The following is a 144,179-nucleotide window of genomic DNA, read 5'->3' as shown; positions in this document are numbered from 1 at the left end:
TATTTTACAGTTCTAGGGCACTTCCCAAAAGTCAACAGGCAAGCAACTTACAGGGTAAGTATTTTGAGAGCCAACACACACTTGGGCACCGGAGTGCACGAGTTACCTCACCCAGGGAAGCCAGGTGCATAGGTGTCCTTTGGTGTCGGGTCGCGATGCTGTTTCCAATGGAGATCACTGGATACTTGCTGCTTGTGACGACTGGAGAGGTGTCCGTTCGAATCCGACGATGGATTGGAGTTGCAGAAGACCTAGAAATTGAGGGGACCGAGTTCAGAGTCACTTGCCAGTGACCGGTGGCCAGCAAGATGGATGGCCACAGCTGTCGCGTCTCTTCAGGTCGGTGATGGTGTTTTGTCTCTTCGCTCACGAGGTCCAGGAAGGCTCGACAATGACCAGCAGCTGGATTCGGGAGGTCCCGCAACGTCTGCAGCTGTCGACGGTGTCGGCACCCGGATTGGAGCCAACAAGCCTTGGCAGCCACAAGTCTCGTGTGAAGTGAAGATTGACAATGGTGCTGACCAGCAAGGTCTGATGGACTTACCCAGCGAAGGTAAGTGAGGGCAGGCCCAGAGCAACAAGGCGAGCCCTTGGAATCGATGTGGAAGTCTTCAGGTGAGTTACTAGCCAACGGGCAAGCAACCGCGAAGACGCCTTTGCAGGAAAAGTTTAACAACAGCCCACGGTCATTCGGGACGGGGTAGGCCGCTGAAATTTGGTACTAGACCTGCTAGGGAATGGGACAACAAGTGGTCCAAAGCACAACTTCGTTGGACGTAGTTTAGTGCTTGCACTCGAAATCAGTGCACGGTTCCCTGGTATTGCTGTTCCTCGTCACTTGTGGGGTCCAGATGCCACAGCTTCGCTGGGGACTCAAAATGGCCATCGGGAGGTCAGGAAATCCGCTTCAGGGGACGCAAGGACTTCGGGCTCCGGCGGGAGCGGTAAAGTTTGCAACCGTTGTAGAGAGTTTTGGTGCCTGCCAAGCAGGGGAGTCACTCCTTGACTCCAAGGGAGATTCTTCAGTCTTCCAGAGATAGTGGAACATCGAAGGGCCAGGATTCTTCTTAGTTGAGCGTCGTCCAGGTGTAATCTAAATTGCATTGGCAATGTGTGGTATCTTATAGTGAAAAAATGGGAGGGACTAGCTCTATGACCACTCCTCTAGGAGGGTCAGGGTAGTGGGTGGTTACACCCACTTCCCTTTGTCCAGTTTCGCGCCAGAGCAGGGGCAGGTAGCCCCTGAACCGGTTTGAGCTGGCATATGCACAGAGGAGCCTACTGCTCCCCCAGTGCAGGACTTCAAAGCACTCTAAGAGTGCACCCACCCAGCTTCAATACACTAAATCCTGTTGTGGTACTTTGAAATTTGGGACCGCATGGGAGACAGGGCCCTACCCCTGTCTATCCCGGTATTAGCGAACCGCGAATGGTCAATGCGGTATGTACAAGTGCTTTATATAACGTTTCTTTGATAAATGCACTATGTATACGTTATTATGCATTGACTTCGTGGGTTCCATCTTGGAGCGGTGGCCATCTTATGGTTGCCCTCACATAGGCTACCTATTACGAGCAAATACGGGCCTTTAGAACACATGTGCCTTCCTTTGACTTCTCTGTGACCTGGGCAGCTTGGCGCCGCTGCCCCAGGTCAGTCCGGTCTCACGAGCTCCCCGTCCTACGGCCACCTGTGATTAGCATCAGGGTTTGACACACCATAAAGCCTTTTCATCCCACACAAGCCTCCAGCTAATCTCTTTCACACCTGACTCTTCCTGTTTTATGGCTTGTTTCCCAAACAGGAGATGTTCGTGTTTATTGGGGCCTGTTGATATCTGATGTGGGATCTGAGCCTCGCTGGGTAAATAATTGTGGGCTGGCCTAACTGGAATGTGGGATGGTCATGACTCTGTCTTTTCGTTTGTAATGGATACATGTATATGGCCATATCGTAAAACAAGGAATGTGTGCCTGAAGCATGATATTTTGTATTTAAGGAGAAGCCCGTTTTTGTACTTTTAAGCAGTCTCCTGAGAACATACATGCTGTTGTACTTCTCGGATACCTGTAATTGGTCTGCAGCCAATAAACTGATCTTTGACTTCACCTAGAAGACTCTGTGTTTCTGTAGGTCTGAAACAGGAAAGAACCCGAAGTCTTAGGGTGTGTTCCCCTGCACCGCTGGGCTTAAAATTCCCAGTACTTCAGTTGGCGCCCAATTCGGGACGATTTCAGCGGTACCAGTCCAAGCCAGAGGTTCGTGAGGAGCTTCGTGTGGAAATTCCGGAGGAAGGCCGCCACTTCATCGACCCCTGCATGTCGACGTGGTCCGAAAGTCTTTTCTGCGAGGTTCTCCACGTCCCGACGGCTACGAAGGACTGCTGCCCTGATTAACCGCCCTGTTTTGGACCCTTGACGATTTTGGTAGAGCGAAACAATCGAGAGAGTCTTCTGGTGACGCCATCGATCATCGATATTCAGTTAAGTATAAGTGGAGCGTCTCCCAGTTTGTTTGGTATCCTTTGGGATTTTTGGTATCCTTCGGGATCATTTTGATTTGGAGTTTGCAAACGCCAAAGCCAGAGGACTCGTGTATTCACGAGACTATCGTAATCGATAATCCTTTGAAGTTTGAAACTAGACTAGTGAGCGAAGATGCCTGGTGCTAGTGTATTTGGAAGATTGTTTTGTTTGGGTTGTGGAAGGGATTTCCAGTTGGAGGATTCATGTCTGGTTCCTCCAATTGGAACTCCAACTTATGAGCTTTATGTAAAACATGGCGTGGACCCCATTGCATATAATGAAGTATGGATCCGATACACCAGAAAGGACGGTGTTTTAAAGTGGCCCCAAAATGGTAGTTTCGATACAGATATCTTAGATAATTTGGAAGTTAAATTGTTTAAAAAGAAAGCCCGGCCGGCGATGTTTGATTCTTTCCGCCTATGGCGAAAGGAAGCCAAACAGAAGGAAATTAAGCTAGCAAAAAGGAATAAGAGGGAAAGAGGTATGTCAATGATGCAAGCAGCTGTGCAATTTAAAGATAATGAGGAGGAACAAATGAATGAGCAGTGGCATAGACAGCGCAAACTAGGGATTGATAAATGTTACCCTGTTTTGTCACCCCTTGTGCAAGATGAGACAAAAGAGAAAGAGAAAGATTCCCTAATGTCCCATTTGCTAAGTTCGCCACCCCCGTATGCGCAGAATGCCACAGCGCCTCCACAGCTTGTAAATGTGCAGCCTCCAGTAAATATGCCGCAAGCCTTCCCACAACCGCCAGCTCCTCCTCAGCTGGCTCCTACCCCTATAGTGCAGCCCTCTCAAGGGCCGCCAGTTTTGTTACCTGTTGCCCCCGCGCTTCCTGCGACTTTGCCTAGCACATCAGCTGCCTCCCCTGGCGTTCCTTCTTACACTACCCAGGTACCTGTATCTGAATCCGCTTTTCTTCCCTCTGTCTATCCCCCCGTTTTCGCCTCAACTTCTCCTTCAGCACGACAACGACTAGCTAATGTAGTTACTAGTTTAATGTCGCCTCTCTTTGGGTCCTCTAGTGCGACTCCTGGCTTACAGCGTAAGCAATTGCGTAGTCAGCTGCCTGGTTCTGACGAGAAGGAGGTGTTAGATCATCTGGCGCGTAGGTGGATTGGTTTCCCTTCACTCTATGATGTGGAATCAGTTGTTAACGTTTTTCACCAATGGGATGCCCCTAAACAGAGGTATGTCTTTGATAAAATGTGTGAATTCCTCTGTGAGGAATTGGAGGATAATGGTTCAAACCCAAACCCACAGGAGTTGTGTCGAGTGCGCTTGGATTTTGGAACAGGTACAATTGTGGGTCCCAATGTAAATAAAGCAGTTGTGACTTTACTGTCCTTCAGAAATGATGATTGCCAGCAATCGTTGTTTGAGCAGGATTTCCCTGTGGGGAAGAAGGTAAAAGCACGCCAATATCCAATGCGTGAGGTTCCTCCAGTTTGGAGACCTGGTGATTTGGCTGCTAACCCACCTGTTCAGCCATATTTTCAGCGTGTTTGGGTGCATGTCCCTTGGAAACGTTCTGAGGTGTTAGCGCTTAAGCAGACATTGCCGGACCCCCGTAAAAACCCTACAGGATATTATAAGGAGTTATTACAAACTGAAGAATCGTGTGTCATGAGTCTGGCTGATATAGATATGTTGTTTGGGAATGTGGTTCCACAGCCTTTATGGGGATCCATTCGTAATGTAGATCACGCTGCAGAATTGGGTAACACATGGGCTAATATCATTGCTGCAGATGCTGGCCAAGTTGGTGGTGCGAAGCCTGACCCTTTGGTAGCAGAACTCCCTGGTAGAATTATTACCTACATGAAGACTATAATGCCCGCGATGCGCGTAAATTGGGATAAACTATCCGCATGTAAGCAGAAGAAAGATGAGACAGTGTCCGATTTCTTTACAAGGTTTGAAGAAACGTTTATCGACCACAGTGGTCAAGACATGAGTACTGAAGGTGGCCAATGGTTATTTGTGGATAAATTTGTGCAGAATCTACTTCCCGAGTTGTGTAAGAAATTAAAAGATTCAGAAAGTTCCTGGGCTGTTTCCTCTTCAGCGCAAATACTGGCTACTGCACAGTATTATGAAAATAGAGATAAAGATGAGAAGGATAGAACAGATAAGAAAACGAAAGAACTGAAAACAAAGGTCCTTTTACAGCAGGCTTATCCGCCACGTGGAGGACAGAATAATTATAGGCAAACACAAGGTATCTATCAGCAACCCCAACTATTTCAGAATAATCAGCAAATGAATGGGTATTATCAACCACGTATCCCTGTAGGTCCCAATCAATGTTCATATTGCAGAGAGGAAGGTCATTTCAAGTATAGTTGTCCTAAATTAATGCAGCGTAACAGTAATGCGTATGGCGCAAGAGGTAGAGGTGGTCAGCAAGCTCCTAGAGGTAGGGGGCATGGAAATGTTCCCCGGAACGCGCGTCCTCTTCCGCCTCAAAATACAATAAATAGCTTTGATCAGCAAGCCAATGCAACTGGTAATACAGCTCAGTACTACAATAATGATTATTATGCAGAAGACGACAATGTGGAAAGTAATGATTACTAGGACAGCCGTAGACAGAGAGAGGGAGTTGTTTCAGTGCCAGTGGATCAGAGCGGACCATATGTTAAAGTGACTACAGCGCGTGTGACAGAGCCCTTTCTGCTAGACACTGGTGCTGCAAAGAGTTCAATTATGCATTCAAAACTCCCTGGCGCGCCTTTGTCTGGCGAAATAAATGTTTCAGTAGGTTTTTCTGGCGCCCCAGTTAGGAACCCGATTTCTAGTCCTATGTCACTTTCTGTTGGACCTTGCGAGTTAAAAGCACCCCTCATCCTAACGACAGGTTGTGGTGAAAATCTGCTAGGATTAGATTTGCTAAAAAGATTGCATGCAACGCTATATTGTTCTCCCTCAGGAGTACAACTTACATTAGGTAAGAAAGTGATTTCCCCAATGTATTTGTCTAAGAATGCAATGCCGCCTGAGTTGTCATCCCTTCCGGATGTCCTTTGGGCTACTGGTCCCAATGATGTGGGTCTTTTGGAAATACCGCCATACGTGGTCACTTTAAAAGCCAATGTTAGATTGCCACGTATTCCCCAGTATAAGATCTCCAATGAAGGTCAGAAAGCGTTGTTAGCAATTGTCAGTGATTTGATTAAAAAGGGTGTAATTGAAGAGACAAGAGGCAACGTTTGCAATAGTCCTGTTTTGCCTGTCTTAAAACGAACGGACCCTTCACAGCCACCTGTTTACAGATTTGTGATTGATCTTAGAGAGGTAAATAAGATTGTTGTGCCACAGTTTCCAGTAGTCCCTGATATAACTGCCTTGTTAACTATGATTCCAGCCTCCGCTGCATGGTTCTCAGTGATCGATCTAAAGAATGCTTTCTTTAGCATCCCAATTGCAGAAGAGAGCAGAGACATTTTTGGCTTCAGTTTAGGAGGTCGCAGCTTCCGCTTTAAACGCGCTCCACAGGGCTACTGTGAAAGTCCATCAATATACAGTCAGACTTTGAAAGCGCAGCTTGATGCACTTGTTTTACCTAGAGGTGCTACCCTCATTCATGTTGTTGATTATTTGCTAATCGCCGCGGATACTGAAAAGATTTGTCAAGACGCTACATTGTCATTGTTGCGTCATTTGTCTGCCTTCCATCACAAAGTGTCTCTCTCAAAGATGCAATATTGTCGACAAGAAGTGACCTACTTAGGTCATCTCTTATCGAAGGAGGGAAGGAAACTGACCCCAGAAAGAATTCAAGCCATTGCACAGTTGAGTGTGCCTAGAACACAGAGAGAAGTGCGTGATTTCTTGGGCATTACTTCATACTGTAGGTATTGGATACCAAATTTTTCTTTGCTGGCAAAACCTTTGTTAGCACTAACATGTAAAGACACACCGAATCCTACCCCATGGTCTGAGGAGTGTCAGAAAAGTTTTTGGGAATTGCGTAATGCATTATGTTCAGCTCTTGTGTTGGGTACCCCCGACTACAGCAAGCCTTTTACATTGTATGTTCATGAAAAAGATGGTTGCGCATTATTAGTGTTGACACAGCCTTTTGGCGACAGACCGCGTCCATGCGCATATTTTTCGTCAACCTTGGACCCGGTAGCGAGGGCATTGCCAAGTTGTCTGAGAGCTACAGCCAACGCAGCTATGTCTATTCGACAGTCTGCTGGCCTAGTAATGGATAATACATTGATTGTTATGGTTCCACATGCTGTGGACACATTGTTAAACAGGACCAAGACACAGCACTTAACTAGTGCGCGACTGTCAGGATATGAACTAACACAGTTAGCAAATCATATACACATAAAGAGATGCAACACGTTGAATCCAGCTACATTATTGCCAATTCCAGCAGACCTAGATGAGATTGAGCAACATGATTGTCTGTTCAGAACAGAAGAAGAGACGAAAGGGAGAGTGGATCTCAAAGATACTCCCCTGACTGAGTGTGATGGTACTTTATGGGTGGATGGTTCGTGCTTCAAGCTTCCAAATGGTGATACGACTGCTGCATATGCTATCACGACTTTGCACACGATTGTGGAAACTGCACGTGTGCCACATAATTCGGCCCAGGCAGCAGAACTAATTGCCCTTACAAGAGCATGCGTGTTGTCTGAAGGAATGAAAGTGAACATATATACGGAGCGCCAGTACGCCTTTGGCATGGCTCATAGTTTTGGGCGATTGTGGAAAGAACGTGGGTTCCTGACTTCGCATGGAGCTAAAATTCAGAATGGCAAGTTGGGGAATGATCTCCTTGAGTCACTGACCCTACCGTTACAAGTTGCGATTATGAAATGCAGTGCGCACAAGAAAATCACTGATGATGTTGGTCGTGGTAATGCGTTTGCTGATGAAATCGCGAAAGAAACAGCAAAAGATGTGAAGACTCGAATGTATGTTGCGGGCCCTGCAAGATGGGTTGGTGATGTTGGAATGTGTGAAAACACGATAGAGAGTGTGAAGTCCCTTCAAGCTGAAGCCACAGAGAAAGAGTTGAGCAAGTGGAGAGAAAGTACGGGTAAATTGGATGAGAATGGTTGTTGGATTGATCTGTCAGAACATAGGCGATGGTTGTTACCTGATGCATATGTGCTTCCAGTGGTTACTATGGCACATGGAATGGCACATATCAGTATGAAAGGAATCTGTAAGTTGTTGGCTCCAGTATGGCAGAATGCTGGAATTCCCAAGTGTGCAGAGAATGTGGTCAAGAATTGTATGGTATGTTTGAAATACAACCCTGGTAGAGGAACCCCAACTCAAGCTGGTCATTTCGCGCCTCCATCATATCCATTTGAAGTTTTGCAGCTAGATTTTATCCACATGGAAAGGTGCAACAACCTGAAATATGTATTGGTTGTTGTTTGCGCTTTTTCAAAATGGATAGAAGCATATCCCCTAAAAGACAACACTGCTTTATCCACAGCCAAAGCCCTTGTGAAGGAATTTTTCCCTAGGTTTGGAATGCCAAGAATGGTGTGGAGTGATAATGGGAGTGAGTTTGTGGGTCAAGTGATGAAGAATGTGTGTGAGGGGTTGGGGATAAAGCAAAAGTTCCACGCTGCAAATCACCCCCAATCAGCTGGATTAGTAGAGCGCTACAATGGCGCTCTAAAACTCAAGCTGGCCAAAATCCAGGCGAGCTCCGGTCTTAAATGGCCTGACGCTCTACCTTTAGCACTCCTGTCCACCAGAATGACCGTGCATTCACGAGTGGGACTTAGCCCATATGAAATAATTTTTGGCCGCCCAGCCAATGTATGGGGTGTACCAAGACCGACGAAATTCAGCGAAATCGAACATCCAGTACTGCTTGATTACTTGTATGAATTGACGCCTAAATTGTGTGTTTTACACCAACAGGTGCATGATACTCTCCCTCAGGCCTCTGAAGCTCCAGGACACCCTATTGACCCTGGCACGTGGGTGCTCATCAAGAACTTCCAGCGAAAGAGCAACGATGAGCCCCGTTGGATTGGCCCTCACCTCGTACTTCTGTCTACAAGATCAGCTGTTCGAGTAAAGGGGAAAAAGAATTGGATCCACGGCGCCCACATCAAGAGGATACCTTTGCCTCTACCATATGACCAGTGGGTCCAGGAGGGTATCGCCGATTCTGAAACAGACACTTTACCTCGTTTTGTACCATTCAGTGATGCACGCGTAAGAGGCACAACTTCAGCACAACAGAGTGACGACATTTTGCAAGAAGCTGTGCCACCGTCAATTCGATTGGACACCACAGAGCCTGAACTCTTGTTTCAAGATCAGACAGTACCTGGCCGTTTCCACTATAACTTGAGACCAAGGCCTATGGACAAATAAATATTCTCTTCTCTTACCTTTTTGTTTTTGATATCATAGCTCTCCCATCTGAAGGACTTTCTTGATTTTTGTTTTTCGAACCACCATCCGGGTTCAGCCGCAGGGTCGCGGTGCCAAGACTTTGGGGTACAGGCCGAAGACGTTAGGTCAACGGTTCTGGTTGGTCTAGGGCGTTCCCTGGACCGACAGGCGTACTCCTTAGCAGAAGATACTCACCCGCCGCGAGCGGCATGATTAGAGGATGGAGTTTTTCAAGATGGAGAGACTCGCTGAGGAAATGAACTTTAAAGCAAAAATATGTAAAATAATGAAGAGCAAACGTTTTGTATTATTATGTCTGTTTATACTATGTAGTATGATAGTGTTTACCGTAGGATTTGTATTCTTCTCCTCTCAAGAGCCCATTGCACCCACTGTACAGCCTATACCTCCTCCTACTGTCTCCTCACACTCTTTTCACCCTCTGCCTGAACATGAACAAGCTAGACGATCAGAGTTTGTAAACAACTCGTTTATTCAGCTCCTGCACCAGCACCAACTAGTCATGAATACAACCAATTGCTGGGTGTGTGGGTTAATGCCACATACCATTAACAAGGGTATTCCTTATCTAGTGCTGCCGTTTAGTTACAATGGATCGTCATGGGCATTCCAGACCATGTTTCTCTTTGCACTAGATACCTACTCCCCGCGACAACCGCGTTCCATCAGACCTAGCACAAATAATAAAGCTTTAATGAAAGGAGTTGCCGATATGAGCAGAGATATCGACGCATACTCATCTATTCCCAAAGATGAATTAAGAGCTTATGTAGGGTGGAACGCGACGGGGTATAGTATTAGTCTAGGTGAAAGGCAGCGGAAAATTTCATCCCCAATTTGGGTCGTACCCCACATAGGTCGGTTCTGTTTACAAGGTAATGGTCAGAATCCAAGAGCTCAACTGGGGAGAAGTGACTGTACTGAAACGTACACTTTTCCATCACAGTTTTCCCCTGCGTTTTTGGCTGCCAAGGATACATATTTTGTCTGCAATGACCGAGCATATACATGGTTGCCCCCTGACTTCTCGGGCACATGTTATATTGCAAACTTGCTACCGCCAACATTTACTGCTGCCTCTGACTATCACAAGACCAGAGTTGTGAGAGGCGTGATTAGTAAGGAGGATACTGCCGGTCAGGAAGCGGGAGACTTCTTTTTGGGTTTCCTGCCGTTTTGGGGACCGATGGTCAATAGTAGGAACCTGAGACAACTGACTCGTGTGGTTGAATCCACTGTCAATGTTACGGCTGGTGCCCTTGGTAATTTGACAGCTGAGCTCCAAGCGGATCGCCTCATGACTTTGCAGAACCGCATGGTTCTAGACGTCATACTTGCAGACCGCGGTGGGGTATGTAAGGTTATCCAATCTAGTTGTTGCATTTTCATACCAGATAACGCTCCAACAGTTTATCAAGCCATCTCCAAACTACATAAAATATCTGAATCTATACACGTGGATAAAGGAGATTGGTTACTGGTGGGGTGGTTCTGGGAACTGATATCTGCCTGGGGTTGGAAGATTCTGATGGTCATTGGAATGATCTTAGCCATTCTTTTCCTGTTCTGTCTGTGCATACAGTGTGCTCCTGCGATATGTGGCCTCTGTGCTACATTATGTGTAAGGAAACCTGTATCGAGGGACGAGCTAAGTAATAGGATGATGCTACAGCAAAATCTCCATGACTTTGTGAATATTGACCTAGACTCGGATTGATGTGAGTATAGTTATTGCCTATGTAAGGGCAAAAGGAGGGTCTGTGGTACTTTGAAATTTGGGACCGCGTGGGAGACGGGGCCCTACCCCTGTCTATCCCGGTATTAGCGAACCGCGAATGGTCAATGCGGTATGTACAAGTGCTTTATATAACGTTTCTTTGATAAATGCACTATGTATACGTTATTATGCATTGACTTCGTGGGTTCCATCTTGGAGCGGTGGCCATCTTATGGTTGCCCTCACATAGGCTACCTATTACGAGCAAATACGGGCCTTTAGAACACATGTGCCTTCCTTTGACTTCTCTGTGACCTGGGCAGCTTGGCTCCGCTGCCCCAGGTCAGTCCGGTCTCACGAGCTCCCCGTCCTACGGCCACCTGTGATTAGCATCAGGGTTTGACACACCATAAAGCCTTTTCATCCCACACAAGCCTCCAGCTAATCTCTTTCACACCTGACTCTTCCTGTTTTATGGCTTGTTTCCCAAACAGGAGATGTTCGTGTTTATTGGGGCCTGTTGATATCTGATGTGGGATCTGAGCCTCGCTGGGTAAATAATTGTGGGCTGGCCTAACTGGAATGTGGGATGGTCATCATGACTCTGCCTTTTCGTTTGTAATGGATACATGTATATGGCCATATCGTAAAACAAGGAATGTGTGCCTGAAGCATGATATTTTGTATTTAAGGAGAAGCCCGTTTTTGTAATTTTAAGCAGTCTACTGAGAACATACATGCTGTTGTACTTCTCGGATACCTGTAATTGGTCTGCAGCCAATAAACTGATCTTTGACTTCACCTAGAAGACTCTGTGTTTCTGTAGGTCTGAAACAGGAAAGAACCCAAAGTCTTAGGGTGTGTTCCCCTGCACCGCTGGGCTTAAAATTCCCAGTACTTCAGTTGGCGCCCAATTCGGGACGATTTCAGCGGTACCAGTCCAAGCCAGAGGTTCGTGAGGAGCTTCGTGTGGAAATTCCGGAGGAAGGCCGCCACTTCATCGACCCCTGCATGTCGACGTGGTCCGAAAGTCTTTTCTGCGAGGTTCTCCACGTCCCGACGGCTACGAAGGACTGCTGCCCTGATTAACCGCCCTGTTTTGGACCCTTGACGATTTTGGTAGAGCGAAACAATCGAGAGAGTCTTCTGGTGACGCCATCGATCATCGATATTCAGTTAAGTATAAGTGGAGCGTCTCCCAGTTTGTTTGGTATCCTTTGGGATTTTTGGTATTGTAGGAAGGTGGACATCTGACTATGGTTACCCCCAACTTTTTGCCTAGTGTCTAGCTGGTTTTTCGACTTAGTTGGCCTGAGATCCTGCCATTCAGGGTCTCAGGCTGTCTGCTCTCTCTTTAAAATGGACTCCATGTACCCTAGGTACATTCCCAATTGGTAAGGATCACCTTATTGGACCCTGTACAGTGTACCCTAGGTACCCAGGGCATAGGTGTACCCTAGGCCTCCCAGGGGCTGCAGCATGTATTATGCCACCCCTGGTCTGGCCTTCCAATCAGACACAACTGGTTGATCACTCAGCTGGGGCAAGGTCGTGTAATCACCCCTTGCTTAGGTGTAGTATTCCTATACCTAACTTACATATAGACACATGTGTACCTATCAGTCACTCCTATGGCAGGCCTTGACAATCCTGGAGGCAGAGTGCTTGGTAACATGTGAGATGGTGCTCTAGCATGAGCTGAGCCTGTCTGCAGCTTTCGGAACCTTGTCCTTATAGCTGTTCTATGATATAGCCTACCATATACTCTTAAAGTGCCTTATAATCTTAGACGGTTATGGTAACTATGGTTTGGCTTTATCGAAACATGTCGTGTAAGGTGTCTAACACTGTGGAATAATACCCCCATGCCATTTCTGGACATGAGAATATTATTCCCCCCTTCTAGAGGGAAAGACATGTTAAAATCATACTTCAACTGTTAGCCTCTGACCAAAGCCTCAGCATCACAAAATGGATGCTGCTGCCACGACACAAGTCTGACATCCTGCAGCTGGGAGTGATCCCAGCCAGGGAGGCCTGGACAATAGGTTTCCTGCTTGGGGAGGTGCTAGCACCTCCCCAGACAGCCTTTAGTGTATTGGGGTGGGGTGGGCTGAAAGGAATGAGACATGCCTGGGGCACACAAGGTGTTCCTTGCATAGTCCAGTTCAAACCGGCGCTGGGGCACTCCAGCCCCAGCTCTGGCGCGAAACTGGACAAAGGGAAGTGGGTGTAACCACCCCCTCCCAGGTCCCACCCATAAGGCGTGACCTAGCAGGTATCCCAGCCCCCCAGATTAGTATAAGAGTGGGAGTTGGGCCTCAAGACTTTAGATTATCCTGAACCTGCAAAACTGAACAGAAACTCTGGACCTTCGACATTCGACGAAATAAGAAGACTGAAGAATCTCCCTTGTAGCCAAGGAGTGGCTACCCTGTGCAAACAGGCACCATCAAGAGACTACCCTTTGCTTTGCCCACGTTCTACGAGGAACCGACTGCAGAGCCTGACCAGAGCCTTGACTTCCAGACTTCTCCGACCCTGATCCACATCTACAGCAGAGCTGAGATCCGTGGAGGCGACGAGCGACGTGGGACCGGCTACCTGGAAAAAGTGGCTAGTAACTTAAAGCGCAGCTTCTGAGGTACCCTCGAAGTTGTGCACCGGGGATTGAGAAGCCCCAACCCCAAGCACCATCTGCACCGAAGATCAGCCCCCCACACTCCACGAGTCCTGCGTGGGGCCCTTCAGCATTTTCCTGCTTGCCGCGTCTGTCCGGTTGCTTGCCCGCTGGCTAGTGGCCTTTGTGACGACGCACCCTGAAATCTTCTGCGCTGGTTTGGCTCCTCCAGACTGGCTCCCGCTTCTCTGCAAAGAAGAAGCACCCCAGACCTTCCTGGTCTGCACCAGAAGCAAGTCCTTCGTTCTTCCCGCTTGCCAAGGCTTGGTGAGTCCTAGTCCAACTTCGACGCCGCCGACAGCAAGAGCCTTCGTGGGACAGCTCGCCTCCTGGTCCTGGTCGTCCTCGACGCTTCCTGGTCCTCCTGGCTGCAGCGACAAGCTTCACCTTCACCTGCAATCTTCACGACATCGCCTGGTTCCTTCCTGGTTCCACGTGGTCACTGGCTAGTGACCTTGACTCTGTCCCTTCTGCTTGCAGGTTTCTTCTCTTCTTAATCCCAGCCTTGGGATCCACCGGACACTCTTCACTGACTGCCTGTCAGCATCTTTCTTCAGGCATCCATAGGAGTCGACGACGAAAACGACGCATCTTCACCCCTATGCACCCGCAGCCTGTGGGCTAGGTAACTTGGGTACTCCGGTGCTCATCAGGATAGTGACTATCCTAGTGTCTAGTTTTCAAGTCTCAACTTCCTAGCTACTCCGGAAGTGTCCTAAATCTACCGTTTTCTAAACTGTACTATTGCTATTGACTTTTACGCATTACGCGTGAGTGTTTCCACTCTGCACACGAATCCCGTGGGCCTCCCACTTCCTAACTAACGCTAGTGTAGTGTAGCCCCAGCGATTCCCTAGGCCTAGGCCTATTCTGTTTCCGTGACAGTGGTTCTTATACCACTTACTTAGTATATGGTTTGCATGGCCCCTAGGGCCTAACTGTATTACTTACCTGTGTGACTTAATGTATGCTTAAATAAGACTGTGTTGTACTTACCTCTAATCTCATAAAGAGTGCTGAGGGTTTGACTAGAATAAATACACTTTATTTTATATATATATCTGTTGTGGTGTCCTTTCATTTGGTATTCAAGGGATTATATATGGTATCACAGCTGGCTTCACATGCCATTCAGAGTTTAGCCTAAGACTGCTCTTGTCCATGCTACCACTAGGATAGCTGGTCTATAAGGTTGTCTTTACAACCAATCACCATAAGGGTATTTGGACTAATATAAGGTGTACACTAGAACTAGTGACATCATACATCAGGCCAACTTCTCACATTGGTGAGCAGCGGTTGGGATCTGAGCTTGCTGTTGTAATACCATTGTAATCTTGAGATACTAAATTGAAAGATCACACAGATATTGTCTAGGTACATATAACATAGATTATAATACTTAAGTCCTACTGGACTTAGTAGTTGTAGGTTGAAGGGAGTAACACACCCTGACTACAACTACTAGAGAGGTTTAGTAGAAACAACTAGTGTAGGTAGGTGCACACACCACACCCTCACTAGATCATGTCTCTGAGAGGAGATCAAGTAGATGCTCTCTCAGGAGGATCAGGTCTGCAAAAGACCCCCTCTAGATATGATACCTTAACATTCCAGGAGATGAGACACTTGTGTACCTCCAGAGGAATAAAACAGGGTGCAAACCCTACCCTCCTTCAGTTAAGACAACTCCTAGAGGAGTATGATACTCTTAGGGCATCTCAGGCAGGTACCCTAGGTACAGAGGAGGGTCTACCCACCACAGAGGAGTCAGATGGGACTTCAGATGAAGAGGTAGACAGCTAGAGCCAAGTAGGAAGACTTAGCCAGGCTAACCTAAGCTTACATGGGAGTTTGCATGGGGTCCCCCCATACAGACCCCCAAGTAGGCTTACACAGAGAAGCAGGAGGGACAGATCCCCTTCAAGGGAATCCATCCACTCCCATGTCTCTAACATCTCTAATGCTTCCTCTCACAGGGGAATGACTTCCCATGAGAGAAAGGAGCATGAAGCCAGAATGAGGGAAGCTAATCTGAGGATTCAGAGGGAAGAACTTGCCCTTGCCAAGGAGAAGCTTGCTCTGGCTAGAGAACAGAAGTTAAGTGGGTTAGAACCCACTGGTGGCAGCAACATTCCTAGAGATAGGGATAGGTCTTATGACCATAGAAACCTAAGCAAGATAGTCCCCCCATATCAGAATGGGGATGACATCCACAAGTGGATGACTGCTTTGGAGAGGGCCTGCAAAGTACAGCAGGTTCCCCAGAGTCAGTGGGCAGCTATCTTGTGGCTCTCCTTTTCTGACAAAGGTAGAGACAAGCTCCTCACAGTCAGTGATGAGGATGCAAACAATTACAAAGTCCTGAAGAGTGCTCTGATAGATGGGTTTGGCTTAACCACTGAGCAATATAGGTTGTTGTTCAGAGACACCCAGAAGACACAGACACAGGACTGGTCTGATTTTGTGGATTGTGCCACTAAGGCTTTGGAAGGTTGGTTAAATGGCAGCAAGGTGCAGGACTATACAGGATTGTACAACTTGATTATGAGGGAGCAGATCCTTAGTAATTGTCAGAACCAGCTTCTCCATCAACACCTGGTAGACTCAGATTTGACCTCTCCCCAAGAATTGGGAAAGAGGGCAGATAAATGGGTCAGGACCAGGATTAGGCCTAAAAATCAGGGTGGTGACCAAAAGAAAGATACCACCAAGCCTCAAGAGAAGGGTGGGGATAAAACAAAAGAGAAATCTTCCTCAGGGCCCCAAAACTCCACACAGGGTGGTGGGTCCCAAGCTCCCTCCTCTACCACAGTTAAAAAGCCTTACTGCCATGTGTGTAAAACACCTGGGCATTGGAAAACTGACAGCAGTTGCCCACAGGCTAAAAACAAAACTGTTCCTCCAACTACTCCTGTCACACCACCTATTACTGTCAGCAGTAATCCCCCAGGTGGTGGGAGTGCCCCCAAAAATTTGGTTGGGTTTTCTTGGGGAACACAGGGGGATCCTGGCTTAGCCAATTCCCCTACAGCAGCTACTCTTGTCTGTGATGGTGGCATGGGGTTTGCCAACTTCACTGCCTGTCCCAACACTTTGGGTAGGTACAGACAGGAACCCTACATCAATGGTAGAAAAGCTGAGGCCTACAGAGACACTGGAGCTAGCATCACTATGGTGGCCCATAGGCTAGTTCCCTCTGAGCAGCTTTTGCCTGGGTTCTCATACCAGGTAACTAACATTGATGGCAAACAGAACAGTCACCCCATGGCAGAGGTATGTCTCAGCTGGAGAGGGGTCACTGGCCCTAAAAGGGTGGCAGTGTCTCCAACCTTGCCTGTGGACTGCTTACTGGGGAATGACTTAGAACTCTCAGCTTGGGCTGGAGTTGAACAAGACACCCATTCTAAAATGGTAGGCCTTTCACAAAAGGGTAGTGGGGTTGTGCCAGTCACAACCCCTGTCCAAGTAGATTTCCTCCCTGAAAAGGTTGGAAGGGCAGTGGTAGCCACAGCCCAGGCAAAAACAGACTTCCCTGTAGATATTGGCAGAGCTGTGACAGTCACAACTCAAACACAAACTGAGTGCCTTCCTGAAAAGGTTGGCAAGGCTGTAATGGTCTCAGCCCATACTCAGACTGATATAGGTGTAGTGAAGCATGAAACTATGGATCACTCCACACAAACAGAGAGTAGTGGGGAGGAAGAAAAGTCTCCCTCTCCCCAGACATTAGGAAAAGGTCAGCCTCCTCAGGGACCTGACCTCACCCCTTGTGAAGGAACTGCCCCAGAGGTAGCCAGGCCTGGCCTGGCAGAGCCTCTGATGTCAGTGGCCCCTTCCAAGGTGGGACCCAGTCTGGTGCAGGTAGCCTGCCTCTCTCTACCCTGCCTCAGTCAGCCCAGGGCTGCAGAGGTCAGGGAGACCAGTGGACCCCAAGAGGGCCCCTGTCCACAAGAACCCCCCCATGAAAAGAATGAGGATTGCCTGGCTAGTAGCCCTAGCCAGGTGATGGGTAAAAACATTCCTGAGGGATCCCCTTTACAGGTAGTTAGGGACCTCCCCCAGAGGGATTCTGTTGGGCACAGGCAAACATGGGACCTTAGGGCCCCAAACCTGACCTGTCCCTCCAGTAAGCCCACAAAAGGGACCCAGCCTCCAGCTTTAGGTAGCCAGAGGCTGACCCTGAGAGCACAGTGCAACTCAGTTAAAGAAAGAAAGGCATCCATGGTGGAGAATGATTGGAGGAAGCTGAGGCCTCACTTTGAGGACACTCACTTTAGTACTCCATCTCAACACCAGCCTTTTACTTTGCAAAGACACACCAAAGGTAGTGATTCCCTATGGTGGAGACCCTATGATACCTTTAGGGTGAGGGATTGCTTAGTGGACCATGAGACAGGGGGTAACCATGCCAGTGCTGGTTCTTCCTTATATGGCCACTTAGGCAATAGAGGCTTACCTTGTCAAGGCCAGCCTTATCTCCTTTCGTTTGGGGGGGGGGGTTGTGTAGGAAGGTGGACATCTGACTATGGTTACCCCCAACTTTTTGCCTAGTGTCTAGCTGGTTTTTCGACTTAGTTGGCCTGAGATCCTGCCATTCAGGGTCTCAGGCTGTCTGCTCTCTCTTAATGGACTCCATGTACCCTAGGTACATTCCCAATTGGTAAGGATCACCTTATTGGACCCTGTACAGTGTACCCTAGGTACCCAGGGCATAGGTGTACCCTAGGCCTCCCAGGGGCTGCAGCATGTATTATGCCACCCCTGGTCTGGCCTTCCAATCAGACACAACTGGTTGATCACTCAGCTGGGGCAAGGTCGTGTAATCACCCCTTGCTTAGGTGTAGTATTCCTATACCTAACTTACATATAGACACATGTGTACCTATCAGTCACACCTATGGCAGGCCTTGACAATCCTGGAGGCAGAGTGCTTGGTAACATGTGAGATGGTGCTCTAGCATGAGCTGAGCCTGTCTGCAGCTTTCGGAACCTTGTCCTTATAGCTGTTCTATGATATAGCCTACCATATACTCTTAAAGTGCCTTATAATCTTAGACGGTTATGGTAACTATGGTTTGGCTTTATCGAAACATGTCGTGTAAGGTGTCTAACACTGTGGAATAATACCCCCATGCCATTTCTGGACATGAGAATATTATTCCCCCCTTCTAGAGGGAAAGACATGTTAAAATCATACTTCAACTGTTAGCCTCTGACCAAAGCCTCAGCATCACAAAATGGATGCTGCTGCCACGACACAAGTCTGACCTCCTGCAGCTGGGAGTAATCCCAGCCAGGGAGGCCTGGACAATAGGTTTCCTGCTTGGGGAGGTGCTAGCACCTCCCCAGACAGCCTTTAGTGTATTGGGGCAGGGTGGGCTGAAAGGAATGAGACATGCCTGGGGCACACAAGGTGTTCCTTGCATAGTCCAGTTCAAACCGGCGCTGGGGCACTCCAGCCCCAGCTCTGGCGCGAAACTGGACAAAGGGAAGTGGGTGTAACCACCCCCTCCCAGGTCCCACCCATGAGGCGTGACCTAGCAGGTATCCCAGCCCCCCAGATTAGTATAAGAGTGGGAGTTGGGCCTCAAGACTTTAGATTATCCTGAACCTGCAAAACTGAACAGAAACTCTGGACCTTCGACATTCGACGAAAGAAGAAGACTGAAGAATCTCCCTTGTAGCCAAGGAGTGGCTACCCTGTGCAAACAGGCACCATCAAGAGACTACCCTTTGCTTTGCCCACGTTCTACGAGGAACCGACTGCAGAGCCTGACCAGAGCCTTGACTTCCAGACTTCTCCGACCCTGATCCACATCTACAGCAGAGCTGAGATCCGTGGAGGTGACGAGCGACGTGGGACCGGCTACCTGGAAAAAGTGGCTAGTAACTTAAAGCGCAGCTTCTGAGGTACCCTCGAAGTTGTGCACCGGGGATTGAGAAGCCCCAACCCCAAGCACCATCTGCACCGAAGATCAGCCCCCCACACTCCACGAGTCCTGCGTGGGGCCCTTCAGCATTTTCCTGCTTGCCGCGTCTGTCCGGTTGCTTGCCCGCTGGCTAGTGGCCTTTGTGACGACGCACCCTGAAATCTTCTGCGCTGGTTTGGCTCCTCCAGACTGGCTCCCGCTTCTCTGCAAAGAAGAAGCACCCCAGACCTTCCTGGTCTGCACCAGAAGCAAGTCCTTCGTTCTTCGTGGGTTCCGCTTGCCAAGGCTTGGTGAGTCCTAGTCCAACTTCGACGCCGCCGACAGCAAGAGCCTTCGTGGGACAGCTCGCCTCCTGGTCCTGGTTGTCCTCGACGCTTCCTGGTCCTCCTGGCTGCAGCGACAAGCTTCACCTTCACCTGCAATCTTCACGACATCGCCTGGTTCCTTCCTGGTTCCACGTGGTCACTGGCTAGTGACCTTGACTCTGTCCCTTCTGCTTGCAGGTTTCTTCTCTTCTTAATCCCAGCCTTGGGATCCACCGGACACTCTTCACTGACTGCCTGTCAGCATCTTTCTTCAGGCATCCATAGGAGTCGACGACGAAAACGACGCATCTTCACCCCTATGCACCCGCAGCCTGTGGGCTAGGTAACTTGGGTACTCCGGTGCTCATCAGGATAGTGACTATCCTAGTGTCTAGTTTTCAAGTCTCAACTTCCTAGCTACTCCGGAAGTGTCCTAAATCTACCGTTTTCTAAACTGTACTATTGCTATTGACTTTTACGCATTACGCGTGAGTGTTTCCACTCTGCACACGAATCCCGTGGGCCTCCCACTTCCTAACTAACGCTAGTGTAGTGTAGCCCCAGCGATTCCCTAGGCCTAGGCCTATTCTGTTTCCGTGACAGTGGTTCTTATACCACTTACTTAGTATATGGTTTGCGTGGCCCCTAGGGCCTAACTGTATTACTTACCTGTGTGACTTAATGTATGCTTAAATAAGACTGTGTTGTACTTACCTCTAATCTCATAAAGAGTGCTGAGGGTTTGACTAGAATAAATACACTTTATTTTATATATATATCTGTTGTGGTGTCCTTTCATTTGGTATTCAAGGGATTATATATGGTATCACAGCTGGCTTCACATGCCATTCAGAGTTTAGCCTAAGACTGCTCTTGTCCATGCTACCACTAGGATAGCTGGTCTATAAGGTTGACTTTACAACCAATCACCATAAGGGTATTTGGACTGATATAAGGTGTACACTAGAACTAGTGACATCATACATCAGGCCAACTTCTCACAGGTATCCTTCGGGATCATTTTGATTTGGAGTTTGCAAACGCCAAAGCCAGAGGACTCGTGTATTCACGAGACTATCGTAATCGATAATCCTTTGAAGTTTGAAACTAGACTAGTGAGCGAAGATGCCTGGTGCTAGTGTATTTGGAAGATTGTTTTGTTTGGGTTGTGGAAGGGATTTCCAGTTGGAGGATTCATGTCTGGTTCCTCCAATTGGAACTCCAACTTATGAGCTTTATGTAAAACATGGCGTGGGCCCCATTGCATATAATGAAGTATGGATCCGATACACCAGAAAGGACGGTGTTTTAAAGTGGCCCCAAAATGGTAGTTTCGATACAGATATCTTAGATAATTTGGAAGTTAAATTGTTTAAAAAGAAAGCCCGGCCGGCGATGTTTGATTCTTTCCGCCTATGGCGAAAGGAAGCCAAACAGAAGGAAATTAAGCTAGCAAAAAGGAATAAGAGGGAAAGAGGTATGTCAATGATGCAAGCAGCTGTGCAATTTAAAGATAATGAGGAGGAACAAATGAATGAGCAGTTGCATAGACAGCGCAAACTAGGGATTGATAAATGTTACCCTGTTTTGTCACCCCTTGTGCAAGATGAGACAAAAGAGAAAGAGAAAGATTCCCTAATGTCCCATTTGCTAAGTTCGCCACCCCCGTATGCGCAGAATGCCACAGCGCCTCCACAGCTTGTAAATGTGCAGCCTCCAGTAAATATGCCGCAAGCCTTCCCACAACCGCCAGCTCCTCCTCAGCTGGCTCCTACCCCTATAGTGCAGCCCTCTCAAGGGCCGCCAGTTTTGTTACCTGTTGCCCCCGCGCTTCCTGCGACTTTGCCTAGCACATCAGCTGCCTCCCCTGGCGCTCCTTCTTACACTACCCAGGTACCTGTATCAGAATCCGCTTTTCTTCCCTCTGTCTATCCCCCCGTTTTCGCCTCAACTTCTCCTTCAGCACGACAACGACTAGCTAATGTAGTTACTAGTTTAATGTCGCCTCTCTTTGGGTCCTCTAGTGCGACTCCTGGCTTACAGCGTAAGCAATTGCGTAGTCAGCTGCCTGGTTCTGACGAGAAGGAGGTGTTAGATCATCTGGCGCGTAGGTGGATTGGTTTCCCTTCACTCTATGATGTGGAATCAGTTGTTAACGTTTTTCACCAATGGGATGCCCCTAAACAGAGGTATGTCTTTGATAAAATGTGTGAATTCCTCTGTGAGGAATTGGAGGATAATGGTTCAAACCCAAACCCACAGGAGTTGTGTCGAGTGCGCTTGGATTTTGGAACAGGTACAATTGTGGGTCCCAATGTAAATAAAGCAGTTGCGACTTTACTGTCCTTCAGAAATGATGATTGCCAGCAATCGTTGTTTGAGCAGGATTTCCCTGTGGGGAAGAAGGTAAAAGCACGCCAATATCCAATGCGTGAGGTTCCTCCAGTTTGGAGACCTGGTGATTTGGCTGCTAACCCACCTGTTCAGCCATATTTTCAGCGTGTTTGGGTGCATGTCCCTTGGAAACGTTCTGAGGTGTTAGCGCTTAAGCAGACATTGCCGGACCCCCGTAAAAACCCTACAGGAGATTATAAGGAGTTATTACAAACTGAAGAATCGTGTGTCATGAGTCTGGCTGATATAGATATGTTGTTTGGGAATGTGGTTCCACAGCCTTTATGGGGATCCATTCGTAATGTAGATCACGCTGCAGAATTGGGTAACACATGGGCTAATATCATTGCTGCAGATGCTGGCCAAGTTGGTGGTGCGAAGCCTGACCCTTTGGTAGCAGAACTCCCTGGTAGAATTATTACCTACATGAAGACTATAATGCCCGCGATGCGCGTAAATTGGGATAAACTATCCGCATGTAAGCAGAAGAAAGATGAGACAGTGTCCGATTTCTTTACAAGGTTTGAAGAAACGTTTATCGACCACAGTGGTCAAGACATGAGTACTGAAGGTGGCCAATGGTTATTTGTGGATACATTTGTGCAGAATCTACTTCCCGAGTTGTGTAAGAAATTAAAAGATTCAGAAAGTTCCTGGGCTGTTTCCTCTTCAGCGCAAATACTGGCTACTGCACAGTATTATGAAAATAGAGATAAAGATGAGAAGGATAGAACAGATAAGAAAACGAAAGAACTGAAAACAAAGGTCCTTTTACAGCAGGCTTATCCGCCACGTGGAGGACAGAACAATTATAGGCAAACACAAGGTATCTATCAGCAACCCCAACTATTTCAGAATAATCAGCAAATGAATGGGTATTATCAACCACGTATCCCTGTAGGTCCCAATCAATGTTCATATTGCAGAGAGGAAGGTCATTTCAAGTATAGTTGTCCTAAATTAATGCAGCGTAACAGTAATGCGTATGGCGCAAGAGGTAGAGGTGGTCAGCAAGCTCCTAGAGGTAGGGGGCATGGAAATGTTCCCCGGAACGCGCGTCCTCTTCCGCCTCAAAATACAATAAATAGCTTTGATCAGCAAGCCAATGCAACTGGTAATACAGCTCAGTACTACAATAATGATTATTATGCAGAAGACGACAATGTGGAAAGTAATGATTACTAGGACAGCCGTAGACAGAGAGAGGGAGTTGTTTCAGTGCCAGTGGATCAGAGCGGACCATATGTTAAAGTGACTACAGCGCGTGTAACAGAGCCCTTTCTGCTAGACACTGGTGCTGCAAAGAGTTCAATTATGCATTCAAAACTCCCTGGCGCGCCTTTGTCTGGCGAAATAAATGTTTCAGTAGGTTTTTCTGGCGCCCCAGTTAGGAACCCGATTTCTAGTCCTATGTCACTTTCTGTTGGACCTTGCGAGTTAAAAGCACCCCTCATCCTAACGACAGGTTGTGGTGAAAATCTGCTAGGATTAGATTTGCTAAAAAGATTGCATGCAACGCTATATTGTTCTCCCTCAGGAGTACAACTTACATTAGGTAAGAAAGTGATTTCCCCAATGTATTTGTCTAAGAATGCAATGCCGCCTGAGTTGTCATCCCTTCCGGATGTCCTTTGGGCTACTGGTCCCAATGATGTGGGTCTTTTGGAAATACCGCCATACGTGGTCACTTTAAAAGCCAATGTTAGATTGCCACGTATTCCCCAGTATAAGATCTCCAATGAAGGTCAGAAAGCGTTGTTAGCAATTGTCAGTGATTTGATTAAAAAGGGTGTAATTGAAGAGACAAGAGGCAACGTTTGCAATAGTCCTGTTTTACCTGTCTTAAAACGAACAGACCCTTCACAGCCACCTGTTTACAGATTTGTGATTGATCTTAGAGAGGTAAATAAGATTGTTGTGCCACAGTTTCCAGTAGTCCCTGATATAACTGCCTTGTTAACTATGATTCCAGCCTCCGCTGCATGGTTCTCAGTGATCGATCTAAAGAATGCTTTCTTTAGCATCCCAATTGCAGAGGAGAGCAGAGACATTTTTGGCTTCAGTTTAGGAGGTCGCAGCTTCCGCTTTAAACGCGCTCCACAGGGCTACTGTGAAAGTCCATCAATATACAGTCAGACTTTGAAAGCGCAGCTTGATGCACTTGTTTTACCTAGAGGTGCTACCCTCATTCATGTTGTTGATTATTTGCTAATCGCCGCGGATACTGAAAAGATTTGTCAAGACGCTACATTGTCATTGTTGCGTCATTTGTCTGCCTTCCATCACAAAGTGTCTCTCTCAAAGATGCAATATTGTCGACAAGAAGTGACCTACTTAGGTCATCTCTTATCGAAGGAGGGAAGGAAACTGACCCCAGAAAGAATTCAAGCCATTGCACAGTTGAGTGTGCCTAGAACACAGAGAGAAGTGCGTGCTTTCCTGGGCATTACTTCATACTGTAGGTATTGGATACCAAATTTTTCTTTGCTGGCAAAACCTTTGTTAGCATTAACATGTAAAGACACACCGAATCCTATCCCATGGTCTGAGGAGTGTCAGAAAAGTTTTTGGGAATTGCGTAATGCATTATGTTCAGCTCTTGTGTTGGGTACCCCCGACTACAGCAAGCCTTTTACATTGTATGTTCATGAAAAAGATGGTTGCGCATTATTAGTGTTGACACAGCCTTTTGGCGACAGACCGCGTCCATGCGCATATTTTTCGTCAACCTTGGACCCGGTAGCGAGGGCATTGCCAAGTTGTCTGAGAGCTACAGCCACCGCAGCTATGTCTATTCGACAGTCTGCTGGCCTAGTAATGGATAATACATTGATTGTTATGGTTCCACATGCTGTGGACACATTGTTAAACAGGACCAAGACACAGCATTTAACTAGTGCGCGACTGTCAGGATATGAACTAACACAGTTAGCAAATCATATACACATAAAGAGATGCAACACGTTGAATCCAGTTACATTATTGCCAATTCCAGCAGACCTAGATGAGATTGAGCAACATGATTGTCTGTTCAGAACAGAAGAAGAGACGAAAGGGAGAGTGGATCTCAAAGATACTCCCCTGACTGAGTGTGATGGTACTTTATGGGTGGATGGTTCGTGCTTCAAGCTTCCAAATGGTGATACGACTGCTGCATATGCTATCACGACTTTGCACACGATTGTGGAAACTGCACGTGTGCCACATAATTCGGCCCAGGCAGCAGAACTAATTGCCCTTACACGAGCATGCGTGTTGTCTGAAGGAATGAAAGTGAACATATATACGGATAGCCAGTACGCCTTTGGCATGGCTCATAGTTTTGGGCGATTGTGGAAAGAACGTGGGTTCCTGACTTCGCATGGAGCTAAAATGGCAAGTTGGTGAATGATCTCCTTGAGTCACTGACCCTACCGTTACAAGTTGCGATTATGAAATGCAGTGCGCACAAGAAAATCACTGATGATGTTGGTCGTGGTAATGCGTTTGCTGATGAAATCGCGAAAGAAACAGCAAAAGATGTGAAGCCTCGAATGTATGTTGCGGGCCCTGCAAGATGGGTTGGTGATGTTGGAATGTGTGAAAACACGATAGAGAGTGTGAAGTCCCTTCAAGCTGAAGCCACAGAGAAAGAGTTGAGCAAGTGGAGAGAAAGTACGGGTAAATTGGATGAGAATGGTTGTTGGATTGATCTGTCAGAACATAGGCGATGGTTGTTACCTGATGCATATGTGCTTCCAGTGGTTACTATGGCACATGGAATGGCACATATCAGTATGAAAGGAATCTGTAAGTTGTTGGCTCCAGTATGGCAGAATGCTGGAATTCCCAAGTGTGCAGAGAATGTGGTCAAGAATTGTATGGTATGTTTGAAATACAACCCTGGTAGAGGAACCCCAACTCAAGCTGGTCATTTCGCGCCTCCATCATATCCATTTGAAGTTTTGCAGCTAGATTTTATCCACATGGAAAGGTGCAACAACCTGAAATATGTATTGGTTGTTGTTTGCGCTTTTTCAAAATGGATAGAAGCATATCCCCTAAAAGACAACACTGCTTTATCCACAGCCAAAGCCCTTGTGAAGGAATTTTTCCCTAGGTTTGGAATGCCAAGAATGGTGTGGAGTGATAATGGGAGTGAGTTTGTGGGTCAAGTGATGAAGAATGTGTGTGAGGGGTTGGGGATAAAGCAAAAGTTCCACGCTGCAAATCACCCCCAATCAGCTGGATTAGTAGAGCGCTACAATGGCGCTCTAAAACTCAAGCTGGCCAAAATCCAGGCGAGCTCCGGTCTTAAATGGCCTGACGCTCTGCCTTTAGCACTCCTGTCCACCAGAATGACCGTGCATTCACGAGTGGGACTTAGCCCATATGAAATAATTTTTGGCCGCCCAGCCAATGTATGGGGTGTACCAAGACCGACGAAATTCAGCGAAATCGAACATCCAGTACTGCTTGATTACTTGTATGAATTGACGCCTAAATTGCGTGTTTTACACCAACAGGTGCATGATACTCTCCCTCAGGCCTCTGAAGCTCCAGGACACCCTATTGACCCTGGCACGTGGGTGCTCATCAAGAACTTCCAGCGAAAGAGCAACGATGAGCCCCGTTGGATTGGCCCTCACCTCGTACTTCTGTCTACAAGATCAGCTGTTCGAGTAAAGGGGAAAAAGAATTGGATCCACGGCGCCCACATCAAGAGGATACCTTTGCCTCTACCATATGACCAGTGGGTCCAGGAGGGTATCGCCGATTCTGAAACAGACACTTTACCTCGTTTTGTACCATTCAGTGATGCACGCGTAAGAGGCACAACTTCAGCACAACAGAGTGACGACATTTTGCAAGAAGCTGTGCCACCGTCAATTCGATTGGACACCACAGAGCCTGAACTCTTGTTTCAAGATCAGACAGTACCTGGCCGTTTCCACTATAACTTGAGACCAAGGCCTATGGACAAATAAATATTCTCTTCTCTTACCTTTTTGTTTTTGATATCATAGCTCTCCCATCTGAAGGACTTTCTTGATTTTTGTTTTTCGAACCACCATCCGGGTTCAGCCGCAGGGTCGCGGTGCCAAGACTTTGGGGTACAGGCCGAAGACGTTAGGTCAACGGTTCTGGTTGGTCTAGGGCGTTCCCTGGACCGACAGGCGTACTCCTTAGCAGAAGATACTCACCCGCCGCGAGCGGCATGATTAGAGGATGGAGTTTTTCAAGATGGAGAGACTCGCTGAGGAAATGAACTTTAAAGCAAAAATATGTAAAATAATGAAGAGCAAACGTTTTGTATTATTATGTCTGTTTATACTATGTAGTATGATAGTGTTTACCGTAGGATTTGTATTCTTCTCCTCTCAAGAGCCCATTGCACCCACTGTACAGCCTATACCTCCTCCTACTGTCTCCTCACACTCTTTTCACCCTCTGCCTGAACATGAACAAGCTAGACGATCAGAGTTTGTAAACAACTCGTTTATTCAGCTCCTGCACCAGCACCAACTAGTCATGAATACAACCAATTGCTGGGTGTGTGGGTTAATGCCACATACCATTAACAAGGGTATTCCTTATCTAGTGCTGCCGTTTAGTTACAATGGATCGTCATGGGCATTCCAGACCATGTTTCTCTTTGCACTAGATACCTACTCCCCGCGACAACCGCGTTCCATCAGACCTAGCACAAATAATAAAGCTTTAATGAAAGGAGTTGCCGATATGAGCAGAGATATCGACGCATACTCATCTATTCCCAAAGATGAATTAAGAGCTTATGTAGGGTGGAACGCGACGGGGTATAGTATTAGTCTAGGTGAAAGGCAGCGGAAAATTTCATCCCCAATTTGGGTCGTATCCCACATAGGTCGGTTCTGTTTACAAGGTAATGGTCAGAATCCAAGAGCTCAACTGGGGAGAAGTGACTGTACTGAAACGTACACTTTTCCATCACAGTTTTCCCCTGCGTTTTTGGCTGCCAAGGGTACATATTTTGTCTGCAATGACCGAGCATATATATGGTTGCCCCCTGACTTCTCGGGCACATGTTATATTGCAAACTTGCTACCGCCAACATTTACTGCTGCCTCTGACTATCTCAAGACCAGAGTTGTTGGAGGCGTGATTAGTAAGGAGGATACTGCCGGTCAGGAAGCGGGAGACTTCTTTTTGGGTTTCCTGCCGTTTTGGGGACCGATGGTCAATAGTAGGAACCTGAGACAACTGACTCGTGTGGTTGAATCCACTGTCAATGTTACGGCTGGTGCCCTTGGTAATTTGACAGCTGAGCTCCAAGCGGATCGCCTCATGACTTTGCAGAACCGCATGGTTCTAGACGTCATACTTGCAGACCGCGGTGGGGTATGTCAGGTTATCCAATCTAGTTGTTGCATTTTCATACCAGATAACGCTCCAACAGTTTATCAAGCCATCTCCAAACTACATAAAATATCTGAATCTATACACGTGGATAAAGGAGATTGGTTACTGGTGGGGTGGTTCTGGGAACTGATATCTGCCTGGGGTTGGAAGATTCTGATGGTCATTGGAATGATCTTAGCCTTTCTTTTCCTGTTCTGTCTGTGCATACAGTGTGCTCCTGCGATATGTGGCCTCTGTGCTACATTATGTGTAAGGAAACCTGTATCGAGGGACGAGCTAAGTAATAGGATGATGCTACAGCAAAATCTCCATGACTTTGTGAATATTGACCTAGACTCGGATTGATGTGAGTATAGTTATTGCCTATGTAAGGGCAAAAGGAGGGTCTGTGGTACTTTGAAATTTGGGACCGCGTGGGAGACGGGGCCCTACCCCTGTCTATCCCGGTATTAGCGAACCGCGAATGGTCAATGCGGTATGTACAAGTGCTTTATATAACGTTTCTTTGATAAATGCACTATGTATACGTTATTATGCATTGACTTCGTGGGTTCCATCTTGGAGCGGTGGCCATCTTATGGTTGCCCTCACATAGGCTACCTATTACGAGCAAATACGGGCCTTTAGAACACATGTGCCTTCCTTTGACTTCTCTGTGACCTGGGCAGCTTGGCTCCGCTGCCCCAGGTCAGTCCGGTCTCACGAGCTCCCCGTCCTACGGCCACCTGTGATTAGCATCAGGGTTTGACACACCATAAAGCCTTTTCATCCCACACAAGCCTCCAGCTAATCTCTTTCACACCTGACTCTTCCTGTTTTATGGCTTGTTTCCCAAACAGGAGATGTTCGTGTTTATTGGGGCCTGTTGATATCTGATGTGGGATCTGAGCCTCGCTGGGTAAATAATTGTGGGCTGGCCTAACTGGAATGTGGGATGGTCATCATGACTCTGCCTTTTCGTTTGTAATGGATACATGTATATGGCCATATCGTAAAACAAGGAATGTGTGCCTGAAGCATGATATTTTGTATTTAAGGAGAAGCCCGTTTTTGTAATTTTAAGCAGTCTACTGAGAACATACATGCTGTTGTACTTCTCGGATACCTGTAATTGGTCTGCAGCCAATAAACTGATCTTTGACTTCACCTAGAAGACTCTGTGTTTCTGTAGGTCTGAAACAGGAAAGAACCCGAAGTCTTAGGGTGTGTTCCCCTGCACCGCTGGGCTTAAAATTCCCAGTACTTCACTGTCTGGGAGGTGGTGACACCTCCCTGTGACAGGAAACCCTTTGTTGGGCTCCCTCCACTGCGAGTTTCGGTCAGCAGCAGGAGGGCAGCCCGGTGTCTGTGCTGGTGGCATCCATTTTGTGATGCCAGGGCTCTGAAAGATTTCTACCGTGTAGTACAGTGGGTACATGTCGTCCCCTCTAGAAGGGTGGGATCCTACTCCCACACCAGTTACTGGTGTGGGGGTAGGATTCCAAGTTGTTTGAAACCAAACACGACATGTTTTGATGCAGTCATTCCAAAGTTAGCATTTACCGCGAGGTTATAATGCACTTAAGAGTATATGGTTTAACCGCATCCACAAACAGCAGCAGAGAATAGACTCTGTCAGCTGCAGAGGGGTCCTGCTCAGGCAGAAGCACCCCCTCACATAGTAAACCATGCACCCTGCCCTTGGGATTGATAGGGCCTACCATAGGGGTGACTGATAGGTTTATATGTGTGTGTATGGTGAGCTATAGGAACCTATACCTCAGCGAGGAGTGCTAACACTACCTCACTTAGGGTGCAGTAGCAGGCCTGTGGTGTCAGATTGTGAGTGCTTCCCAGGGGTGGCATAATACATGCTGCAGCCCCTGGTAGGCCTGTGAAGTACCAATGCCCTAAGTACCTAAGGTACCATATGCTAGGGGCTCATAAGGTACCACAGTATCCAATCACTAGTGCATCTAATATGCACACCAAGTTGTTTAGAGAGATCAGTTAGACTGGGGCCCTGTTTAGCAGGGACCCAGCCAGACTATAGCCAGAAACCATTGTATACATCAGAAAAAAAGTGAGAGCAACACAAGTGCAGATCCTACTCTCCTACAGGCACCATCCACCGCCAACTTGTTACGTCTCAGGTTTAAAACCCATTTTATTATCGTTTTATCTGAGGGTGGTGGCAGGGCGGGCGGTGCTCCCCCGTCCTAATGGAGAGGCCGCTTCTACAACCAGCCGTTGGCTTAAACACTCTGTCATTTTTGCTGAAATACTTTGAATAATTGTTCCATAAATGCCGGAAGCATACTTACCATTTCAGTAGTTTGCTGAAGCTGGGCATTTAGGGCCTGGATCTCACCAGCTGTTTTTTTGGCTGTTTGGGCTGCACTTCTCGACAGTGGAATCACTCCTCTGCAGCTGGCTCCCAGCACACATTCAGTGCTGCTTTCTGCTGGGCAAACACTCCCCCCGCACTCTTGAGGTGTGCAGGGAGCTGAGCGTGCATCACCACAGATCTATAGTAGATAAAAGTGCAATGTACATGACCATACTTTAAAAGGTAAAGATAAAAAATAATGCACCTAGTATAGCTCATCAGTCTGTCTGTCAAAGGGTTTGGAGAATCATACAAAGTTACATTTATCCATTTGGTATTCCCTATCCCTAGCAATCTGGGGACCTCTTGTGGCTATTTGTGGTTGTGCCATAAGATAGCTCTTTACAATGGCCATAAGGTAGCACCGGCCCAGCCAGGTGAACATATATTATTAGCCCATGTATGACACTGCTAGACATTGTGAGTTGCAAAGTCACCATGTTCCGAGCTACACATGTTGGTGAAGACACACATGGGCCAAACCAAATCCCAAGACGGCATCCAATCAGAGAGTAAATTAATAAACCATTCCTAAAATACACAAATGATTGTCAGAGCTTCAACTTACTAAAGATAAATCAATGCTGCCCTTAAAATCTAAAATCTTTGATAATTCTGGTATCACAATATAAATGACAACAGATTTGGAGTGGGATTGCATGCAAGTTAAAACTGGAGTAGTACACACAAATACTGTGTCTACAACAGAATGAAATATTATTGAGAATCTTGAGAATCAAATGTAAATAACGTAGTAAATAACAAGCACAATTAGTATGATGACTGGTGCTCTGCTGCCTCAAGTTGCTGTGATGTCTCTGACCTCCTTTGCTTGTAGTCGCCCACCTTTATGTCACCTACATTGCAAAGAGAGTTGGCGCTCAATGCAAATGTAGTCTCAGTGGTGTGACCTATGTTGAATTAGCGGTCTGATCCGGTGTTATGGCCTATTCTGGGACCATGGGACAACATCACTTCCCAAAGACTGCTGTTTACTTTTAATAGCGACTTACCAGGTTAATGGTGGGAGTCAGGTCTGGGTAGGACATCTCCTCCTGCAGCGCTTGCAGTCTGGACCTCTCGCCTTTGATCTCAATCTCCAGCTTTACTGCGCTGGTCCTGCTACTCTTCAACTAGGAGACCGTCCTGGTGGACTCCGCCACGCGCTGCACGGCATCCGCGGAGTTTCGGTGTGCAGAGGTGATCGTTTTGCAAACTCCTTTCAGGTGAAATGGAGCAGACACGGCATGATCAGCTTATGACTCACACTTTATGGAGACGCTGAGTTCAAGCACAGCAGGAAAACAGTTGTTAATCCCTAAATCGTCAACAGAAAAGTTTTTTGTGTTCCTTAGTAACTGCATACATGAGATTATTATGAAAAATACGTTCTTCAGTCAAGTCATTAGTGTCAATTGCAGAAAAGAGAACTGTTCGGATTAATTTTCCTATTGAAATCCCTTGAGTAAGGCAATGGAAGACATTATGAATCACTAACTCAACAATAGAAACTTTTTGGTAAGTTATCACAAGAACGCCTGATAAATATCAACAATGTAGTTTACTTGTTGTACAATGGTCACAGTGAATAAGTAGACTGCCCCTACAGGTTGTCCGGGGATGCTAGCAGTTACCCTGTGCTAGAGGCAGGTAATGTGCTGATAAGGAGATTGCAGCATTACTGGCCATCTACAACTCCACTCTTTACTGCACAGTTAACAAGATGTCAGTGTATTAATGAAGTGGAGAATCGTGTTATATCGCTTTTTTTGCTTGTGTTACATGGTAAATTTTGTTTCAGTGTGAGAGCACTATGCAAACATAAAGTTATATGAGGGCAATCCTGTTCTCTGAGTGCGAAAACACAAATATATGTCATCATTTCTTATATCACCAGGATATATGGTCACACTCACTACACAATTAGCGATAATAGTTCTCAGAAAAAAACATAGGCGCTAAATGTGTGTAGTACGCTGTGTTCCCACTCCCCGTATGTTTGAGCTGATGCCTGGAATGCTGATGAGCAAATAATGGAATGGAATGTTGGTGTGTGGTCAGGGACAGTTGGAGAGAGGATGGAACCTTGAAAGGACCTACCTGCTGCTGCTGTCGCCTAAAGGCCTAAAGTGTAAAGAGCCTACCTGAATGGCTCTAGACGTTTGTATGACGATCCTGTTCCCTAACTATGACAATATGTAAATAAAGCAGAATAAAATCCACTTGGCTCTGAGAGTCGACCTGCCACTTGATGATCCATGATGCAAATCAACCCTGCATAAAGCATATCTTATCGGCCGGTCCCCAAAAGGTACCGGACAGAAAGTGACGCTGTAGGGGACTCAATGAGAAGAGAATACAGACTATACCTGAAGTGCCGCCATTGCCAGTGCTATGGTACTGCATCTTCTTACTCAGGTACTCACCGTTCACAGTGAGAAGGAGGCTGTTAATCGTTTTCATGTCAGACAAGAGAGTAGACGCATCTTCCATGTGTGGTAAATCAGGGTTTACCTTTTGAGCGGCAACCCTGATATAAAACGATAGACGTATTCAAGTCAGTTATAGAGCAGGAATGCATCAGTGTACACTTACAATATCAGAGACTGTCCTCAAAGCAAACTGGTGCGAGCAGCAGCATTATACACAACCAGTTTGAGTGTTAAAGCAGCATATGACCTGACTCACAAGAAGACCACTCTACAGACACTGCTAGATTACATAAATATGCACCAGTGAAGGGCAAGTCTGCCATGACATCTGCCCCAATTGATCTTTGTAAAAATGATAACTTCACTAAGTGATTGGAGCAAAAAATATATTTATACTAACCAACTACTGCAATAAATTCAATTTTCAGTAGTAATTGCTAATGTTGTATATACACTGCTCTGCACCAAAGAAAAGTTATGTACCACCAGCGTAGACCTTCCTACAAATAGACATCAGTGATAGCAATCTATGAGGCATAGGCTAGTTTGTTAGCTTTTGGGAATAATCATGAAAGTCCTTGAACTCTGGGTCAGCTGTCCCATGTCTATTCTGATGCAGTAAAACCCCCCTGGTAATCACGCTGCTCCTCAACACTCTTCACCACTCCACTCCACTGTATGCCACTCCACCTTATGACACTCTACTCCCCTCTGTGCCACAATACTCTATGCCCCATTACTCCACTCTATGCCCCTCCACTCTACAGCAGTCCACTCTATGACACCCCACTTGACAACACTATTCATCACTCTATGACACAACAATCCAAGCCCCTCAACTCCAATCTACACCCCCTTCACTCTACGCCCCCCACTCTATAACCCTCCATTCTATGACCCTCCACTCTGTGCACACTACTCTACACCACTCCACTGCACTCTAGTCTACAACACTCCACTCTACTGTGACACTCTATGCCACTGTACTCCACTCCACTCTACGACACACTAGTATACACCAATCAACTCTACGCCACTCCACTCCATGCCACTCTCCTCTACACCCCAAACTTTAAGCCATGCTGAACGGCAGCCATGATGCTGTACAACAGGGCTAAAACAAGATGGCAAAGCCAATAGTTCTTGTATAGACGACACCTACTGGCTTTGCTAATGCTTGTTCTTAGATAGAGTCTATCTCGTTTTCACAGACAAAATATGCCCTGGATGTGTCCAACGGTGTGGGTTTTACCAAACACCCAGTTTTCCTAATACAGATGGCAACATGTTTCCACCCAAATCTTACCAAACATGGAATAAGTGACACAGGTCCTTGTCAAGAGTTGGGAGGATGCAGGACATCCACCAAACAGTCTTCTCTACCATAGTAAGAGTGAACTGATGTCAATAGCACTCTAAATACAATGAACAGGACATCTGGACGTCTGCCTACTTTTGGAATCTATCTCGCCCCACCAAATAAGGCCTTTAGTGCTAAAAGTAATTATCTTCTGTTTACCTATAAGACAGAGTTTTGCTCTAGGAGCATGATTTCTACTGGTGATGTCTCTCAACATATTAAGAGATGCACCCACATTCTATAAGGTATATGTCTACAAATGTGGTTCTTTGAGACTATAATTCATGTAGGCCACTAGATTGCAAGCAGATTGCAATGATTTCTTGTCACTATCAACACTGTCCATTTTTGAAATGAGGGTCTAGAAGAGAAAGGCTCAGCAGGTGATTCAACCAACATACAAATAGCTCAAAGTTGGTCACTGTGTGTGAGTTAGCTATTGTTGGAAAAAGAGTTTTCCAAACTTTCATCTAAAGAATAGTGTCCTTATTCCCATATTTGCCACTGATGGGGCAACACATGAGATATGCATTAAACAGCATTTATCCCAAACATCAGTCCTGACATGTTCTGTGGTCATCCATCACTGACTGTAAGTTTTAAGGATTATATATAGCATTTGCTGTTGCAGTTTGTCAGTATTACCGCCCTGTAAATTCTAAAGCCTCTCTTGAAAGTATTCATTTTATCCTACTCAGGAGTATATTAGACTGAATCAGACTCCAGGCTTTCTACCTGAGGTAAATGAATTGTACACAGATCTCAGCAGTCATCCCTCAGCCCACAGCATGCCTGGTGCACTGACACCAGCTCGCAGTCCCATCGGTGTTTTTGCTCACTGGTTTGCGACCCGGTCTTCACTTTACGCTGTGACTAATGAACTAATCAGTTGCACAGGAAATGCCCATTCTTAGAAGGTCCCGCAATCTCCTTAGATGCAAGTCTCTCCTGCGCATGCAAGTGGCAGGAACGTTTCTGCAAAACCTCTGCGAATGGCTGTGAATGCAGAGAGAGAAGTCTGCGAAGGACAGGAGATATCGATCTCTGAATTCGCATTCACTGAATGTCAATATTTTACTTGAAAGTCACCCCTCTCCGTAAGTTGACCTGGGGAGAGCATGCAGCAGTCCCCTGGACAACTTTGTATTCCCTCAATGCTAGCACACGGGATCGCAAACTGGAAGCTGCACCACTAACTTTATTACCATCCCCTTTTGGGTTTCAGTAACTGATCAGTAGCAGGGGCGGCTCTAGGCTCATGGTGGCCCTGTGCAGGGAGCGCAGGTAGGGGGCCCCGGAAGAGGGGGTCCGGGCGGGGCGGAGCTTAGGAAGGTGTTTTAATAAAACGTCCAGAAAAGGCGTTAGATGACCAGTAACATGGTAACAGAAAAACGACGTTTACTTTTTGAGTGCTCATCACTTCAATACTTTGTTTTAGAATCTGGGTCTCTGGAGGGACCCCTTTCAACAAGAAAAACACGTTGCGCGTCCGTAAGAGAGTTCGGCCACAAAGTAGGATCCCTCCAATCACATAAATCATATTCAGAACACGGGTCTGTAACATGGTCTTGCTCTTTGGCTTCCTTTTCAATACCAGCATCATCCGTCTGTAAACTCTGAACCTCCTTCAGAATGCCAGATGTTGATGGACCGATGAATGATGTTTCAGTTTCTCTGTCTGAGGGTCTTTTGTAATAATCCTCATCCTGAGTTGGTAATTGCTGCATGTTTGTATCAATTTCAGAGTCACCTTGTTAATTTTCATTGGTCTGCTCATGAGTATCATTCTGCTCATGGATATCATCATTTTTTTGTTCTTCTTTATGGTCGTCAGCGCCTGTTTTACCTAGTGCATCAGCAGTACTCTGGCCAGAGGATTCTCCATCTTTAGGTTTCCCGTGGGTGATAAAGTTCAGGATTGCTCCTTCCTGTGACACCACGAAAGCCTGATGAGCCACCTTTCTCTTTCGTTTCGAATAACCAGATTTGTGTACTCGAATTCTCTTCATTTTGCTTGCAATGCAGCGGGCAAGGCTTGCAGTGGGTAGGGAAAAAAAGAAGACAATCAGCAGTGGCGGCTGCTGAAAGATTTTGATGTGTCATTTTTATTTTCTTGCAAAAACAACAGTTGATGGACAGAATGCAGAACAATGTCATACATTCACCCCAGTACAGAGATCTGGGCCTAAATCCATCGTTTTTTTGCTCACCACACCACCCCAGTTCAGACATGGCCATATGCATATCAGCCTTGACCCTGTGCCTCATGGGAACAGACCAGCCCGAACTGCCAAGCCATGTCTTCCCTGGACTACACAATGAAGGACCAGCATACCTTAATGAACAAGTGAATTTCCACCAACCTACCAGGAAAATATGTTCCAGAACCATCTCCCTAGCAGCCACCCAATGCAGCCGCTGATAAAACAGTGGAGGCCGCTACTTCTCCCACCTGGCAGTGAAGACCTGAAAACCCTCCCCCTGCACCTCAGAGCCTCACCATTGCTCCAGTAGTTCAGGAAGGACCACAAGACCTCGCTGTTCAACCAACAAGCAGCATGATCCAGCAGCATGAATCCCACACCGCCTCGAGACCCTTATGAGTGAAGCAGCTGAGCTTTACAAACCCTGACTGATTGATAGTAATTACCCTTCCCACTACATGTATGACACATTATGAAGACTAGCCACATATGGAAGGTTTATTTGAAGAGTGTTATAAAACTATAGGGTAGATCATGTGACTTGGCATACAAGGTCTGTTTTCTCAGTCCACTGAGAACAGTAGAGCCTGGAGAATAGTTCATGATCTATTTGGGAAGTGACCTTAGCAGGAAGAGAGTAAGCTACCTTGAAATCATGGCACACAGAGACCTGTCTCAGTACGTCACTAACTGATCCTGAAGACAGCCTACAGGTAACCAAAGACTCGTCAACTTTACCACATTGTCAAAAGATAAAATACAATATATTTAATTAAGGTTTCTTGCATAGTGCCATATTCCAGCAACCAGTTCTGCTCACTTTACAGAGCACCTATTAAACAAGGGTTAATTACAGTGAGTCCTAAGGCTATGAAAAGGCACTAGAGGTTCACTGAAGCAAAATTAATGTGCAAGGAACATCCAGTCAGGAGACAACTTTCAAGCAGACGTACGAATCACTAGCACAGCGTTCCAACGACCCCATGGGCCGTGGCATAAGCAAGGAAAATGGCCCCTTTGGCTGCTGCTCAGGAAGTAGAATATAGCAATTATCAGGGTTCAATGGGCCCCTGAGGGTTTTGGGTCTCAGTACCACTGTACTTGCTGAACCAATGGTAACTATGCCCCTAGTATGGCCAGAGAAGGCTGCTTCACCAATTGCAAACTGGGGACTAGTTAAACTAGTTTTCTCTGCTAGTCACATGACAAGCACTGGAATGTAATTAAAGAAATGATCAAGAAGCCAGTCTCCTACCAAGGTCTCTGCAAAAGGGCATTAGATTGAGTTAACATGGGTAGGCACTGCCATCCTATTCCAGGCGTCCATCCATAGGTGCTTGCATTTCATGTCTGCCTCAACACCATATAAACAGACATAACCAAATGCCAAGTACATTCGAACACTCGATGTTTTAAAAGATTTGTGCAGGCAGATCCACTCATTAGATCACAAGTATCAGCTTCATACTCTGTTTTCATGATTGTTGATAAGTAATTGTAATCGTTTTAATGAATCCTTAACATTACGTCTAACACCTCGTACCCTGCTCTCCTCTTCCCCCCAATACGACCGTGCCTCCCAAGTTACACCTCCAAAAGTCACCATGCCTCCCCTCAGCCACAAGTAAACACCGCCCCTGCACTTCTGACTCACATTTCCCTCAACATACAGCGCCGATCTGTACCACTCCCTACCCCTGGCGCACAGTGACCACCTCTCCGACCCGCGCCCTCTCAGAGATGAATCGTGAGAGAGAGGCTCTCTCTCACGATTCATCATGCCCTCCCTTCCCATGACCACCAGAATACCTCCAGCTCGCCACCTCACATGGCTTACCTCCACCCAGACCCAAAGCACACACCATCTACAATAACATCCTCACCCAACCTTCCCCACGCCCCCGGCTCCTCACCCCCACGAGCTGGGATACATTCCTATGCCTGATCTGCCCTCCTCCCCAGGGCTCCCCACACCCTCGTCCAATGGCTCACCTTCCTTCGGGTTCACTCTGCAGTGGCACACGCTGACCTCCTCACTCCCCCTCCCCATGCCCTGACCCTCGGGCTGCTCACCTCACAGCTGGCACCAAAGGTTGCACACTGGCATGCTATCCTCTGCAAGGCGGCCTTTCTTGCCCAGGGTCTCTAGGCGCGCCAGTGCATGGCCTCGGCCGGTCTCGGTGCTGCTCGCTGCACGCCGGGCACGGGTGCTGCCACCCCTCCTGCCGCCAGTGATGCATGGTGCTTCTGTAACCCCTTTGCTGCAGGACTCGCGGGCACTGCGCATGCGCGCGCATGCGAGCCTCCAGAGGTGCCAGATCTGGACTATTAAAACAAGCTCGATTCTCCTGGAAAAAAAGTTCTAAACAAGCACAAGACCTACCAGAAGAGCCCGAAACAAGGCCGACCCCACACAAAGACGAGACTGGGTTAGAAAGGAAAAGAGTATAAGAACAACCATTCAGCGTGCATCACATTAGATTTAGCATGCCTCAGTCGTTCATGCGCCAAATCCCTGCCAGGGGCCGCCACAAATATGTATTGTATCTGATTCCTCGTGGTGGCCCCTGGGGTTTGGTGGCCCTGTGCAGGTGCACAGCTTGCACATGCCTAAGGCCGCCCCTGTCAGTAGTTTGTGACTATAATTGTGGTAGCAAACCATAGATTCATTGCATACCGACTTGAAGCATAGGGAAGGACATTATACCCCTTAAGCATTGATGTGGGTCACAAAAGGCACTCTGGGAATCGTAAAATCATTCCTGACGTGCAATGTTTCTTTAATACACTTCTCACACTGTTTTGTGCTTGTGGTGTTGAGACTCCCAGACTTTGCAACCAGAAAACATGTTCATATATTAGGCTCTAGATTACCTCATCCGTTAGCAACCTGCTTTACCTCTCAGAAGACTCTCCAGGGTTCATAATGTGGGAGAGGGGTCGCAGTTGAGCAAACACTGGATAAGGAGTGGACAATGTTCAAGTTGAGCAGCAGGGGCACTGTACCTCATTGTAGAAAACGTGTTCTTCACTTGCATCAGTTCTTTGTTCGATAACAGGGGGTTGCTGAGGATCCTCTGAATGGGCTGTAGACTTGCCTCTGCCTGCAGAATCTTTGGACCCAAGCTGTTATCTGCCATCCCGTCCAGCTTCTGGCTGGCATTCCGTAGGGCAGATAGCTGCACCCCAAAGCCTTGGATATGGCAGTCATAAAAATGGAAGCAAGGATGGCAGGCCTCACAAGTTGGGTGCTTGTCACAGTAACTGCGTTGGCACTCATCACAACGGGATCCAGCAAAGCCAGGGCGGCAAATGCATCGACCAGTGGAATTATGGCACCCCCCATCAATTGTGCCCATGAAGTTGCAGGTGCAGGCTGTTCGTGTGGATAGAAAGGGCAAATGGTTAAAGAGTGAACGTGTATGAATGTCATCAGTAAAAAATCAAACAAATATTCTATCGCATGTATGTTCTATCATGAACTAACAATTTTTCAATGGGGGTGAGGGGAATATGTGTGAAGAAGGCAAACGTTTTGGGGGCAACAAGGGTGGGGTGAAGGGAAACTGGCAGGGCATGGAAGTAGGTGTACGAGGAGTTGGATGCTCTCAGGAAGGGCAACGGAGCAGACCTGAGATGCTGATTGGCAGAGCTTGAGTGTGGGTTCTCGTCAACAGATATCCTGTCATAAATGTAAGTTGGGGAATTGGTAATAGGCAACAATGGGTTTTGCAGAGCTAACTAGTTAGAGACACAAGAAGCTGAGAATGTGATGAATCAAGAGCATGGTAGATGCACAAGGTATGAATTGTATAGATAGCTAAAAGGGTGATTTGAGCTGGAGAGGAAAACACACAGTGGAGTTCAAATGCCATGAAGCATGAGAGTGAGGAAGCCATAAAGTAGGGGGTCTGCAGAGATAGTGAGGTATGGAGATAGAGAACTAAAATCAAATTAAGAGAGAATACAGGAATTACGGGAGCTGTGTGGCTGCAGTTCTGGTTAGTTGTACAGATGGCGACCTGAGAAGTGGCAGATATATAAGAAAAGAAATGAAGGGGTGCTACAGAATAATAAATTTGGTGAGCTGAAGATATAAAAAGCACATACTCATACTCTGAGACTGCAACTAATAGCTCCTGAGGCGGAAGCCGGGAGATAGCTTAGCGCTTTTTCAAAAATTATTACTGTTGTTATTTTGTTTATTTCTTGGCTCCACTTACCGCCGCTACTTCCTTGGGCACCTTTCCCCTTGGAACACTTGCTCGAGACCCCGCTGCACAGCTGACCAACGCTGTCGCGGGACACACCTCGCCTTCGCCGCCATAGCCGTAAGCGAGGCCACGCCCACCATTGCGAGGCCACGCCCCCCGGAAAGTATTTTAGGCGCGCGATATTTCTCTTAGATACTCTGAGACTGCAACTAATAGCTCCTGAGGTGGAAGCCGGGAGATAGCTTAGCGCTTTTTAAAAAATTATCACTGTTGTTATTTTGTTTATTTCTTGGCTCCACTTACCGCCGCTACTTCCTTGGGCACCTTTCCCCTTGGAACACTTGCTCGAGACCCCGCTGCACAGCTGACCAACGCTGTCGCGGGACACACCTCGCCTTCGCCGCCATAGCCGTAAGCGAGGCCACGCCCACCATTGCGAGGCCACGCCCCCCGGAAAGTATTTTAGGCGCGCGATATTTCTCTTAGATACTCTGAGACTGCAACTAATAGCTCCTGAGGTGGAAGCCGGGAGATAGCTTAGCGCTTTTTAAAAAATTATCACTGTTGTTATTTTGTTTATTTCTTGGCTCCACTTACCGCCGCTACTTCCTTGGGCACCTTTCCCCTTGGAACACTTGCTCGAGACCCCGCTGCACAGCTGACCAACGCTGTCGCGGGACACACCTCGCCTTCGCCGCCATAGCCGGAAGCGAGGCCACGCCCACCATTGCGAGGCCACACCCCCCCTCCCACTGCCATAAAGGATGTGCCTCGGTCGGACGCGCAGCGGACGAGCGCAGCGGGCGCGCCGTCTGCGCGCCGAAGGAGCGCCTAAGGCAAGCCCGTCTGCGCCCGTCCGCGACCGACTGGGACCTGAGGCCTGTCCCCCTGTTGGTTTAAGGAAATACTCCTCCATAGACATAATCCGACTGCACTCACACAGGGCTCCCCCCCCCCTATCCTGTCTAAATGCGAGTCACTAGGACTTCTCTGCACCAGAGATATTTTCCCCGAGATAATAGGTCCACCTTTAGCCCCTCTTCCCAATACTTCTAACGCTCCTTCCCTACCTAATGATCAAACTGCATCCAATCAACTGACGGTGATCTATCTCAACACACGATCACTAGTAAAGCACCAGCTGGAAATCTTTGCTTTATTGGATTCTGAGCAGCCGGATATACTTCTGCTCACAGAGACTTGGCTGAATGATGACTCCGCTCCTGACTTACTCGCAGCGATCCCTACAGGTTACTATATTCTCCACGTAAACAGAGCTTCCGGTAGGCCGGGAGGTGGGGTAGCAGCAATCATTAAAAACTCCATTCGGTTCTCTGCCCTGACCTTAACCGCCATTCCTTCAGTCGAATTTCTTACGGCCAGACTGGAATCCCCCACCACCCCACTTGTCTGCGTGTTAGTCTACCGCCCCCCTCAACCTATGCAGAATTTCCCTTTGTTGTTTGGTGATATGTTGTCTCAACTTGTTATCAACAACTCAAGAATTCTGGTCTTGGGCGACTTTAATTACTGGCCCTCTCATGCCAAGGAGAACGCCTGCTCCATTTCATTTACTGAACTCCTTTCCAGCATGAACTGTATTCCACACATAAAAACCGCTACTCACACCAAGGGCCATATTCTGGATCAGATTTGGACATCCAACCTGGATATTTCCGCTCACTTCATCTCTCCTTGTCTCTGGTCAGACCATTTTATAATTTCCTTTTCTGTCATAGGCATCCCCATTCCGAGAAGACCTAAGGAAGGAAATCTCTCAGCCCGGAATTGGAATAGGGCTAACCTCAACGACTTTGCCACTCTACTTAAAACCTCCACCCCCTCCAGTCGGGGATCTATCGACACCCAAGCCTCTGCTCTTATACACTGGCTGGAGTCAGCCAGCGACATTGTGATACCCCGTAGACAATTAAAACTTAAACGCCCTCATGATGCCCAAAAATGGTTCACGGACGATCTTAAAGCCTTGAAGCTAGGCCTCAGGCAGGCTGAGCGTCAGTGGCGATGAGACTATGCCCCAGACAAGAAACTGCACTTCGCTACCCTGCTCAAAAATTATAAACTAGCAGTCTTGCAAACTAAATCCATGTATTTTTCAAATAAGATTGTCAGCCCTGCCACTAAAACCAAGGACATCTTCCTTATTGTCGAGGAACTGTCAAACCCAGACAGGATCACCCCTAAACCCCTCCCTCTCGAGCACTCTGTGACTCTCTAAACCTGTTCTTTATTGAAAAGATAGCTAACATCAAGAAGAGTATTCTATCCTCAGCCCTCTCTCACCATCATGGGCCAGAGTCCCCTCTGCCTCTTTTCAATTCCAAGCAGCTGACCCAGATCCCTCCAATCTCTGAGACAGAATTCTTAGCCCTTCTTAAAAAGGTTGCGTCAGGATCCCCCACTGACAGCTGCCCTCCCTCAGCCCTCCGTGAGGCTTTTACAACCTGCCCCTCTCCCCCTTTGGCATTGCTGAATAAATCTCTTTCCTCTGGCACCGTCCCTGGGTCATTCAAACGAGCTGAGGTCACACCTATCCTTAAAAAACCCACGGCAGACCCCACAACCATGAGCAACTTTCGACCCATCTCCCTCCTTCCTTACCTTAGCAAGGTCCTTGAGGCTCATGTGACCAACACTTTGAGTACTTTTATCGAGGACTCTCAGTTCCTCGACCATCAACAGGCTGGATTTAGACCCACAGAATCTGTCATACTTTCAGTGATGGAAGAACTACGGAGAGGGGCGGACTCCAACATCAGTCAGGCCCTAGTGCTCCTGGATTTGTCGGCCACCTTCGACACGGTCGACCACGATATTTTGATCGGCCGTGTCGGGGAGGCCGGCATCCAGGGCCTTGCGTTGGCCTGGATCCGCTCCTTTCTGAGAGAACGCTATCAGGCGGTCCGGCTCTCTCAGTTCTCCGCGGACGAGGTTAAACTTACCTGCGGTGTCCCGCAGGGATCCTCCTTATCTCCTCTCCTTTTTAATTTATATCTCACCCCCCTCATCCGTTCGCTACAAGGCAGTGGTGTCACCGCGTTCAATTACGCGGATGACATCCAGCTGATTTTTAATATTAATTCCTCGGCCCAGTCCGTTGACAATTTTCAATCCACCCTCTGTCATATCAGTGACTGGATAGGGGCGAACCACCTGAAGCTTAACCCCGACAAGACTGAACTCCTGCTTGTCGGGGGCATAGCCAACCCTTGGAATTCCACCTTTTGGCCTCTCAGGTTGGGTACCCCCCCTATTCCCGTCAGCTCAGTGAAGAGCCTAGGGATCATCATCAGTAACGATCTCTCCATGAAGCCACAGATTAGTGCAGTGGTGTCCTCTAGCCTTTTTCAATTGAGAAAAATTCGTAAGATCGCTCGCTTCCTGACCACCGAGGCCCTCACCCTGGTATTACTGGCACTTGTCATCTCCAGGTTGGATTATGCCAACTCTCTCTATGTTGGGTTACCCATTTACCAACTAAAGAGGCTCCAACTGGTCCAGAACCAGGCAGCACGGCTCATCTACCACCAACCCAAACACCAGCACGTACGCCCCCTTTTGAAATCCCTTCACTGGCTCCCCATCAGTGAGCGGTGTAAATTTAAACTGGGCTGCATTATCTTTAAATCCCTTGCTGGCACAGGTCCTCTGTTTATTTCCCCACTTCTGCACCCATATGTCCCTTCCCGCACCCTTCGTTCTTCCTCCCAGGCTCTTCTTCAAATCCCCAAGTACAAACGTAAAAAACATGGAGGACTAAGGTTCTCTTTTCTTGCCCCCTCCTTTTGGAACACTCTTCCGTTAAGCTTGAGACTGGCCTCCTCATTAGCCCATTTTAGGTCTCTTCTGAAAACCTATCTATTCCGTATAGCCTACAATTAGAATTTTCTTAGCCTCTTGGACTGTTTTGTTTTCTGTCTCTCTGTTTTTAGCGCCAAGAAACCGTTTGGTGTTAGCCGCGCTTTATAAGTTCTTTTTACATTACATTACATTACATTACATGCTGTAATCAAAGTGAAGAGCTTAATGGGCGTAGACATTCGATTGGAAACATTACGGTTGCATTTACTAACATAAATTAACATTAAAAACAGGACTTTGATAACCATTTTCCTACATCCCACCTGTGGCCCATGACCCAGAAGCACTAGTCATTATTCTCAAGTAGTTCCTCCCACATGAAAATGGTAGACTTTAATGGGAGAGATCCTGGTTCCTACTCCCTTCTCAATATATTTAAACATAGTTGACCTCAGTCGCTAGGTAGGGCACCTGCCCAGACTCCTTCTCTATTCGAGAATTCACAAAGACCAAATGGCCATGAGAAGACATGGGAAGCAAAATGAGACGCCAGGATGTTAAGGAGCCAAATAGTTAGACGGCCTTATATCAGAGGAGCTGTGACGCTAAGGAGGTGGAGACAATGTTGTGTCAATCTCATTTCACAATTTCGAGGGGAAAATATGACCTTCAGTATAAAAACCTTTAACTTATTGTATGTTCAATAAAAACATTAATGGACCATTAAATCAGCTAGCCAGTTACAGTAGCAGCATATACTGAAATGAATCAGAGAGCGTAAGCCATATATTTCCTTGATGAGGCCTATTACAGAAGCGGACCAATGTAAATGAGAATGTACGCCATGCATGTTGCCACCACTTGGAGTCTAATCCCAAACCGTTTTCCATGAGTATTTATTTATTTTTTGTATTTTAGTGCTTTTTGAAAAATGCTGCATGCATTCTACATGCCATCTTTAAGCGCAGGGGCAATGGGGGATTGCAGTCACATAACATATGGCAGGATTAGAGATATGCAAAAGATCAAAGTATGGTCAATGGGGTAATCCAGTTGATCAAGATGCTGTGGGGGTCATGGATCTCAATCACCATTAAAGAAAGGGCAAGTCTGTAGTTAGAAGGAAGATGGAAACACCTTGAATTAACTTCTTGAGGTGGAAAGCAGGTGTTAGGCATGTGGTAGACTTCTGGATGAGTGCTGGGTGAGCAGGATCGAACACTATGATAATGGCTATTTAGAGGACAGCAAACCCCACTCAGAAAACATAAGTTTTCGCGTATTTTCTAAACCACAGGATGTTTTCTTTAGGTATCGGGGAAACAAGTTTCCGAGGGCTCAACCTTATACATGCCTTGTCCTTCCACCATCTAATGTGGAATACACCAGGATATGCGGCCTTGATTTGAAAAGCATTTGTGCTAAATAGTTGTGTCTTAGGCAATGCTTATTCAGGAATATCCAGGAGTAATACGTGCTTAATCACAGACAAAAGTAGATGTTTTCAGTTGATTTGTTTGGTTTGTAACGACAAACAGAAGTAGTACAACAAATGACCTTACCTCCACCCACAAAGCAATGCTCGCTAGACAGCACAAATGGCAGATCCCAGAGACAATAACACCTCAGATGGCACCCAGATGGAAAGCAATTTTGCCCTGAAGCTTGAGTGTGTGATACAGATGTCACCACTCTTTTCACCAACGCATCCATACCGCCAAAAACAGACCCTTTCCATCACCACATTCACAACCCGCATTAAAAAGACTGACCCAACTAATTTCTACCCAATTTCAGGCCTCTCTTGATTTGCTTAGTCTATAGCAATGCTGTTTCCCAGGTAACTAACCACCCATCTTCAGCCCATGACAGTCTCAGTGATTCCCACTCTGACTTCCACTCCAATGAAGAGACTGCTCTAATGAACAATAGGGAGGAACCCTTGGAATCTACAGATCGAGACCATCAACGCACATTAGTGCTTCGATACTTCTAAGCAGCACATGAATCATGATAGCATCACCTATATGCTCAGCACATCACTGTCCTTTACAAAACATTTCCTAACGTTTGATGGGTGCCTTAGGTCTGTGCCTTTTCTCCATCTACATGGTATCCTGGATCAGACAACTGAAGTCTACTATGTTGGATTCCACGTGTACTCTATGGTGACTAACAATGAATTGATCCCTGCCAGTGGAAATGCAAGATTGGATGAAACAAAACATGCTCGGCCATGTTTCCAAGACTGATTTTCTACATATCTGCCTTCCTGCTCTCTCCATATATGTTAATGAGTGCCTTCTCCCCTTCTGTGCTGCTGCCACGGCAAATGCCATAAATTATTTAGTTTAATAGCATTAAAATGGCAAGTGTATGCCTCTCACAGTTCAAACTCAGGCACCTGGATAACTAAACAAAATTATCACAGCTGTGTGGAGAGCAAGCACCTTTTTTTGGGAGCACACAACATCTGCCCAATCAGAACATATTATCCTGGCTTCCAATATGTGGGAGGGGCCAAAGCCCCTCTCCTGGTATTTCTTACATAATTGTCTGACAACAGCTGTGCTGTCAAGCCGGAGCATAAATAGTAAGCAACTCTGGAGGTCCAAGCTTTGCAATTGGCTGAATGGGAGATCAATGCAAGTGTCATGATCTATGAAAGAGGTATAGCCTCTGTGCAGTTTAATTATGAAGCTGCAGTTTTCACTGTTTGCACTTGAAAGATAGAAAGCCAATTTGGATAACAAAGCATTTATGCAGGAAACGTAATATAGCCTCTGTGCATGGATTGGACTCAACAAGTCACGCATTTCAACATTCAGAGTCTCTTAACTACCCAACAAATAGATGTATTACTAGGGACTCCTAAAGTCTCAGCTGAAAAGTAAGTAGACAAATCAAAAATTAAACATTTGTTTTACAACGCCACAGAATGGTGTGCCAATTGGAAACACGTTTTGAAGAAGGAAAACAAATTTAAGTGTACTTGCAAGTACCAAATGTTTGTTTGCTGTACACAATTACATTTGGCACAGTTTATGGATTCTAACTGCAGTGTGGACATCGAGTAGCCAGTCTGCAACCTGTCCATTCTGCACCATGTTTCTAGTTCTTGGTTTTCATTTAAATCCATCAGTGGATTCTGAGGGTGTAGTCTTAATTTGCTTCATTTGACCTAATTCAGCTAACAGATAAGTGTTAGCCCAGGACTGGATGCATGTGTCCAGTGCGCTATACAAACACTGATAACATAATAGCAGATTAAGAGAGATCCGGTAATAACCATATATCAGTCCTAAAGTGAAGGAGGTAGCGAATGACAGTGCTGCACATGTACAGTTTTACCAATGAGATGGACAATGGAAAGGGCACACAGGAGGAAAACACCTCTGCTCCTCCCTAGCTGGGGAGTTGTAGCCCACACGGGGTACCTTGCGGTCCTGCTGTGAGGAGGGAACCCAATGATGAAGCATGTCACCTTAGGGTGAGTGAGGGTTCTTTTCCTTAAAACAACATGGGACACCTTCCTGCAAAATATCAATCAATTCATGCGATTTCCTCTTTCTATGTACAGCACACATAGAAAATGAAAACAAGTTAGGAGAAATGAAAACATTTCTCCTCGTTGCGCCTTACTAACACCACTCCTGGGGTGACATTAGATTCTGACGCATTCCCAGGTTTACAATTTCTCATAAATCTGGTAATGCTTCATTTTCCATGGGTGTTGTGTGTGAACACCCACAGCAACACCCATGGAACACCCCTTTTACGCAGTGTTCTGCGGGAAAGGGGCACATATTTCCAAGGCCATGAAAAGCCAGGTAAAGTGGCTTTACATGGCCTTGTAACTATGCAGTGGCACACTGGGCCACCGGAGAGTCAAAAATGTGACGCTCCAGCAGCGCAAAAGTGCCGTTAGGGGCCTTGTAAATGAGGCCTGAATAGTTTTGCTCTGCATGCTAAATTACTTCTAGGCAGTTGTATTTGTTTTGTTTATTTTATGTTTTTAAATACTAACCTTTTTGTTTTATTTACAACCAGCATGTCAGCCAGAGGAAAACTGGCCAACTACATAACTACCTTGATGACTTTTGGGCTCGTCCCAGGTGGATTTAGGGTTGATTCATCACAAGTGTATCCTTATTCACACCACTTATTTAATGTGTTTCTAAAGTTATGTCATTGTTCTGTGCTGCAGCATCCCCATCCGGTCTGCACAATCCAAGCTCCTGAACATACAGCATTTAAATCACTTCATTGTTCTTTGCCTTAAGACTTCTTAAGAGCGTTCAGTCGTTATGGGGGCGTGGCTTAGACAGCAATGGGTGCAGACGTCTGACTCCATAGCTCCGTAATCCCTGGGAGCGAGCTCCACAAAAGAATTTATATGCACTGAGAGAAACGGGAAGGCGGTGACACCAGAGGACGTCGGAACAAGCAGAGAGCCGACTGGGCTGAGCAAAGCAACCGGGCAAGCAACGTGGGAGGGAGAGACCCGGGATCGGAGAGGCGATGAGAACAGGATCCAAGATGGTGGCCGCAAGCTGAACTACCCCGAGGCAGAAAACAGAGTTTCAGACACGCACACAGTGATCCCCTGCAACCAACCCGTAGAATCGCACGCAAGGTCAGTACTGCTGGGAATTTCATGCGATATCGTGGATCTGACAGCGCCAAACCAGAGACAAACGGAGGTGCGATAAAATTAACGGGCAAAGGCGAAACCGAAACTGAAAAAGTCACTGGCTGATGGGGGCCGCCATCTCTTTTAGGGAAGCAACAACAACGCGACACTCACGGCGAACAACAACCTAAGACTTGCACAAACGGAGGGGGAGAGAGGAGTAAGTCTAGCAAAGAGGAGAGGGCCAATATCATAAACTGGGTCATTACGGTGCACCGAAGCCTAGGGAAAGATCGGAGACACGACCAATGCTCCAAATCGGCCCGAGCGAAACCGAAACTCCCGACTGTGGGCAGCCATCTTTGTATCGCCATCTTGGTAACGCACTACGACAGAGATAAACTACGCACAAACAAAGTTAAGCACTGAAGCCTAGGGGAGATCAGTGGTGCGCCTTAACACTCCAAACAGATACTGGCTGACGGGGTCCGCCATCTTTTAGGGAAGCAACAACAAAGTGACACTCACGGCGAACAACAACCTAAGACTTGCACAGACGGCGGGGGAGAGAGGAGTAAGTCTAGCACATAGGAGAGAGCTAATGTCATAAACTGGGTCATTACTGTGCACCGAAGCCTAGGGAAAGATCGGAGGTGCGCCCAACGCTCCAATTCGGCCCGAGCGAAACCAAAACTTTCTGCTGGGGCTGCCATCTTTGTATCGCCATCTTCGTAACGCACTACAACAGAGATAAACTACGAACAAGCAAAGTTAAGTACCGAAGCCTAGGGGAGATCGGTGGTGCGCCTAACACTCCAAACAGATACTGGCTGACGGGGACCGCCATCTTTCAGGGAAGCAACAACAACGCAACACTCTCGACGAACAACAACCTAAGGCTTGCACAGACGGCGAGCAAGAGAGGAATAAGTCTAGCACATAGGAGAGGGCTAATATCATAAACTGGGTCATTACGGTGCACCGAAGCCTAGAGAAAGATCGGAGGTGCGCCCAACGCTCCAAATCGGCCCGAGCGAAACCGAAACTTTTAGCTGGGTGCCACCATCTTTGTAACACACAACAACAGTGATAATTGGCGAACAGACAAAGCGAAGCAAGGGAGAACGTGCCCACCAACCATAACATGTGAAGGGCGACATACAGCTAACACCGAACGGAGAGAACAACGTAAACCTCCCAGGTAGAAAGGAGTCAAAGTAAAACCTTTAGCCTGATCCACCCCACAGGCTCTACTCGTGCCAGTCTACAGTGTTATCTAGGCATACCACCCCACCGGCTAAAGTCCAGTGTAAGATCGGCAGGGGAACGCAGCCCAAGTGATTTCAGGAGAGACCCAGGTCGCAGCCAAGGAGAGCACAGATCGTACCCAGAACGAAGGATCAATACTCCACAGAGCCATAGCACCAAAAGGTCTGCAATACATCCTAACCCAGCGGGAGGCATAACGTGGAATAACCAGATCATACAGAGCAGCTCAGCAAACTTATAACTAGCGTACAGCCTACATACACAAACCAAGGGGCCACAAACGCCAATCAGAGCACAACACGAATCGGCGAGTCGAAAACAGAGAACAGAATCGAAATAGGTAAAGACACTCACAATCAAAAAGGACCCATAAGAGAACCAATCATAGAGCGGAAGGTCAGAGGAAAGCTCACCCTACACCAGGAGAAGAGGGGACGAGCAACGATGGCTGGTAACGATGGGAAACCCTCGCAACAAGCAAAAAAAACAAGAGTGAGAATCTGGATTCCCCGATCAAGCAAAAACCAGACATTAATAGCACATTAGACATGATCTTAAAAAAATTGGCAGACGTGCATGATCTACGGAAATCGACCAAACAAACCACAGACGCTATCCAGCTGGAACTGGCTGCAGTTAGGGCAGTCATACAGGCAGCAAATAATAGACTAGCGGAAGTAGAGCAGAGGGTAAGCGACGTGGAAGATAAAGAACTAAAATTCAACAAAGCTCTACAAGAACTCTCAAAAAAACAGCATTACTACTAAAACAAACAGCGGAGCTGGACGATCGCAATAGAAGGGGGAACATCAGGATTCTAGGCATAGCAGAAGGTGAAGAAGAGAAAAACCGTTCTTGCATGGCCTTTCTACAGGATATAATACCTAAACTCACCAACCTGAATTTCGATGTGCCTCTGGAGATAGACAAAGCTTACAGAGTTCCGGCCTACAGACCAACAAATATGATTGCGCCACGGCCCATTATATGCAAACTATTGAGACTCCAACATACGGAAGCCATATTTGCTTTGGCCAGGAAAAAACAGAACTTGATGTGGGAGGGTCAAAAAATAATCCTTACTCAAGACTACTCGAAACATACAGCGGACATAAGAAAACGGTTCCTTGTCCAAAGAGAAAAGCTGAGAAAGGAAAACATCTCCTTCATAGGTCCAACGAAATTTAAAATCACAGACAGGGGCAGAATGCACATTTTCGAGGACCCCAATGATCTAACCAACTACATACGAGGGCCACCTACACAAGAAATTGAACTGTCGCAAACAAACGTGAACAAGAGAAGAGCATCACCAGAACTGGGAGAGAACTTATGAAACTACTTTCACCTTTTTAAAAGTGATCATAAATCTATATATTCGAACATGTACTTCATCGTCAACATCTACCTCAATCAGAGTATTATATATAATCAACCTACTACCTCAATAACCATAGGCCGGGTTTTTGACCTTTCAAGAAGGACAGTGAACTGGGAGCGGATATGCTTTTGGAAAGAACAACCCCGCGAACTAACCGACGCAGTCACACGCTTTTTCCCTTTTTAAAGTTTAGTAGCGAGAAGAAAGAGAAATAATATCCTTCTATTTTTAAGTCAATGTTATAGCACATATTAGCAGCCAAATATGTTGCTAATAGAGTCATTAAGATGCAAGTAACTTGTAGGCGCGTAGGTGATAAGCATTACACTAATAACACCCCAGGGGAAATGGAGCGGGAGCTTTGCTGTAACACATCCAAATTTCCAGATGTAGGACGCGGGGGTGGGAGGGAGGGTTTCTGTGGGAGGGGAGGTATCTGTTTTGTATGTCAGTCTAGTACTAGCACTGTTTTGTCAAGCACTCGTATTTAGTATCTACACCATGTGCTCTCTGGCTCCCCATTTTTTCCACCGACACATTCACGCACAGGAGGAGTGTGATCAGAGCACAGGTAAAGATGGAGATAGTCACAGAGAGAGATCAGAGATAAGGACAACACTCACGAAACACCAGGAACCAACGTGAATACTATCACAAGGAAAGGGATCAGGGCCCGATCTTTACAACCACAACTTAACCTCACATAATGACACCGAAACAAGGTAACGCACTATCACTTTCATCCAACCTGAAGATAGTATCCCTAAATGTCAAAGGCCTTAACCACCCAGTCAAAACAAAAAAAGTACTAGACAACTTAGCTAAAACTAAAGCAGACATATTTCTCCTCCAGGAAACTAGGCTATCACAAGATGACGCAGGAAGGATTAGGGCAAGATGGGTAGGGCAAATGGCGTGCTCACAGGCCACAGGGAAAAAGCGGGGAGTGATCACCTTGATAAACAAGAACTCCAAGATAAGCATAGAAGACCACAAATGCGACCTAGAAGGAAGAGTCCTATTGACACACTTGAAAAGGGGTGACGAAAAATTTCATATAATCAATATCTATGGCCCTAACACGGATGATAAAACCTTCTGGGAGAACGTATCAGAGAGAATGGATGCACTCCCACAAAATGAGCTAACAGTGCTGGCAGGCGACTTTAATATGGCACTAGACTACACATTAGATAGACAATCACAATGCCACACACTACCGCCGGGGGGCCATAAAGTACTTAAAAATCTATGTACCAAGTACAACCTGAAAGACACCTGGAGACATCAACACCCAGACACTAGAGATTACACCTTTTACTCAAACCCACTCAACTCATATAGCAGGATTGACCACATATTGATCTCTGGCTCTCATACACATCTGATAGAGAACATGGATATAGCCACAAAAACAATCTCAGATCATTCCTGTATCAGCCTAATCTAAATGGCAGACATAATGAAGACCATCGACGTAGGTGGAGATTCAACAGCGATGTCTTAAAAGTCCAAAGTAATAGAACCAGAATAGAACAGGCCATAAAGGAATACATCTACTGTAATGACATACCAGATTCGGACCCCAAAATAGTTTGGGACACCCTGAAAGCCACAATTAGGGGAACGATCATGGACATCAAAGGCAAGATGAACAAGAATGCCAAGGCCCAATTAGACCAACTAGAGCAAGATATTCAAAAACTAGAATCAACGCACATCTCAGACATAAAGAACGTAGGGGCACTCACAGAACTCGCAAGGAAGAAATATGAATTCAACAGAATTTTAAGAGAGAGAGCAGGTCTGTGGGTAAACAAATACAAGGCAATTAACCTGTGCGAAGCCAACAAATCGGGGAAAATCCTGGCATCCTACCTAAAACACAAACAAAGACAACACACCATCTCCGTGATCACTGATTCCCGTAACATCACACACACACATCATAAAGAAATCCTACGCACATTTTACTGATTGTTACCAGGAGCTCTATAACAAGGACCAAACACTAGATGAAAACGGCAGCTTCAAATACCTTAACAACCTGAACCTCCCAAAAATAATATCAGAAGACGCACTTAGCTTGGTGAAAGAGATTAGCACAGCGGAAATAGAAATGGCAGTTAAGTCTCTTAAAACTAATAAGGCACCCGGACCAGATGGGTATACAGCCACCTTCTATAAAACATTTATCACGCTATTACAGCCAATGTTGAAAAAAGCTTTCAACCACTGCAAAGAGACAGGGACGGTCACGCATACAATGACAGAAGCGAATATTATAGTCATACCCAAGGAGGGTAAAAACACCCAACTCCCACAAAATTATAGGCCTATATCCCTGATTGACGTGGATTGCAAGATATATGCAAAAATTCTGTCAGTAAGGCTGAACGAGGTACTCCCAAAACTGATAGGGAACACACAAGTGAGCTTCCTCAAATCACGCATGTCACACAACAACACCAGACTTTTATGCCATATTATCAACAGGGCAGCCAGGCAAACAAATCCAGCAGTGGCGATCGCACTTGACGCAGAGAAGGCTTTCAACAGGGTTTCATGGCATTTTCTAGAACACTGCATGCGAAGCTTCAACCTAGGCAACGCCTTCATTATGAAAGTTATGGCTCTATATGACAAACCTACGCCCGCAGAGTGATCAACGGGGCCATCTCCGAACCCCTTAGACTACACAGAGGTACAAGACAAGGATGCCCATTATCCCCCTCACTTTTCCTACTCGCACTAGAACCACTAAGTAGAGACATTGAGTCAAACAATCAGATAAAGGGTTTTGCCATTAACGACACTACAACGAAACTATCTGCATATGTGGACGACATTCTTGTCGTCAGCGAAAGCCCGGAAACCTCCATATTGGCTCTCATGGACTTCATAAACAGATACTCGGCATACTCCGGCTATAAACTCAACAGAGATAAGTCGGAATGTAAACCTCTCAACATACATACCACCAGAGACATATTGGGAAACTCGGGCCTCACTTGGCAAACCGGGTTCATCAAATATCTCGGCGTTTACTTCGACAAAGACCTTAAAAACACGCTAGAACACAATGAGAAAATGCTTTTAGCCAAGATTAAGAAGCTGCTGGAGGGGTGGTCACCAAAATTCATCACATGGTGGGGGAGGATTGAAACAATTAAAATGATGGTCACACCTATGATCAACTATCTTACTAATATGCTTCCCCTAACCCTCAGTGTCGACTTCCACCGTAAAATAGACAAGATGCTAAATAACTTTATCTGGCGAGACAAAAATCCAAGGATGAGCCTTAAAAAATTAAGATTGACAAAAATTCTAGGAGGGTTAAACTTGGCAGACTTCAAGACTTTTCAAACAAGCCTCCCTAGCAAAACAAGGTAGCTACTGGATTCTACCAGACCAGGAATACACACCGGCGTGGCTGAAAATAGAAAGAGCCATGCTAAACAACCTAGAGCCATTAGCACTTCTAACAACCAACAGACACAACACTCTAATGAACTCTGTGCTTACAAACACCAGGAACGCGCTACTGAAAGTTGATCAAAAGTTAGAAAATAGAATAACAGACTCGAGATGGGAATCACTACGGTCAAATAAAAAAATAAAATACAAAGGCAAGACACTATATATGAAGACATGGGTGGAAGCAGGAATATCCCTTCCCATCCAACTCGAGGATGAAGGAAGACCCACCACTTTCAGCTCGCTTAAAAACAAACACACCCTACCCGACATTGAATTATATAACTTTCTAAAGATAAAAGCAGCACTGTCTAGAGCAAGAATGTCTAATGCCACACCCTCAATCTTCCAGTACATGTCTACCCTCAACATAACGGGACACCATGTGTCACACATCTATAGATTACTGCGCCCAAATACATCGAGACTCAACACTAAAACACAAACATACTGGGAGTCACAGCGAGGTAACACTCTAAGCGAAAAGGAAAGCCATATACTATGGTCCTCCCCCACACACAGTAAGGTAACCCCAGTACTGGCTCAGACAAAATTCTGGATCTTACATAAACCACACTGGACTCCCGCTCATCTGGCGAAACTGGGCATAAACACAAATGATCTATGCTGGAACTGTAATAGCGAGAAGGGAGATCTGGCACACCTCATCTTTTACTGCCCTAAAGTTAAAACCTACTGGGGGAAAATTTTTACCTTTCTAACAGACATGCTAGGGTGTTCCCTTAATCCAGAGTTCGCAACCCTAGTAACTACACCTATCACGACAGACCCATTGTCTCAAAGAGATAGGGATCTACTTGACCTTTTGCTAACTGCCGGGATTAAACTGATTCTAAACAAGTGGAAGGACACATCCAAGGCATCGTTCAAAGGGTGGCTCAACTGGGTAACATACCTTAGGGGGGCAGACACAATGTCCCTACAAGACTCACCGTGGAGACAGCCTAACAGAGGGATGTGGACATCTATGGATAAGTACCTGGGCCCATATGAACCCCCCTGAAGAAGGCGAGAATGACACCTGCCGCCTAGCTTTCAGAACAACCCACTAAGCTCCCTCTCTCTCTCACTGTGCTACTATACACTCACCGCAGATCAAGTAGCTTTCCCCCTCCTACATACCTGAGACCTTTTATTAGAACAGAAGGGGAAGGCCGACTATAAAGAGAATAGAGGGAAACGGAAGGTACTGTAGACCTTAGAAATCACAGATTTTGTGCATGTTTTATGTTTTTGTATGACTAAATGTTTAGTTTTGTGTGCGTATGTTTTTGTGTTTCCTTTTTTTATGCAAAAATCTCAATAAAAATGTTTTTGAAATTAAAAAAAAAGAACGTTCAGTCGTTACATATGAAGAAGTTCAAGATACGCCATCTGAATTGTCTAGAATATAGTTTCATTTGATGTAGACGTGAATTTGTTTTTTTTAAATGTGAGCATCCGTTGGAGATCTGTACAGCAGCGGCCGGTACATCTCGCGGATGGTGACCCAGGGGGGACACCGGGGGCGCAATGTAAATTCTTTTTTTTAAATAAAAGCTTACCTTGCCGCCGGGTTCCGTGTCTCAGCTCCTGCTCTCCTCCGTCGGCTCCAGGAACAGGAAGCACAGCCAGGTACCGCATACCAATCACAATGCTGCAATGCAGCGTTGTGATTGGTCAGCACCCAGGCTTCCCTGACCAATCACAACGCTGCAGTGCAGAGTTGTGAATGTTCTGAGCATCGTGGTTTAATGCTCAGCCAGGGAATAGGGGCCTGTGCATGTTCTCCACGCAGGCTGTAATGCAGCCTGCATGGAGAACAGAGACTGTCTGTCTAAACAGAGAGCATGACTGTTTGGCCGGTCCCAGAGGCCCAGCCAAACAGTCATGTGCACTTAGGGGTGGGCAAACCCCTCCTTCCCTGCCCTGCTCTGAGAGCAGAGCAGCCCCACCCGCCGACTCGCAAAACTCAACTCAAAGTTATTATCATTTTATGTTTCCTTTATTTGCACTGCTTGAAACCAGTAGGGAGACACTCCTCCACCATAGTGGAGGAGCCGCCACTGCAACTGATTATCCCATGGCCAAAAGGCTTCATCTTTGTAAGTTTAAACAGAGCAAAAAAGGCCCACTGGCGCTCTAGAGCACGCAACACTGTCAATCAAAAAGTGCAAAATAGCAGCAAAAAAGACAAACAACGTAATTCAAAGTAAAAATAAATTCCACAGTGATAAATAGGGCTAGTTTACATTAAAAAGGCAAAAGGGAAAATACAATTTAAGAGGCCACATAGGGAATTAATATGAAGTAAAAATGCTGACGGTGTTCATTATAAAGCAAGTGTACATTAAGAAAATGAATGAAAGATATTTCTGGAAGTAAAGGTTAAGGAGTAAGCAGATTTTACAATAGCAAAGCAAGAGGGTCCTGAGGTGAGAAGTACAGAGGTTTCGTATGGAGACGGTGAGAGTGAGTGTTGCTTTTACTGGTGCGCTCTTTAAGGTCCAGTGCCAATATATATTTTAAATCTGATTGGCAGGTTGCTTGAGCTTGGCCCGCTTTCAGAGTCTTTCATGGTGTATATTGTACTGGCAGCAAGCCGTATGCAGAATTCAGACATGCTGTGAGAATTTGGCCTGGTATATGCTGTCCACTAATTAAAGTGGGCACCTTGCACCAGTCCAAACAACCCTTATGGTGATTTAAGAGGTCAAAGATAACCTTAAAAAGCTATCCAAGTGGTAGCTGTGGAGAGCAGCCTTTAGGCTTAGTCTTGAAGGAATGTTAAGCAGCTTGTTTTACCAGAATGCACCCTTATAGATTTGGTTAAATGAAAGGAGAACCACACAGTAGTTATAAAAATATGTATTTATTAACATAACACTATTAAGTATGACACAGTATCTCCTACACGGAGATAATCACAAAGCACACAATACTTAAGCACAGAAATATTAGTAAATAGCACTAATGCACAGTGGGCCCCAGGTGGGGACCAAACCATATACTAAAATAGTGGTATAAGAACCACGACTCGAGTCAAGACAGTTTTGAGAGGTTGTAGAATCACTGGGACCACAAGGACCCACCCAAGGTGAGTAAGTAGGGACCCCACGGAGGCCGGTTGCAGTGTGGGAACACGACCGCGTGCTGTGTACAATTCTATGGGAGAGTCGCGGTTGACACTTTAGAGTTTAAGGACCCTTCCCAGTGGACTTTGAAGAAACCCCATGGAAGTTAGGAGGTAGGATAGCCACCCCACCCATTGATTCCGAGGTAACCAAGTTACCTATCCCATGGAAGCCGGGTGCATGGCGTTGGAAACCACTGTCGAACCCAGCGGAGGACTTCGAAGAAGAGCCACTGCTGGAAGGAAGAAAAGTGTCCATTGGAATCCAAAGGTGGATTCTTGTTGAAGAGTACCTGAAAGTAGAGTCTGGGTCAATCAGGAGTGACCAGGGGCTCGGTAGACGAATGCCCACTGATGTTGGGTGCTTCAGGTGCTTTGATTGAGTTCTTGACTCTGCAGCCACGGGGACCAGAAGATGTCGAGAATGACCAGGAGCCAGATACGAGATTTTGAACAAAGGATGTCAAGTACTGAGGGGTCGGTGTCCGGATGGAGCACCAACAAGCCTTGGCAACTGAAGTACTGGGAATTTTAAGCCCAGCGGTGCAGGGGAATACACCCTATGACTTCGGGTTCTTCCTGTTTCAGACCTAGAGAAACACAGAGTCTTCTGGGTGAAGTCAAAGATCAGTTTATTGGCTGCAGACCAATTACAGGTGTCCTAGAAGTACAACAGCGTGTATGTTCTCAGGAGACTGCTAAAAATAAAAAAAAAGGGCTTCCCCTTAAATACAGAATATCCTGCTTCAGGCATACATTCCTTGTTTTATGGCATGGTCATTCATAGGTATACATTACAAACGAAAAGGCAGAGTCATGATGACCATCCCACATTCCAGTTAAGCCAGCCCGCAATTATTTACCCAGCAAGGCTCAGATCCCACATCAGATATCGATAGGCCCCAATAAACATGAGCATCTCCTGTTTGGAAAACAAGCCATAAAGCAGGAACAGTCAGGTGTGAAAGAGATTAGCTGGAGGCTCGTGTAGGATGAAAAGGCTTTATGGTGTGTCAAGCCCTGATGCTAATCACAGGTGGCCAGAGGACGGGGAACTCGTGAGACCGGACTGACCTGGGGCAGCGGAGCCAAGCTGCCCAGGTCACAGAAAAGTCAAAGGAAAGCACATGTGCTCTAAAAGGCCCGTATTTGCTTCATGCTATGTAGCCTATGTGAGGGCAACCATAAGATGGCCACCGCTCTAAGATGGAACCCACGCAGTGATGTATAATAACGTATACACAGTGCATTCATAGCTAAAACGTTACACAAAGCACTTGTACATACCGCATTAACCATTCGCGGTTCACTAATATCGGGATAGACAGGGGTAAGGCCCTGCCTCCTACGCGGTCCCAAATTGCAAAGTACGACAGACCCTCCTTTTTCCCTTACATAGGCAATAACTATACTCATTTCAATCCGAGTCTAGGTCAATATTTACAAAGTCATGGAGATGTTGCTGTAGCATCATGTATGTATGTATGTATGTATAAAATATTTATAAAGCGCACTGCAACCCTACGGGCATCCTGGCGCTAAAGACATAATGAAGGGGAGGATAACGAGGGAGGGGGGGGGCTGGGGATTATATTCTGGGAAACAGCCAGGTTTTAAGCTGCCCACGAAAAAATGTCAGATCCTGAGCCTGTCGTAGCTCCAAAGGGAGACTATTCCATAGTCGTGCAGCCGCATAGCTGAAGGCTTTTCCTCCCAAAGTAGCTCTCTTTGTCTTAGGAACCAAGACTAGCCTAGCTGATAAAGAGCGCAAAGTGCGCGTAGGAACATACCAGCTAAAAAGACTTTGCAATGGTTTAGGGCCAAGGCTGTGAAGAGCTTTGAAGGTTATACACAGGGATTTAAACAAAACTCTCTGTTGTACAGGCAGCCAATGGAGCTCGGTCAGGGCCTTGGTGCTGGATGAGAAACGGGGTCTCAGCAGGGCAAGTTTTGCGGCAGCTGCCTGGATCCGTTGAAGCCTCCTGATCAGATAAGCCGGGGAGGCAAGCAGCAAGGCGTTGCAGTAGTCCAAGCGGCTAAGAATCGTGCAGTGGACTACTGTACCTCGTACATGGAGGGGCAATAAAGGTAAAATCCTACGTAAGCCTCTCATAATCATGTAACAGTTAGAGGTCACCTTGTTGACATGCGACTCGAGGCTGAGCTGCTCATTGAAACAGACCCCCAGATTACGTACAGTCTTTACTGGGACCAGGGGGGTGTCCAAAGGAAGAGGCCAAAAATTAAGTGGCATGGCTAGAGGCACCCTGCCAACTGAGCAATGTAAAATCTCAGTTTTGGCACCATTGAATTGTAAGGCATTATTTTTCAGCCACGTCGCCATTTCCAACATGCAATTGTGGAAGATGGATAAGGAATCCACCTGGTCCCCTTCCAAGGAGATGATCAATTGCGTATCATCGGCATAGTTAACTGCCATGATGTTGCAGGATTTGATGATTTGCACCAGAGGACGCATATAGACATTAAACAGTATTGGACTAATAGAAGAGCCCTGTGGGACACCCTGATTATTAGGCAGAAAATCTGACTGATACGGAGGCAGAAAAACCGCCTGCCGTCTGTCCGACAGAAAAGAGCCGAGCCATTTTAAGGCCGAGCCTGTAATCCCCACCTCTTCAAGCCGATGTAAAAGAATAGTATGACTGACCGTATCGAATGCGGCGGATAAGTCAAGCAATATCAGAGTTGCTGAATATCCTTTATCCGCTCGCATTCGCAGATCATCCAAGGCTGTGATCAATGCGGTCTCGGTGCCATGCCCCGGGCGAAAACCAAATTGATTCTCCTCCAGTATATCCTTGCTCTCTAAAAACCCCGAAAGCTCCAGGCTAACGAGGCGTTCAGCTATCTTAGCCGGATAAGGCAACAAGGAAATAGGGCGATAATTCCCATAACACGCAGGATCCAATGAAGGTTTTTTCAAAAGGGGAGATACCAACGCCTCCTTCCAACTGGACGGCACCACACCACTACTTAGTGACTCATTAGTGATCAGATGGAGGTGCGGAAAGGTTTCTGCTCCCAATTCCTTCCACAATTTCTGTGGAATAGGGTCTAACGGAGACCCCGAGCAGACTTTCATAGCCACGTTGGAAAAGTCCTCCAAAGAAGGGCACGACCAATGATCTAAACAGGGTCCTGCCGCTGCCTCATCATTTAGCCCAAAGATTGAGCAGTCAGGAGGGTCCACCGATGGTGTCCTTGTTCCAACCTTGCAGCTAGAGATAGGATTAGATTGCAGGCCCTCGAGGATATCCTTGATTTTATTGTGGAAAAAGGCAGCCAGCCCATCACACAAATCCTGCAAGGGAGTAACCTTATTGGCCAAACACTCTGGATTAGTAAGGCCTCTAAGAATATTAAAGACACACTTAGTACTATTCTGAGAGTTTTGAATGAGGTCCGCAAAGTACAGCGCTTTAGTAGATGCAATAGCGTGCTTGTAGCTACTCAGAAGATTCCGCCAGATAATCTTATCACTGATGAGATACTGACTGCGCCACTGCCTCTCTGCATGTTTGCACTGAATTTTAAACGCTCTTAGTTCCTCTGAGAACCAGGGAGCCGAAGGGGTACCTCTTTTCCTAATCTGTTTCAGTGGAGCATACCGATTAATAGTGTTCGTGATATAACTGCAGAGTTCCTTAAAGTTAATATCAACCGACTGCCCTGGAACAGAGAGAGGGGCCGCATTAAATAGAGGGGCACATTGAGCTTTCCTTCTCAGGGCTTTCCAGTCCCTTCCCAGGACACTGTTACTACCTTCACCCGGAGGAGGTCTGCCCTTGGGGATCGACCGAATTCTGAAACTGATCAAATGGTGATCAGTCCAGTCCACAGGGAGGATGTTATCCAAAGTGACTACATTCTCTGCCGCAAATATAAGATCAAGGGCATGGCCTGCCGAATGGGTAGCCTCCAACACATGCTGTAATAAATTAAAACTAGCACAAGATTGAACAATATTATTATATGCTGTTTTCAACATTGCGTTGGGCCAGAGATTAAAATCTCCCAAAATCAACAATCTGTGATGAGTCAGTGCCAGATTGCCAATCACATCCAGTAACTGCTGCTGTGTTTGTTCGCTCACCGTCCCCGGAGGTCTGTAACACAGAAAACCAGTCAGGACATTGCCGGACCTGTCCTTCAGCGAGAAGCCCAGGGTTTCGCACTGTGAAATCTCGTCAATATCCAGTGGCGAGAAGTCCCATGTTTCTTTAAAGATAATACCAATTCCACCACCTCTACCATTAGATCTAGGTTTGTGGAAGGCTTTAAATCCAGAGGGGCAAGCAGCGCCAAGTTCAAAATCAAGACCGGGCGCCAGCCAGGTTTCAGTCATAAACAATATGTCACAGCTGTGCTCATCAATTAACAACTGAATTTCCATTGAGTGTTTAGGGAGAGACCTAACATTTAAGAGTCCACAGTTCAGTCCTTCCTCTTTAGCCGAGCAGCCAGGAGTCCCAAGTACATGTCCCCCTGTCTGCACTTCCCGGATTGGAGCACCGTTATTCAATTGGAGCAGCTGTAACCGGGTGTAGCTAAATCGTACATTAGGAGGCTTCGCACATGGCAGGCACTCATAAACAACATTATATGGCACATTAGGCGCATCCGAGGCGCGGACGGGCGCAGACGGGCTTGCCTTTGGCACGCCTTTGGCGCGCCGTCGGCGCGCTCGCTGCGCGCGTCCGCTGCGCAGTCGCTCCAGGATGACGATTAAGTAGGCTCCGGCACAGAAAGACTGGAGCGCTACCCTCCCAGCAAAAAGCGCGAGTTCCGGTAGGCTCGAGTGTGCAAAAGAATTTCTAAAATAAGTTTTGTGCAAAGAGCAAAGCAGCAGCAATGTATTTTTAAAGCAATGCTATTACTTAGCTCGTCCCTCGATACAGGTTTCCTTACACATAATGTAGCACAGAGGCCACATATCGCAGGAGCACACTGTATGCACAGACAGAACAGAAAAAGGATGGCTAAGATCATTCCAATGACCATCAGAACTTTCCAACCCCAGGCAGATATCAGTTCCCAGAACCACCCCACCAGTGACCAATCTCCTTTATCCACGTGTATGGACTCAGATATTTTATGTAGTTTGGAGATGGCTTGATAAACTGTTGGAGCATTGTCTGGTATGAAAATGCAACAACTAGATTGGATAACCTTACATACCCCACCGCGGTCTGCAAGTATAACGTCTAGAACCATGCGGTTCTGCAAAGTCATGAGGCGATCCGCTTGGAGCTCAGCTGTCAAATTACCAAGGGCACCAGCGGTAACATTAACAGTGGATTCAACCACACGAGTCAGTTGTCTCAGGTTCCTACTATTGACCATAGGTCCCCAAAACGGCAGGAAACCCAAAAAGAAATCTCCCGCTTCCTGACCGGCAGTATCCTCCTTACTAATCACACCTCTCACAACTCTGGTCTTGTGATAGTCAGAGGCGGCAGTAAATGTTGGCGGTAGCAGATTTGCAATATAACATGTGCCCGAGAAATCAGGGGGCAACCATGTATATGCTCGGTCATTGCAGATAAAATATGTACCCTTGGCAGCCAAAAACGCAGGGGAAAACTGCGACGGAAAAGTGTACGTTTCAGTACAGTCACTTCTTCCCAGTTGAGTTGTTGGATTCTGACCACTACCTTGTAAACAGAACCGACCTATGTGGGGTACGACCCAGGTTGGGGATGAGATTTTTCGCTGTCTTTCACCCAGACTAATACTATACCCCGTCGCGTTCCACCCTACATAAGCTCTCAACTCTTCTTTGGGAATAGATGAGTATGCATCGATATCTCTGCTCATATCGGCAACTCCTTTCATTAAAGCTTTATTATTTGTACTAGGTCTGATGGAACGCGGTTGTCGCGGGAAGTACGCATCTAGAGCAAAGAGAAACATGGTCTGGAATGCCCAGGATGATCCATTGTAACTAAACGGCAGCACCAGATAAGGAATACCCTTATTAATGGTATGTGGCATTAAACCACACACCCAGCAATTCGTTGTATTCATGACTAGTTGGTGCTGGTGCAGGAGCTGAATAAACGAGTTGTTTACAAACTCAGACCGTCTAGCTTGTTCATGTTCAGGCAGAGGGTGAAAAGAGTGTGAGGAGACAGTAGGAGGAGGTATAGGCTGTACAGTGGGTGCAATGGGCTCTTGAGAGGAGAAGAATACAAATCCTACAGTAAACACTACCATACTACATAATACAAACAGGCATAAAAATACAAAACGTTTGCTCTTCATTATTTTACACATTCTTGCTTTAAAGTTCATTTCCTCAGCGAGTCTCTCCATCTTGAAAAACTCCATCCTCTAATCGGGCCGCTCGCGGCGGGTGAGTATCTTCTGCTAAGGAGTACGCCTGTCGGTCCAGGGAACGCCCTAGACCAACCAGAACCGTCGACCTAACGTCTTCGGCCTGTACCCCAAAGTCTTGGCACCGCGACCCTGTGGTTCGAAAAACAAAAATCAAGAAAGTCCTTCAGATGGGAGAGCTCTGGTTATCAAAAAATAAAAAGGTAAAAGAAAAAGAATATTTATTTGTCCATAGGCCTTGGTCTTAGATTATAATGAAAACGGCCAGGTACTGTCTGATCTTGAAACAAGAGTTCAGGCTCTGTGGTGTCCAATCGAATTGACGGTGGCACAGCTTCTTGCAAAATATCGTCACTCTGTTGTGCTGAAGTTGTGCCTTTTATGCGTGCATCACTGAATGGCGCAAAACGAGGTACAGTGTCTGTTTCAGAGTCTGCGATACCCTCCTGGACCCACTGGTCATACGGCAGAGGCAAAGGTATCCTTTTAACATGGGCGCCGTGGATCCAGTTCTTCTTCCCCTTTACTCGAACAGCTGATCTTGTAGACAGAAGTACGAGATGAGGGCCGATCCAACGAGGCTCATCGTTGCTTTTGCGCTGGAAATTTTTCACGAGGACCCACGTGCCAGGTTCAATAGGGTGTCCAGGAGCTTCAGAGGCCTGAGAAAGAGTATCATGCACCTGTTGATGTAAAACACGTAATTTAGCCGTCAGATCATACAAGTAATCAAGCAGTACTGGATGCTCGATTTCACAGAATTTTGTCGGTCTTGGCACACCCCATACATTGGCCGGGTGGCCAAAAACGACCTCGTAAGGACTAAGTCCCACTCGTGAGTGTACGGTCATTCTCGTGGATAGGAGTACTAAAGGCAGAGCGTCAGGCCATTTAAGACCGGTGCTCGCCTGGATTTTGGCCAATTTGAGTTTTAGAGCGCCATTGTAGCGTTCTACTAATCCAGCTGATTGGGGGTGATTTGCAGCGTGAAACTTCTGCTTTATACTTAGTCCCTCACACACATTCTTCATCACTTTACCCACAAACTCACTCCCATTATCACTCCACACCATTCTTGGCATTCCAAACCTAGGGAAAAATTCCTTCACAAGGGCTTTGGCTGTGGATAGAGCAGTGTTGTCTTTTAGGGGATAGGCCTCTATCCATTTTGAAAAAGCGCAAACAACCACCAATACATATTTCAGGTTGTTGCACCTTTCCATGTGGATAAAATCTAGCTGCAAAACTTCAAATGGATATGATGGAGGCGCAAAATGACCAGCTGGAGTTGGGGTTCCCCTACCAGGGTTGTATTTCAAGCATACCATACAATTCTTGACTACATTCTCTGCACACTTGGGAATTCCAGCATTCTGCCCTACTGGAGCCAACAACTTACAGATTCCTTTCATACTGATGTGCCATTCCATGTGCCATAGTAACCACTGGAAGCACATATGCATCAGGTAACAACCATCGCCTATGTTCTGACAAATAAATCCAACAACCATTCTCATCCAACTTACCCATACTTTCTATCCACTTGCTCAACTCTTTCTCTGTGGCTTCAGCTTGAAGGGACTTTACACTTTCTATTGTGTTTTCACACATTCCAACATCACCAACCTATCTTGCAGGGCCTGCAACATATATTCGAGTCTTCACATCTTTTGCTGTTTCTTTCGCGACTTCATCAGCAAACGCATTACCACGACCAACATCATCAGTGATTTTCTTGTGCGCACTGCATTTCATAATCGCAACTTGCAACGGTAGGGTCAGTGACTCAAGGAGATCATTCACCAACTTGCCATTCTGAATCTTAGCTCCATGCGAAGTCAGGAACCCACGTTCTTTCCACAATCGCCCAAAACTATGAGCCACGCCAAAGGCGTACTGGCTATCCGTATATATGTTCACTCTCATTCCTTCAGACAGTACGCATGCTCTCGTAAGGGCAATCAATTCTGCTGCTTGGGCCGAATTTTGTGGCACACGCGCAGTTTCCACAATCGTGTGCAAAGTCGTGATAGCATATGCAGCAGTCGTATCACCATTCGGAAGCTTAAAACACGAACCATCCACCCATAAAGTACCATCACACTCAGTCAGGGGAGTATCTTTAAGATCTACTCTCCCTTTCGTCTCTTCTTCGGTTCTGAACAGGCAATCACGTTGCTCAATCTCATCTAGGTCTGCTGGAATTGGTAATAGTGTAGCTGGATTCAACGTGTTGCATCTCTTTATGTGTATATGGTTTGCTAACAGTGTCAGCTCATAACCAGATAATTGCGCACTAGTTAAGTGTTGTGTCTTGGTCCTGTTTAACAATGTGTCCACAGCATGTGGAACCATAACAATCAATGTATGATCCATTACTAGGCCAGCAGACTGTCTAATAGACATAGCTGCGGCGGTTGTAGCTCTCAGACAACTTGGCAATGCCCTCGCTACCGGGTCCAAGGTTGACGAAAAATATGCGCATGGACGCGGTCTATCGCCAAAAGGCTGTGTTAACACTGATAATGCGCAACCATCTTTTTCATGAACATACAATGTAAAAGGCTTACTGTAGTCAGGGGTACCCAACACAGGAGCTGAACACAATGCATTACGCAATTCCCAAAAACTTTTCTGACACTCTTCAGACCATGGGATAGGATTCGGTGTGTCTTTACATGTTAATGCTAACAAAGGTTTTGCCAACAAGGAAAAATTAGGAATCCAATGCCTACAGTATGAAGTAATGCCCAAGAAAGCACGCACTTCTCTCTGTGTTCTTGGCACACTCAACTGTGCAATGGCTTGAATTCTTTCTGGGGTCAGTTTCCTTCCCTCCTTCGATAAGAGATGACCTAAGTAGGTCACTTCTTGTCGACAATATTGCAGCTTTGAGAGAGACACTTTGTGATGAAAGGCAGACAAATGACGCAACAATGACAAAGGTAGCGTTTTTGCAAATCTTTTCAGTATCCGCGGCGATTAGTAAATCGTCAACATACTGAATAAGGATAGCGCCACTGGGTAAAACAAGTGCATCAAGCTTCGCTTTTAAAGCCTGACTGTATATTGATGGACTTTCTCAGTAGCCCTGGGGAGCGCGTTTAAAGCGGAAGCTGCGACCTCCTAAACTAAAGCCAAAAATGTCTCTGCTCTCCTCTGCAATTGGGATGCTAAAGAAAGCATTCTTTAGATCGATCACTGAGAACCATGCAGCGGAGGCTGGAATCATAGTTAACAAGGCAGTTATATCAGGGACAACTGGAAACTGTGGCACAACAATCTTATTAACCTCTCTAAGATCAATCACAAATCTGTAAACAGGTGGCTGTGAAGGGTCCGTTCGTTTTAAGACAGGTAAAACAGGACTATTGCAAACGTTGCCCCTTGTCTCTTCAATTACACCCTTTTTAATCAAATCACTGACAATTGCTAACAACGCTTTTTGACCCTCATTGGAGATCTTATACTGGGGGATACGTGGCAATCTGACATTGGCTTTTAAAGTGACCACATATGGCGGTATTTCCAAAAGACCCACATCATTGGGACCAGTAGCCCAAAGGACATCCGGAAGGGATGACAATTCAGGTGGCATTGCATTTTTAGACAAATACATCGGGGAAATCACTTTCTTACCTAATGTAAGTTGTACTCCTGAGGGAGAACAATATAGCGTTGCATGCAATCTTTTTAGCAAATCTAATCCTAGCAGATTTTCACCACAACCTGTCGTTAGGATGAGGGGTGCTTTTAACTCGCAAGGTCCAACAGAAAGTGACATAGGACTAGAAATCGGGTTCCTAACTGGGGCGCCAGAAAAACCTACTGAAACATTCATTTCGCCAGACAAAGGCGCGCCAGGGAGTTTTGAATGCATGATTGAACTCCTTGCAGCACCAGTATCCAGCAGAAAGGGCTCCGTTACATTTGCTGTAGTTACTTTAACATAAGGTCCGCTCTGATCCACTGGCACTGAAACAACTCCCTCTCTCTGTCTACGGCTGTGCTAGTAATCATTATCTTCTACATTGTCGTCTTCTGCATAATAATCATTATTGTAGTACTGAGCTGTATTACCAGTCGCGTTGGCTTGCTGATCAAAGCTATTTATGGTATTTTGAGGCAGAAGAGGACGCGCGTTCTGGGGAGCATTCCCACGCCCTCTGCCTCTAGGAGCTTGCTGACCACCTCTACCTCTTGCGCCATACGCATTACTGTTACGCTGCAGTAATTTAGGGCAACTATATTTAAAATGACCTTCCTCTTTGCAATATGAACATTGGTTGGGACCTACAGGGATTCGTGGTTGATAATACCCATTCATTTGCTGATTATTCTGAAACTGTTGGGGCTGCTGATAGATACCTTGTGTTTGCCTATAATTATTCTGTCCTCCACGTGGTGGATAAGCCTGCTGCAAGAGGACCTTTGTTTTCAGTTCTTTCGTTTTCTTATCTGTTCTATCCTTCTCATCTTTGTCTCTATTCTCATAATACTGTGCAGTAGCCAGTATTTGCGCTGAAGAGGAAACAGCCCAAGAACCTTCTGAGTCTTTTAATTTTTTACACAACTCGGGAAGTAGATTCTGCACAAATTTATCAACAAATAACCGTTGGCCACCTTCAGTGCTCATGTCTTGACCACTGTGGTCGATAAACGTTTCTTCAAACCTGGTGAAGAAATCGGACACTGTCTCATCTTTCTTCTGCTTACATGCGGATAGTTTATCCCAATTTACGCGCATCGCGGGCATTATAGTTTTCATGTAGGTAATAATTCGACCAGGGAGTTGTGCTACCAAAGCGTCAGGTTTCGCGCCACCAACTTGGCCAGCATCTGCAGCAATGATATTAGCCCATGTGTTACCCAATTCTGCAGCGTGATCTACATTACGAATGGATCCCCATAAAGGCTGTGGAACAACATTCCCAAACAACATATCTATGTCAGCCAAATTCATTACACATGATTCTGCAGTTTGTGATAACTCCTTATAATAACCGGTAGGGTTTTTACGGGGGTCAGGCAATGTCTGCTTAAGTGCTAACACCTCAGATCGCTTCCATGGAACATGTACCCAAACACGCTGAAAATGAGCTAGGACAGCTGGATTAGCATTTAAATCAGCAGGTCTCCACACTGGAGGAACCTCACGTATCGGATATTGGCGCGCTTTTACCTTTTTCCCCACAGGGAGTTCCTGTTCGAACAATGATTGCTGACAATCGCCATTTCTGAAGGACAGTAAAGTCGCAACTGCTTTATCTACATTGGGACCCACAATTGTACCTTTTTCAAAATCAAATCGCACTCGACACAATTCCTGTGGGTTTGGGTTTGCACCATTATCCTCCAATTCCTCACAGAGGAATTCACACATTTTGTCAAAGACATACCTCTATGTTGGGGCATCCCATTGGTGAAAAACGGTAACAACTGATTCCACATTATAGAGTAAAGGGAAACCAATCCACCTACGCGCCAGATGATCTAACACCTCTTTCTCGTCAGGACCAGGCAGCTGACTGCGCAATTGCTTACGCTGTAAGCCAGGAGTCGCACTCGATGACCCAAAGAGAGGCGACAATAAACTAGTAACTACATTAGCTAGTCGTTGTCATGCAGGAGAAGTTGAGGCAAAAACAGGGGGATAGACAGAGGGAAGAAAAACGGATTCAGATACAGGTACCTGGGTAGTGTAAGAAGGAGCGCCAGGGGAAGCCGCTGGCGTGCTAGGCAAAGTCGCAGGAAGCGCGGGGGTAACAGGTAACAAGACTGGCGGCCCTTGAGAGGGCTGCACTGCAGGGATAGGAGTCAGCTGAGGAGGAGCTGGCGGCTGTGGGAAGGCTTGCGGCATATTTACTGGAGGCTGCGCATTTACAAGCTGTGGAGGTGCTGTGGCATTTTGCGCATATGGGGGTGGCGAACTTAGCAAATGGGACATTAGGGAATCTTTCTCTTTCTCTTTTGTCTCATCTTGCACAAGGGGTGACAAAACAGGGTAACATTTATCGATCCCTAGTTTGCGCTGTCTGTGCAATTGCTCATTCATTTGTTCCTCCTCATTATCTTTAAATTGCACAGCTGCTTGCATCACTGACATACCTCTCTCTCTCTTATTCCTTTTCGCTAGCTTAATTTCCTTCTGTTTGGCTTCCTTTCGCCATAGGCGGAAAGAATCAAACATCGCCGGCCGGGCTTTCTTTTTAAACAATTTAACTTCCAAATTATCTAAGATATCTGTATCGAAACTACCATTTTGGGGCCATTTTAAAACACCGTCCTTTCTCGTGTATCGGATCCATACTTCATTATATGCAATGGGGCCCACGCCATGTTTTACATAAAGCTCATAAGTTGGAGTTCCAATTGAAGGAACCGGACATGAATCCTCTAACTGGAAATCCCTTCCACAACCCAAACAAAATAATCTTCCAAATACACTAGCACCAGGCATCTTCGCTCACTAGTCTAGTTCCAAACTTCAAAGGATTATCGATTACGATAGTCTCGTGAATACACGAGTCCTCTGGCTTTGGCGTTTGCAAACTCCAAATCAAAATAATCCCGAAGGATACCAAATTCAAACTGGGAAACGCTTCACTTATACTTAACTGAATATCGATGATCAATGGCGTCACCAGAAGACTCTCTCGATTGTTTCGCTCTACCAAAATCGTCAAGGGTCCAAAACAGGGCGATTAATCAGGGCAGCAGTCCTTCGTAGCCGTCGGGACGTGAAGAACCTCGCAGAAAAGACTTTTGGACCACGTCGACATGCAGGGGTCGATGAAGTGGCGGCCTTCCTCCAGAATTTCCACACGAAGCTCCTCACGAACCTCTGGCTTGGACCGGTACCGCTGAAATCGCGCCGAGTTGGGCGCCAACTGAAGTACTGGGAATTTTAAGCCCAGCGGTGCAGGGGAACACACCCTATGACTTCGGGTTCTTCCTGTTTCAGACCTACAGAAACACAGAGTCTTCTGGGTGAAGTCAAAGATCAGTTTATTGGCTGCAGACCAATTACAGGTGTCCTAGAAGTACAACAGCGTATATGTTCTCAGGAGACTGCTAAAAATAAAAAAAAAGGGCTTCTCCTTAAATACAGAATATCCTGCTTCAGGCATACATTCCTTGTTTTATGGCATGGTCATTCATAGGTAAACATTACAAACGAAAAGGCAGAGTCATGATGACCATCCCACATTCCAGTTAAGCCAGCCCGCAATTATTTACCCAGCAAGGCTCAGATCCCACATCAGATATCGATAGGCCCCAATAAACATGAGCATCTCCTGTTTGGAAAACAAGCCATAAAGCAGGAACAGTCAGGTGTGAAAGAGATTAGCTGGAGGCTCGTGTAGGATGAAAAGGCTTTATGGTGTGTCAAGCCCTGATGCTAATCACAGGTGGCCAGAGGACGGGGAACTCGTGAGACCGGACTGACCTGGGGCAGCGGAGCCAAGCTGCCCAGGTCACAGAAAAGTCAAAGGAAAGCACATGTGCTCTAAAAGGCCCGTATTTGCTTCATGCAATGTAGCCTATGTGAGGGCAACCATAAGATGGCCACCGCTCTAAGATGGAACCCACGCAGTGATGTATAATAACGTATACACAGTGCATTCATAGCTAAAACGTTACACAAAGCATTTGTACATACCGCATTAACCATTCACGGTTCACTAATATCGGGATAGACAGGGGTAGGGCCCTGCCTCCTACGCGGTCCCAAATTGCAAAGTACGACACAACGGCAACCCACACAGAAGGTCAAGGGTGTATACGGTTCAAACCTGCAAGGTCCAGGAGACTCACCACAGCAAGGGCAGTCAGGGCAGGCCTGGAGCAACCAGGGGAGACCAAGAAAAGAAAAACTGACCCTCAAGTGGACCCACTGGCCAGAGTCACAGTAGTCCCGAGAGCACCTCGAACGATTTCACCAAACAGCAGCCCACGGAGCACTTGGTGCGAGGAGTCCAGAGTTCTTGGTAGATAATGGTGCCAGAGGTTGTGGCTACTCGGAGCCCAATGCACTTGTTCGGGAAATGCCAACAAGCATATGAACTGGCAAATGTACGCGGTGCACAGGGGCTCAGGTATTGCAGCCCCCATGAGGGATTCTGACCTCAAACTTGGTGAGAGGGCATCTCGGACCTCGAAGGATATAGATACCCACCTCCTGTGTTGCTGGAGTCTTCGGAGTCTGTAGGAGCTCAGGGTCAGCAGACTGATCAGCAATGTTGTGGTGCCTGCGAATGAAGGGGAGTGACTCCTTCACTCCAAGGGAGATATCTTCGGTTGTCCTTGATGGTCCACAAGTCCTGTACGGATTCTGTATGGTGCAAGGGCACAGACGATGCTTCAGACTGAGAGGGAGATGAAGTCGGGCCAAAACGAAGTCCAGCGAAGTCCAGAGTGTCCAGACGGTCAAAGTTCAGTGGTTTCTGGTTCAGAATTGTGCCCAGATCGAATCTAATGTCCTACAGCCAGGTGAGCCCTTTTATACCCACAGGAGAGGGTTGGACAGATTCAGGGGACCCTTCCAGGGGAGGGTCTGGACAGTGGGGAGGTTACTCCCATGTCCTTTGTCCAGTTTCACGCCAGAGCAGGACCCAACTACTCCCAGGACTGGTTTGATCTGGACTATGCACATGGACACCAAATGTTCCCCTCATTCAGACTTTCAGTCGCTTGCAAGCGCACCTACCCAGCCTTAATGCACTAAATCCTATCCGGGAGGTGGTCACGCCTCCCTGTGACAGGATACCTATTGTTCTGCCTTGGCTCAGCAGCAGGAGGACAGAAATGTGTCTCTGGTCGGCAGCAACCAGTTTGTGCTGTCTGGGACTAGCAGGCTGGTACTGGGAACACCAGGAACCCCACGAAGCTCACTTCTGAGGGATGGAATCATACTTCCCACACCGGTTACTGGTGTGGGGGTTCGATTCCAACGTTTTTGACACCAAACACGGTAGGATTAGTTTCAGCCATTTTAGAGTTGGTCATCACGCGGTCGCATAATGCCACTCTATATGTTGTAAATGGCTGCCTCAGTATCACATTTAGCAGAAAGTGGGGGTAACCATAAGAAGCAGACCCTACTTTCCTTCACATGCCAACAGTATTTTCCTTTAAGAGAGTATGACTCAAAGTGCAATGACTTGCACAAGGCCTACACGTTATTTATGTGACGCATTTAATGCAACCATGGTTACCAAGAAGGCTGTCAAACCCCCCACCCCCCTGAACCATAAGGAAAACACAGCCATCCTGGTGTTACAGAAAGCCTTAGGGTGGAAAATGATTGCTGGCCTCTAAGCGAACTGATGCAGTCTGCGAAAGTCAGATACAGGATTCTTTGAAGTAGATTGGACGACTATAGCCTACATTAAGGTTTACACTTGGCTTTCTTTGTGCTAAGTGTGAAGTTGATCGTATGAGACGTGACTAGCTTAAAGTGCAATCTGGCAGTGTTGAAGCGCTGGTCTGAAAGTTCAGTGTATCGGACTGTTTTTTGGGTGTTTCTGGACCTATTTGATTGACTTGTGAGTCAATTTTTACTGTTGATTTCAGTGATGCTACCACAAACTTTGTCTGGAGCAAGCACAAGTGCGTATACCCAGGGCCACTGGAATTATGCAATTGTGCAGCAGCTGCATTTTTTACATAATTATAGATTTTACGCATTTGCCACATAATTCATCATTCTGACGCATAATCTGTGGATTTTAACAAAAACAAAATTGTTTCTAGCTGAAATGGTTCAAAAGTTCCTAAAAACACAGTAGTACGTGTTTCTGCGCAGTGGAAGGTCCTTTGCAAAGGTTGACTGGTAAAATTTCTGTTGCTTATTGCTATATTTGGGTATTTAACTGGTACTAATGAGGTACAACCAATACCCAGACAGTGTTAACAAGTGCAAAAATGAAATAAATAATGCAGTAACAACATCAATCAATCAACAAAGCTTTATTTCGACAAGTAATATCATAAAAGCACTTTTTACACATAAAAACAAAATTCATAGAGAAACATTTTAAGACAAGTCGTAAAAAAATCATTTTGAATGCAATAAATAATTTTAAAAAGGTATTAAACTTAAACAGCTTTGTAGAAAATTAAGAAACATTTGAACTAGTCAAATGGCCTTCTGTCTAATCAACCATGCCCAGCCGAGGAATTTAGCCACCCCGCACACTATGGTAGTATTAGGGTCAGTCTTAAGAATTCTGAGTGCAACAGAGTGGTCCCTCGTACCGAGCTGCAGGCACACAGGCCTGAGCCATTTCTGTCTGGGTTTTAGATAGGCTGGACATGAAAAAAAGAAATGGGCAATATTTTCGGTAACACCTGGACAGTTTGGGCAATCAACAGGAGTCTGGTGCGGGGGATTCCATCTACTTGTGCGGTCACGAAGAGGGAGGCTCCCAAATCTGAACTGAATAAAAAGAGATCTATCCCTAGGCTTTGTAATAAAGTCAAGATAAGGTTCCAGGCGGGGGATAAATTTATGCTGGCGAAACGCCTCAGTTAAACTGCCTGGGTTTGGATCCCTCTGCTCCTGAAGATTAACCCATGCCCAAAAGGCTCTCTTAGTTTCTTCCTTTGATAACAGTACACCAGAGTCCCAAGCAGTTATGAGGCCTGTAGCAACCAGAAGCTTCTTTATGTTGACGAGCCAGCCTATTTTGTGAGCTCCTTGGAGGTTCATAACTTCTCTAAGGCCTTCAGCATATCTGGAGAGTTCAGGGGTACGCCATAACCGCACCCAAAATAAGAGTGGACGGAGGGTAACTAGATATTTAATAGATCACCGTCCTAGATCACTTAGTAGTGGCTTAGTTGGAGTGCCCCTTGGGAGTGAAACCAACTCCCTAAAAAACGTGTTTTCTCCAGTAACAAGTGCATCTACACAGCTAAACCCCCATAGTTCAGCGCCATAGAGGGCACAACCTACAGCTTTGGCAGCATAAATTTCCAAAGCTGGAGCAACGGGTTTAGTGGTGGAGGCGCGAATTTCCCTCCCTAAAGCTCCTATTACCCGCCTATGGTTTAATACCATTTTGTCGATGTGGGGCTGCCATTTGAGTTTCTCAGAGATTCTGATCCCCAGGTAGTCGAACTCTTTGACCCGCTCCAGTGGCTTCCCATCGAGAGTTAGGGTAGATCTAGGTGATCTACTCGGGTTGAAATAAAGGAGTTTAGTTTTTGCTGTGTTAATGGCAAGGCCTTTCAACTTGCAAAACAAGGAGAAGCGATCCAATAGCTTCTGTAAACCTGCTGGTGTTTTTGATATTAAAAGCGTGTCGTCCGCAAAAATTAGCGTGGGGACTTTATCACCCGCCAGGACGGGGACATCAGCATTGATTTCAAGCAGAAAAGATACCACACCATTCACAAAAAGTGTAAAAAGTGTGGGGGCCAACACACAGCCCTGGCGAACCCCTCTATCCACCGGAATTTTGTCTGTTTTTTGGTCTTGAGACCCCCACCTGATGCGGGCATAATTACCTTCGTGCATCCGAATCAAAAGGTTCTGAATATACGGAGGAATCCCCATCTCCTTCAAAGTCAGCCACAGGCGATCACGAGGGACCAGGTCAAAGGCGGTCTTAAGGTCAATGAACACGAGATAAAGGCCTCCCTTGCCAATAGTGACCACCTTCCAGTATAGGAGCACCAGCCTAAAAGCCTGGTCAATCGTGCTTGTGCAGGTCCTAAAGCCCGCCTGAAACTGTGAGATTATATCATTCTCATCTGCCCATGAGTGGATCCTCTCCAGAAGGACCCTACCAGCCAGCTTCTGCCCAGTGTCAATAAGACTAATTGGGCGATAGTTGGCAGGGTCCCCCCTTGGACCCCTCTTGTAGATAGGGATTACTTCAGCTCCCTTCCAAGAATACGGTACCGGCGAGCCCTCTAGCAGAGCATTAATAAAAAATACAAAATAAGCAGCCCATCCCTCAATGTTAGCTTTATATACGTCACCCGGAATACCATCTGGGCCCGGGGCCTTGGCGGATACAATCTTCTTGATAGCTGCCTCAACCTCCCTTTTCTCTCTCCTAACAAATGAGACCTGGTCAAAATCAAAATCCATGGCCCCGACTCGGGGCTCAAGATCACCTGTTTGATCCTCCCCTACATATAGGTTCTTAAAATGCTGAAACCATTCCCTATCTGTTATGTGGTTAGGGATTTGGTCCGGCTCGAAGCTGATGGATCTTCTCACTAAGGACCAAAAAAGCTCGCCATTCTTTGAGTGGCAGGCAGTTTTCAAGCTGTCCCAACGCAACTCTTCCCATTCCTTCTTTGCAGCTGTAAGGGTCTGCCTATACAACAGTCTAGCCAGCCGGACATCACCCGGATTATTAGATTTTATGGCAAGAACCAGGCTATCTTTTTTAGATCTACAGTTCCTATTGAACCATTTCTGGGCTGGCTTAACACTCGTGTGACGCTTTTTGCTATGATCAAGGAATAGGGTGCTGATCGAGTCTATAGTGTCTAGATAAACTTTTGCTGCAGCAGTAGGGCCAACCCTTTCCCTGCAAACTGCAGAGAGCTTGAGAGTCTGATCAGCAAGAATTTCTTGAAGAGTAGCTAATTTTGGGTCGCTCAAAATAAACTTAGACCATTTGAGGTACCTGCTACAGTTAGATGGTAAGACTGTCTTAGTCAGCATTTGTGTTTCAGAAGTGAGGAAAGACTCCTTCCTGTGCCACATTGCCATCATTTTAAGAGACAAGGCATTATGATCACTATTTATTGTTGGTATAATGACCATATCTATAACATATTTCCATGCCCTCCTATCAACCAGTATATAATCGATTCTGCTCTGGCAGGGAACCCTGTTGAAGGTATTGGCTCCCATTATGTCAGAAATAGTTCGCCCGTTAGCAGCTCTTAATCCAAATTCTATCGATAAAGCATTGATTTGGATAACAACCGGTGACCATCTCTTGACTGGCTTAAGTGATAAGGAAGGAATGCCCCATCTAGCATCTTCATCATGAGTACCCAAAATATCATCAGTTGCAAGGGGCTCAAATGAGCAATTAAGATCGCCGGCAACCAGGAGAAGGGAACCAGAGGGGCAGCAATGAAGCATGTCTGAGAGAGCTGAGATAGTAGGGGATTTTGCACCCCCTTGAGTTCCTCGGGCATATACATTAAAAAGTTCCCAGGTAGGATTGTTCTTAGAGGACTTAATAGAGAGTCTCATTATATCTAATGTAGAACACATATGATGAGTGATCTTAAGGTGAGTTCCGCCCTGACTCATACCATAACACCTCCGGATGGACGGCCTCTACCTGCCGAAGTAGCTGGTACAAAGTAACATGAAAAGCCCGGCTTATACAGCGGCTCAAGGCTCCAGGTTTCCTGGAACAAATACAGGTCATGACCATTAATAAAAGTATTCCAATCCGGAAGAAGAAGCTTGCTACGCAGGCCTGCCACATTCCACGAGGCAAACTTAAGGTGACTAGGAGAAGCATTGTATGCAATTGGAACACTTGGAGAATGGTCCAAAGATAGATCGATGGTGTTAATGACCCTCACTGGTGTTGAGACGATAGTAGATGGTTCTAAACCCGGGGACTTGACAGCAAAATAGGGCCAGAAATCGAACAACCTGAGAGGGGTAAAGCACTATTTGATACTTTGCCGTCCCGTAGTCAATCCACAGTCTCCAGACTACTAAATCGATTTTGGATGGGGATACAGTCTAAGTGTGATGCAGGACTAAACCGATCCCCTTGCAATAATCCCCTCCCATTCCGCTGTACCAATGTCCACCCATCCATTAATGAGCTGAAGTGGCCAGGGGGGTAAAAGTAGGTCAGGGGAAGAGAACGAATGGATGCTCCTAAGCTAGGTTGTCTCCAGTTGCAGATATACTCGACTATTTTGGGGTCATTGAAGTTGATTAAAATACAGTCCCCTCTTATGTTCTTAGGCAGGTGACCTACCCATGGGACCCTCCTAACCATGAGTATCTTGCACACTGTGTGCATTGGCAATGGTCTATTTTTGTTGAGCCAGTGCACAACCTTGTTCTTCAAAGTTGTGGGAGATTCAACTTCATACTTGCCTAGTTCAGGGACCCCTGTTAAGATAACCACAAATGGAGATGCTTCCGGTTGAAGATGTGGGATATTTTCCCCCTTGAAAACCTGGGAAATAGGCATCCTATCATCCTACTTAGGATGAGGTATATGACTCTGGGAGGGATTAGTTGCAGCAGGTGCAACTATGCCCTCATTAGCTACAGTTGTAATGTGAGAATCCAAGGGCAATGCTGGGGGATCTTTCGGAGGAACCGGAACATTTTCTACTCTAGGAGCATCCATCAGTCTGGAAACCCTAGACTGAGGGACACATTTTAAAGAGTCAATAATTCCCCCAAGACCTTGCTCAATCCTTAGTAAGTGTTGTTCAATCTTACAGATACGATCATCCACAGGGCGAAGGAGAAGCCTGATGGTGTCAAAAATATTAAGTAACTCAGGGGCCGATCCCTCAGTCTTACCATCTTCACTTATTCCTCCACTTATAACCTGATATACCAATGTGGTGGCTAATAAATGATCAGAGGGAACTACTTTATCCGCTATGGAAGCTAAAGCGGGCTGTTCCGAATGAACAGGGGACAATCCAGGGTCTCCAGGATTGCTCACAGCCTTCTGTTTCTTTCTGCCAGTCTTGCTCTTGCCACCTTTGTTGGTGAAGGGACCTTGCTTATTTTTGGGGATAGCCCCAGGATGCCTCTCGCGCAATCGCCGAGTGCTAAACTCCGGTGCTACACTGGATACGATTGGCAGTAAACAGGGGGATGTCAGCAAGGAATCAGAGACCGTGGACTGATCCCCCAAGGAGACAGCGGTAGTTCTACTAGGTGTTAAATCGGAGGTCAAAGAAACTTGACTTAAACAAGAAGCAGCACCACCATTTTGGACTTGACAAACAGGGGACTGTACATTAGCAAAGTGGCCCATTGAAGACCTCCTAGCCACTTCCAGGTCTTGTGAGACTCTGCGCTCCAGCAACGTGATCTCTTGGCCGATGACACAGTTAACCTTAGTGATAAACTGGTCCATGGTTCCTGTGAGGTGAGCATTAACCCCTCTACCTCTGTCTCTAGCCTCTTTGGGTGGCATAGTGGGGCCAGCAGATCAATAAGGTAAATTTAGGGACAATGTAGTCACAGGTCAAACGATCTCCCAACCAACCAAAGAAAAATAGGGATAGCCCGTCCCAGCCTTTACCAGACTATAGCGGGCTAAGACGAGCTCCTGTGCCTTGGGGTGCAATCAAAAAGCGAATTGTTAAAAAACTTCTCCCCTCAAATGGAGAAATAAGCAATATTAGGATAAACTCTCCCCCAAAGAAGGCCCGTCTCCTTACGGCAGACACAACACCAAGCGCCCCAAATAGGTGTGGGAATATGAGCACACGGGAAATAGACAGGACAACGCAAGACTTAATAAAAAGAAAATAAGTAAAAAGAAAACTATAAAAAAGGCCTGAATCATTTATAAGACAAGCGATACACATCTAACGTTGTCCCAGAGGCAATGAACACATCAGTACCTTCTATTATTGAGGTGGAGAGCGTTGATAAAGAGGGGGGGCCCAGCCCAGTCAGCATCAGGCAGTGACGGACAAGGACGGGCCTGCCCTTGGCCCGGGCTTCGCCCGTGTGCTGCCCGCGCGCGTCCCACGCTGCGGGGGCGCCTGTAGATCTATGTGGCGCTCCCCGGCGTCGTCACCAGCAAGCGCGGCAGAAAGGAATGCTGGGGAATGTGGTCCGCGTTGGCCGTTCCCCTCACGGCAGCAGAGTTCATGCCTCAGGTGGTCAGGAAGCCCCCGTTATGCTAGCCGTTCACCTCACGGCAGGTAGGTGAGTTGTGGGTTAAGGCACCAAGGCTCTGATTCAGGCCCCGCGCTGCGGGGGCGCCTGGCGATCTATGTAGCGCTCCGGCGCTCCCCGGCGTCATCACCAGCAAGCGCGGCAGAAAGGAATGCTGGGGAATGTGGTCCGCGTTGGCCGTTCCCCTCACGGCAGCAGAGTTCGTGCCTCAAGTGGTCAGGAAGCCCCCATTATGCTAGCCGTTCACCTCACGGCAGGTAGGTGAGTTGTGGGTTAAGGCACCAAGGTTCTGATTCAGGCCCCGCGCTGCGGGGGCGCCTGGCGATCTATGTAGCGCTCCGGCGCTCCCCGGCGTCGTCACCAGCAAGCGCGGCAGAAAGGAATGCTGGGGAATGTGGTCCGCGTTGGCCGTTCCCTTCACGGCAGCAGAGTTCGTGCCTCAGGTGGTCAGGAAGCCCTCGTTATGCTAGCCATTCACCTCACGGCAGGTAGGTGAGTTGTGGGTTAAGGCACCAAGGTTCTGATTCAGGCCCCGCGCTGCGGGGGCGCCTGGCGATCTATGTAGCGCTCCGGCGCTCCCCGGCGTCGTCACCAGCAAGCGCGGCAGAAAGGAATGCTGGGGAATGTGGTCCGCGTTGGCCGTTCCCCTCACGGCAGCAGAGTTCGTGCCTCAGGTGGTCAGGAAGCCCCCGTTATGCTAGCCATTCACCTCACGGCAGGTAGGTGAGTTGTGGGTTAAGGCACCAAGGTTCTGATTCAGGCCCCGCACTGCGGGGGCGCCTGGCGATCTATGTAGCACTCCGGCGCTCCCCGGCGTCGTCACCAGCAAGCGCGGCAGAAAGGAATGCTGGGTAATGTGGTCCGTGTTGGCCGTTCCCCTCACGGCAGCAGAGTTTGTGCCTCAGGTGGTCAGGAAGCCTCCGTTATGCTAGCCATTCACCTCACGGCAGGTAGGTGAGTTGTGGGTTAAGGCACCAAGGTTCTGATTCAGGCCCGCACTGCGGGGGCGCCTGGCGATCTATGTAGCACTCCGGCGCTCCCCGGCGTCGTCACCAGCAAGCGCGGCAGAAAGGAATGCTGGGTAATGTGGTCCGTGTTGGCCGTTCCCCTCACGGCAGCAGAGTTTGTGCCTCAGGTGGTCAGGAAGCCTCCGTTATGCTAGCCATTCACCTCACGGCAGGTAGGTGAGTTGTGGGTTAAGGCACCAAGGTTCTGATTCTGGGTGTTTCTGGACCTATTTGATTGACTTGTGAGTCCATTTTTACTGTTGATTTCAGTGATGCTACCACAAACTTTGTCTGGAGCAAGCACAAGTGCGTATACCCAGGGCCACTGGAATTATGCAACTGTGCAGCAGCTGCATTTTTTACATAATTATAGATTTTACGCATTTGCCACATAATTCATCATTCTGACGCATAATCTGTGGATTTTAACAAAAACAAAATTGTTTCTAGCTGAAATGGTTCAAAAGTTACTAAAAACACAGTAGTACGTGTTTCTGCGCAGTGGAAGGTCCTTTGCAAAGGTTGACTGGTAAAATTTCTGTTGCTTATTGCTATATTTGGGTATTTAACTGGTACTAATGAGGTACAACCAATACCCAGACAGTGTTAACAAGTGCAAAAATGAAATAAATAATGCAGTAATAACATCACAAAATGCGCTGCATTACGCAGCATAATTTGGCTTTTCTAGCAGCATAATTTACTCAGCTCTGCCACATAATTTGGCCCTCTTTTGCTGCATAATTCCTGTGGCCCTGCCCATACCTTGTAAAACAGACATACAGCATGTCTTTACAAATTCAAAACTGCCCCAGTTTGCAAATGTGGGCCACTTTTTAGTGAACTTATTTGCAAATTGAGGGCACTTTTATTTTGGTGCCCAGGCATATTCTCTGTCCCAGTTCAACCCTGGGGAAACTGGTAACTCAATAAGGTTATTCATGCAGAAGACACTAATGTGGTTCAAAAGTAACTCTGATCAATTTAAATATTTCTCTCAAACTATTATTCTTATGACTATTTATATAATTTATTCTTGTTTATGAAGATGCTGTAAAAAAACGTCGACATGCATCTTTGTCTTTTTAATTAAACTAAACTGATGATGATTAGGAGCCAAATGTGAATAATTGTAAGTGTAAATGAGTGTATTGTTTTGGAGTAAAAGTCGTGCTCGTTTTACTGTGGTAATACAAGTGAGTTCCCAAATAAGTTTAAGATCCTGTGGTTGAGCCTTTTCCTACATCGTTCATAAAGCGTGGAACGATCCGCCGCTACACCCTCCTCACTTCTTGAATTCCGCAAGAAGCTGAAGACTTGGTTTTTCGAGAAGGCCCACTAAGCCATAGGTGTGCCTAGCCTCACACCTGCTCAGCTTCATGATAGCCATTCTACAAATCTGCTTAACATAACATAACATTGTGTGTGCTGATGATGGCTTACTGTTTTATTCAGTATAATCTCATTTCAGAGGAATAGGCAAGCAGAACTTTATGAAGCCTGGCAGTAAGATCAGAGAGATGTTCACAAATGTAAACTGTCGCTGACAAAGTCAACTTGTCTGGTTTTTGTATAAGGCATGTGCAGATTGACATAAAACATACAGGGATACATGCTCACACACGCACACATCGGTATAAATGAAGCCATGAGCACAGACAACACACATACAAGAAGGAATACTTGCAGTCAACATGCATACAAGCACACATGCACATAACAAAAAGATATTTACATGCAGCCACACACAACTCGGACAGCTCTAAAAAAAACTACAAGTTCTAGAGTGCAAGGTTGTGCAGGCTATAAAGTAATGACTCCCCAGAGTTGTCACACCTGACATGGATTCGCAGGCAGCTATATGCTTGCTAAAAGGAACACACGAGCTCTCATTTAGAAGGGGCGATAATGAAGTAGAAGATGATCAATGACCAGTAATGGTATAGTAGTACTATGGGGAAATGCTGTTTTTTTTTCATCCATTGCCCTGAATCTTGTGTTTGCTGGTGTGTAGCGCAGCATTACCCTGCAATGCAGACCCCTCTCCACCGTACAAGGCCCTGCCTCCGTCTACATTGGGAAGATATTCTGTGCCACGTGACCAGGTGCTTGAAGTCAGTGGCTCACAATGGCGCTCGCCATCCATTGAGAGAACTTCAAAGGCTCTGTGGAGAGAACCCCGCACATACAAGGCCCCCTCCACATCTCAGCCTGAAAGAGGACATCCTTCCATTACTGCATGCTTTGAAAACGTTTGCGGCCCCTATAGTCTGGCTCCTGGGATCAAGGGCTGTGAGGATTGAACACCCCCGACTGCTAGATAGGCCCCTGCCAACCCTTTCCAAAGACCACTTTGATGGGAGGTGCTTGAAGACCTGCTGCACGACCAACCCAATATGTACTGAGTCTTCAACAATTCTCCCCGGTTCTCATTCATCGAGTGCCTTGAAGCAGCATTCTAACAGCATGTTCTAAATTACAAACTGCAAATAAAAGAAGAAGTGAACATTCACGATCCGTGCTCACGTACCTCGGCATCCGGTGCTCACCGACCCGTAGAATCGGTCTCCACACTCCGTACAATGCTTCCCTCCGAACGCGTCCTTGCACAGACACTGGCCTGTGACCTTTCGGAGAGAAGAATGAATATTATAGGACAGCTCCTACAAAACTGCTTGTCACATAATCATTTCTAGATGTGTCTTGTGTCATGAGGTGAGTGCAGCCAGGCAAACAGATTGTCATGTTGTCACTATTGTGCCCTGCATTCCGTGCAGCCAGCACACACACACAAACGATGTCCATTCCAGAAGAAATCACGTCATGAGGATTGCTCCTTCCATCCATGCCACATGCTGACTTCTTGTAAGTTTCCCTCGTCACATTACTCTAGCTGGTGCTTCTGCTTGCTCGACCTACAATAGTGATCAAAATATGGAGCCACTATTTGTTGAAAATAATAAGGCTAAATCTAATCAGATACATTTTGTTTCCATATGTATCTCAGTAAATTCCACTGCAGGCTATCTAATCAATCCTATTTTAGAACATGACAGTAGGAAGGCCACAAGACCTAAAGAAAAGGTATTTCAGAACCACAAAGTCCTGACACGGTGAGCTAATGGCACAATGCACACATCTGAGCATGTTACTTTGAAAGGAGGGAGACAGGTCAGAAAAGAATTATTGAGTTCTAGAATTTGGGGGACTTTGACAACACAGAGAGTTTGTTTTCTTTGCTTTTTTTAAATTAAACTGAATGTGTTGTCTGATTAAACTGGGTCAGTTCCAGGCCAGAGCACTGGCTAAATCCTTTTTCAGCTGATACCACTTACCTTACAAGCAGATTTAGCTACTTTCGCACACTTTGGTACTTCTAGAAAGAGTCCTCTCCTGACCTATTACTTCAAATACCTGTTACAGAACAGTTCACAATGTGGCGCATTTGGCACATTGCTGATTGGTTATAATCTGACCACTCTTAATCGCCTTTTTTTAATAAACCCTCATGAGAACTGTAATTTACTGTTAAAATCACAACATTCTGTGATGTAGTCTCCTCCCTCTTCCTTTTAGTTTTTGTTTTTTTATCAAATTGTTTACACGTTATTACTTTGTAAATATAATCGCCTTAAACATTAAGATCAAAACATCGTGCACCTTTCATTTCTTCCCCTTTTACATTTCTAGAAAACATTTCCTATAAAGTCTAGCTATATGTGTTTGTGTCTTATCCATTTTCCTCTTGGAACAGGCGTTGTTTGTTCTAGCTGGATCTGGACTAGTGAGAACTTGGCTAAAAGTCAAAAATAATTATTTGACGTATTGTTCTTTAATATTAAATTGTATTTTATTATAATGTTTTAACAAATACAATAATAGGTTAGAATTAGTGCATTTGTATTTATAAATATCGGATATTTTAGTGCAGCACATAATGTATTATGAAATGATCATGCATGTCAACGTATTTTGGAGATCTGCGTGCCTGTAGTTTCGTTTGGATAAGTGGATTCCTGCCTTGCGGTGACTTGCAAGAATGAACGATTCATCGACGAATGCAATGGAATAATGCAGCAGCGATGCCATACAGAGCCTTCTCTGCCCAATCAGGTCTCAAGCGAACCTGATCTTCAGATTAAAAGGCACACTTCTTTTGAAAAATTTAGCAATCAATGTTTTAAGCCTGCACTTCTGGGCATGCAGAAGTGCGAGCTCAGGATCGACTGCTTTCTTTGGTTTCCGTAGCTGATCGTGTCTGCCAGAGGATTTGTAAATAAGCAGTTATGAGAGGTTCGAAGAGTCACAAGAACCATAGAGAGCACGGAAGGGACAACTGCACGAACCATAGAGATGCTGAAGTGAAGATTTGAGCGAGTGATAGAAAATGCACAGAAGAGACATATTCACCAGGGAAAGAGGAAAGTATGAGTCATGAACCCTTGGAGAGAGAGCAAGAAAAAAAAGAGCTGAATGAAGCACATTTAAAATGAAAGTAAGAGGTAACTGATAGGTCGAGAGGCGGTGTCACGCTGACCTCTGAGAGGAAGGATGGAGGAGTTTCGTGAACCATCAAGAGGAAGAAAGACACAAGGGGCATGAAGAGCAGAGAGACAGAAATCAAGAGTCAGTGAACCACAGAGAAGAGGAAAGAAGAGCTTTACAGGATTATAGAGATGTAGAAGGTAGGGGCTGCACTACCCATAGAGATGTAGCTTTGAAGAAAGAAATAATCACACGAACCGCAGAGATGTAGACAGGAAGAATCTATGAAACACAACGAAGAGAAAGGAAGAGACTGAACAACATTTGAATATTGCTTCACATTCGAAGTTGTGGTATTTCAGCCTAAAATATTGCGATTTAGAAGGCTTCCCCCTGTATCGTTTATGGTATTTTACCCAACAGTTTGCTTTATTTTTGCTAAAAAACCCTGTTTACCCCTGTAGCTACTGAGAAGGCTTTCTTTAGATACTGAACAAACAACAACTGATCAGCCAGCTGTCCTTTTCTGGATCAGTTCGATTAGTTGATGGAAAACCCATGACCTAATGTTTGGATGCAAAAGTGGTTTAAAGGGCAGTGACATGTTCTGTCATAAAGAGTCGCGTATTTTCTCATGTCAACCTGGATAGCAATAATAATAATAAGAGCTGAAACAACGCCTGAAAGTAGGGTGTGTTATCATTAACTGGTTGCACTGGGCACTGTAGGAGTTCTGTGGGTCACAGGTGCACGTCTGGCAGCCTCGGCGACTCACAAGGTTCCAGTGGTTGGTGGCGCATTGGTCGCATGCCGGTCCTATCACATTTGGGAGGCAGACGCAGCGCCCAGTCTCAGGGTCACACGGGATGTCTGGACGGGTACCACGGGGATTGCAGGGACACTCTGAAGGTGAGAGGAGAGAGAGCTTAGGACCAGACTCCAGAACCTCATGCTGAACCTCTCCTGCTGCACCCTAGACTTAGAGCTATCACAAGGGTCACTGTAATTACACACTTTATGTATATACCAATAGATCCTCCTTCAAATATCACATTTCACCTACTTCAAATTGACAAACCCAGGTTATTTCATACTTCCCATTAAGATAAAGTAGAAACTGACTACCTGAAGATTCGTAGACTCAGGTCTAATTGTGTTTGTTACACTTCTTCTGAATCCACACACATATTGTGCTTAAAATAATCTGTGCTTTGCACTTTTTTACATATGTGTGGGAAACTGTTTAGAGCTAAATTACCAGTACTGTTTCTCCCTTGCCTGTGAAGAATGCAAATGCTCCTTTTACACAGAGCACAGTCGCGTGCATTGATTCCACCTACGCGTGCAGATGCCCAGTGAGCACGGTTTGACATGTGGGCATACTGGTTATAGTTCATCAGCTGTCCTTGCACATGCATGTGCCTGCCCCTTATGTTTTGTTCTGTTGTGTTGGCTGCCACCTTGTGGAGCATCCTCCCACTAATGATGGCCGCGCTGTCCCTCTAGAAACTGTTACCATATCAACAGTGAGAAGGTACCAGTTGAAGGTGCTGAGGAATAACCAAGTGAAACAGATGCCCCATTGCACCTATGCCCAGGAAAGTCAGCTGTTCTCATGTGTTTGTATCTTGCAGGCCTCACATTCCAAGCTCAGTGGGGCTGACTCAGCATGTCGCCTGTCTTAAGGCGATCTAATGATGGTATGCCATCCTTTTCTATACATCCCTTTATCTTGATAACCATGTTCCTATCAGTTGAATCCCAGGAGGCTGTTCAACATGGTATAATATTAACAAGCCAAATTCCTCCCTTGGCCTTGGGTCCAATGTACATGTTTTATGTAATATCCGGCCCTCATTTTATCAATCACAGGAAGATAAAATGTGTTGGTGGTTAAGCACAGCATGAAAGTAATACACTGCCATGCAAAATTTTTGTTTGTTTATTAAGTTACTTCTCTGTGCATTCATAAAATTGCCCAAACTGACTATGATGTGCGGTCACCAAAGTTGCCTATGGTTGAGGACAACCACAGCTGGTTTTCGAGTGATTTATTCAGGGGCGTGGGTATCATTAATGCAGCAGAAGCACTGATGCCCAGGTGTGACAGGAGCCCAGGTGTAAAGGGGCTCTTTGTGTTCTTGCTTTGATTAGGGCCCATGGCACCCTTGAGACACCAAGGGACTTCTCCAAAACCTCTAAATCAAGCAAAAAGCATTTGTAAAATGTCTTCAGTCTAGCTCAGACAAATGTTTAGATATATAGAACAAATATTTTCAGATGCAGCGAGTATAATATGGTATTACTATTAATTACTCCTCTTCATCAGCAGTAGTAATTAATGGCATATTATGCTCTGCACATCTGCATATATTTGGGCTTTGCCATGGTATTTTTTTCATGTTTGTGTAATTGTCACCAAAGCCGCAAGATGGCAACAGAGGACCACATTACATATTTATTTTGGCGTAGGTACATTCAACTGGTGTATTTTTTTCCTCAAACAGGCAAATGTTTACCGAAAGCAATAACTAAAGTACTGGACAATTCAGTTTGTCTGTAAAAATATAAGAACATGCTTAAATATATAGTTAAGAATGGCGAATTTGAGATAAAAACACATTTTGCTTTGCTTAAAAAAATATTGTATCTGTAGAAGTGAGAGACTGCTGTAGGTGTTCAATGCAAGGTGCAGTTAACAGTGTTCATTTGTTGGAATTAGAATGCTCATATTTTGTTTACCTTTTTGTAACTAGAAAGTTAATTAGACAATGAACAACAGCAAAGCCGTGCAGAATGGCTTAGGGCTAGCAAAATGATGAAACGTATGTCATATTTTTCAAATATTTTCCACATTTCACAGGGACCATCTAGTCTAATTCCGGTTGTACGTAAGCACATGGGCTGAGGTAACTGCGGTGCACGGTGCAGTGCAATGGAGCATCAAGGTTTGCACTCTCTGAGCAGTGCAAAAGTGGCACTTGGGCCTGCCCACCGGTGCAAGCACATAATTTTGTCAGTGTATTTGCTTGTCAGAGCAAATGTTGTTCTTCCACAAGGCGGTCAGGACAATGTTGCTACTGCATCGCTGCAAATGCCAGTTTGAAACTGCACTAGGGCATATCTATTTCATTTGGTCCCCAAATGCACGGGGTTAGCTGAGTGGACATGCAGACGGGATAGCGGGCTCAAGGCAGAGCCAATGCAGGCGTCGCTCAGTCTGGAAGAGCAATTTCTGAGTCTGTTCATCAGTGAGGTCAGCCAACCGACTTCACATTTAGGGCGGTCAGTAGTGGACCCTGTGTTGTGCTCTAATGCACGAGATAAGGGATTCCACTCATCAAGAAGAGAGGGGTTTAGGACTCCCCACTTTCTTGCATCATTCGGTGTGGTGGTGCCCATGATCCAAGGACCTAGGTGTTGGTTTTCACTTCCCAAAAGCCACCTCACCAAAGGACAAGTTAATCAGCTTGGACTGTGCCGCATAACTAATTTGAAACAGAGTAGGCTTTTCAAGGAATTATGCTTTTCGCAGGGGTATAACACAGGCCCCCGTAGCCCCCGCGGTGTGGGGGGGCCACGCTCCAGGGGCCCCCTCACTCAGCGGAGCCAGCAAGCAAGGCTCTACAAGTCTTCATGAATTAAATGGCGCGCAAGCGCAGAGCCTCCCCATAAATTAAATGGTGCGCGCACGCACAGCCTTAAAAGTGCGCGTGCGGAGTGACTTGTGAGGCATCCCAGGAGTCAGGCCCAGCCAGTGACTACTGTACTGCGAAGGACCGCTACCGTGCGGCCGCCGGGCATAATTTAATTATTACTAGTACTACCGTGTTTCTGGTGTCCGTCAGCGGTTGAGGTGAGACAGGTACATGCTCCTCGGCTACTTGGAGGCGGCGTCTGTGCCCTCCTGGACCTCCCTCTGCCGTGCCATGTGCCAACCGGGAGCAGCGGTGTGCCAGCGCTGATGGTGCCAGGCGAGAGCTGCGTCGCCATGGAGGAGGTCTTGCCCTCGGCGGTGCTGGAAGTTTGTGTCCTGCTGGGCGCCCCCGCAGAAAGTATTACGCATTGTTTCCAGGTAAAACAAGCATTTGCAATGCAATAGGTCTCGCATTATAAAAGTGAGACCAGTTGGCATTACTAATAATAATGCAACACTAGCTATTGTCATTGTAAATGACAATGGCATTTATTTATGTGTTTGTTTTATAAAATAGATTAAAAAAGGTATTATCATGAACAATGCCAATAGCTTAAGCTTTTGCAAATGCGAGACCTATTGCATTGCAAATGCTTTTTTCAGTACTGCAGGCTTTTAAAAAGTTTTAGTCACTACTCAAAATGAAATCCATTTTATCAGCGTTGCCAGTGCTCCTTTATGTTTAATGCCATAAATGAAACACAATCTTCTAAGCAGATTGCTAAATAGCATCTCAAGCCCCGATCACAATGTCTCACTTCCTGCTGGACAGTGGGCACCCTGTTTTCATGCAGCGCCAAGATGGGGTGAACTAATGCACAGGCTGAGGTCTGTCAGCCTCCGAGGCTCAAAGCATTCCTTGCAACAGTCTGCTGTGTCAAGGTATTGCCATGTGTACAGCACACACTCTGCAACAGCAAGTGGTTTCAAAGTTGGGGGTGACTTCCCAAACTTTCCCGAGGTGTTCATCGTGTTTGGTGACAGCGTATTTATGCTGACAGACCCAAAAACTTTTGTGGTTGTGTGTATGTGTTGCGTGTGGTTGTGTGTGTGTGGTTGTGTGTGTGTGTGGTTGTGTGCATTTTTGGTTGTGTATGTGTGTGTGGTTGTGTGTGTGTGTGTGATTGCGTGTGGTTGTGGTTGTTTGTGTGGTTGTGTGTGTGGTTGTGGTTGTGTGTGTGTGGTTGTGTGTGAGTGGTTATGTGTGTGTGGTTTTGTGTGTGTGTGGTTGTGGTTGTTTGTGTGGTTGTGGTTGTTTGTGTGGTTGTGGTTGTGTGTGTGTGGTTGGATGGTTGGATGGTTGTGTGTGGTTGTGTGTGTGTGTTGTGTTGTGTTTGTGGTTGTGTGTGTGGTTGTGTATGTGTGGTTGTGTGTGTGGTTGTGTGTGGTTGTGGTTGTGTGTGGTTGTGTGTGTGTGGTTGTGTGTGTGTGTGGTTGTGGTTGTGTGTGTGGTTGTGTGTGTGGTTGTGGTTGTGTGTGGTTGTGTGTGTGTGTGGTTGTGTGTGTGTGGTTGTGTGTGTGTGGTTGTGTGTGTGTGGTTGTGGTTGTGAGTGGTTGTGGTTGTGTGTGGTTGTGGTTGTGCGTGGTTCTGTGTGTGTGGTTGTGTGTGTGTGTGGTTGTGTGTGTGTGGTTGTGTGTGTGTGTGGTTGTGGTTGTGTGTGTGGTTGTGGTTGTGTGTGTGGTTGTGTGTGTGTGGTTGTGTGTGTGTGGTTGTGTGTGTGTGGTTGTGGTTGTGAGTGGTTGTGGTTGTGTGTGGTTGTGGTTGTGCGTGGTTGTGTGTGTGTGGTTGTGGTTGTTTGCGTGGTTGTGTGTGTGACTGTGGTTGTGTATGGTTTGTGTGTGGTTGTGTGTGTGTGTTTGAGATTGTGTGTGTGGTTGTGTGTGTGTGTGTGTTTGTGACTGTGTGTGTGTGGTTGTGTGTGGGTCTGTGTGTGTGGTTGTGTGCATGTGTGGTTGTGTGTGTTTGGTTGTGTATGTGTGTGGTTGTGTGTGTGTGTTGTTGTGTGCGTGTGTGTTTGGGTGTATGTGTGGCTGGGTGCATGTGTGGTTGTGTGTGGTTGTGTGTGGTTGTGTGTGGTTGTGTGTGTGTGGCTGTGGTTGTGTGTGTGGTTGTGTTTGTGGTTGTGTTTGTGATTGTGTGTGTGGTTGTGGTTGTGTGTGTGTGGTTGTGTGTATGGTTGGGTGTGGTTGTGTGTGTGGTTGTGTGTGTGGTTGTGTGTGTGTTGTTGTGTTTGTGGTTGTGTGTGGTTGGGTGGTTGGGTGTGTGTCTGTGGTTGTGTGTGTGGTTGGGTGTGTGTGTGTTTGTGTGTGTGTGGTTGTGTGTGTGTGTGTGTGTGGTTGTGTGTGTGGTTGTGTGAGTGGCTGTGGTTGTGTGTGTGGTTGGGTGGTTGTGTGTGGTTGTGTGTGCATGTCATTGTGTGGTTGTGTGTGTGGTTGTGATTGTGTGTGTGGTTGTGGTTGTGTGTGTGTGGTTGTGGTTTTGTGTGGTTGTGTGTGGTTGTGGTTGTGTGTGTGGTTGGGTGTGTATGTGTAGTTGTGGTTGTGTGTGTGTGGTTGTGTGTTTGTGTAGTTGTGTGTGTGTGGTTGTGTGTGGTTGTGTGGTTGTGTGTGTGGTTGTGGTTGTTTGTGTGGTTGTGTGTGTGGTTGTGTGTGTGCGTGATTGTGCGTGTGTGGTTGTGTGTGTGGTTGTGTGTGTGGTTGTGTGTGTGTTGTGTGTGTGGTTGTTGTGTGTGTGGTTGTTGTGTGTGTGTGGTTGTGTGTGTATTTGAGGTTGTGCGTGTCATGTGTGTGTGGTTGTGTGCATGTGTGTTGTGTGTGTGTGGTTGTGTGTGTGGTTGTGTGTGTGGTTGTGGGTGTGTTTGTGGTTGTGTGGGTGGTTGTGTGTGTGGTTGTGTGTGTGGTTGTGTGTTTGTGGTTGTGTGTGTGGTTGTGTGTGTGGTTGTGTGTGTTGTTGTGTTTGTGGTTGTGTGTGTGGTTGGGTGGTTGTGTGTGTGTGGTTGTGTGTGTGGTTGTGTGTGTGGTTGGGAGTGTGTGGTTGCGTGTGTGGTTGGGTGGTTGGATGTGTGTGTCTGTGGTTGTATGTGTGTGTGGGTGTGTGTGTGTGGTTGTGTGTGTTTGTGTGTGTGTCTGGTTGTGGTTGTGTGTGGTTGTGGTTGTGTGTGTAGCTGTGGTTGTGTGTGTGTGTGGTTGTGTGTGGTTGTGGTTGTGTGTGTGTGTGGTTGTGTGTGTGTGGTTGTGTGTGTGGTTTTGTGTGGTTGTGGTTGTTTGTGTGGTTGTGTGTGTGTGTGGTTGTGTGTGTGGTTGTGTGCGTGTGTTGTGTGTGTGGTTGTCTGTGTGTGGTTGTGTGTGTGTGTGGTTGTGTGTGTTGTGTGTGTGTGTGGTTGTGTGTGGTTGTGTGTGGTTGTGTGTGGTTGTGTGTGTTGTGTGTGTTTGTGGTTTTGTGTAGTGTGTGTGGTTGGGTGTGGTTGTGTGGTTGTGTACGTGGTTGTATGTGTTGTGTTTGTGGTTGTGTGTGTGTGTGGTTGTGTGTGTGGTTGTGTGTATGTTGTTGTGTTTCTGGTTGTGTGTGTGGTTGTGTGTGGTTGTGTGTGTGGTTGTGTGTGTTGTGCTTGTGGTTGTGTGTGTGGTTGGGTGGTTGTGTGTGTTTGTGTGTGTGTGGTTGTGTGTGTATGTGGTTGTGTGTGTGGTTGTGCGTGTGTTGTGTTTGTGGTTGTGTGTGTGGTTGTGTGTGTGTTTGTGGTTGTGTGTGCTTGTGGTGGGTGTGTGGTTGTGTGTGTGATTGTATGTGTGGTTGTGAGTGTGAATGTGGTTGTGTGTGTGGTTGTGGTTGTGTGTGTTTTGTGTTTGTGGTTGTGTGTGTGGTTGTGTGTGTGGTTGAGTGGTTGGGTGTGTGTGTGGTTGTGTGTGTGTGGTTGTGTGTGTGTGTGGTTGTGTGTGTGTGTGGTTGTGTGTGTTTGTGTGTGTGTGGTTGTGTGTGGTTGTGTGTCTGTGGTTGTGTGTGTGGTTGTGTGTATGTGTGGTTGTGGGTGTGGTTGTGTGTGTGGTTGGGTGTGGTTGTGTGCATTTTTGTGTGTGTGGTTGTGTGTGTACGCTTGCATCACACCCCTGATAACCAGCTGCTGAAACTCGCTCTTGGTTTATGGTAGGAGCCTCAACCGGGTGAGTGTGCACGCCTATGATGGGGAGCAGTGGCACGGAAAATATCACTGGAACAAAATACACATTGCAGCAAAGGGTGTACCATGCTAATGGGAAGGTCTCCCGTATTTATAGCATGTGAAACTAAGAAATTGGAAATGAGCACAGATTCCGGAGTAGAGGTTCAGTGACAACCCCCACCTAACATGTTTATTACTCTCCCAACACATCTCAAGTCTCCAGCTGTGTCAATACTGCAACACTCTGAATGCCGTTTGTACATTTAGAAACCAATGTTAATTCAGTTACTTATTGGCCTATTTCCCCTGATGCTTGATCATCACAGGGTGCTGAACTGCGAGAAGCCTCGTTTTTATGGCTAATAGCCAAAGTATTATGCGTGAAGGCATGACACACATCAGCTTGCACGGACATGCCAGTGTATGTGTGGATTAAAAGCATTGTGTGTGCAACGCATCTGCGATTTCCACCGTGACGCAAGAATGTGTAGGCGTTTGTAAAGCAAACAAATCTAATGGCGCCAACAGGCGTTTAAATAATACCCTTTATTATTATCCTACTCAACAGCATAATAGTTAATGCGAGGCATTTTTATATTTTTGTAAACGATGCTAGGGGCTTAAATATACACGTTGTGCCAGGGGCTTAAATATACACGTTGTTATACGCCAAAACCGGCAAAAGGGTGTAGAGCACTGTGTTTGCCCATGGCGCTGCAAGTGTGGTCGACTTAGCCAATGGAGTGGTTTTTTGGGGGGTTAGGGGGTCCCTCAGAGAGTGCTCATATTTGCAACCTTCACCTTCGCACATTATTGAGGCATTAAAAAACAAGTGTAAGTAAATATGCCACGTAAAACAAGCTGATCGCAGCAAAAAGAAGTGGATGCATGCTTGTTTTTGCTGTCAGTTCCCCCGGGGCACAAGCAGGCATCCACTTCTGTTAGGACAGCTAATCGCAGCGAAAATGACAGAACTGGATGCCTGCTTGTGCCCGGAGGGGACTGACAAAAAAAAACGAGGGCGAGAGAGGCAGGGGAGTGAGAGTAGAGCAATATAAGCAAGCGCACGTGGTGACTTTAATTACAAACAGATGGCCCCTTTCTATAGGTCACTCCTAGAGCAGCGAATCGAGCAGAGCATCAAAGGGCTGGGTGAGAAGGGAGGGGGGAATGGAAGGAGCAGTGGAGCAGAGCAGCTAAAGTGAAAGAAAGCTAGAATCGAGCAGAGCATCAAAGGGCTGGGTGAGAAGGGAGGGGGGAATGGAAGGAGCAGTGGAGCAGAGCGGCTAAAGTGAAAGAAAGCTAGAATCGAGCAGAGCATCAAAGGGCTGGGTGAGAAGGGAGGGGGGAATGGAAGGAGCAGTGGAGCAGAGCGGCTAAAGTGAAAGAAAGCTAGAAGGGAGGGGGGAGTGGGAGCAGCTGTGCACGTGCATGTGATCGTGCACTCAAGGTTTAGGCCAGCCAAAACTGTGGGTAGCACTTTGAAATTCCCACCTATAAAATGTCTCTTCGAGCCTTTGGCTCGCGAGACCTAAAACACGAGGCTCACGGGGCTGCCCACTGGCATGCGTGTTCTTGGATGTAATTGCTGTATCAGGCTCATTTAGGGTGACCAACCGTCCGTAACTTTCACGGACCGTCCGTAAATTGGACCTCATGTCCGTTGTCTGTTAGGATCCCTTTTACGGACGCCTTTTGTCCATAATTTTGGGCCTTTCAGGGAACAGAGCTGGACCCTGTGAAAGGCCTCAGCTCCCTGATGGGGCCCGCCTCGCACTCCTCTGAGCACAAGAGCAGCCCCACCCCGCCCATTGTCATTTTGTGTGGGGCTGATTGCCACATACAGAATGACAATGTGTCAGTCTGGGCTGGCACAGTGTGAGAAGTTGGCCTGGTATATGATGCTCACTAGTTAAAGTGATCACCTTGTACCATGCCAAGCAACCCTTATGGTGTGGTTGTAAGTCAACCTTTTCGGACTAGCTGCCCTAGTGGTAGCGTAGGCTAAGCAGTCTTTGAGGCTAAACTCGTGAAGCGTGTTAAGCCAGCTGTTTTACCAAATGTAACCCCCTTTTATACCAATGAAAGGACACCACACAGATATATATTCAAAATATATATGTATTTATTTCTCAAAGTTACCCCTAGTCTCTTTATGAGCACAGGAGCACAAATCGTCAAACAAGATTATCACAGAATACACAGAAGTTGCACGTTATATGGATAGGCCCTGGTGGCCACTCAAACCATATACTAAAATAGTGGTATAAGTACCACGAACAGAAAAGGGAAAAGGCCTAGGGCCTCTAGAATCGCTGGGCCTACAAGGAGCTAACGTCAGTTAGTGACCAGGAGGTCCACGGGTGGCGTGTGGAGAGCAAATAGTCACACGCGTGCTCCCATAGGTTTCAATGGGTGCGTAAAAAGTACAAAGTTACTGCAAAGGAGATCTTCCGGGTTGACTAGGAACTTAAGGTTTGGAACACAGGCACTAGAGATGTATTACTACACATGGGCACCGGAGTACCAGCTTTACCTCACCCACAGGAAGCGGGTGCATAGGCCTCAAAGTGTGTCGGGTTTCTTCTATCTGTTCCGTGGAGCTTGAAGACAAAGATGCTGCAGGCGGTCGGTCCGGGAGAGATGCAGTGGATCCAAGAGTGGATCGGAGATGTTGAAGACCTGTAAGCAGAGGGGACAGTGTTCACAGTCACTAGCCAGTGACCAGCGTGGCACCAGGTGGGTACCAGGCGATGTCGGGTGCAAACAGGTGATGAGGGGTAGCTTGTCTCCGCAGCCACGTGGTCCCTGAAGGTCGACGACGTCCAGGAGTCGGCTCACGAGCTGTCCCACGCAGGCTCTCGCTGTCGGCGGTGTCGGCGACTTGATCGAAGCAAACAAGCCTTGGCAAAAGCAATTGCAGGAGGATTCGGAAATCAGCTTTTGGTTCTGACCAGCAAGGTCAGAGGGATTGCTCCTTTGGAGGGGAGCAAGGGCCAGTCTGGAGCAACCAGACCAGCGGTGTTTGTCGTAGATTTCGTCGCCAAGATGGCCACTAGCCAGCGGGCCAGCAACCGGTTAGGCGCGTCGAGTGGCAAAATGCAGAAGGGCCCCACGCAGATCGTGGAGATGCTGGAGGGCTCACCTTTGGTGCAGATGCTGCTCGAGGGTTGGGCTTCTCAGGACCCAAAGCACAACTTGGAGGGAGCCTCGGTTGTTGCACTTGTCAGCTTGTCGTAGTCGTTCCAAGATGGCTGGCTCCACGTGTCTCGGTGCCTCCACGGGTCTCCTCTTTTCAGGGACTGTGGATCGGGCGGTGAGAGGTCTGGAGGTCCAGGTCTTGTCAGTCTCTGGGCTCGGGCTCCGGCGGGAGGCGGCGGCAAAGCAGACGGTGATTCGCTGGATGGTGCTTGCGTTAGCAAGGTGGTCACTCCCTGACCACAGGGGAGATTTTCTTCAGTCTTCTGTGCAGCAGAATGTCGAAGTTCCCGTCTTCTTCTTAGTTTCAAGTTGATTCCAGGATGTCTAAAGTCTTAGGACACAGCTCCTACCTTTAAGCGGATTCTAGGGGCCGGACTACCTGCTAGGTCCCTCCCTATGGGTGGGACCAGGAAGGGGGGTGGTTACACCCCCAATCCTTTGTCCAGCTCGCCCCAGGCCCGGGACTGGTGTGCCCCAGGACCGGTTTGAACTGGCATATGCACCGAGGCTCCTTGTGAGCCACAGGCATGTCTGGTTTCTTTCAAGCCCTACCTGACCAATACACAAAATCCTGTCTGGGGTGGTGCACGCACCTCCCCTGGCAGGAAACCCTTTGTCCACACCTCCCAAGCTGGAAGGACTCCCAGCAGCAGGAGGGCAGACTTGTGTCTGTGGTGGCAGCATCCATTTTGTGGAGCTGAGGCTATGTCTGATTTTACCCGGGTTTCAGGTACTGTACATGTCGTGTCCCTCTAGAAGGGTGGAATGCTAACCCCGTCGCCAGAATTGGCGAGGGGTTAGTATTCCAATTCGTATGACACCTTACTCGACATGTTTTGATAAAGCCAAACCAAAGATAGCATTTAACCGCGAGGTTCATAATGCACTTAAGAGTATATGGTATGACGATATCTGGAAACAGTAGAAGGAAGTTGTTCCGACCACTGCAGACAGGCTCAGCTCATGCCAGAGCACCATCTCACATGGAACCAAGCACTCTGCCTTCAGGATTGTTAAGGCCTGCCATAGGAGTGACTTATAGGTTACCAGGTGTCCCATTTAAGGTTAGGTATAGGTATACTACACCTAAGTAAGAGGTGATTACACCAACTTACCCCAGCTGAGTGATCAGCCAGTTGTGTCAGATTGTTAGGCCAAGCCTGGGGTGGCATAATACATGCTGCAGCCCTTGGCAGGCCTTGGGTACACCAATGCCCTGGGTACCTAGTGTACACTGGTACAGGGGCTGACAGGGTGATCCACTTCCAATTGGTTATGCACCTAGGGTGCATAGTTTTAATTTAGTAGAGAGAACAGCAGGCTGGGGGTCTGATTGGCAGGCCCACAGCCTCAATATGTCAAAAACCAGTGAAGCAAAAAGCAAAAATTTGGGGTGACCATAGGATAGCAGACCCTACTCTCCTACACAACCCCCCCCAAACGCTGGGACATTAAACTAGCCTTGACCAGTCTCGTCTTCATGTCCTAAGTGGAAGTACCTGGAGAGACCATCTGCATTCCCATGGTCAGTACCTGGCCGGTGCTCCACTGTAAAGTCCATCCCCTGTAGGGAAATGGACCACCTAAGCAGTTTGGGGTTTTCACCCTTCATCTGATTTAGCCACAAGAGGGGCTTATGGTCGGTCTGAATCTTGAAGTGAGTGCCAAACAAGTATGGCCTCAGCTTCTTCAGGGCCCACACCACAGCAAAGGCCTCCCTCTCAATAGCTGACCAATTCTTCTCTCTGGGGGTCAACCTTCTGCTAATAAAAGCAATGGGTTGGTCTTGACCATCTACATTAAGTTGTGACAGCACAGCTCCCACACCCAACTCAGAAGCATCTGTTTGGACAATAAACTCTTTGGAGTAGTCAGGACTTTTCAGGATAGGTGCAGAGCACATGGCCTCCTTCAGGTCATCAAATGCCTTTTGACAGCTTACTGTCCACTGAACCTTTTTGGGCATCTTCTTGGATGTCAGATCATTAAGAGGAGTCACAATGGACCCATAGTTCTTAACAAACTTCCTGTAATACCCAGTCAAGCCCAAGAAAGCTCGAACTTGAGTCTGGGTGGTTGGAGGGGACCAGTCCTTGATGGATTGTATCTTACTCTCCAGTGGTTGAACTTGGCCTCCACCTACAAGGTGGCCCAAATATACAACCTTACTCTGCCCTATCTGGCACTTAGTAGCCTTGATAGTGAGGCCTGCCCTCTGCAGGGCCTCAAGAGCCTTCTTCAGGTGGATCAGGTGATCCTCCCAGGTGGAGCTAAAGACAGCAATGTCATCAAGATATGCTGCACAAAAGTCATCCAACCCAGTAAGGACTTGGTTCACCAGCCTTTGGAAGGTGGCAGGTGCATTCTTCAGACCAAAGGGCATCACCACAAACTGATAATGCCCACCTGGGGTTGAGAATGCTGTTTTGGCCTTAGACTCCTCAGCTAATCTGATTTGCCAATAGCCAGCTGTCAAGTCAAATGTGCTCAAAAACTTGGCAGAAGCTAGTTTGTCTATGAGCTCATCTGCCCTTGGAATAGGGTGTGCATCTGTCCTGGTGACAGCATTGAGTCCTCTGTAATCCACACAGAACCTCATCTCTCTCTTGCCATCTTTGGTGTGAGGTTTGGGGACCAGAACCACTGGGCTAGCCCAGGGGCTCTCTGAGGGTTCAATGACACCTAATTCCAGCATTTTATGTACCTCAGCCTTTATACAGTCCCTGACGTGGTCAGGTTGTCTGTAAAGTTTGTTCTTTACAGGCAGACTGTCACCAGTGTCCACAACATGGGTACACCAGTCAGTTTGACTAGGTATCAAGGAAAACATGTGAAAATGATTGTAGAACCTGTCTACATTCAGTCTGCTGATGGGCAGTGAGGTTGCCTCCAAGGGTCACTCCTTCAACTGAGCCATCTTCAGGGTTCTGAGACAACAGGTCTGGGAGAGGGTCACTCTCTTCCTCCTGTCCCTCATCTGTAGCCATGAGCAAGCCCATGTCTGCCCTGTCAACATATGCTTTAAGCCTGTTAACATGGAGTACCCTGTGGGGACTCCTGGGAGTTCCTAGGTCCACCAAGTAGGTGACCTCTCCCTTCTTTTCCAGGATTGTATGGGGTCCAGACCATTTGTCTTGGAGTGCTGCTGGGGCCACTGGCTCCAACACCCATACCTTCTGTCCTGGCTGAAACTCAACCAAGACAGCCTTTTGGTCATGCCAAGCTTTCTGTAAGGCCTGGCTTGCCTCAAGGTTTTTGGATGCCTTCTCCATATACTCAGCCATCCTGGAGCGGAGACCAAGTACATAGTCCACTATGTCTAGCTTAGGCTTTTTGAGAGGTAACTCCCATCCTTCCTTCACCAAACACAGTGGGCCTCTCACAGGGTGCCCAAACAACAATTCAAAGGGGCTGTAGCCAACTCCTTTTTGTGGGACCTCTCTGTAAGCAAACAGAAGGCAGGGTAGAAGGATATCCCATCTTCGCCTGAGCTTTTCAGGTAATCCTTTGATCATACCCTTTAGGGTCTTGTTGAATCTCTCAACAAGCCCATTGCATTGTGGGTGATAAGGGGTGGTGAACTTGTAGTTGACACCACATTCCTTCCACATAGCTGTTAAGTAACCTGACATAAAGTTGGTACCTCTGTCAGATACTACCTCCTTAGGAAACCCCACTCTGGAGAATACTCCCAGCAGGGCCCTGGCCACAACAGGAGCTGTAGTGGTCCTAAGGGGAATTGCCTCTGGATACCTGGTGGCATGATCCACTACCACCAGTATAAATCTGTGCCCAGATGCAGTGGGAGGATCCATGGGACCCACTATGTCTATTCCCACTCTTTCAAAGGGGACCCCCACCACAGGTAGTGGTATTAGGGGGGCCTTTGTTGTGCCACCTGATTTGCCACTGGCTTGGCAGGTAACACAGGAGCGACAAAACTCCTTTGTATCTTCATTCATATGAGGCCAGTGAAAGTGAGGGACAAGTCTGTCCCAGGTCTTGTTCTGGCCTAGGTGTCCTGCTAAAGGAATGTCATGGGCCAAGGTAAGAAGGAAGCCCCTAAATTGCAGAGGTATGACCAACCTCCTGGTTGCACCAGGCTTGGGGTCTCTAGCCTCTGAATAAAGGAGCCCTTCATCCCAATACACTTTATGGGTACCTTGAGCATTCCCAGCAGCCTCAGCAGCAGCCAGCTGTCTGAGGGGTTCAAGAGAGGGACAGGATAACTGAGCCTGCCTCAAGTCAGCCCTTGAAGGTCCCCCTGTCCCCAGAAACTCAACCTGATCAGGTTCAAGCTCTTCAGGGACAGTTCCTTCAGGGTCCTCTAGATCAGCTTCCTGGGAAGGCTGATCATCACTCTGAGGCAGGGGGGAAGGCACAGCCTTGACCCTCCTGTTCTTCTTCTTGGTAGGTACTTGGTCCATTGTTCCAGGATCCAAGACCTGAGGTTCAGTGAGGCACTTTTTGGCCTGTGACCTGGTCACAGCAAGGACATGTGATGATATACCTAACATCTCTGCATGAGTCCTGTACTCCACTTCTGACCATAGAGAACTCTCTAGGTCATTGCCCAACAAACATTCTACTGGGAGGTCTGCACTAACCACAACCCTTTTGAGGCCAGTTACCCCTCCCCATGAGAAGTTAACAACTGCCACACTATGTGAAGTAGTGGCATTGCTGGCATTGGTCACCAGGTAGTTCTCACCTGGTATGTACTGTCCAGGGTCCACAAAGCCTGGTGTCACCATAGTGACACTGGCACATGTGTCCCTGTAGGCTTGAGCCACTTTGTCATTAATTAAAGGAGTCTGTCTGTACTTGCCCAGGTTACTGGGGCTCACAGTCAGGGACAAATCAATGTCCCCATCACAGATCAAGACTGCCTGTGTAAGGGTTCTGTCTAAGTCAGAATCTCCTTCAGTTCCCATAGTGATTCCCACTACACCCTTTGTCTGGGGACCAACACTGCTAACAGTAGTACTGGGAGCAGGTGCCTTAGGGGCAACAGTGTTGGGGGCTCCACCCTTTTTGCAATCACTAGTCCAGTGAGTTGTATTTTTACAATGATTGCACCAGGGTTTCTTCTGACCTTCTTTCTTCTTCTTGGACTGTTGGGACCCACCCTCCTTAGCAGTAGTTTGGGGCCCTGTTGAAGCCTTCTGGTCTTTAGGTTTCTGATCTCCACCCTTTTGGTCTGTTTTCTTCTGATCACCCCCTTGGCCCTGGTTCTGGTTCTTTTGCTTAACCCTGGTCCTGACCCATTTGTCTGCCTTCTTTCCCAATTCTTGGGGAGAGGTCAGATCAGAGTCAACCAAGTGTTGATGCAGTTGCTGGTTTTGACAGTTATTTAAAATCTGTTCTCTCATCATCAAATTATACAATCCTGTAAAATCAGATACCTTACTTCCCAGCAACCAACCCTCCAAAGCCTTAGTGGCACATTCAATGTATTCAGACCAGTCCTGAGTCTGTGTCTTTTGGGTGTCTCTGAACATTAACCTGTACTGCTCAGTGGTTAAGCCTAACCCATCAACTAGAACACTCTTCAGGACTCTGTAGTTTCTGACATCCTCTTCTCTAACAGTGAGGAGTCTGTCTCTGCCTCTTCCCTCAAAGGAGAGCCAGAGGATTGCTGCCCACTGGTCTTCAGGAACCTGCTGTACTTTGCAGGCTCTCTCAAGAGCAGTTATCCATTTGTGGATGTCATCCCCACTTTTGTAGGGGGGCACAACCTTAGACAGGTTTCTATTATCGAAAACCCTATCTTTGTCCTTAGGGACAATGCTGCCACCAGTGGGTATAGACCCACTCTCTTTATGCTGTCTAGCCTTGCTCAGTTTCTCTTCCATCAGGGCTACTTCTAGCTCCTGCTTCCTGATCCTCAGCTGGGCTTCTTGCATCTTGGCCTCATGTTCCCTCCTCTGAGGGGTGGTCATCCTTCTCCTGGAGTGACCTTGAGAGCCTCTAGAGCCATGGGAAGCATTGGAGTCACCTGAGCGATTCCTTTGCCTTCCAAGCCCTGTGTTAAGTCCACTGGGGAGATCCAGTGGGGTGAACCCACTGTCAGTCCCCAATAGCCTTGGTTTAGCTGGGCCAAGTATAACACTTGGCACTGGGCTAGTTCTCCCTTCATCCTCACCACTGTCTGTATCCCCCTCACTTTCCTCCTCTGTAGTATGGTTTTCATCTAAGGGATGGCTATTGGAAAGGGGTACCTCAGTGGCATCTTCAGAAGGGGGGCCTCCTGTTCCTGTCCCTAAGGGGGCTAACTGGGAAGCTCTCTTGAGCTCTCTTTGATTCTCATCCTCTTGCAAGAGTGCTCTGAGCACAGCAGAGGTAGGGTTCTTGGGCTGTTTAAGGCCTCTAAGAGTTGCCAACTGCCTGAGCTCATTCTGATTAAGGGTAGCAAAGATGGATGGTGCCCTCGGGGGGTCACTCTCAACAGAGATGGGTACAGTGGACCCCTCTGCCCCAGCCATTGCTCTTAAGTGTGGGTGGATGTGTTGCAATCTACCTACACTTGGGTTTACCTACTAAACCTATCTAGTAGTTGTAGTCAGGGTGTGCTACTCCCTTTGCTCTACAACAACTAAGTTCAGTAGAACTTAAGTATATCTAATCTTGTTTTATATGTACCTACAGGTACCTATGTGATCTTTCAATTGGTAACCAAGAGATTACAATGGTAAAACACAGCAAGCTCAAATCCAACCGCTGCTCACCAATGTGAGAAGTTGGCCTGGTATATGATGCTCACTAGTTAAAGTGATCACCTTGTACCATGCCAAGCAACCCTTATGGTGTGGTTGTAAGTCAACCTTTTCGGACTAGCTGCCCTAGTGGTAGCGTAGGCTAAGCAGTCTTTGAGGCTAAACTCGTGAAGCGTGTTAAGCCAGCTGTTTTACCAAATGTAACCCCCTTTTATACCAATGAAAGGACACCACACAGATATATATTCAAAATATATATGTATTTATTTCTCAAAGTAACCCCTAGTCTCTTTATGAGCACAGGAGCACAAATCGTCAAACAAGATTATCACAGAATACACAGAAGTTGCACGTTATATGGATAGGCCCTGGTGGCCACTCAAACCATATACTAAAATAGTGGTATAAGTACCACGAACAGAAAAGGGAAAAGGCCTAGGGCCTCTAGAATCGCTGGGCCTACAAGGAGCTAACGTCAGTTAGTGACCAGGAGGTCCACGGGTGGCGTGTGCAGAGCAAATAGTCACACGCGTGCTCCCATAGGTTTCAATGGGTGCGTAAAAAGTACAAAGTTACTGCAAAGGAGATCTTCCGGGTTGACTAGGAACTTAAGGTTTGGAACACAGGCACTAGAGATGTATTACTACACATGGGCACCGGAGTACCAGCTTTACCTCACCCACAGGAAGCGGGTGCATAGGCCTCAAAGTGCGTCGGGTTTCTTCTATCTGTTCCGTGGAGCTTGAAGACAAAGATGCTGCAGGCGGTCGGTCCGGGAGAGATGCAGTGGATCCAAGAGTGGATCGGAGATGTTGAAGACCTGTAAGCAGAGGGGACAGTGTTCACAGTCACTAGCCAGTGACCAGCGTGGCACCAGGTGGGTACCAGGCGATGTCGGGTGCAAACAGGTGATGAGGGGTAGCTTGTCTCCGCAGCCACGTGGTCCCTGAAGGTCGACGACGTCCAGGAGTCGGCTCACGAGCTGTCCCACGCAGGCTCTCGCTGTCGGCGGTGTTGGCAACTTGATCAAAGCAAACAAGCCTTGGCAAAAGCAATTGCAGGAGGATTCGGAAATCAGCTGTTGGTTCTGACCAGCAAGGTCAGAGGGATTGCTCCTTTGGAGGGGAGCAAGGGCCAGTCTGGAGCAACCAGACCAGCAGTGTTTGTCGTAGATTTCGTCGCCAAGATGGCCACTAGCCAGCGGGCCAGCAACCGGTTAGGCGCGTCGAGTGGCAAAATGCAGAAGGGCCCCACGCAGATCGTGGAGATGCTGGAGGGCTCACCTTTGGTGCAGATGCTGCTCGAGGGTTGGGCTTCTCAGGACCCAAAGCACAACTTGGAGGGAGCCTCGGTTGTTGCACTTGTCAGCTTGTCGTAGTCGTTCCAAGATGGCTGGCTCCACGTGTCTCGGTGCCTCCACGGGTCTCCTCTTTTCAGGGACTGTGGATCGGGCGGTGAGAGGTCTGGAGGTCCAGGTCTTGTCAGTCTCTGGGCTCGGGCTCCGGCGGGAGGCGGCGGCAAAGCAGACGGTGATTCGCTGGATGGTGCTTGCGTTAGCAAGGTGGTCACTCCCTGACCACAGGGGAGATTTTCTTCAGTCTTCTGTGCAGCAGAATGTCGAAGTTCCCGTCTTCTTCTTAGTTTCAAGTTGATTCCAGGATGTCTGAAGTCTTAGGACACAGCTCCTACCTTTAAGCGGATTCTAGGGGCCGGACTACCTGCTAGGTCCCTCCCTATGGGTGGGACCAGGAAGGGGGGTGGTTACACCCCCAATCCTTTGTCCAGCTCGCCCCAGGCCCGGGACTGGTGTGCCCCAGGACCGGTTTGAACTGGCATATGCACCGAGGCTCCTTGTGAGCCACAGGCATGTCTGGTTTCTTTCAAGCCCTACCTGACCAATACACAAAATCCTGTCTGGGGTGGTGCACGCACCTCCCCTGGCAGGAAACCCTTTGTCCACACCTCCCAAGCTGGAAGGACTCCCAGCAGCAGGAGGGCAGACTTGTGTCTGTGGTGGCAGCATCCATTTTGTGGAGCTGAGGCTATGTCTGATTTTACCCGGGTTTCAGGTACTGTACATGTCGTGTCCCTCTAGAAGGGTGGAATGCTAACCCCGTCGCCAGAATTGGCGAGGGGTTAGTATTCCAATTCGTATGACACCTTACTCGACATGTTTTGATAAAGCCAAACCAAAGATAGCATTTAACCGCGAGGTTCATAATGCACTTAAGAGTATATGGTATGACGATATCTGGAAACAGTAGAAGGAAGTTGTTCCGACCACTGCAGACAGGCTCAGCTCATGCCAGAGCACCATCTCACATGGAACCAAGCACTCTGCCTTCAGGATTGTTAAGGCCTGCCATAGGAGTGACTTATAGGTTACCAGGTGTCCCATTTAAGGTTAGGTATAGGTATACTACACCTAAGTAAGAGGTGATTACACCAACTTACCCCAGCTGAGTGATCAGCCAGTTGTGTCAGATTGTTAGGCCAAGCCTGGGGTGGCATAATACATGCTGCAGCCCTTGGCAGGCCTTGGGTACACCAATGCCCTGGGTACCTAGTGTACACTGGTACAGGGGCTGACAGGGTGATCCACTTCCAATTGGTTATGCACCTAGGGTGCATAGTTTTAATTTAGTAGAGAGAACAGCAGGCTGGGGGTCTGATTGGCAGGCCCACAGCCTCAATATGTCAAAAACCAGTGAAGCAAAAAGCAAAAATTTGGGGTGACCATAGGATAGCAGACCCTACTCTCCTACACACAGCATGTGGTGGCCTCCTCCAACCTTGGTCTAGGGCAGGGCATTCTGTCACCTGGAAGTGCAAAAACGCCCATGCTGCTGCTACCTGAGAATCTCGTTAACCAAAGGAAGGCGGTGAAAGAAGTTCAAAGGAAAGGATTATAGTTCTCCGAGTCTCATCGGTTTAGAACAGATGCATTTTCAATATTATATTCAATGAAGCCATGGTTACTGCTGTTTTATTTTATGCAACTAACAACTATTGACAAAGCCAATAGTTCTGGCTTGTTGTAGGTGTAACGTTTACTTGTTCTAGGTGTAATGTTACTTGTTGTATTATATATCTGGAGGCAATGACAGAAGCAACAAAAATACCAGTTGGGTGGCACCTTATACTAAGCACAGATTTTTAGCTTATGTGTTTTAAGCCATGCCCTTAATTACATCAAACTCCGTTTTGGAGAAAATGCTAGTTTTTTCATCCCACTTAAAGCTCTGGAAACAACACCATGTCACAGTCGCCCCACGTCCAGGCACTGTGCATCATGCATGACTCATGTCTTCCACTTTTTCATATTGCCTATGTGCAGGGGCATAGTGAACCCTGCCCCGCCCCACCCCTTGCTTTAGTAACGACAGCGAGGGTAGAGTTCTTGATGGGTCTCTTCTGTATGCAACTCTGCAGACAAAGGCTCAGCTCATAATTAATGTGAAAAGGTGAGTGAGTAAGTAAGTGAAGGGATGGGTGGATGGATGGCTGGATGGATGGCTGGATGGATGAGTGAAAGGGTGCATGATGGGTGAGTGAATGGGTGGATGGATGAGTAAAATGATGGATGGATTGATGAATTGATAAGTGAAAGGGCGGATCGATGAATTGATAAGTGAAAGGGTGAATGGATGGACGGATGAGTGAAAGGGTGGATGTAAGGTTGGATGAGTGAGTAAAAGGGTGGGTAGATGGACAAAAGGATGGATAGATGAGTGAAGGAGTGAAAGGGTGGATGGATGAGAGAAAGGATGGATGGATGGATGAGTGAAAGGATGGATGACTGATAGGTTCAGTGGATGGATTCATGAGTGGATGGGTGGGTGGATGGAAGGATGGATGGCTAAGTGAAAGGGGAATTGAGAGAGAAAGGGAGGATGGGTAAATGGATGACTGAATGGGTGGAAGGATGAGTGACTGGGTGGATGAATGAGTAAGTGATAGGATGGCTGGATGGATGAGTGAATGGATGGATGGGTGGAAGAGTGGATTGAGGAGTGTACGGATGGATAGGGTGAAAGGGAGGATGGATGGAGGGATGGATAAGTGAAGTGATGGATGGAAGGATATGTTTGTAAATGGTTGAATATGGGCATGGATGGGCACACAGATGGAAGGACAGAATGAATGGTGAAAGACTGAATGATGGATGAAAGTATGATTACACATTGTAAGCCTCATTATCTTAAGCAACATTTCCTAACATTGACTTTCACATTTATATGAGTGATTGTCGCTATATAATATGTGTGCGTTGTAACGCACTCCAACACTCTGCCCCTCATACTTGGGATGAGTAGCACTATAGAAGAAATTAAATACACATGAGAGAGGGTCTGTGTGAAGATGAGGGGCGCCATTGGAGGGTGGTATCAAGGCCAGACTGGCCGGACCGGGCATCAGGCGTTTTCTCTGGGAGCTGGAAAGGTGGGGTGGGGGCGGTTTTGTTACCACAAAAAGACCTGCACATTTGCTCAAAGCTGCGCGCATACTGAAAAACCATGCAGTGCACAATTGTCTCAACCTAATATAAACTTATTTTCACGTGTACTTAAGTGGTTGTCTATTTACTTACTTATATACTTTTGTGCAACCTCCTCTGATGTGTCCGTAAAACTTACCTTTTGTCCTGAATTTTGACCTCCTGTCCTGAATTTTTGTCCTGAATTTTGACCATTTGTCCTGAATTTTTACACTCACTGCCCTGAATTTGCACCCATGTCAGTTGGTCACCCTAGGCTCATTCACCTGCTGCATGGGAAGCTCTGTTCCCAATCCCAATGCAGTTCAGCGCACTGAGTGCAGCTTTCGTGTCAATTTTAAGCAACAGCAGTTTACACCTGCCTTTGCTTGTCAAATATGAATCACACGTGCCACTTTTTGAGAAAACCTAAGACAATTGATTATTTTGCTGCACAACAGAGTTATTTTGTTTCACTTTACCTTATGAACATTTTAAGAGAGGTTGTAAACAATATAAAAGGGCAGGATTCTGTGACTCGAAAAGGGTGATATTCTAATTGCGTGATGTACTTTATATTGTCACCTGACTGGTTTTCTTTCAGACAGTACCGACCCCTCAGTTAGCGCTTTGGATTAAGCTTTGATGTACATTTTTTCTCAAAAGATGGCCACTTTAGAGGTGAGATAATAATAAGTAACCCGACCAATAGATTTTAACGGAAAGTTCATGTTGCACCAGCATCAGTGTTGGAATTGAAAAAAATATACTCCGGGAATTTATGAATTGGAAGGTTGAAGTGTAGCAGAGGAAAGACGTGGATTTACGAGGTACGGTGTCATGCAAAAAGTGAGTCTGAGCCATATACCTTTATTCTAAAAGAATATGCTGGAAATAAATTTGCAACATGGACGTATATAGCAGTAAATCTCTTCTGGCTTAATTTGCCCTAAAGAAGCTGCATTTTACATATCTTAACGGGTTAAGACACCTGCTGCAGAGATATCTGAGTGCCTTGCAGTTTTCAGGGGATTTTAATAACATTAGGATAACTCTAGTGGTTAATGCAGTTACGGGAGCGTTTTGTGTTTTGTCTAGTTTTGTGGTACTGTAAAAATCGGAACCGTGTAGGTGGCATGGTCCCACCATGCCAAGATTGGTATCAGCGAACCGCACATGAGCAACACGGTATGTATGAGTGTTTTCGTCATGTTTCACTGATGAATTCACTGTGTATACGATACTACATATTGTATCCATGGGTTTCATTTTACAGTAGTAGCCATTTTGTGGTTGCCCTCACATAGGCTGCGCACTAAGGCCATGCCTAGGTTTAAAGGACACGTACACCCTCTGTGACTTCTCTCTGACCTGTGCAAGCCGACTCCGCTGCCCGAGGACAATCCTGTCCGGTCGGTTCCTTTCTCGTGGCCTAACGTGATTAGCATCAGGGCTCGACCCATCATAAAGCCCCTGTTCGCACACGGTCCCTGACTAAGCTGTTTTCACACCTGACCCTGTTTCCTACTTTATGGCTTGTATTATGAGCAGGACGTGCCCGTTTTATTGGGGTCTGCTGTTATCTGATGAGGGTTCTGAGCCTTGCTGGGTGCAATAACTGCATGCTTAATGAACTGAATTGTGGGAATGTCATTATGGCTCTGCTGTTCCTTTGAAACTAAAATATGTGAATGACCATTTGTAAAACAGGGGCGGTGTTGCCCCCAAAGCGCAATTTTGTGTATATAAGTAAAGACTGGTTTTTGGTTCGGGAGCAGTCTCCTGAGAACATACATCGTGTTGTACTTCTCGGATATCTGTGATTGGTCTGCAGCCAATAAAGCCGTTCTTTGAATTCACCTAGAAGACTCTGTGTTTCTGTGGGTCTGAAACAGGAAGAATCCGAAGTCTTAGGGTGTGTTCCCCTGCACCGCTGGGTTCTATAAACCCGGTACTTCAGTTGGCGCCCAACTCGGGACGATATCAGTGGTACCGTTCCAAGCCAGAGGTTCGTGGGGAGCTTCGTGTGGAAATTCTGGAGGAAGGCCGCCACTTCATCGACCCCTGCATGTCGACGTGGTCCGCATGTCTTTTCTGCGAGGTTCTCCGCGTCCCGACGGCTACGAAGGACTGCTGCCCTGATTAATCGCCCTGTTTTGGACCCTTGACGATTTTGGTAGAGCGAAACAATCGAGAGAGTCTTCTGGTGAAGTCATCAATACCTCAGTTAAGTATAAGTGGAGCGTCTCCCAGTTTGTTTGGTATCCTTTGGAATTTTGGTATCCTTCGGCATCGCTTTGATTTGGGTCTTGCAAGTGCCAAAGACAGAGGACTCGTGTATTCACGAGACTATCGTATTCGATAATCCTTTCAAGTTTGAAACTAGACTAGTGAGCAAAGATGCCTGGTTCTAGTATATTTAGAAATTTGTTTTGTTTTGGTTGTAAAAGGGACTCCCGATTGGAGGATTCGTGTCCGGTTCCTCCAATTGGAACTCCAACTTATGAGCTTTATGTGAAACATGGCGTGGGCCCCATTACGTATAATGAAGTATGGGTCCGATACACCAGCAAGGATGGTGTTTTAAAATGGCCCCAAAATGGTAGTTTTGACACAGAGATCCTAGATAAGAAACATAAAAGAGAGAGAGGTATGTCGATCATGCAAGCAGCTTTGCAGTGCAAGGATAATGAAGAGGACCGAATGGATGAGCAGTTGCTTAGGCAACGCAAACTAGTCATTGATAAATGTTACCCAGTTTTGCCACCCCTTCAACAAGATGAGTCAAAAGAGAAAGAGAAAGATTCTCTAATGTCCCATTTACTAAGTTCGCCACCCCCTTATGCGCAAAATGCTACAGCGCCTCCACAGCCCGTAAATATGCAGCCTCCAGTTAATGCGCAGCAAGCTTTCCCGCAGCCGCCAGCTCCTCCTCAGCCGGCTCCTGTCCTGGTAACACAGCCTTCCCAAGGGCCGCCGATTTTGCAACCTACCACTTCTGCGCCCCTTGCGACTTTCCCTAGCACATCAGCTGCCTCTCTTGGTGCCCTACCTGCTGCTACCCCTGTATCTGTATCTGCACCCGTTTTCCTTCCCTCTGTTTTTCCCTCGGTTCTTACCTCGACTTCTCCTTCTGCACGACAGCGAATAGCTAGTGCAGTCACTAGTCTTATATCACCCCTCTTTGGGTCGTCTACTACGACCCCTGGTCCTCAGCGTAAGCAATTACGTAGTCAAATACCTGGTTCTAGAGAGAAAGAAGAACTGGACCGCATGGCACGTAGATGGATTGTTTATCCTTCTAGATATGATGTAGAATCTGTTGTTAATGTTTTTCATCAGTGGGAAGCGCCACAACAGCGGTACGTTTTTGAGAAAATGTGTGAAATTCTATGTGAGGAATTGGAAGATAATGATGTAGACTCCAGTCCGCAAGAGTTGTGTCAAGTGCGATTTGAATTTGGAAAAGGTACGATTGTGGGTTCTGATGTTGGGAAGGCAGTTGCGACACTGCTGTCTTTCAGGAATGGGGATTGTCAGCAATCGTTGTTTGGACAGGAATTCCCTGAAGGGAAACAAGCAAAAGCGCGACAATATCCGATGCGTGAGGTTCCTCCAGTTTGGAGACCTGGTGATGCGAATGCTAATCCACCTGTTCTGGCACATTTTCAGCGTGTTTGGGTACATGTTCCCTGGAAACGATCTGAAGTTTTAGCCCTTAAGCAGACATTGCCTGACCCCCGTAAGAATCCTGCAGGATATTATAAGGAGTTATCGCAGACTGCAGAATCATGTGTCATGAACCTGGCAGACATAGATATGCTGTACGGGAATGTTGTTCCACAGCCTTTGTGGGGATTGATTCGCAATGCAGATCATGCTGCAGAGCTAGGTGACACATGGGCTAATATCATTAATGCAGACAATAGACAGGTTGGTGGTGCCAAGCCTGATCCCTTGGTAGCAGAACTCCCTGGTAGAATAAATAATTACATGAAAACTTTAATGCCCGCAATACGTGTAAATTGGGATAAATTATCCGCGTGCAAACAGAAGAAAGATGAAACAGTGTCCGATTTCTTCACTAGGTTTGAAGAAACATTTATCGACCACAGTGGTCAGGACATGAGTACAGAAGGTGGCCAACGGTTATTTGTTGATAAATTTGTGCATAATTTGCTTCCAGAGTTGTGTAAGAAATTAAAAGATTCGGAGAGTTCTTGGGCCGTTTCCTCTTCCGCACAAATACTGGCTACTGCACAGTATTATGAAAATAGGGATAAAGATGAGAAGGATAGAACAGACAAGAAAACGAAAGAGTTGAAAACGAAGGTTCTTTTACAACAGGCTTATCCGCCACATGCAGGTCAGAATAATTATAGGCAAACCCAGGGTATCTATCAGCAACCCCAACAGTTTCAGAATAATCAGCAAATGTATGGGTATTATCAACCACGTGTCCCTATCGGTCCCAATCAATGTTCGTATTGCAAGGAGGAGGGTCACTTTAAAAATAATTGTCTCAGATTGTTGCAACGCACAAATAATGCTTATGGCGCAAGAGGTAGAGGTGGCCAGCAAGCCCCAAGAGGTAGAGGGCGTGGGAATGTTCCCCAGAACACTCGTCCTCTTCCGCCTCAAAATACGATGAATAGTTTTGATCAGCAAGCCAATGCGACCGGCAAGACAGCACAGTACTATAATAATGACTACTATACAGAAGATGATGATACGGAAGGGAATGATTACTAGGACAGCCGTAGACAGAGAGAGGGAGTTGTTTCAGTGCCAGTGGACCAGAAAGGGCCGTATGTTTAGGTGACTACAGCGGGTATAACAGAGCCCTTTCTGCTGGACACTGGGGCTGCAAAAAGTTCTATTATGCGCTCCAAACTCCCTGGCGCGCCTTTGTCTGGCGAAGTGAATGTTTCCGTAGGTTTTTCTGGCGCCCCGGTTAGGAACCCGATCTCAAGTCCTATGGCCCTTTCTGTTGGACCTTGTGAGCTGAAAGCACTCCTCATCCTAACGACAGGATGTAATGAAAACTTGTTAGGATTGGACCTGCTGAAGAGATTACATGCGACATTATATTGTTCTCCCTCAGGAGTACAACTTACGCTGGGTAAGGAAGTGATTTCTCCCATGTATTTGTCAAAGACTGAACTACCAGCTGAATTATCGTCTCTTCCTGATGCCCTTTGGGCCACTGGCCCTAATGATGTGGGCCTTTTGGAAATACTGCCTTATGTTGTCACTTTAAAAGCAAATGTTAAATTGCCCCGCATTCCCCAGTACAAGATCTCTAAGGAAGGTGAAAAAGCGTTGTTAACAATTATCTATGATTTAATTGCAAAGGATGTCATTGAAGAGACAAGAGGCAACGTTTGTAATAGTCCGGTTCTGCCTGTTTTGAAACGTACTGACCCTTCGCAGCCACCTGTTTACAGATTTGTGATCGATCTTAGAGAGGTCAATAAGGTTGTTGTGCCACAGTTTCCAGTGGTCCCTGATATAACCGCCTTGTTGACCATGATCCCAGCTTCCGCTGCTTGGTTCTCAGTAATCGATTTAAAGAATGCTTTCTTTAGAATTCCGATTGCAGAGGAGAGCAGAGATATTTTTGGCTTTTGTTTAGGAGGTCGAAGCTTCCGTTTTAAACGTGCTCCACAGGGCTACTGTGAAAGCCCATCAATATACAGTCAGGCGTTAAAAGCACAGCTTGATGCCCTTGTTTTACCTAAAGGTGCTACCCTTATCCAGTATGTTGACGATTTACTAATCGCCGCAGATACTGAGGAAATTTGTAAACGAGCTACATCATCATAGTTGCGTCATTTGTCTACCTTCCATCACAAAGTGTCTCTCTCTAAGCTGCAATATTGTCGACAAGAGGTGACCTATTTAGGTCATCTCTTCTCGAAGGAGGGAAGGAAGCTGACTCCAGAAAGAATCCAAGCAATTGCACAACTAAGCGTGCCAAAGACAAAGAGAGAAGTGCGTGCTTTCCTGGGCATCACTTCATATTGTAGGCACTGGATCCCGAGTTTTTCTTTATTGGCAAAACCATTGCTAGCATTAACATATAAAGATATACCAAATCCTGTCCCATGGTCTGAAGAGTGTCAGAAAAGTTTTGTGGAATTACGAGAGGCATTATGTTCAGCTCCTGTGTTGGGTACCCCCGACTATAGTAAGCCTTTTACCCTGTATGTTTATGAAAGGGACGGTTGTGCATTATCAGTACTGACACAGCCTTTTGGAGACAGACCGCGCCCATGCACGTATTTTTCATCGACTTTGGACCCTGTAGCGAGGGCATTGCCAAGTTGTTTAAGAGCTACAGCGGCAGCAGCTGCGTCTATTCGACAGTCTGCTGGACTAGTGATGAATAACACATTGATTGTAATGGTTCCTCATGCAGTGGACACATTGTTAAATAGGACCAAGACACAGCATTTAATTAATGCTCGATTGTCAAGTTACGAGTTGACGCTGCTAGGGAGTCATGTGCACATAAAGAGGTGCAATACGTTGAATCCAGCCACATTATTGCCAATCGCAGCAGACACAGATGAGGTTGAACAGCATGATTGTCTGTTCAGAACAGAAGAAGAAACAAAAGGGAGAGTGGATCTTAAAGATACTCCCCTGGTTGAATGTGATGGTACCTTGTGGGTGGATGGTTCGTGCTTCAAGCTTCCGAATGGTGATACAACTGCTGCGTATGCTGTCACGACTCTGCACACGATTGTTGAAACTGCACGCATACCACATAATTCGGCTCAAGCAGCAGAATTAATTGCACTCACAAGAGCATGCGTGTTGTCGACAGGAATGAAAGTGAACATATATACTGACAGTCAGTACGCTTTTGGTGTGGCCCATAGTTTTGGGCGTTTGTGGAAAGAACGTGGGTTCCTGACTTCGCATGGAGCCAAGATTCAGAATGGTGAGTTAGTGAATGATCTCCTTGAGTCACTGACCTTGCCATTACAAGTTGCGATTGTGAAATGCAGCGCACACAAGAAGGTTACCGATGATGTTGGGCGTGGTAATGCATTTGCTGACGAGACCGCGAAAGAAACAGCAAAAGATGTGACAACCCGAATGTATGTTGCAGGCCCCGCAAGATGGGTTGGTGATGTTGGAATGTGTGAAGACACGATAGAGAGTGTGAAGTCTCTTCAAGCTGAAGCCACAGAGAAAGAATTAAGTATGTGGAAAGAGAGTAAGGGAAAATTAGATGAAAACGGTTGTTGGATTGATTTGTCAGAACACCGGCGTTGGTTGTTACCTGATGCGTATGTGCTTCCAGTGGTTACGATGGCGCATGGAATGGCACATATCAGTGTGAAAGGGATTTGTAAGTTGTTGGCTCCAGTATGGCAGAATGCTGGAATCTTTAAATGTGCAGAGAATGTAGTCAAAAATTGCATGGTATGTCTGAAATACAATCCTGGTAGGGGAACCCCAACTCCACCTGGTCATTTTGCGCCTCCATCATATCCTTTTGAAGTTCTACAACTAGACTTCATCCACATGGAAAGATGCAACAATTTGAAAGATGTACTGGTTGTTGTTTGTGCCTTTTCAAAATGGATAGAAGCATATCCCCTAAAAGACAATACTGCCTTATCCACAGCTAAAGCCCTAGTTAAAGAATTTTTTCCTAGGTTCGGAATGCCAAGGATGGTATGGAGTGATAACGGGAGTGAATTTGTAGGCCGAGTGATGAAGAATGTGTGTGTGGGACTAGGCATTAAGCAAAAGTTTCACGCTGCAAATCACCCCCAATCAGCTGGATTAGTAGAGTGCTACAATGGCACCTTGAAGCTTAAGTTGGCCAAAATTCAGGCGAGCTCCGGTCTTAAATGGCCTGACGCTCTGCCCTTAGCACTCCTGTCAACAAGAATGACTGTACATTCGCAAGTGGGACTTAGTCCATATAAAATAGTGTTTGGCCGTCCGGCCAATGTGTGGGGAGTGCCAAGGCCGACAAAGTTCAGTGAAATCGAATATCCAGTACTGCTTGATTACTTGTATGAATTGACGGCTAAATTGCGTGTCTTACACCAACAGGTTCACGATACTCTGCCCCAGGCCTCTGAAGCTCCAGGACACCCTATTAATCCTGGAACGTGGGTCCTAGTTAAAAATTTTCAACGTGCAAAGAATGATGAGCCCCGTTGGATCAGCCCCTACCTAGTACTGCTGTCGACAAGATCAGCAGTTCGAGTGAAAGGGAAAAAGAATTGGATTCACGGCATACACTGTAAGAGGATCCCTTTACCCCTACCATATGACCGGTGGGCCCAGGAGGGGATCGCTGACTCCGAGGCTGAGACTGTGCCTCGTTTTGTGCCTTTTAGCGATGCACGTGTAAAGGGGACAAATACAGATCGAGAAAGTGACGACATTCTGCAGGAAGCTATATCGCCATCAATTCGATTGGATACCACAGAGCCTGAACTCTTGTTTCAAGACCAGACAGTGCCTGGCAGAAATAGGTATAATTTGAGGCCAAGAACTATGGACAAATAAAAATTCTTTTTCTATGATATTTTCAAAAGTACAGCTCTCTCATCTGAAAAACTTTTTGACTTTTTGTTTTTCGAACCACCATCCGGGTTCAGCTGCAGGGTCGCGGTGCCAAGACTTTGGGGTACAAGCCGGAGACGTTAGGTCAACGGTTATGGTTGGTCTAGGGCGTTCCCTGAACTGACAGGTGTACTCCTTAGCAGAAGATACTCACCCGCCGCGAGCAGCACGATTAGAGGATGGAGTTTTTCAGGATGAAGAAGCCCACCGAGGAAACTAATTTCAAGAGCAGAATATGTAAAATAATGAATAGCAGATGCTTTGTAGTATTATGTCTGTTTGTACTCTTTAGCATAATGATGTTTTCTGTAGGTTGCGTATTATTGTCTTTCCAAGTGTCATTTGCACCCACTGTACAGCCCACACCTCTTCCTACTGTTTCCCAACACTCTTTCCACCCTCTGCCAGAACACGAACAAGCTAGACGTGCTGAATTTGTAAACAATTCGTTCATTCAGCTCCTGCACCAGCACCAACTAGTTAAGAACACAACGAACTGCTGGGTGTGTGGTTTGATGCCGCACACCATTAATAAGGGCATCCCATATCTAGTACTGCCATTCAGCTATAATGGTTCATCATGGGCATTCCAGACCATGTTTCTTTTTGCGCTTGAAACCTACTCCCAGCTACCACCGCGCTCCATTAGACCTAACTCGAATAATAAAGCCTTGATGAAAGGAGTTGCAGATATGAGTAGAGATATCGATGCATATACATCTATTCCCAAGGATGAGTTGCGAGCTTATGTAGGTTGGAACGCGACGGGGTATAGTATTAGTCTAGGTGAAAGGCAGCGGAAAATTTCATCCCCAATTTGGGTATAGCATCAGTTTGGGTGAAAAAAAGCGCAAAAGTTCATCTCTGATTTGGGTCGTACCCCACATAGGTCGGTTCTGTCTACAAGGTAATGGTCAGAGTCCAAGAGCTCAACTAGGGAAATGTAACTGTACTGAGACATACACTTTTCCATCACAGTTTTCCCCTGCGTTTTTGGCTGCCAAGGGTACATACTTTGTCTGCAATGATCGCGCATATACATGGTTGCCCCCTGATTTCTCGGGCACATGCTATGTTGCGAATTTGCTACCGCCAACATTTACTGCCGCCTCTGATTATCACAAGACAAGAGTTGTGAGAGGCGTCGTTAGTAAGGAAGATAGTGCCGGTCAGGAAGCGGGAGACTTTTTCCTGGGTTTCCTGCCGTTTTGGTGACCAATGGTCAATAGTCGGAACCTGAGACAACTGACCCGTGTAGTTGAATCCACTGTTAATGTAACGGCTGGTGCCCTTGGTAACTTGACAGCTGAGCTTCAAGCGGATTGCCTGATGACGTTGCAGAACCGTATGGTTCTATACGTCATACTTGCAGACCGTGGTGGGGTATGCAAGGTCATCCAATCAAGCTGTTGTATTTTCATACCGGATAACGCTCCAACAGTCTACCAGGCCATTTCCAAACTGCATAAGATTTCCGAATCCATTCACGTAGATAAAGGAGATTGGTCGCTGATGGGGTGGTTCTGGGGACTGATATCAGCTTGGGGATGGAAGATTTTAATAGTCATTGGAATGATCTTAGCCATTCTTTTCCTGTTCTGTTTATGTATACAGTGTGCCCCTGTAATGTGTAGCCACTGTGTTACATCATCTGTAAGGAAACCTGTATCGAAGGACGAGCTAAGCAATAGGATGATGCTACAGCAACATCTCCATGACTTCATGAATGTAGACTTGGACTCAGATTAGTATAGTTCTTGCCTATGTAAGGGCAAAAGGAGGGTCTGTGGTACTGTAAAAATCGGAACCGTGTAGGTGGCATGGTCCCACCATGCCAAGTTTGGTATCAGCGAACCGCACATGAGCAACACGGTATGTATGAGTGTTTTCGTCATGTTTCACTGATGAATTCACTGTGTATACGATACTACATATTGTATCCATGGGTTCCATTTTACAGTAGTAGCCATTTTGTGGTTGCCCTCACATAGGCTGCGCACTAAGGCCATGCCTAGGTTTAAAGGACACGTACACCCTCTGTGACTTCTCTCTGACCTGTGCAAGCCGACTCCGCTGCCCGAGGACAATCCTGTCTGGCCGGTTCCTTTCTCGTGGCCTAACGTGATTAGCATCAGGGCTCGACCCATGTGAGAAGTTGGCCTGGTATATGATGTTCACTAGTTAAAGTGACCACCTTGTACCATTCCAAGCAACCCTTATGGTGTGGTTGTAAGTCAACCTTTTAGGACTAGCTGCCCTAGTGGTAGCGTAGGCTAAGCAGTCTTTGAGGCTAAACTCGTTAAAGCGTGTTAAGCAGGCTGTTTTACCAAATGTAACCCCCTTTTATACCAATGAAAGGACACCACACAGATATATATTCAAAATATATATGTATTTATTTCTCAAAGTAACCCCTAGACTCTTTATGAGCACAGGAGCACAAATCGTTAAACAAGACAATGTTATAATACACAGAAGTTGCACTTTATATGGATGGGCCCTGGTGGCCACTCAAACCATATACTAAAATAGTGGTATAAGTACCACGAACAGGAAAGGGAAAAGGCCTAGGGCCTCTAGAATCGCTGGGCCTACAAGGAGCTAACTTTAGTTAGTGACCAGGAGGTCCACGGGTTGCGTGTGCAGTGAGGAAAGTCACACGCGTGCTCCCATAGGTTTTCAGTGGGTGCGTAAAAGTTAAAAAGTTACTGCAGAAAGGGTCTTCTGGTTGGACTACGATCTCAAGATTCGAAACACAGACACTAGAGATGATTCTCTACACTTGGGCACCGGAGTGCCAGCTTTACCTCACCCACAGGAAGCGGGTGCATAGGTCTCGAAGTGCGTCGGGTTTCTTCTATCGATTCAATGGAGCCTGATGACAAAGATGCTGCAGGCGGTCGGTCCAGAAGAGATGCGTTGGATCCAAGGGTGGATCGGAGTTGTAGAAGACCTGAAAGCAGAGGGGACAGTGTTCACAGTCACTAGCCAGTGACCGGCGTGGCACCAGGTAGGTACCAGGCGATGTCGGGTGCAAACAGGTGGTTAGGTGTAGCTTGTCTCCGCAGCCACGTGGTCCCTGAAGGTCGACGACGTCCAGGAGTCAAGTCACGAGCTGTCCCACGCAGGCTCTCACTGTCGGCTGTATCGGCGACTCGAAAGAAGCAAACAAGCCTTGGCAAAGGCAGGAGTCGTGGAAAGAGAGGAAAGCTGATTGTTCTGACCAGCAAGGTCAGAGGGGCTGCTCTTTTGGAGAGCAGCTAGGGCCAATCTGGAGCAACCAGACCAGCATCGTTAGTTTCAAGTTTCGTCGCCAAAATGGCCGCTAGCCAACGGGCCAGGCACCGGGCAGGCGCGTCGAGGTGCAAAGTGCAGAGGGGCCCCACGCAGATTGTGGAGATGCTGGAGGGCTCACCTTTGGTGCAGATGCTGCTCGATGATTGGGCTTTTCAGGACCCAAAGCACAACTTGGAGGGAGCCTCTGTTGTTGCGCTTGCAGCTTGTTGTCGGTCTTCCAAGATGGGTGGCTCCACGTGTCTCGGTGCCTCCACGGGTTCCTTCTTTGCAGGGACTGTGGATCGGGCGGTGAGAGGTCTGGAGGTCCAGGTCTTGTTGGGCTCTGGGCTCGGGCTCCGGCAGGAGGCGGCGGCAAAGCAGACGTTCAATAGCTGGTTGGTGCTTGCGTTAGCAAGATGGTCACTTCCTGACCATAGGGGAGATTTCCTTCAGTCCTCTGTGCAGCAGAGCGTCGAAGTTCCCGTCTTCTTCTTGTGGTTAAGTTGATTCCAGGATGTCTGAAGTCTTAGGACACAGCTCCTACCTTTAAGCGGATTCTAGGGGCCGGACTACCTGCTAGGTCCCTCCCTAAGGGTGGGACCAGGAAGGGGGGTGGTTACACCCCCAAACCTTTGTCCAGCTCGCCCCAGGTCCAGGGCTGGTGTGCCCCAGGACCGGATTGAACTGGCATATGCACCGAGGCTCCTTGTGAGCCTCAGGCATGTCTGGTTTCTTTCAAGCCCTACCTGACCAATACACAAAATCCTGTCTGGGGTGGTGCTCGCACCTCCCCTGGCAGGAAACCCTTTTTCCACGTCTCCAAAGCTGGAAGGACTCCCAGCAGCAGGAGGGCAGACTTGTGTCGGTGGTGGCAGCATCCATTTTGTGGAGCTGAGGCTATGTCTGATTTTACCCGGGTTTCAGGTACTGTACATGTGGTGTCCCTCTAGAAGGGTGGAATGCTAACCCCGTCGCCAGAATTGGCGAGGGGTTAGTATTCCAATTCGTATGACACCTTACTCGACATGTTTTGATAAAGCCAAACCAAAGATAGCATTTAACCGCGAGGTTCATAATGCACTTAAGAGTATATGGTATGACGATATCTGGAAACAGTAGAAGGAAGTGGTTCCGACCACTGCAGACAGGCTCAGCTCATGCCAGAGCACTATCTCACATGGAACCAAGCACTCTGCCTTCAGGATTGTCAAGGCCTGCCATAGGAGTGACTTATAGGTTACCAGGTGTCCCATTTAAGGTTAGGTATAGGTATACTACACCTAAGTAAGAGGTGGTTACACCAACTTACCCCAGCTAAGTGATCAGCCAGTTGTGTCAGATTTGTTAGGCCAGGCCAGGGGTGGCATAATACATGCTACAGCCCCTGGTGGCCTTAGATACACCAATGCCCTGGGTACCTAGTGTACACTGGTACAGGGGCTCACAGGGTGATCTAACCAATTGGGTATGTACCTAGGGTACATGGAGTCCATTTTAAAGAGAGAGCAGATGGGCTGAGATCCTGAATGGCAGGATCTCAGGCCAACTAAGTCGAAAAACCAGCTAGACACTAGGCAAAAAATTGGGTGTAACCATAGTCAGATATCCACCTTCCTACAACCCATCATAAAGCCCCTGTTCGCACAGGATCCCTGACTAAGCTGTTTTCACACCTGACCCTGTTTCCTACTTTATGGCTTGTTTTACGAGCAGGACGTGCCCGTTTTATTGGGGTCTGCTGTTATCTGATGAGGGTTCTGAGCCTTGCTGGGTGCAATAACTGCATGCTTATTGAACTGAAACGTGGGATTGTCATTATGGCTCTGCTGTTCCTTTGAAACTAAAATATGTGAATGACCATTTGTAAAACAGGGGCGGTGTTGCCCCCAAAGCGCAATTTTGTGTATATAAGTAAAGCCTGGTTTTTGGTTCGGGAGCAGTCTCCTGAGAACATACATCGTGTTGTACTTCTCGGATATCTGTGATTTGGTCTGCAGCCAATAAAGCCGTTCTTTGAATTCACCTAGAAGACTCTGTGTTGCTGTGGGTCTGAAACAGGAAGAATCCGAAGTCTTAGGGTGTGTGCCCCTGCACCGCTGGGTTCTAAAAACCCGGTACTTCAGTTTTTACTCGTAACTAGCCCCTGCCTGGCTACCCTTGCCCTGTCTTCTGCTGCCTGCTCGCACCTGCCTCTAGCTGCAGGCCAGCCAGGCCTCAGGTGAGTGAGTCTGTCCGAGGCAGGAGTGGTTCCAGGCGAGCCAAAGTGGGAGTGGAGTCTCAGAGAGGTGGGTAGGTGGGCATAGTGGTGGGATGAGATCTATGGAATCCGGGCATCATGGGTCCCTGCCGGGCTGCAGGTCAATAGTAAAAGCAAAAAAACGTAATATAGGCCTGGTTCTGCAGGAGGCGATTGCTCCTGCTCCAGTTTGTGAGAGTGGATGGATGGTTATGCACTGTCGCGTGGCTGCAGTGTGCAGTCAAAAAATGTTAATCATGATAAGTCACCCCCACCCCCGCGGTGAATTGCAGAGGGAGTATTGGACAGAGTGACATATGCCAGGCCAGGGCTGGAATCTGAGGAGGTGGATGACCAGGCCCAGTCAGCCCGCCTCCGTGGTAATTACCCACCACCTCAGCTCACAGCCTGGAAAGCTGAGTCAGAGGCTGCAGCGCGTGTTAACAATAATTTGCTTTTTAGTGTAAGCTGCAGCACGCACCGTGCGATAAGATGCCTGCCAGTAGTGTTACTGCTGAATTAGTTAAATCTCCCGTTGCCATGTAGAAAGTTGATGAAGCTTTCATTGTTCAGAAACCACTTGGACACCTGCACCCCGCGGGTGCCACTTTCTGCACACTCGGTTCTTAGACTCAGGCGGGTCTCAGCATAGGGGCACAACGCACAAAGGCGCAGCCAGAGCTGCGTGGGTGGGTTTTTGGTAGTCTTAAGTTTAAGGCGTACAAAGGCTCCTTCACGGTGGGCTAGCAGCTGCCACTAGAAGGGCTGGAGTTATGCCGAGTGTGACATCCAAACTTTGCCAGTGGCGTGTCCAACCTTGAATGTGCAGATAACAAAGTGTATTTGAAAAGCGCACATTCACCCAATTGTATCTTTGCGCTGAATAACAGATGTTTATCGTTACTGGGATTTGAACCTGTAACTACGAAAACACAGGCCCCCACAGTGGATGTATTAATCCACCCGACCCGGCTTCAGTTACTTAAGGGGGCGTGGACTAGGGTGTAAACAACTAGGGTGTAAACAAGGAAGCAACAGGGCCATGTGCGTTTGCGGAGTGGGTGGAAGAGGGGTGGGAAAGGCACAACGCACCGGTCACAAAGCCTTACCACTGACACTGCGCACGTGTAGGGTCTGGGGACTCACTCAGCCAGGAGCCTGCCAATCTACTCATTCTGGAGATTTTTGGGGCATAGTCCGGAATATTTCTGCGAAACCACAAAAAATGAAAACATCGGTTTAATCTCACCAGTGAAATGTAAACCTCGCAGACGTAATCTATACCTTGTTAATGGAGACGTTCGGGAATATCTAGTGAGGATGTTTTCCGTTCATTGCCTGTGATGTAATTGTGGGCTCTGCTGACGTCTGATCCGGCCAGCATCGAGTACAGAGACGTGCACCCTGGCACAAACATGAACCACCTCGGGGTGAGAGGGGCTCTGATGCATTTCCCAGCGAGGCCTTGACACAGGAAACAGAAACATTCCTCCATCCAGACGCACACACCTCTTTTGAGATTTCCAAAAATGAACGGAGACCCCCTACTGTTCAAGCAATATCTCCTAGGACGAATTGTGCTATTGAAAACCTAGGATTGCAAGTCGAAAAACGCTTTTGTCCAATTCCATCTCATAGATTTGCACATATTTGTCCTTTATATAAAGCGCTTGGTCACAACTGGTTCTGGAAGTCACTAAATGAAACTACAAATAAATGATCAACGCAACAAAGAGTAAGGAACGGTAGCTGGGCCGGGGGCCCTCCCTCGGTCTGCATTAGCGACTCCTAGTTCGAGAGAACCTGTTTTTTTGCTTTGCATCTGCTGCTTTCAGTTTGGTATTCCTGTTTGAATCAGATAATGTTTATTGAAAGCAGTGACGCCAATGATGAGGTACACTAAGTGGTGGACTGGTGAACATGATAGAAAAAGTGGCCGTGTCATGCTGAAGTCAAACAGTAAGGAAGGTGTTCACTGTGAGTGAAATATTTAATTTTTAGTTTTTTTGACCGGTGTTCATTTAGAGGAAACCTTCTCTTTGTGCGGCTTTGTTTACATTAGTTAAAGGAACTGTGAGAACATTTACCAAGCCAATTAAAACAAGCACTGGCAAAGCCAATAAGTCTCGGCATTGAAACCTATTGGCTTTGCCAATGCTTTTTTGCTTTGCCAATACTTTTTTTGCTAGCCAGTCGAGGCAGAGTAACAATATTAAAAGCGGCGGCTTCGCTGCCGGGCAGGAATAAAGCTGCCCAGAATGATTCATCACTGACTTTCATTCGGCTCACACAGCAAGTGCACATCAGCCTTTCCAAGCTGCAAGGATGCAGTCCACATGCAGATCTCCCTTCCTCCCCTCATCCCAGCAAGCTCTTCCTCCTGGCAAGGCCAACTAAGCTGTTAATCATTTAGGGGTCGATATCATGAGGGCCATATCACGAGATGAATAAAAATATCACAAGGTGAATAAACTTATCATGAGATGAATAAAAATATCATGTGAATAAGTATGAGATGCACGACGTGAGGTACTATGAGATGAATAAAAATGAACTTTTTAAAGTGCCAATCTGTAACTTAGTTTGGGATCTGTGATATAAATAGACATTTTTATTGTTCCACTAACAAAAGATATGTTTTACAGATTATTTCGCCCTTTACATAGAAGTTTTTATAATAAATTTGTATTTATTGAACATGTCACAATAGGTCTACCTGAGTTGCCCTAATGCAGCACAAAGAAGTACAGTTTGACACACAAGGACATCAACAATGTGTGGGTCTGTTTAAGGGAGGTGATGAACGATACTGGTTGTCACGCGATGACAAACAGTGAAATTACTCTTGAATCTCTCGGGGGCAATTACCAGCTTTAGAACTACGGCATTGTTCTGATTGCTGCCTCAGTTAAATAATCCACTTTTGACAGTATTGTCACAAATGGCATACCGTGTATGTCAAGAGTCTTTCCCACTTTCTCATTAGAACTTAGAGAAAGGCAATATAGAGTAATTTCATTTAAATGTTGGACATTTCAAATCAAAATATACTAGATTTCTGGGTTGTTGGAGGGAGGATTTATTACAGGACAAGGAAGCTAGGGGCGGTACTCAGAGCCCCGGGAGCCACCACAGAACTGAGCAGGAGAGTTAGTCAGGGACAAAAGGGGCACCTTAATTTGAACCGGGGTGCCTAGGAATGCTTGCTCTAAAATCGAAGAAAATAGACATGTGAGACATGGAATTGGAGGCAGAATACAATGGCAGTTTAATGAGAAGATGCAACTTCAAAGAAACTGCAAGACAAAGGCATAAAATACAGAATTCAGATAATCACATGGAGCTCATCATGATACCCTCCGTATCTGCACTATTGTACTGTCAGAGAAAGAGAACGCATCTATAAGTGCAATTGAAGAAATAGGTTACACCAAGGAGAAATGTTTCAGAGTATAAGAACTCTGTTACCTAGGAACTCTCACGTTTACTCTAGAGCAAGCATTCCTGCAATTACAATGAATACATTATGCGAATACAAAAAGGAAAAACAAATAAAGAGAACAATGGTTGAACATGACAAGACATTTCATATGGGTAAAATACAACATAATGCTAAGCAGACGCAAGAGCTTCTTTTGCTCTTGGGGAAAACTCTACGCAGTCCGTAACCCACATACAGACAGCGAGGTAGTCCGCTTGATGTTTGTGAGTGCTCCCTATTTATACTATTTTCTGGGGTTCTTTGCACGCAACTTCTACCTACGTAAGTTACACAAATAGCTTCGTCTGCAGTATTTACCAGACATGTCGTCATTTACCCACTTAATGCTGACAATGAACTAGGTGAAAAGGTCAGTGTCTCAGGCCAATCGCTTGTCGTAAATTTCGCAGAGCAAGCAGAAACTATAAGCAGACATTGTACGCGACTCAGAAAATATAAACAGATATTGTGCGCGAATTGAATATGGACACATATAAATCTCCTCAGTTCTCCTAACTTGACACTCTGCGGTTGCCACTTCCCTTAAAAGCGGGACCCCTGCTCAGGAAACAAGTGCCATGCCAGGATGCAGCTTACTGTATGTCGAAGTCTCAAGGGGATGCTGAACTTTGATTCCGAGCACAGGGCACGGTAGGGTGGGGGCTACTAGTTTGGAGCGGGAAACCTCGCAGAAAGAGGAACTGAATATGAGTTGGGTCAGACCTGCCATCAGCCTGCAATACACTAAAACGGCAGAGCTATGGTCAATGTAACAAAGGCCTATATTTCGAAATGAAGGGCCTACACAGCAGTTTCATGCTGGCCAAGTGGGAGGGATGTCCCAGGGTGACTATATAGCAACACAGGACCCGCTGGTCAATGTAATACGGCCTACAAATTAGGCTGGCAGGGCAAGGACAAGGGTCTCATAATTCAGGTGTGGCCAGAACGGGCCAGGGGCCCCCTATGATACAAAATCTACCCTCTCTCATTCCCCCCTCTTGTTCATAATATGAACAAACTCCTGACAGCATACCTATCAGGTCTTTGAGGTATTTGGTAATGGTAGATGCATTTAGGGTGGTCCCATTGTTACTTCTACAACTTCTATAAGTGCCAAGATATTCATATTCCCTGTTCTATGCTTGTTCTCCCTTTGCTAATTATGCAGTTCTCAGGAGGTGCAACTGCTACGTACTCGGTATGTCTACAGAAGAGGATATTGCACATTAGGACAAACAGGTATGACATTGTAACACATGCTCTGCCAACCGTCCCCTTGTCCCGTCTTCATCAATGGTAACTCATTCAATGTGGTACAAAAGTCATTATAATAGCAGAAAAGTGGGATCAATGCTGCTAGTGGCACCCATGATCATTTTCTCTAATTGTTCTGAAAGTCTTGAGCAAGTCTTGAGGCATTGTTCCAATCGTTGGTACGTGTGGCTAGTGTGACTAGTTGGAAGAATGTCTTATCTTCTGCTGCGTCTGTACTACGTTCCAAAAGAGTCTGCTGAATAATGATGTAGAGCCTCAGAGATGATACCTTTAAACAGAAAAAGTAACCGTTGGTGCCCGTCTTCAAGTAATTTGAGAGGTTTGCAAGCACTTCTTATTACTTGGGCACATTCGATATGAAGAAACAAAGTGAAGAAAAGGTAAAGATGTCTCGTTGCCACCTCTTGTAGACTGAGGGGTTGGGGCGTCGATGTTTCCAGACGTTCTTTAGGTGACGTATCCTAGGGGCCCGCTTACACACTCGTCCTTTCTCCTTTGTGCAGCACGTGCAGCCCTTCAGGATGAACTTGGGATACCATTCCCACTCGGTAGTTTCTGTGGAACACATGTAGTATCTGTGTGGCTCCTTGCCCCTTGCACAACCCCTCAATCACATGTGAGATGAACGCCGGTCTATTTTCAGATCCCAAAAGCATAGGTTCTCAAAAGCGTGGTATGAACTCTTTCAGGAGGCATTTGGCAATAGTTTGTGCACTGCTGTTCTTGAATTGGCATGCCTTAGTCCACTTGCTGATCATGCACACAATAACCAACACGTACTTGTAGTTTCAGTAGGAGATATGTTGATGAAGTCCATTTCATGTGGGGAAATGAAGTGTCCTGAGGCAGTGGAAATACAGCTTTAGGAAAACAGTCTGGTCCTCCTATCACATCGTACAAGTGTTGAACCATGAAAGAAGACAGGCCAAGGGGGCAAGCATTATGGTTGGTAAACATCCCTTTCCATTTGGGCCATATTCATATTTAAACATTGTACTACAGCTTGACCCAACAGAAAACCCAGATGAAAACCTCTGTCACAGTAACACCTTTAGTAATCAAAACACTCATAGTTGTCAAATTGTGCCCAGGGATGTGTAATTCCGATAGCCCCACGCCCAGGACACATCCGTTTGAGGTCCTTTGGCTGTCAGTTTACAGTACCAAACTAAGGATCTGTGAAAGGCACAGTTTGCAAAAAGGACAATATCTGTGTCCATGTGCTAATGCTGAATGTTCATTGATGCAAAGGCTTCATTATCAGGGTGAGCGCTCCTAGTAACTGTTGTAAGCTCAGACTGCACTACTGACAGTCGTTAGAGTATGAAAATGTGTACACACGTCTTAGGAATGTGAGACTATGTATACTGCTCTCAGAATGCTTGAAAGCAAACCGATAATTCTTTGCTTTTAAAATAAAAAGTTCACAAAATGAATGCAAAACATTTAGCTAAATTACTGGAATAAGGTAGGTACCATTTCTTTGCAACATAAAAATAAACAAGCATTGGTAAAGCCAATGAAATTGTTGTTCAGCCTTTTGGCTTTGTCAATGCACAACTTGTCTTGCCAATATTTTCATGAAACCTCATTGGTGTGGGTGTTGCTGGGCCCTCATCTTTATAACAAACATTGGCAAAAGCAGAAACTGTTTTGGCCTCAAAAATCACACATTGCACAGTAGTTCCTGGCACTGGATAAAACAACTGTGTGTGAATGTGCTCCTTGTGAAAGAACAGAATGAATTCACTCACAGTGAAGCTAGCCAAGAGAGGGAGGGAGAGACAACATTTTACTAAACATGAAAGGTCATTGTTAACGCCAGACCTACTTAGGGGCAAAATCATGAAATAAAGTGCACCCATGTCCTTGAATTAATTGCAGATATACACCTGTTGTAAATTCATAAGACTACAGAAACCTATTGTCAAACACCCCGAAACATCGCACCTATATATTAAAACACACATCAAATCTGCACACATTGTTTCCTTGAAACATTATAATACGAAGCACACAATTACAAATGATCAATACCTAAACATAATATAAACACAACATTACTACTTTTTCTTTACTCCTATCCTCTGTGTCCCTGGCAAATGTACTGCATCTGAGAATGCATTATAGCACATTCACCTTACACAGTAATCTATTCTTCCCATATTCTTGTGAAGATGGCGATGTTCCTGTTGTGGCTGATCACCTGTCCTCTTCTTCTTTGGACGCAGGGATGATGGGGCGGACCCTTCTCCTTCTGCCTGAATACCTTAGTAGAAAGAAACTTCGCAGCGGATGTTAATTTATACAAAAACATGCTTCTTACATAATTTCAATGCCACTTTGATACCCAATTGATGTGACCTATACATATATTAATTGATCAGGGAGAAGTATATGGGGCGTTCAGTTGTTGTCAGAATATTGTAATATTCGTTAGTGAAAACAGAGTGATCCATGGGCAATAAACTATTTTTGCTTTCTCTCAATTCTCAATTCATTACCCTTAAACAGTCTGTTCAGGCATTGCTGAAAGTTGTTGCTGCATTTATATCATAATGGACACATGGTCTAGCTGTCATCCAAACGTGTGGGAAAATGTGGTAGGCCTGAGCCTGTGGAATGATAAATTTTCCTATTTGTATTATATTTCGAACCAGACACGAGGTGATGAAAACAATAAAATTGAGCTCATGTAAGCAAACAACCCGAAGACGGAAAATCCAATATACTCTTCTTGGAGACGCAGGGAAGAATCTAGTGATAATAACCTCTAATCATTCATTAACTAAGAAAGCGAAAGAAGAACCCAAACAAAAGATAGAAATTTTTAAGAAAGATAAAAACTTGTAGTGGTTGAAGTGCAAAATATATGCAACCACCTCTAAAGTCTGCAACTCTATATACCTTTTATTCTGACAACACTGCAATACTGAGTATTGCATACAGTCCTTTAACATTAAGATCTACTCTATATCTGCACGTATTATTTATTCTTTTGTATTTTCCTAGTACTGGGGCATGTGGTAGCTACCTGTGGTAATCTTATTCCTACGAATCTCTGGTTGTCTCATATTTTGAAGGCTGCACACAGCTGTGCATATCCGAAAACTTATTCCTCACTTCCTCTCACCCATCTGTATATAAACACATACATATTCCTTCACTGAACTGCTCCACGTGAAACCTGAAAACACTATTTTCAATCTCGGCTTCACCCGTTACCATATTGTGTGATTCTAGGCAACTAGTCCTTCTGCTCATTTCACTTCCACAAACCCAAATACACATACATTTGTCTTTCTACAAAATCCTATGTTTGCTGCAAATAACAGGAAGCATCTTTCCTGCCTGGCTCAACGCCCAGACTCTGTGGTCGGCCAGGACTGCTACTTCTGAAGGCAGCCTCAAAAATCTGTTAACCCTTCAACACCATGTAACATCCAGACACGTATTGTCTTTAATTGTACGTAAAATATAGCTTATTTTAAAATAATATGGCTTTTTTTGTAAAGCGCACATTTACTCAGAATGGTATTGTGGCGCAAAATAGCAAACCTTTACTGTTCCCCTAACTCCACGGTACTAATTTTATCCAACTTGGAAAGATGAAAGGCTGAGGAGATCTGGCAGCACTTGACGTGTGCTCATGAAGTCAAACCATGGGTATGTCTAGCATGCATTCCACTCCATCATTTTATCTCTAAAGTGTCACTAACTTTCTTGGCCATGAGACACAATTTCAGGATTTTTCCCTATTAACTAATCCCAACTGTGTGCTCTTTGTGGCAGCACTTACTGGATCTGCCCTAGCATGATGGGCTACTGCTTGTGCCTGCTTCACTTGCTGCTGAATTTGGAACGCAGGTAGGAGTAAATTATTCTGTACTTGGTTGCTCAGTACTACAGCACTCAGTGCAATCTTCAGTGTGAATTATAATTGGCCATCCAAATAGAGAGATATTAATATGCATTTGAAACTGAAAGTATCTCCTTTTCTGCCAGGAGACTATATTACTTATATTGATGGCTTTTTGTTAGTCTTTTAATATTGCAGTCCATGACCCATAAATATCATAAGTAACAGCTCCATTTTACCTGGTATCACAACTTCTATCATTGTGCTCTGGGTGGTAAGGGACGGCAGTCCTTAACCTCATCTTATTATGTCATTCTTCCTTTTGTGTGATTGGTCTATCATTTGACACTGGGCCAAGTCTAGGGTGTAAAGCAACCAGAAAATGCAAAAATGGTGCTGTGCGTTGTGGCGAAAAGTGCATGCAAAAACCTTTCTCCCTTTCCTACTACCACTTTACTGAATATTCAAGTCGAAGGAACCTGTACTATGGGTGCAAACACACCAGAAAGGTGAGATGAGAAGCCTGAGGTGTCACTGTCAAAGAACAGAATGTACTTAATGTAGAGTGTTATGAGTTAAAATAGTGGAGCCCATCTAAAACTGTGCACAGAAAGACGTAATTTAAGAGTCGTGAAGGCAGCTACTTGGAAGCTAGACACAGTATTCACTGGTAGCACCGCGCACCAGTTGCGTGGTCTCTAGTTGAACCTGTCTCAGTTAAAGTGGGTGTGCTTGGCACGAACCCAGATGTTCCTGCGTATCACTTCCTACTGTAGTGCACAAGAGAAGTACACCTACATATAACATCTCCTGTGGCACCACTGTGAGAGAAAGAGATGAGGAGGGCCCATAAGAAAAATAAGAGAAAGTGTTTCCCTTCTAAAAACAAAGGTCTTACGTTGAAGTGCCACTTTTATTCATCAAAACATTAACCCAGCAGAGAATATATTCATCAGTTTGTTAACTCCTGAAAGGCTATTCAAAACTACAACTGTAAATCACCAAAAATAGTGACACAAAAATAGATGTTTATGACGCTCAATTATCCAGAAGACACACCCTTAAATGAGAAAAGTAATCGTGCAAGGATTTAAAATTTCAAAATACATTTAAATGCAATGAAAGGGTGAAATTTCATGGTCCTGGGGCACTGCACCAAGGGAGCTTAATTTGAGGGGGTGCTTCTGCAAAAGTATGACAATATAGACGTTTGAACGATAGGGAAGAATAGCTGTCTTATCTGTATGAAAGAAGAACCCCTTTGTTTAAGGAAAATTCAATATATAGCCTGGAAGTCTTAACAAAGTCTTGGCATTTAAAGACACATATCTGAAGCGAAGAACAAACTCATATAGTGCAAATACTTACAAAATGCAACATACACTTTACTGCAATGCCAGGAATGCACATGTTAAGTTAGGAGGGACAACCATTAGTGCTTTGCAATAATGTTTCAGAATAATGACAATGCAGAGGAGAGAGAAAAAGACCATTTCAAAGCACAATAAGAAATTAGAATTTCAGCCAAAGATGCTCAGATAGAGGGCTGAAGGAGACCACACAGGCGTCAGTGACCCAAGAGGTCACTGCAGCAGGGTAGTTCTTTATACTCTTTTAATGACGCACAGTTGACCACAAAAGGACAACATTATCAGGTGCCTCTGACCTATAGGACATGACGTACTTGTGGTCACTTCTGGGAAAAAGGCCTATAAGCCAGGTAAGCGAGGGGAGAGACACTAAATTGCAAATCGAGAGAAGGCGACAGACATTATATCTATTCAAGTACACCACACGTAGCTGACAAAGGAGAAGAACAGAGGACACCCATTACAAATATGGAGAGAGAAGTCAAAAAGGCGTTGGCTAGTGCCAGGCCTAAGGTAGAAAACCACAATGCAACGTGAAGAAGGAAGAAAAGTAGCTCCGCTTTTGGAAACTCGCAGTTGAAAAAAAGACACTGTTAAACGTTCAAACAATACAATTTACACCAAATAAGTGATTCAAATTCAGAACAAATTTGAGCTGCCAGATGCAGTCCCATAAACAAATATTTGTGGCACAAGGTGAGAGACGCCAGACACAACCTCCTGTTGCCGAGGACATGCATAAAAATATAAATGTGAGGAAATAGTTAAACAATTCGAGATATATTGTTGTGCACTACGTGGTCAGTCATCTGAAAATGACCTGTGCTAATTAAATGTGGTGCTGAGCCACATGGATCAGACAGGGGCTAGGGGGCAAGGAAAATGATATAATACTATTTATTCACAAAAAAAAGGCAACAGCTCTAATACATAAAAACAGTTACAATCCTAGTTATTATTGGTCTTACTAAATACACGAAAGGTCGGTGCGCCAGGATTGTGTACCGCTATTATTCTGTCATCTAGTATGTGCAGAACTACCCCAACTGACTCTTGTTCACTATAGCTCATCTGTATCTCTTAGTACTATTTATATATATATATATATTCTGCTCTCCTTATGTGTCAATAGTTAGGGAGGAGGCAGGGTGGTCAAGTATAAGCTTGTCCCCTAATGCCTCTTTGATGGTTAAATAAAATGCCTCTTTAATCTCCCGTTTATCTGGGCCGTTATAAACTCCTTCTGGTGAGAAGTCAGATCACTTCAGTTATCAGTGGCAGATCAATGCATGTGGGAGTACAAAAAGCATTTACATTCCTCCCTAGTTATTGAATCTCACTAACAAACCAATCTTCTGCATTTGGCAGTGATCTTCTGTTACAATGGTAACCCTACCTAGCAGGTCTTATCCTAATAAAACGATACAGACCAGTCAACATCAATTAAACATAACCATCATGTCCTTATACATTCAATATACATCTGCATATCATAAAACATATCATCAAATCTGCATATCACAAAACATATCATCAAAAAATACAAATAACAAAATAACTGTGCACGTAAATAATATGGCCTTACTAAAAACAGCTTCTGTGTCAGTCAGTGACCCTTACTGCAGTGCCCATATAAGCACCAACCACAATAAAGTGCAATTGCTTCACTTTAATGAGCCTCTGTATGCATTATCAGACGGTAACCTGAAGTCATGCAGTCATGAAATTCTACATGTGTTTCACGAAAGAAGTAAGTCAGGCACGTTCAGAGTGTCTATTCTCAGACAATGACTGCATACCTTGCCCTCTGAAGGACAAAAATAGAACACGTGCTTCCTATATACAAATGGCGCACGCACAAAAGGGAAACTGTCACAGAACTACCAAAAACTCATAACATCCAATAAACCAACCCGGGGAACCTCTTAAAATCCTCATAATCCAGGCGATATCCGTTATCCAGTAGCTAAGTGGACCGACAATATCCAACCTCTTTCCTACCTTGTATTGATGTAGGAGAGCCTCCACTGTATCCACACAGCACTCGGTGGAGCACTTTTTTATTGCTGAAAGAATACGATAGTAAATCGTATCTCTCCTTCTCTTCTACCAGGCCGACCCGTAGCCCCCTGGTAAAGAGGCGCTCTCTGTTTCACTATATACAGAGAGACCCAACAGCAAGCTATACCAAAAAGAATAGCATTGAAAAGACTGCAGACATAAACAGCCTCTCCTTATCCCTTATTCTTTTTACTTTTTTATTGTCTTTCTTCTATGCCTGTTTTCCTACAAAAACAATGTAAAAATGTAAAATGTAAAAAATGTAATAATAAAAAAAAGAGCTAAATAAGCCCGTGAAAGGCGCAAGACGCAGCCTTCTCCTCCGGGCACACAAGCCTCCCCAGTTAAAAATGTCCTTAGCGAGGCCAACCAGACAGGAGACAGGAAAGAACTGAGAGCCGAGAAAAACACAGAAGCCTCACAAGCGCTCCTTTCATAAACCGTTACCAAAGCGTCACCTCACGTCAGGTAGCCTAATACTCACCCGAGTGCTTGTACTCAAAGGCGTCGGCCAGAAAGGAGTCACGAGTGCTCAGTCTGCGTCCCCTCGAACCCAGCCGTTACTGCCCCCGTCTGCAGGCACTGCTACTCCGAGTCACGGCACCAAAATTTTGGAGGGAGGATTTATTACAGGCAAGGAAGCTAGGGGCGGTACTCAGAGCCCCGGGAGCCACCACAGAACTGAGCAGGAGAGTTAGTCAGGGACAAAAGGGGCACCTTAATTTGAACCGGGGTGCCTAGGAATGCTTGCTCTAAAATCGAAGAAAATAGACATGTGAGACATGGAATTGGAGGCAGAATACAATGGCAGTTTAATGAGAAGATGCAACTTCAAAGAAACTGCAAGACAAAGGCATAAAATACAGAATTCAGATAATCACATGGAGCTCATCATGATACCCTCCGTATCTGCACTATTGTACTGTCAGAGAAAGAGAACGCATCTATAAGTGCAATTGAAGAAATAGGTTACACCAAGGAGAAATGTTTCAGAGTATAAGAACTCTGTTACCTAGGAACTCTCACGTTTACTCTAGAGCAAGCATTCCTGCAATTACAATGAATACATTATGCGAATACAAAAAGCAAAAACAAATAAAGAGAACAATGGTTGAACATGACAAGACATTTCATATGGGTAAAATACAACATAATGCTAAGCAGACGCAAGAGCTTCTTTTGCTCTTGGGGAAAACTCTACGCAGTCCGTAACCCACATACAGACAGCGAGGTAGTCCGCTTGATGTTTGTGAGTGCTCCCTATTTATACTATTTTCTGGGGTTCTTTGCACGCAACTTCTACCTACGTAAGTTACCCAAATAGCTTCGTCTGCAGTATTTACCAGACATGTCGTCATTTACCCACTTAATGCTGACAATGAACTAGGTGAAAAGGTCAGTGTCTCAGGCCAATCGCTTGTCGTAAATTTCGCAGAGCAAGCAGAAACTATAAGCAGACATTTTACGCGACTCAGAAAATATAAACAGATATTGTGCGCGAATTGAATATGGACACATATAAATCTCCTCAGTTCTCCTAACTTGACACTCTGCGGTTGCCACTTCCCTTAAAAGCGGGACCCCTGCTCAGGAAACAAGTGCCATGCCAGGATGCAGCTTACTGTATGTCGAAGTCTCAAGGGGATGCTGAACTTTGATTCCGAGCACAGGGCACGGTAGGGTGGGGGCTACTAGTTTGGAGCGGGAAACCTCGCAGAAAGAGGAACTGAATATGAGTTGGGTCAGACCTGCCATCAGCCTGCAATACACTAAAACGGCAGAGCTATGGTCAATGTAACAAAGGCCTATATTTCGAAATGAAGGGCCTACACAGCAGTTTCATGCTGGCCAAGTGGGAGGGATGTCCCAGGGTGACTATATAGCAACACAGGACCCGCTGGTCAATGTAATACGGCCTACAAATTAGGCTGGCAGGGCAAGGGCAAGGGTCTCATAATTCAGGTGTGGCCAGAACGGGCCAGGGGCCCCCTATGATACAAAATCTACCCTCTCTCAGGGTGGTAGGGCAAAGTGGTAGGTGGTGGGCTGGGCCACCGGGGGGGCCCTTCCATGAGCTTCGCAGGGGGGCCCCCTCAAGTTTCGTTACGCCACTGTCTTTTCGAGGAATTCATGCAGGGAGGCACGGAATGGCCACCTTCTGATCTGGGCATGCTTGGAGCATTTAGGTGAAATCCCCATTTGACGCCCACAGAAGCAGCTTATCTACGGCACCACTGTAGTATTACTACTGAAAGCGGCCAGTTCATGCACACTTCGTGCCTGGGGTTCCCTTCCCAGTAACATTACCATGTTAAACCTTTTCCTCGAACGTTCACCTCGGCATCGTGTCAAAAGAGCATTATCTTGTTTAGTGGTTCCTGTGTGATCTGTTAGATCTAGGGAAGACCTTTCACAAGTGACTGAACATTGAAGCAAGAAGCCCTGGACCCGCACACACTACTCATGTGAGTAACGATGCCACCAGGAATCCATTAAATCATCGACAGCCTTCAACAAACGGGCACTCATTCATTTTGCCCTAAAAATGTAGTTATTCACTATACATTAGTTTCCTTGACGCTCAAGTCACACAAAACTTTTAAAGGAAACCCATTCCAGAATGGCCCGCAAGCGTGACAGGGTAGGGCAGGAGAGTAATGGTAAAGCGGGTGGAGGGGATGGGTAAAAGTAAAGGCCCCTGAGCTGTGAGAACAAGAGGAAGGGGAACAACAGAATAGGTGGTTTTAAAAACACACAACAAAAAAAGACAAACAAAAGTCATGTGGAATGAAGAGGGTGGGTAATGCAATGTACAAGCCTAAGGGAAAGCATGTAAGGGTGAGAAGCAGCAGATGGGGAGAGAGCAGGGAAACACATGCACTCCTATAGAGTGCTAAAATGTTAATACAAAAATAGAGTCCCATCACCTAAGCAGTGGAAAGGTATGGCTCATCCAGTCAGAACACGTGAGGTCAAATACAAGAATAGGTAGGAAAGCCATGAAATCAGGAGCAGGGAAGAAAGATAGACACAAAGCTATCCAATCCTGAGCAGGGGCTGATTCAGAGCCCACTCTGTTTATACTGGAAACATTAGGTCTGGCCAACTCACAGAAAAAGCTGTATGTAATCAAGACCTAAAAAGAAAATGCTCATGCAGCACTTAAGCATTGGCTGATTGTCCTCTATTCCAGAAAGCTTTACTTGACCCAAACGATCACAGCAACTATTGCTCCAGGGCAGGACTCCCATGGTACTCACTGCTCAACCCCACGCCCACAGAGAAGCCAGGGGCGGCTCTAGGCTCATGGTGGCCCTGTGCAGGGAGCGCAGGTAGGCGGCCCCGGAAGAGGGGGTCCAGACGGGGCGGAGCTCAGGAAGGTGTTTTAATAAAACGTCCAGAAAAGGCGTTAGATGACCAGTAACATGGTAACAGAAAAACGACGTTTACTTTTTGAGTGCTCATCACTTGGATACTTTGTTTTAGAATCTGGGTCTCTGGAGGGACCCCTTTCAACAAGAAAAACACGTTGCGCGTCCGTAAGAGAGTTCGGCCACAAAGTAGGATCCCTCCAATCACATAAATCATATTCAGAACACGGGTCTGTAACATGGTCTTGCTCTTTGGCTTCCTTTTCAATACCAGCATCATCCGTCTGTAAACTCTGACCCTCCTTCAGAATGCCAGATGTTGATGGACCGATGAATGATGTTTCAGTTTCTCTGTCTGAGGGTCTTTTGTAATAATCCTCATCCTGAGTTGGTAATTGCTGCATGTTTGTATCAATTTCAGAGTCACCTTGTTCATTTTCATTGGTCTGCTCATGAGTATCATTCTGCTCATGGATATCATCATTTTTTTGTTCTTTATGGTCGTCAGCGCCTGTTTTACCTAGTGCATCAGCAGTACTCTGGCCAGAGGATTCTCCATCTTTAGGTTTCCCTTGGGTGATAAAGTTCAGGATTGCTCCTTCCTGTGACACTACGAAAGCCTGCTGAGCCACCTTTCTCTTTCGTTTCGAATAACCAGATTTGTGTACTCGAATTCTCTTCATTTTGCTTGCAATGCAGCGGGCGAGGCTAGCAGTGGGTAGGGAAAAAAAGAAGACAATCAGCAGTGGCGGCTGCTGAAAGATTTTGATGTGTCATTTTTATTTTCTTGCAAAAACAACAGTTGATGGACAGAATGCAGAACAATGTCATACATTCACCCCAGTACAGAGATCTGGGCCTAAATCCATCGTTTTTTTGCTCACCACACCACCCCAGTTCAGACATGGCCATATGCAAATCAGCCTTGACCCTTTGCCTCATGGGAACAGTCCAGCCCGAACTGCCAAGCCATGTCTTCCCTGGACTACACAATGAAGGACCAGCATACCTTAATGAACGAGTGAATTTCCACCAACCTACCAGGAAAATATGTTCCAGAACCATCTCCCTAGCAGCCACCCAATGCAGCCGCTGATAAAACAGTGGAGGCCGCTACTTCTCCCACCTGACAGTGAAGACCTGAAAACCCTCCCCTGCACCTCGGAGCCTCACCATCGCTCCAGCAGTTCAGGAAGGACCACAAGACCTCGCTGTTCAACCAACAAGCAGCATGATCCAGCAGCATGAATCCCACACCGCCTCGAGACCCTTATGTGTGAAGCAGCTGAGCTTTACAAACTCTGACTGATTGATAGTAATTACCCTTCCCACTACATGTATGACACATTATGAGGACTAGCCACATATGGAAGGTTTATTTGAAGAGTGTTATAAAACTATAGGGTAGATCATGTGACTTGGCATACAAGGTCTGTTTTATCAGTCCACTGAGAACAGTAGAGCCTGGAGAATAGTTCATGATCTATTTGGGAAGTGACCTTAGTAGGAAGAGAGTAAGCTACCTTGAAATCATGGCACACAGAGACCTGTCTCAGTACGTCACTAACTGATCCTGAAGACAGCCTACGGGTAACCAAAGACTCGTCCACTTTACCACATTGTCAAAAGACAAAATACAATATATTTAATTAAGGTTTCTTGTATAGTGCCATATTCCAGCAACCAGTTCTGCTCGCTTTACAGAGCACCTATTAAACAAGGATTAATTACAGTGAGTCCTAAGGCTATGAAAAGGCACTAGAGGTTCACTGAAGCAAAATTAATGTGCAAGGAACATCCAGTCAGGAGACAACTTCCAAGCAGACGTACGAATCACTAGCACAGCGTACCAACGACCCCATGGGCCGTGGCATAAGCAAGGAAAATGGCCCCTTTGGCTGCTGCTCAGGAAGTAGAATATAGCAATTATCAGGGTTCAATGGGCCCCTGAGGGTTTTGGGTCTCAGTACCACTGTACTTGCTGAACCAATGGTAACTATGCCCCTAGTATGGACAGAGAAGGCTGCTTCACCAATTGCAAACTGAGGACTAGTTAAACTAGTTTTCTCTGCTAGTCACATGACAAGCACTGGAATGTAATTAAAGAAATGATCAAGAAGCCAGTATCCTACCAAGGTCTCTGCAAAAGGGCATTAGATTGAGTTAACATGGGTAGGCACTGCCATCCTATTCCAGGCGTCCATCCATAGGTGCTTGCATTTCATGTCTGCCTCAACACCATATAAACAGACATATCCAAATGCCAAGTACATTCGAACACTCGATGTTTTAAAAGATTTGTGCAGGCAGATCCACTCATTAGATCACAAGTATCAGCTTCATACTCTGTTTTCATGATTGTTGATAAGTAATTGTAATCATTTTAATGGATCGTTAACATTACGTCTAACACCTCGTACCCAGCTCTCCTCTTCCCCCCAATACGACCGTGCCTCCCAAGTTACACCTCCAAAAGTCACCATGCCTCCCCTCAGCCACAAGTAAACACCGCCCCTGCACTCCTGACTCACATTTCCCTCAACATACAGCGCCGATCTGTACCACTCCCTACCCCTGGCGCACAGTGACCACCTCTCCGACCCGCGCCCTCTCAGAGATGAATCGTGAGAGAGAGGCTCTCTCTCACGATTCATCATGCCCTCCCTTCCCATGACCACCAGAATACCTCCAGCTCGCCGCCTCACATGGCTTACCTCCACCCAGACCCAAAGGACACACCATCTACAATAACATCCTCACCCAACCTTCCCCACGCCCCCGGCTCCTCACCCCCACGGGCTGGGATACATTCCTATGCCTGATCTGCCCTCCTCCCCAGGGCTCCCCACACCCTCGTCCAATGGCTCACCTTCCCTCGGGTTCACTCTGCAGTGGCACACGCTGACCTCCTCACTCCCCCTCCCCATGCCCTGACCCTCGGGCTGCTCACCTCGCAGCTGGCACCAAAGGTTGCACACTGGCATGCTATCCTCTGCAAGGCGGCCTTTCTTGTCCAGGGTCTCTAGGCGCGCCGGTGCATGGCCTCGGCCGGTCTCGGTGCTGCTCGCTGCACGCCGGGCACGGGTGCTGCCACCCCTCCTGCCGCCATTGATGCATGGTGCTTCTGTAACCCCTTCGCTGCAGGACTCGCGGGCACTGCGCATGCGCGCGCATGCGAGCCTCCGGAGGTGCCAGATCTGGACTATTAAGACGAGCTCGATTCTCCTGGAAAAAAAGTTCTAAACAAGCACAAGACCTACCAGAAGAGCCCGAAACAAGGCCGACCCCACACAAAGACGAGACTGGGTTAGAAAGGAAAAGAGTATAAGAACAACCATTCAGCGTGCATCACATTAGATTTAGCACGCCTCAGTCGTTCACGCGCCAAAACCCTGCCAGGGGCCGCCACGAATATGTATTGTATCCGATTCCTCGTGGTGGCCCCTGGGGTTTGGTGGCCCTGTGCAGGTGCACAGCTTGCACATGCCTAAGGCCGCCCCTGGAGAAGCTCACGATGCCCTACATACACACAGAGCACATTTAAAGAGGTTAGCAGGAAAAAGAGGAGGTGAGGGTAGAGGAACCCAGAATCCCTATAATAGAGATTTCAGGGTCTGAAATTGTGAAGGTCATGACACAGATAATTCACTTTAACTCAACTCTCTCTACACATGCAATCGAGTTGCTTCTCTCAATTGCCACAGAAGCTAGTAAGATATATGGTGCTGTACAAGCAATACAAACACGAACATGCATTAGAAGTTCTGCTTCTTGGCACATTGTTCAGTTCACTTGTTCCACCTTGAAGAGCCCTTGTGATTGCCTGAGTTTTTCCTGAGGTACCCTGATAAGCAGCTTTGGTTCCCTCTAGGTGTAATGCAACCTCTGCCTGACATGTAGGACCCCGTGAATGAAATGTCTTTCTCAAACGTGACAGATACGGACCCCCCACGGCTAGTTGTGCTGCACACTTGATGCTGGGCTGATACATTTAGCAGTTGAGGGTGGAACATGTCATTCCCTTGAGCACAGGTGCAGGGCCCTCCCTTCATATGTGAGGTAATCCTACCTGCCAGCATGTGTGAATTCAAAATGAAAATATTGTACTCAATCATGGGCAGCCACGAAGCGTAAACATTAGTCTAGTGGGTGGAGCACCCTTTACAGAAATCTATGCATATCCTGCAGATCACAGGTATATACTGTTGCAGGGCTGATTCAGAATTTCATCTCTCTGAACACGATAATATAGTGTTATTGAATTGGGGGATGATATCACCTATTTTTAAAGGCCAAGAACATCATTATTTGGCTTGTGTGCTAATAAATGGGCTTTTGAAAAAATTGAATTTTTTTATTAGGAGCAAACTACACGCTTTGGCTAGAAAAAAACAAAGACATAAAAAGAAAGAGAATTGGCAAATGGAGGGAACAATATTTTAGGAAAACATTGATGAGACCAGGACTCTAAAACCTAATGTCACCCAAATTAAAATGGTTGACATCATAGTCCCTAGGAATGTTCTTAGTTAGCGGTTCATGAATGAAGTTTCTTTTGAGAATATTTTGAATATAATTTGTAGGCGGTGCCCCAGGACCATATGGCTCGTGTTATCCTGGGCAAAGGAGATATGGTGTCTCTGTGCTTTCAGAACAGGATGAGCGCTGAAGCATATGTGATTAAATATAGAAATTTCACAAGCCCCATTGCATCGCTCTTGCAACACGCAATGTGGTGCAAGAGCAGCGCAAGTGAAAAATTAGATTTATGAAGCCACGTAAGGCCACCTTGCGTGGCCCTGCGTGGCTTCATAAATCTTGAGTAATGTAACACAGGGCAAATATGTGTTGCATTACTCTGCACCAGAGAGGCGTTTTCATGGGTGTTGTGTGGATATTCCCACACAACAGCCGTGGGTTTTGACGCATTCCAAAATTTAAAAGAACAGGTAAATCTGAAATGCGCAAAAAAGATACGCCTCCATTAGGAGAGGCGTAACGAGGAGAAATATTTTTATTTCTCCTTACTTTTTCCAATTCCAAAGAAGAAAAAGCCTCTTAGGATTGTTTTTGTGCAGAGAGTTGCCTCAATCACAAATGTACAATAGAAAATGGCACTGCTATTGTGTTGAAACGTAATGTGCTGAATTCTTCACCATGGAGTTTTAAAGTTTCTTCTCTGCACCTCTGTTGTAGGTTTGTGATACTCACTGGTACACCCCTGTGGGTTTTCTGCTCTCAGCTTGTAGAACCCAACTTTGCAGCGGTCGCAGCATTCTCCCTCCGTGTTCTCCTTGCACAGACAGCACCCACCAGGTGGCTCGCAGTTTCCACCTCCAATACCACCTTCGGGGTCACAGTCACATGCTAGAAAGAAAGAAAAAAGAATGTCAGAGAAAGCTTTCATGAGTTCGAACCACAAAATAAAATATGTGATTGTTAGACATACCTGTAATGTTATTATTCGGTGTATGTTGAAGACAACTATATGTAAATAGTGTGTCAGAAAGACCCTGGGCTTCATGTCGAGTTTAGCAGAGTGGCAGACCCATCACAAATTGACAGGGCTCCAACTTGGTGCTCCCACACCTGATTTAGAGGTGGGGGAACCACTAGTTTTTCAATGATGGTGTCTCAGCTGGCACGGACATTGGAGACCTATGACTGGTGGCTCATCTGCCACGTGGCCACTGCTCTATGCACATTGGAAGACTCTCCCCCTAATAAGAACGTGTCTTCCACCTTTCATTTTTCCTTCCCAGCGTCCCAAGCTTAAAGTTTGAATCCTGCAGAATGAACCCGCATTGGTGTTTATTTCTGAAGAACAACAAGAAATGCAGAGCAGACCAACATAACAAAGCGATCCTCCCAGGATTACAATTTTGACACAACTGCTCCTGCCATTCCTTCCATCAGAAATACCCAACCACAGCAGTCACTGCATGAACAGCTGTCGGGCTGCAACAGCTGGGGCAGAGGTAGAGCTTCCACCAGCCTGAAGCTTGGCAGCGCACGCG

Source organism: Triturus cristatus, chromosome 1_1, assembly GCF_964204655.1.
Source record: "Triturus cristatus chromosome 1_1, aTriCri1.1, whole genome shotgun sequence".
Taxonomy (NCBI): domain Eukaryota; kingdom Metazoa; phylum Chordata; class Amphibia; order Caudata; family Salamandridae; genus Triturus; species Triturus cristatus.
The sequence above is the reverse complement of the archived record's forward strand: the minus strand, read 5'-3'. Positions refer to the sequence as shown.